This window comes from Heterodontus francisci, chromosome 42 (genome assembly GCF_036365525.1).
Source record: "Heterodontus francisci isolate sHetFra1 chromosome 42, sHetFra1.hap1, whole genome shotgun sequence".
Lineage (NCBI taxonomy): Eukaryota > Metazoa > Chordata > Chondrichthyes > Heterodontiformes > Heterodontidae > Heterodontus > Heterodontus francisci.
The window spans coordinates 16,734,880-16,879,058 of NC_090412.1; the positions used below are offsets into that span (position 1 = coordinate 16,734,880).

The 144,179-nt window shown below is 43.4% G+C and overlaps 1 protein-coding gene across 2 annotated transcripts; it reads right to left on the reverse strand.

Annotated features, from left to right (window-relative positions):
- Nucleotides 1-18,347: 18,347 nt before the first annotated feature.
- Nucleotides 18,348-116,641, reverse strand: fuom (fucose mutarotase). Of its 2 annotated transcripts, XM_068020327.1 has the most exons (6): nucleotides 116,529-116,641; nucleotides 112,726-112,794; nucleotides 106,717-106,787; nucleotides 79,680-79,778; nucleotides 20,807-20,880; nucleotides 18,348-19,134 (listed from the first exon to the last, which is right to left on the reverse strand). In XM_068020327.1, the coding sequence occupies exons 1-6, from the start codon at nucleotides 116,611-116,613 to the stop codon at nucleotides 19,065-19,067; spliced, it is 468 nt and encodes a 155-aa protein (XP_067876428.1). In that variant the 5' UTR covers nucleotides 116,614-116,641; the 3' UTR covers nucleotides 18,348-19,064. The 2 variants fall into 2 exon arrangements, with proteins under 2 accessions (XP_067876428.1, XP_067876429.1); XM_068020328.1 differs by lacking the exons at nucleotides 18,348-19,134; nucleotides 20,807-20,880 and adding an exon at nucleotides 34,698-34,783.
- Nucleotides 116,642-144,179: the final 27,538 nt, after the last annotated feature.

The following is a 144,179-nucleotide window of genomic DNA, read 5'->3' on the forward strand; positions in this document are numbered from 1 at the left end:
AGGTATACCCACGGTACTGTTAGGAAGGGAGTTCCAGGATTTTGACCCAGCGACAGTGAAGGAACGGCGATATAGTTCCAAGTCAGGATGGTGTGTGACTTGAAGGGGAACTTGCAGGTGGTGGTGTTCCCATGTATTTACTGCCCTTATCCTTCTAGTTGGTAGAGGTCGCGGGTTTGGAAGGTGCTGTCTAAGGACTCTTGGTGCATTGCTGCAGTGCATCTTGTAGATGGTGGACAGGCTTTGGGGAGACAGGAGGTGAGTTACTCACCTCAGGATTCCTAGCCTCTGACCTGCTCTTGTAGCCACGGTATTTATATGGCTACTCCAGTTCAGTTTCTGGTCAATGGTAGCCCCTAGGATGTTGATAGTGGGGGATTCAGCGATGGTAATGCCGTTGAATGTCAAGGGGAGATGGTTAGATTATCTCTTGTTGGAGATGGTCATTGCCTGGCATTTGTGTGGCACGAATTTTACATAGGATCAGTACTGCCAGAGAGTGGAGACATTGTTTTTAATAGTCTACAATGGAGGAGCAATGCTACTGTAAGTCTCCCACTATCCAGTCAAGTGATGAGGCAAATTAGTAGCACTCTCAACCCAGAAGTGTTTGCCATCTGTACTGTGATGTTGCCAGCAAATAGAAGAGAAGGTGCCATCGTGTACCAATGTAAATTCAGTTCACAGGGCACATGGTGCCAGAATACTTTGCTTAGAATTTAATGTGTACTTCACTAGAGTGATTATCAATGTATGGCAATCTCAAATGAATAGATAGCTAGACTAAAAGTGTTTCACTGCTCTGTGACACTGTTTTCCTCAGAGCAACATTCAGGATGAATCATTTAGCAATAAAATCACTCTAAAAGCCAAGCACGGCAGTGACTGCTATTGGGTCTGTGTGGCTTTGCCTGTTTCCAGGGAGCTGCAAATGTTGAAATCTGACTGATCTCTGACAGGAAAGATGATAATAAAAAAGTGAAAGGTTTGTGCAGAAAAGAGGAAACCAGCCAGAATTGACATTGAACGAATGGCATCAGATAAAAAAATGACACAGATCAGCAAGACTACAGGAAAAGCAACACTAACCTGGACACAGCAATAAAAGATATATATTGTGTTAGCAAGGTTCAGAAATACTGCCAAAATTAGGTACAGAGAGTCCCTCTGCAACACTTATTCCATCTTTCTTCCCACATATTGTCAGAGCTAAAACATTGTGCATGGGCAACTGGCTGGCACAGTAGGTTAGAACACTGTAACACTATCCTTTTGCCTCTGGGAACTTGGCACTGCTCAGATTCTGGTTGTTAAGAGTTCCATGTAGAATGAGTTTGGTGGTTGCAACCAAGCCTCCAACATATAAACTGTTCCTGGTTTGGCATTACAGTGACATATCCTTTAAACAGTTCATATGGATAGCATTGGTGCAGTCAGGAGTGCTCTTCTATTAAGGTAAGGTAGAAGGTGCTAAAAGTGCACAATGTTAATACTGAGAATGACACAGTAAAAGAAACATTTCCATTTTCCAGCAGCACTAATATCTTTTCATTTGACAGGCACATGAATCACTTAAAAAAATTGTTATGGGCCAGCATGGGACACTTAGCCTCAATTTATATTTGCACAGGACACGGTTATAGATAAAATCAACCTTATTCAAAAACAAGCACACAACAGCTGTGAGGGCAACACTGAAGAGGAAATTGTGAAAGGTAAACTGATTTGAGTTAGAGACTTAGTGAATCATTCAATTAATTACTCGTCTTTTCTCACAAATGTGAAATCCTTGAAACTCACAAACTCAAGGGTTGTAAATAAATTATGGCAACATTTGGCATGTCCCCGGAATCATGGTTATTGGCTCTTTAGTCATGTGATCGGGTCGCTTAAGTTAGGTCCCCATGAATTTAGTATTAATACATCACCCCTTGGTGCAATATAAAATTGGCAGCAGACAAATTCTTTAGCTTTATAAATGGGTGCTTATTGCCTGGCATAACTGTGTGTAACTCCTGTACAAATGGCATACAGTATGGATCTTATATAATATACCAGTAATGTGACACTGATTTTGCTCCAGGTCAATTTGGTCTATTTCCATCTAAGAGCCCAGAATGAAATTGAATCATCAGAATTTGCCTTTAAGGAATGACCCTCATCACTCTTTCCACAAACATGCATATAAATTGTTTCACTCTTTTGTTAAAAAATGCTCCTGTCAGTCACCATGAGAATAGATTCATAATAGAATGGCAGAGTATTCCCAAATATGAACAGGTAAGGACGCTCAAATTAATTGTGAATTTACGGTGCACGCTGAGCTGTTTAAGCAAGACAAATAAGAATATGGAAATGAGTGAGAAGGAGTAATTCACATTCCAAGGCGCACTCCATGATGACAATGGCAAACAGCTGTGTGCCTACACAACCATGCTTAGCTATTTAGACCAAGCCAGGTCGAGCTACTGTTCTGTGTTGGCTAGTGAGTGATAATAATCATTATTCCTGAAATAATCCCTAATGATAGTCTGTTGATAGGAACAATGACAATTTCTTTTGCATTTTCTGTACTGACACAGCCTTTCACAGCAGCCTCACTGAATATATTATGGATATCAACGTGACAGCACATATTTCTTATATTATTTTACATTTTGTGAAGAAGTAGTGACTGATAAATTTGTCTCATTGCAAGGCTTAATTAAAGCTACTGCTGACAGAAACACAAATGCATCATAAGTAGGATGACAGACACCGATTTTGCTATTGCATTTTCCTGCTTTTTCGGATAGGTCTCAGTAGAACTGAAGGTGGCTTAGGATGCAGCCTGAATCCAGATCAGGAGCATTATTTGCATACATACCTTCATTAGCTGTGAGTCTTGTCTTGGAGTTACAAGGTTTTGGGTTCAAGTCTGACTCCAGAGACTTGAGTGCAAAAATTTAGGCTGACACTCCAGTACAGTACTGAGGGAGCGCTGCACTGTTGGAGGTGCTGTCTTTCAAGTAACATGTTAAAGTGAGGCCTCACCAGCCCTCTCAGGTTGATGTAAAAAATCCCATGGGGCTATTTCGAAGAAGAGCAGGGGAGTTACCCTTGGTGCCCTGGCCAATATTTATCCCTCTATCAACATCACAAAAACAGATTTTCTGGCCATTATCACATTGCTGTTTGTGGGAGTTTTCTGTGTGCAAATTGGCTGCTGTGTTTCCTACATTACAACAGTGACTACATTGCAACAGTAAAGTGCTTTGGGATGTCCTGAGGTTTTGAAAAGCACTATATAAAAGTAAGCCTTTCTTTCTCTCTTAGATAAACTTTGCCTTTTAGAGATCATGTCCTGGATTTTGCCCAGGCGACAGGGGTCTCAACATCTGGGAAAAGTGATGCTGAGTACTACCACCATCTCCCGACACCCCAACCCCACCACCCCACTACCTCTTCTGTTGGAGGCCTGCCAAATCCAGTGCCAATGAGGCACCTGAGGTGGACAGCAGCGAGCCTTCCACGGGATCAAGGACCCCGGTGGCAGAAATCCCGCCCTCTGAGAGCGGCTGACCAATCAGAGGCCGGCAGCTCTTTAACTGAGCAGCGCCACCGCGGAGGCGGTTTCTGCTGCCGGTGCAGCACTCACCCGAGGCCCAGGAGCAATACTGGACCCAGGCCGCAGGTAGGTCAGAGCAGGAGGGACCTTGCCGGGTCGGGGTCGAGCGGGAAGGGTTGTAGGGGGATCGGTAGCAAGGGCAGGGAAGTGGCTCCCAGAGAGCCCCCCCTTTCCCAATACTGGGTCCCCAGTTCAGGTTATGTGCCTTTTAATGAGGTCCTCCCCAGTCACCATCCCACCTGATTATATGCATTCCCCATCTCCAAAACCGCCGCATTTAATTCCCTCCCCAGCTGTTTATCCTTGCCCCCTTGTCTTATAGTAAGATTAAGCTGATGACAGGACTTGATGCACAACTGAGCATAGATGAGTGAGACATTTAGAGACCAGCAAGGCAAATCTCTCCACCAGTCACACAACTGATTTCTTTTACCTTCTTACCCCAGCAGAGTAAATTTAGGCAAAATTAAGTTACATATTTTGCTTTGCCATGTTGCAATTTGCTTTTCCCGCATTCTGGAATTCTAAAATTGTAAATACAGTTGATGCTGTTATTGAATATTTTTACACACAGAGTACCACATGGATGGGAAATCTTTCATACAAAGAGAAGGCAAAGCAACATATCATGTAATATTTCAACCTGACATCACGGAACCTCCACTTTTTGTTTGGTTATATGATCAGATAATACAAATTTTTGCTCTGAATTTTCATTAGACATGCAAATCAAAATTGCCCGCTGATGCTTGGAGTATTTGCCAGGTTAGATTGCAACCAGATGAGAGGCTTCTTGTTCAAAAGCACTTAGAGGTGACTGCAGGAAAGTGTACAAGGTGTTTGCACACTGAATAGGACAAGATGAGGTGCGATGTTGCCAGCCTAATATAGTAGTAAAAGGTGCGCCTTTGATGGAATAAAGGACAGGTTGTATATGGTGAGGGGATAACACGCTTTCAAGCAATCTTCTTCAGAAGGTGAATTCAAATCCATTTGGAGGGGGTGCACTTACCCTTCTTCAGTTAGCCCATATATACGGTGTCATGCTAGGCCCCAACCTGCCAAGAATGAGGCACATTAATTTTGTCATGAACACTGATTTTAAACTGTTACTGGAGTGAAGATCAGCCGTGGCTGGAAAAGATATTTGCATATTAACAGATGGTGATTGAAAGGACAAAGGACCATTCCCTGGCACATTCAACCCAGAATGGACCTTGATCGCCAGGTATTGTGTGTAAGAGGAGCATTCCAGAGACTGCTAAGGTGATACAATCCAAGACGTGGTCAGACCTGTTAGTCACATGACCTGGGGCAACCTGGGGTTTTCTGCATTGTAAAAACAGTCTGAACTCAGACGGTTTGCTCCTGGACTGAGAAGATCTCTCCTGTCCGCTCCCACCTCTTTCTCACAAGCTTCTGAATCCACTGAAGACACATGAAACCCAAGAGAGAAAAGTCTCCTACAGCGAACAAGGTATAAGAAGAATACTGGGCCCCAACAAAAAGCAAGATCTATCTACAATCAAGGACCCTACAGTGATCTCGAAGAACCGTAACAAAAGTTCTTCAGATATTGCTTCAAACTTTTCCACTTTATTTTTCTTCTGCTCTTTTCTGTTTCTATTTGCATGTGTATATTGCATATGCATGCTAGCATAGGCACGTCGTGTATCCGTAGGCGTTAACCGAATTAGAGTTTAAGTTTAATAAATTTCAACTTTTCTTCTTTAAACCTAAGAAAGCCGATTTGTGCTGGTTTCTTTGCCTTATAATCGGAAAGCAGTGAATAAGGATTCACCAAGGCGGAGCTAAAAACAGTGTTTTTAAATTAAACCCTGTTATGGTAAGACCAGGTGAAGACTGAAAGGAAATCCTAGACACCTTTCTCACATGACTGTAACAACGGTGATCAGGATTTGCTGATTTTTCCCTTCCCCAACACAGCCAATTCTGCCTGTGATCAGTTGCCTCAGCATAAAGCGATTGAAGCTAAGACTTCCTAATTTGGTATGGTTCAGAAAGAATGTGCTTATTTCTATCCCTGTTTTGGAGAAGTCTTCATCCTATTCTTTGATTAGCCTGGTTTATACGGAGAAGAAATTTGTATGGTCAATATTGACACAAAGCTTTGCAGGCCATTATACTCATGTGTCCCCTTGAGTGTTTACATATGCTATTTACCCCGAGGAAATCCAATGCTGCATTTCGGCCATCCTCCATCTCCCCAGGGAGCATAATGACTGCGGGCATCATCCCCTTTTATGTAAATTACATAGAATTTTACAACACAGAAATAGGTTATTCATCCGAACAGGTCTATGTCAGTGTTTATGTACCACGGGCCTCCTCCCACACAATTTCATTTCACCCTATTGTTGGTCATCAGATCCAGTGTTGTGAAGCACAGATAGCCTGCAAAAAGTGACGCTGGTGCACTTTGATCCACTTTGCACACTTAGCCACAATGGTGTCTCCTGGGAGTTGCTGATTGTTTATTGAATGAAAAGGCTTAACCAAAGTGGAAACTTTGGGATGGGCTACCTCACTTGTCATTTGTTGCTATTTTATTAAAATCTGAGCCAGTTAGGTGCAAATGCAATGCAGAAATTTGCATGTGCACATGTGCGATGCCTGAACTATGGCAGGTAAAGCATCCATACCAGAAGTGCCAGCCTGCATGGACAGGAGCTTCCTTAGAGCTGCTCCCGTTCTATCTCAGAACTTGGGCCAGAAGTGCAGCAAAACCCCGTTTATGAAGGTAAATTAGGTTTCCGCTACACTTCAGCAAAGTTATAATGGCGGAAAGGGAACTGCTCTGAGGAAATTTCCCATCCATATTCTTTAAAGAGTAGAATTTAGACTGATCCTGGCAGATTTACATTTCACCATGTGTTGTTCCCTATTCCCAGTGCGAGTTCTGTGCTCCTATGTTCCTGCAGTGTTAGCTGTGTATTACTCAATTCACACTTCTGGTATGGATGTTTTGTTGCCCCATTCCTTCAAGTTTTCATTTACCACATGGATGACCACAAAACCATTTAAGAAAAAACAGTTTCACAATGTTGGAGAAAGGAATAATATTGCAGTGCATTGATTCAGGATTTTGTTTTCATAACTCCAGGACCCAGAAACAACGAGGTTGCAATCTTTAGCAAAAAGCAAAATACCGCAGATGCTAGAAACCTCAAATAAAGACAGAAAATGCTGGAAATGCTCAGCAGCTCAGGCCGCATCTAAAGAGAGGGGAAGGCAGGGTTAATGTTTCGGGTCGATAACCCTTCATGAATTCTGAAGAAAGGTCATTGACCTGAAAGGTTAACTGTACTTTCCGGTCTCCCAATTGCTGAATATAACATTTTTTGTTTATATTTAAGCATGACTCTTATTCAGCGTAAGATCAATGTTATTCCAAAGCTTCTGTTTTGCAACATTCAAGTGAAGTATAAATGGTTTATTAAGAACAACCAGTGATCTGAAGTATCATAGAAAAGGGAATTAAATAAAAATTTGTGCAGATGTAGAAAACATGGAAAAGGAAAGTACCAACTGCTGTAACGTATAAAGAAATTATGACAAATGTTCAATGTAGTCACATTTTAGTTGCTGTTCCTGTATTAACTTGTATTTTATTGGATTTCAGGATCTTTACATTTGTGGTCGGAGCAGCAGTCCTTTTCCAAACTGTTACTGCCAGGCCTGAGGTAAATAGCATTCTACCAGTGAAACCCTGTTCAGAATATAGGGAGTAACAGATACTCGGGAGGGAATTCCAAGGCACACAGAGCTTAGAGTCATAGAGTCATACAGCACAGAAACAGGCCCTTTGGCCCAACGCGTCTGCACTGACCATCAAGCACCCATACAATCTAATCCCATTTTACTGCACCTGGCCCATAGCCTTGTATGCTATGACTTTTCAAGTGCTCATCTAAATACTTCTTAAATGTTGTGAGGGTTCCTGTCTCTATCACCCCTTCAGGCAGTGTGTTCCAGATTCCAACTACCCTCTGGGTGAAAAATGTTTTCCTCAAAGCCCGTCTAAACCTCCTGCCCCTTACCTTAAATCTAACCCCCTGGTTATTGATCCCTCCACTAAGGGAAAAAAGTTTCTTCCTATCTATCCTATCAATACCCCACATAATTATGTACACCTCAATCAGCTTCCCCCTCAGCCTTCTCTGCTCCAAGGAAAACAACCCTCACCTATCCAGTCTCTCTTCATAGCTGAAATGCTCCAGCCCAGGCAACATCCTGGTGAAACTCCTCTACACCCTCTCCAATCACATCCTTCCTATAATGTGGTGCCCAGAACTGTACACAGTAGTCCAGCTGTGGCCTAACTAGCGGCTTATACAGCTCCATCATAACCTCCCTGCTCTTATATTCTATGCCTCGGCTAATAAAGGCAAGTATCCCATATGCCTCCCTAACCACCTTATCTATCTGTGCTGCTGCCTTCAGTGATCTATAGACAAGTACACCAAGGTCTGTCTGACCCTCTGTACTTCCTAGGGTCCTACCATCGATTGTATATTCCCTTGCCTTGTTAGTCCTCCCAAAGTGCATCACCTCACACTTCTCAGGATTAAATTCCATCTGCCACAGCTCCACCCATCTTACCAGCCCATCTATATTGTCCTGTAATCTAGGGCTTTCCTCCTCACTATTCACAACACTACCAATTTTCATGTCATCTACAAACTTACTGATCATACCTCCTATATTCACGTCTAAATCATTAATGTACACTACAAACAATAAGGGTCCCAGCACCAATCCCTACGGTACACCACTGGTCACAGGCCTCCATTCGCAAAAACAATCCTTGACCATCACCCTCTGCCTCCTGCCACTAAGCCAATTTTGGATCCAATCTGCCAAATTGCCCTGGATCACATGGGCTCTTACCTTCTTAAACAATCTCCCATGTGGGACCTTATCAAAAGCCTTACTGAAATCCATGTAGACTACATCAACTACTTTACTCTCATCTACACATCGAGTCACTTCCTCGAAAAATTCAATCAAGTTTGTTAGACACGATCTCCCCCTGACAAAGCCATGCTGACTATCCCTATTAATCTCTGCCTCTCCAAGTGGAGATTAATCCTGTCTCTCAGAGTTTTTCCAATAGTTTCCCTACCACTGACGTTAGACTCACTGGCCTATAGTTAACTGGTTTATCCCTGGTACCCTTCTTGAATAATGGTAAAACATCCTCCAGTCCTCTGGTACCTGTCCTGTGGCCAGAGAGGATTTGAAAATTTGTGTCATCCATCCCTTACGTCACATAGCAGCCTGGGATACCTCTCATCTGGCCAACTTTAAGCCCGCTAAAACAGATACTACTTCCTCCCTTTCAATGTTAATTTGTTCAAGTATATCACAATCCCTTTCCCTGATCTCTACACCTACATCGTCCTTCTCCATAGTGAATACACATGAAAAATAATCATTTAAAACCTCACCTATGTCCTCCGGCTCCACACACAGTTTGCCACTTTGGTCCCTAATGGGCCCTACTCTTTCCCTGGTTATCCTTTTGCCCTTAATATACTTATAAAACGCCTTGGGATTTTCCTTTATCTTGTCTGCCAGTGTTTTTTCATGCCCCCCTCTTCACACTCCTAATTACTTTTTTAAGTACTCCCCTACACTTTCTATCTTCCTCCAGGGCCTCCGCTGTTTTCAGCACTCTGAATCTGCCATAAGCCTCCTTTTTTTTCCTTATCCAATCCTCTATATCCCTTGACATCCAGGGTTCCCTGGACTTGTTGGTCCTACTCTTCACCTTTACAGAAACATGTAGGGCCTGAACTCTCACTATTTCCTTTTTGAATGACTCCCACTGGTATGATGTCGACTTTCCTACAAGAAGCTGCTCTCAGTCCACTTTGACCAGATCCTTTTTTATCATATTGAAATCGGCCTTCCCCCAATTCAGTACTTTTGTTTCCAGTCCCTCTTTGTCTTTTTCCATAACTACCTTAAATCTTAGAGTTATGGTCAGTATCCCCGAAATGCTCCCCCACTGACACTTCTACCACTTGTCCGGCTTCATTCCCTAGGATTAGGTCCAGTACCACCCCTCCTCTTGTAGGACTTTCTACGTGCTGGCTCAAAAAGCTCTCCTGTATGCACTTTAAGAATTCCACCCCCTTTAATCCTTCTGCACTAATACTATCCCCTCTAATATTGGGGAAGTTGAAATCCCCTACTATTATTACCCTATTATTTTTACACCTCTCTGAGATTTGCCTACATATCTGCTCCTCTATCTCACCTGACTGTCTGGAGGCCTGTAGTACACTCCCAGCTAAGTTTAGTTTTTAGTTTAGAGATACAGCACTGAAACAGGCCCTTCGGCCCACCGAGTCTGTGCCGACCATCAACCACCCATTTATACTAATCCTACACTAATCCCATATTCCTACCACATCCCCACCTGTCCCTATATTTCCCTACCACCTACCTATACTAGGGACAATTTATAATGGCCAATTTACCTACCAACCTGCAAGTCTTTTGGCTTGTGGGAGGAAACCGGAGCACCCGGAGAAAACCCACGCAGACACAGGGAGAACTTGCAAACTCCACACAGGCAGTACCCAGAATTGAACCCGGGTCACTGGAGCTGTGAGGCTGCAGTGCTAACCACTGCGCCACTGTGCCGCCCTCTTGTAGGATTGCCTCCTTTTTGTTCTACCCATATGGCCTTATTTGAGGAACATTCTAAGATATCATCCCTCCTTACTGCAGTAATTGACTCCTTGATCAACAGTGCAACACCACCTCCTCTTTTACACCCTCCCCAATCACGCCTGAAGATTCTATACCCTGGGATTTTGAGCCACCAGTCCTGCCCTTTCCTCAACCATGTCTCTGTGATAGCAATAATATCATATTCCCATGTGTTAATCAATGCCCTCAATTCATCTGCGTTACTAGTACGACTCCTTGCGTTAAAATAGATACAATCCAGCCTTGCATTATTCACTTGTGCCTTAACAGGTCTATATTTGCTCTGCCTTCCAGACTGACTCATTTTCTCTTCTATATTTGATTGTGCATCACCCCCTACTGTATCTCCACTCTGTAGCTTCTTTCATCTTTTAGCAATAAATAGCACATGTCCACTCGGCTTCAGACCCCGCTACAGCCTTGGTACGAACATGGGCACATGAGCTGAATTCCATAGGTGAGATGAGAGTGTTGAAGGAGTTTTGGTGCGTTGCTGCAGTGCACCTTGTAGATGGTACACACTGCTGCCACTATGGGCCTGTGGTGGAGAGTGTCACTGTTTAAGGTGGTGGATAGGGTGCCGATCAAGCGGGCTGCTTTGACCTGGATGGTGTCAAGTTCTTAAGTGTTGTTGGAGCCGCACTCTTCCACGCAAGTATTCATCACACTCCTGACTTGTGCCATGTAGATGATCGACAGACTCTGTTAGGTGTCAGGAGGTGAGTTACTCACCATAGAAATCCCAGCCTCTGACCTGCTTTTGTAGCCACAGTATTTATGTGGCTGGTCCAGTTCAGTTTCTGGCCAATGGTAACCCCCAGGATGTTGACGGGGGAATTTAGCGATGGTAATGCCATTGAATGTCAAGGGGAAATGGTTAGATTCTGTCTTGTTGGAGATAGTCATTACCTGGCACTTCTGTGGTGTGAGTGGACGTTAGTTTAAACTATAGAATTGTCCCGAATTCGACTCCATTTGGCAGCAACCCCAAGGCTAATAGCTTCAACAATAACTGCCACTGAGGTAGTAAAGGTCAGTCTGCTGAACTTTGAGCTGAGGTGTGATGCCCCAATGATCTTTCATCAGAGCCCACAAGAGGTCATGGATGGCAGAACCACAATTATCACTGGGTTCCAGGAAGTAAAATTCACTGCCCTAACGTGAGAGAAATTTTAAAACTCATATGTTCATGGCTGCATGTCTAGAACGGTGGTTGCTGCCTCCTGATGAATCATCACTAGCTCATTGCAGTGATCAAAGCCCTTGTATTTGCACTGTCTGGCACCTTAGCTAGTTAAGTGGAATTAAGCAACAGACTCTGCAAGGCTGCTAACACCCAAAATTCTTATCCAATACTTTACCACTGGTGCAATTTTGTTGTCAGTGATAATTGAGCAGTAAAATTATTGGCTCCATATATAGGGCCCGAATTGTTTAGCACTTCTGTGATCTCTGTTTATTTGACAGCTTGAATACTAATCGGCCACCATACAGCAGTAAGGCAGAAATCACAGCCAGATTCAACATGCCCAGCAAAGCCTGAAATTGAACTATGACTAGTTTAAATGTCCAACATAAATTCCAGATTAACCAAAATCATGTTTATATTTAATATTCTACTTCACACTGCTGTAAAGCCCTCACATGCTGAATGAGGCCAGGTAAGGGTGTTCCTTTAAGGTTATTTTGTTTAAATGAAGTAGAGTCATAGAGAGATACAGCACCAAAGCAGGCCCTTTGGCCCACCAAGTCCGTGCTGACCATCAACCAACCATTTATACTAATCCTATATTAATCCCATTTTTCCCTCTCACATCCCCACCTTCCCTCAATTCTCCTACCACCTACCTACACTAGGGTAAATTTTCTACAATGGCCAATTTACCTATCAACCCGCAAGTCTTTGGCATGTGGAAGGAAACCGGAGCACCCGGAGGAAACCCACACGGTCACAGGGAGAACTTGCAAACTCCGCACAGGCAGTACCCAGAATCGAACCCGGGTCACTGCAGCTGTGAGGCTGCGGTGCTAACCACTGCGCCACTGTAGCCATAATCTTTCCCTTGTATTGTTTGTGACTCCAATAACCAATTAAGATGTACGTGCAATTATGACATCAAATCATTAAAATTAATTAAATGATGATCTTAATCTTTATGCCAGCTTTGTTCATCAGTTAGTTCAATATTTTCTAACTCAAAGTACAAACTGTTAGGTAAATATTAACCAGTGCTTACTATAATCTACCATCATTACGCAACTAATGGAAATAAATATTATTTTACAAGTGGGACACACATTATTTTTCTATATTCAATTTCAGCCATTTGGATGTCTTTTTATATCCATGTAGGTGATAGTAATCACATAGCAATCCGGGGGAATAAAATATTTGATCACTTTTGGCACTTAACAATAGCACTAAATGATCCTAGGTGCAGTATGATCAGTTGGGTACAATGTAAAAGCCCCTCTACCCTACACGAGCAATTTTTTGTAACCACATCTTCAATGTGACATTTTAATTTCACATCTTCTTGTACTCTTTTTGAGCAACATTCCTAATTTAATGTCAACTTGTGTCAGATTGTGGTAGAGCCAAACTTACTTTGAACTGCCCAAACTTATTTTACTGACAAACTCTTACAATCACCAGAGAAAGGAGAATGTAATTCTATTGGTATGAGCTTGATATTAAGGTTCCATGTTAAGGGATAATGTCCTAACCCACTGTGCCATCTAGTTCCTCAATTACCATTACATTTCAATATCTTTTTGATTTTATACTCAAAAGAAACTCCAGGTAGAGAGCATACTGCCTCATGAGAAGCCAATGAATGAGCCAGAGGAAGATCGAGATATGATCTATCACAGCTTTCCAGACACACTTCAACATAAACTCCAGCCAGAGATGATAGTGCTACATGAGAAGCCAATGAATGAGCCAGAGGAAGATCGAGATATGATCCATCATGGAACTTCAAATATTCCTCGACAGGAGCTTCAGACAAAGACAGACCAGCGCCATGAGACATCAATGAATGAGCCAGCAGAAGATCCAAGCATCAATCATATCATTCCTAAAATTCCTGAACATAAGCTTCACATAAAGATGGTTTTGCCATATGAGCCAATGGATGAGCCAGAGGAAGATCTCGATATGATCCATCACAGCATCCCAGATATGCCTCACCATAAACACCAGCCAGGAATGGTAGCTTTACCTGAGCAGCCAATGAATGAGCCAGAAGAAGATCAAGATATGATTCACCATGGGATCGGAAATCCTGATGGTCCTACAACATGGTAACACAGTACAACAGGTAGAAGATTTGATTCATCGTGGTATTAGTGAAAACCTTCAGATTTCTTCCAAATGGAGCCCCGTTTTATGAAGCTGAAGAGTGCAATCATCATAGTTTCTAAATACTAAAACTCCACAACTTAACAATGAAAGCTGTCAGATCAAAACAGAAATGAAATGAGCAATTATTTGGTAAATTAAGTTTGCATGTTTTAAGGCCTAATCTAAGACCAGAGTGGAAATTTTTTATCTATGGTGATTTCATTGCATTGATGTGTAGCTATTTTTGACTTGTCACTGCTAAGTCACATTTTGGGCCATGAATTAATCAGAGGCGTTAAGAGCTATCAGTCAGATAGCAATAACACTCCGACAGGACAATCCCACCACAAGTACATAAAATTAATTTAGTTAGGACAACACATCAGCCATGACGTTATGCTGTGGCATAGCGATAGGAATTTCCTCGGAGCTGCCATAACCTCTCCAGAAGTGGGGCAGAAACCCCGTTTACATGTGCAAAAAGAGTTGGCATCGCATTTCGGCAAAGTTACGGTGGTGGAACAAGAAGAGCTCCATGGAAATTCTTGGCCAAATATGTATGAACATGTTAAACATTTATCAAGAATTCCTCTCTCTAATTTTAGCAGAGGTGCTAATCAATTTCAAATAAATGATTTGATGGGTCCTCTTAAACAGCAGAGAGAGGAATTTCAAATAAAGAGATTAAGCATTCCTACCCATTACTCCTCAATGTAATTTCAAGCCCACTACATTCTCTGATATAAAATATTTCAGTTGTTCTGACCTTAACATCAAATTGAAACTGGTATTGGCAATTTCCTTTATTGTAAATATCTTTAGGCACCGCTGGATACATGGAAGTGACTTCATCATTTCTTTTATTCTTTAATGATTAAAATCAATGTTATGAGTTTAAGAAACAAATTAAATATTTAGAAGTGATTATCTACCACATGGTACCAGCTCAATATTGTTGTTCTGCACTGCCTAACTGTAGGAGGTTAAAAATGATTGTAATTAGCGATTGAATTAAGTTTGAACTTCAATTGTACATCACAGTACTTTTACAGATTCGCTCCGTTTAATGAAAGCTTTTCAATTATCCCACTGCCTTTAGTTTGGTTTCTTTGGGGTTTCATTTCCTTCACACACATGGCAATTAAGTGCCACCGTAAGAAAATAATGGAGCACAAACCTTTTGCACCACGGTCATCAAGAAAAAGATTAATAGTGTTTAATGCTGCTTTAGTAAAGCACATTGTCTGCCTCTGAAAGAGATTCTCATCCTTAATATGCTATATATTTGCATTTTACCACAATGAAGAGAACTCCTGTCCTACAAAAGGTCAAGCAACACTGAGCATTTGGAAAGCAATTTGGGCTTTGGTAAAGATTGCAATATTAGAACATGCATGAGGAAAAAGAAATACATGAGATAGAGTAAAAAGCTTAAAGCCCAATCCTTTTAGTTAGATCAACCCCAATGATCCATGAGAGCTGCTGAGTTGTTGCAAAAACCCAACCCATTCATTACTTTGCTTCAGGGAAGAGAACCTGCAACCTCGGCCAGGTCTGACATACACCTGCCTCCTGTCCTACATTATTGTGATTGACTCTTGATGCCCTCAGGGCAACAAGGGTCTGAAAGCATGACCCGAGCTTCCAGTTGCTTGCCATTGCAACACCACCCCCCACCGCCCACCAACACCCCCCCTGCTCCTGCTCTCATGCCCACATTACTGTCCTTGGCCTGCTGCAGTGTTCCAGTGAACATCAAGACAAACTCGAGGAGCAGCACCTCACCTTTCGATCAGGCATTCTACAGCCTTGCGGACTCAACATTGAGTTCAATCATTTCAGAGCATGACTGGCCTTTATTCGCTTTGTCGCTATTTTTTTTTTAATTAATTAATCTTGTTTTCTTTTTTAACCATGTGCCTGCTTTTTAATGTTTTTGCTTTTGGATAGAGTTGCTCATTGCTCTGCCCTTAACACTCTTTGCCTTTGTCCCATGACATCTTTGTTATTTAATCTCTCCTGCCGTCACTTTTGTTCTCTTCCCCACCAACATCTCCCCCTTCCACCCCCCCGACCCTCGCAACTTCACTTGCTTAAAACCTAATTCTTTTCTAACCTTTGCCAGTTCTGATGAAAGATCACAGACCTGAAATGTTAACTCTGTTCCTCTCTCTGCAGATGCTGCCTGATCTGTTGAGTATTTCCAGCACTTTTTGTTTTTATTTCAGATTACCAGCATTTGCAGTATTTTGCTTTTATTATTATGGAAAATAGGTTCTGTCTTGTTAGTGTTGCCCACTTCCTAAGAACAAATTAAAAATAAAGCGTTACACATACAGAAGACTGTGTAAAAGCTGGAACACATTAAGACGGGGTTCAGATACTATCAGGGAGACTCCAAATGTTTAATTTTCATGAGTCATGTACATATCATACCATGAGCATCAAGAGCCATATATGTAATTTAAATCCAGGTGCCCATTCATTTACATAGATCTCAGGCAGCTAATACTAATAGATTCTAGTGTCCTGAATTAAGATTTGTCGTCCTATATTACAACAGTGACCAGACGAGTTGGGGTACTCCAATGTCATGAAAGGCACTGTATAAATGGGAATTCCTACCCTGTCACCAATGAGACAACTGAGAACAACCCTTTCAAATGGGAGAAACCTGTAAATGTGAAATGTAATCAGAAATAGGACCGAGTTTCCTGGGCTTTGAGAGTCGGATTGCTGGAGCTTGAGGGCCAAAGGTCACGGTTTCATTACCCTCTGCTTTAAGCCTTGAACTCAGAGCTCCGCCAATCTGAATGTGATCTGAATTCCAAGGTACACATTGTTTTCTTGCTTGATTCCTGTCCTGAAGTGGTGTGTTGTTAATGGATCATCCACCAGCTTCACGGAAGAATCTTTGAGGAGCCAGAATAAATACCCGCCATTTTTTAGCATGACGGTTTTAGGAATAAGTTGGTGCGTGTCACATTAAGTATTTGGACATATTTTAGCTGATATCTTTTCATGAGAACAGTACATTTTTAATCCTTGAATCAGACAGCATAGGAGGTCGTCATTCGGCTCAACGCAACGGTGCTGACTCTTTGAATCCTGCCGCAAAATAGGTTTTTTGGAGGGCTCCCCACTTGTTTCTGTCTTAAGCAGGTTTTGTGCGAAACACACTCATACCAGAAAGTGTAGGTTCTTTGCCTTTTAAATGTTAATCACTTCCCAACAAACTGGATTTCAGCCACGATTGCACTGCCAAGATTTGATTATTTGATTGCTGTCACATTTTATATAACCTTTGTTTGGGGGTGTGAGGGAAGGATTTGAATTAGATCTTCACTTTAAGTCCCACTTAAGTGGCACTTCTTGTTGCAGAATTGTAGTGACTGACAATTTATCCCACCATAGTTTTGTAGGAGAAGCTGGCCAACTTTTCATGGCCGCTAGTCAATATCCTGTAACAGTAAAACCCACAGACTGTCAGGAAATGTTTACCATGCCCAGAATCCCAGATAACGTTTCCTGGTATTCTCTGCAAGTCGTGGGCAATGTGTGTTTTATTGTCATTTGGACAAATTCGCCCAGAGAAGCCAGTGTTGTAAATGCATGCTCACATTTTTCTTTGTTTAAACTGACAACTGAACCTGCTGTTGATTTCGCTCCATCCCCGCATTAAACGCATCTGGGCTGAATGTATTGTAGCTTCTGAGTGATGTAATCCCTATGAATAATTCTTTGCTGAATCAAATGGGGCCAAGGATTTGCGGTTGACCTGCAAACTATTTTTTGAAATATTATCCCCCTATTGCACATCACTAAGCCTGTTGCATTATTCTGAAAGGAAATGTGGAGTGAAACCAAGTAGGGAGCCGAATCTTGTTCCTAAATTCAAATTATTAAGACCAGATTCAGCAAACAGCCAACACCCACAACAAGGCACAGCCATCCTACAAAGGCAAGGAACAATAGGGAAACAAAGCAGCTAGTTAATAGTCTGAACCCTGCTCTCAATTAGCTGTTCCACAATAATTACACAATCGAAATTCAGACATAACTCTTACATTTCCATTTGGATTCCTGCATCACCCATAGGCAGTCCATTAACAGGAATGAAGCATCATCAGTTTGGCAATCACTTTGAATCTTACCATTTGAACAGGAGATCTATTTAGCTGTTGGCATTTTGCACAGTGTTGATATTAAGCGAGGCATTTGCTTCAATTTCACAAGGGACACGCGTGGAACTTGGTGTACAGCATTCAACACTTTCAATACAATGGCTTAGATTGTGCTGTTTAGATTGCGTGACCTGTGTTTCAGTTGAGTTTACAGAAAGATGATCTTAATGAAAAGCTACTGCAAACACATGGGGAAGAGAAAAGTGCCACATGTTTTTAAGCAAAACCAGTTCACTCAACGTTGTTAAATGTTCAATATGAATTTGTCCTTGGATTAATGCTTACAATAGTTGGACAATCCAAAACAAATGAAATTCAGCCCTGGTAATTCATTGCAATACTGTGTTTAAAACAAATTGATTTATTAATGAACTTTATCCACTTTAAGTAAATAATCATTAATGGTTTCTTTATTCTTTGCAATGAAGCAGGTCACAACATTTAAAAATGATCTTACAAATCCGTTTACAGCATAATCACAACTCCTAACAGAAAATGGTCACAATATTTAGCCTCCTTCACCATATTTAATATGCATACTTTGTATGTGCCAATATTGGAATAGATGCATTCTACTCAATACCAATCATAGTGTACAGAATATTTTTTCATATTTCATAGAGATATCATTAAGAAATAATAGTATTGTGAGAATTGAATTCACAGCATCACTAGAACCAGCGATCTGCATTTCAGCAACCATTATCAGTAAAGTTAATAGTTACATTGGCTATTTTAATCGCTTATCCAATCTGTGGTGTAATTTGAACGTATAACAAGTGGGACAAACTGGTGCAGTGTGACATTCCAAGGCAAATTCCACCAATTTCCCTCTTATCACATGTAGTGTGAACAGTTGCTGACATATTGTGGAACAAATACTAGAGGCAGTAAAAAGGGCGGCTTCTGAATTGACCTGAGTGACAACATATCCCCTACCCTAAAGATAAGGAGCCGTGGAATGTGATTTAGATCAACTCATGAGCTATACAATCAGGCTATCTCAGGACATAAATGATATTGCATGGCCCCCTGCACTATATCCTCTCCAACCTTCATCACTAGCACTAGTCATACTCATCTCTAGTTCCCTTCATTTTTGCACAGCAGTCTCATATTTTACACAAACTAATGATCCCCATTTGAGAAATATACTTCAGGAATATCTCCATTTGCTACATTTTCACTCCCCATTTTCTCCAGCAGGAATCACACCTTTTGTAAGGATGAGGTTTCCGTACAATGCTGTTTCTCTGAAACAAAAAGCATTAAGGGTGTAAAACATACTTCTTTTCCTATAAGATCAATTATGTTACTCAGCAAGAGGCAGGTTTAAACAGTCAGTGACAGCTCCTGCTTAAGCACCCTTGCAATATGTAATTTTCAGGCAATACTGATGATAAGTTTTTTCAAAGTTCAAAGCACATACGGCATGCTTGCCTTCATCGGTCGGGGCAGAGAGTATAAAAATTGGCAAGTCATGTTGCAGCTGTACAGAACCTTAGTTAGGCCACACTTAGAATATTGCGTGCAATTCTGGTCGCCACACTACCAGAAGGACGTGGAGGCTTTGGAGAGGGTACAGAGGAGGTTTACCAGGATGTTGCCTGGTCTGGAGGGCATTAGCTATGAGGAGAGGTTGGAAAAACTCGGATTGTTTTCACTGGAACGACGGAGGTGGAGGGGCGACATGATAGAGGTTTACAAAGTTATGAGTGGCATGGACAGAGTGGATAGTCAGAAGCTTTTTCCCAGGGTGGAAGAGTCAGTTACTAGGGGACATAGGTTTAGGGTGCGAGGGGCAAAGTTTAGAGGGGATGAGCGGGGCAAGTTTTTTTACACAGAGGGTGGTGAGTGCCTGGAACTTGCTGCCAGGGGAGGTGGTGGAAGCAAACACGATAGCGATGTTTAAGAGACATCTTGACAAATATATGAATAGGAAGGGAATAGAGGGATATGGGCCCCGGAAGTGCAGAAGGTGTTAGTTTAGGCAGGCATCAAGATCGGCGCAGGCTTGAAGGGCTGAATGGCCTGTTCCTGTGCTGTACTGTTCTTTGTTCTTTGTTTGATGGGACAGTAGCAAAAAACACTTAATATCTTCATCTTAAATTCCTCTGTCTGCTGCCTTAACATCTTCTAGTAACCCACAGTAACATTTCAGGGCCCTGGTGTATCATTTTTCAAGTAAACAAAAGCTCATTTGTATACCCATTAAAAAATACACATTTTCCTTTTCAAATTCCTGTGTCCATACTTATAATGGAAACCCCCTAGGTAAACTTGTGACACTATAACTAAACTCGCCCTCAAATGGAGGCGTGACAGCAATACCACTGGGAAACAGGTGTAATTACAGCGTGACAAGATTACATAGGCAGTCTTCATTATAAAAGTGGACATGGGAATTTATAATAGAAAAACAAAATAAAGACAGACTGTATGACTTTAAACTGGGGACTGAACCATATCAGAATGCCCTGGTCCAATCACACATATTGCATAAAATTTACAACACAGAAACAGGTCATCTAGTGCAACTGGTCTATGTCAGTGTTTATGCTCCACATGAGCCTCCTCCCACTCTATTCATCTCACCCTATCAGCATCTCCTATTCCTTTCCCCTTCATCTGCTCTAAACGAACTTCACCTGACCTTCATTCCCCACGTGCAATGTCATGAGCAGTCAATTAATACATTATATTTAAAAAGTAGCAACGGGGTTTAAAAAGTCTCCCATTAGGCTTGGGCTACATCTTAAAGCAACAGTCCACATTCTACACAAATAATTTACTTTGCTCTCTTCTCCAGATTCTGAGATCAAAGGTTTGTATTGACTTTTATTCAGACTCTCAGTGATTTCCCAACACGTATGCAAAATAAAACATGCTGAAAATGTTGAGTTTAAACATCATGGAGAAACCTACCCTGTCGCAACCACAGCGAAAGATTTCTTTGCACGTGCGTAAAATGCAAATCTCTCAATTTTTTCCAGGAATTTCTGAAAAAAATAACAATGTTGCTAAAATCTACTGTGAAATAAATATGCAACAGAAGGAGAATTTACATGGAACAAAAACAAGAAATGCTGGATTCACTCAGCAGGTCTGGCAGCATCTGTGGAAAGAGAAGCAGAGTTAACGTTTCGGGTCAGTGACCCTTCTTCGGAACTGACAAATATTAGAAAAGTCACAGATTATAAGCAAGTGAGATGGGGGTTGGGCAAGAGATAACAAAGGAGAAGGTGCAGATTGGACCAGGCCACATAGCTGACCAAAAGGTCACGGAGCAAAGGCAAACAATATGTTAATGGTGTGTTGAAAGACAAAGCATTAGTATAGATTAGGTGTGAATATACTGAATATTGAACATCAGCAAGTGCAAACCTGAAGAAAAACAACCTGAAAAAAACAGTGGGTAAGCAAACTGAACAAACTAAGATGAAATGAAATAAATGCAAAAAAAGATTGTAAAAAATGTAAAAAGGAATGCAAAAAAAAGGGAAGAAAAAATAACTAAAAATGACTAAAAATGAAAGTAAAGTGGGGGGCTGTCATGCTCTGAAATTATTGAACTCAATGTTCAGTCCGGCAGGCTGTAGTGTGCCTAATCGGTAGATGAGATGCTGTTCCTCGAGCTTGCGTTGATGTTCACTGGAACACTGCAGCAATCCCAGGACAGAGATGTGAGCATGAGAGCAGGGGGGAGTGTTGAAATGGCAAGCAACCGGAAGCTCAGGGTCCTGCTTGCGGACTGAGCGGAGATGTTCCGCAAAGCGGTCACCCAGTCTGCGCTTGGTCTCCCCAATGTAGAGGAGACCACACTGTGAGCAGCGAATACAGTATACTACATTGAAAGAAGTACAAGTAAATCGCTGCTTCACCTGAAAGGAGTGTTTGGGGCCTGGGATAGTGAGGAGAGAGGAGGTAAATGGGCAGGTATTACACCTCCTGCGATTGCAAGGGAAGGTGCCCTGGGACGGGGACGAGGTGGTGGGGGTAATGGAGGAGTGGACCAGGGTGTCGCGGAGGGAACGATCCCTTCGGAATGCTGACAGGGGAAGGGAGGGGAAGATGCAACTGGTAGTGGCATCACGCTGGAGGTGGCGAAAATGGCGGAGGATGATCCTTTGGATATGGAGGCTGGTGGGATGAAAAGTGAGGACAAGGGGAACCCTGTCACGGTTCTGGGAGGGAGGGGAAGGGGTGAGGGTAGAGGTGCGGGGAATGGGTCGGACACGGTTGAGGGCCCTGTCAACCACAGTGGGGGGAAATCCTCGGTTGAGGAAAAAGGAGGTCATATCAGAAGCACCGTCATGGAAGGTAGCATCATCAGAGCAGATGCGTCGGAGACGGAGAAACTGGGAGAATGGAATGGAGTCCTTACAGGAGGTAGGGTGTGAAGAAGTGTAGTAGAGGTAGCTGTGGGAGTCAGTGGGCTTATAATGGATATTGGTAGACAACCTATCCCCAGAGATGGAGACAGAGAAGTCGAGGAAGGGAAGGGAAGTGTCAGAGATGGACCATGTAAAGGTGAGAGAAGGGTGGAAATTGGAAGCAAAGTTGATAAAGTTTTCTAGTTCGGGGCGGGAGCAGGAAACGGCACCGATACAGTCATCAATGTACCGGAAAAAGAGTTGGGGGAGGGGGCCTGAGTAGGACTGGAACAAAGAATGCTCGACATATCCCACAAAAAGACAGGCATAACTAGGACCCATGCGGGTACCCATAGCGACATCTTTTACTTGAAGGAAATGCATGGAGTTGAAGGAGAAGTTGTTCAATGTGAGAACAAGTTCAGCCAGGCGGAGGAGGGTGTTGGTGGATGGGGACTGGTTGGGCCTCTGTTCCAGGAAGAAGCGGAGAGCCCTCAAACCATCCTGGTGGGGGATGGAGGTGTAGAGCGATTGGACGTCCATAGTGAAGAGGAGGCGGTTGGGACCAGGAAACTGGAAATTGTCAAAATGACGTAGGGCGTCAGAAGAGTCACGGATGTAGGTGGGAAGAGACTGGACCAGCGGAGAAAAGATAGAGTCTAGATAGGAAGAAATAAGTTCAGTTGGGCAGGAGCAGGCTGACACAATGGGTCTGCCGGGACAGTCCCGTTTGTGGATTTTGGGAAGGAGGTAGAAGCGGGCTGTCCGGGGTTGCGGGACTATGAGGTTGGAAGCTGTAGAGGGAAGATCTCCAGAGGAGATGAGGTCAGTGACAGTCCTTTGGACGGTGGCTTGATGTTCGGTGGTGGGGTCATGGTCCAGAGGGAGGTAGGAAGAGGTGTCTGTGAGTTGGCGTTGAGCTTCTGCAAGGTAGAGGTCGGTACGCCATACAACAACAGCACCACCCTTGTCTGCAGGTTTGATAACCATGTCGGGGTTAGACCTGAGAGAACGGAGTGCCTCAAGTTCAGAGGGGGACAGAGGGAGAATTTACATGGTCTTGTTCGCATGGTTGGGACTGCCCGCTTAAAATATGACTTTTTTTTAAGTGTCCATTTCTTTTCACCATGAAAGAAATTAAGAAATTAGGTGATGAAGCATTTATTTCTCATGAATTCCAGACCTTCTTGCATCTTCATTATCTAAGCCTTCACAACAATGAGTACACTTTAAAAGTACTTCAGTGACTGTAAAACACTTTGGGTCATGAAATCTGCTATACCAATCAGTTAGTTCATTCTTTCTGAAACCTGCAGCATCCATACTCTTAACAGGGATAGTTAATTTTGCCAAGCCCAAAATCAAACACAGGAGCACAGTATCGGCAAGACAGGGAGATCCTATAAATGCTTTGCTGATGATGGTTCATCGTTGAAAACCATGATAATGAATGCCTCTATTAAGACATGAAACAGATTTCTGTTTGGAAAAATAAAGAATTTATGTCAATTGGGTGGAATTTCAGAAACTTACAGGTAGTCCAAGCCGACCAGTCCAAAATTAGATGGTGGCAACCCAACTTTCCATGTTCCCTTCGCCATTGAGTACTATTTCAGATTGGTTAGTGGCATTTCATAACATACTGGTGTGAATTATCCTCGTCTACCTTTTCCAAACTCTCTCCTGTGCATTGATCCTTTTGAAGGAAGATTTTAAAAACTATACAGTGTATTTTAAACGTGACCTCACCAAAAATCCATACAAATTTAGACTGAGTTGTATCAACATATAATCAAATGCCTTAAGATAAATCTCAGAAAGCCAGTCTTCAATCAAATTAGCCACATTCTTCATTCAATGAGCCTTAATTGTAGTTGAAAGCCTGTCTCTGGAATTCCTTTCTGAAAATCCAAGTAAATTATATCCATTGCACAATCCTTGTCTACCAGCTTAGTTACATTCTCAAATAATTCTGATAAATTCGTGTAACATGATCTATTGCTTCTAAATGTATGCTGATTGTTCCTGATGAACTGTTTAGACTAGAAATGGTAGCATTCCTTGCAATGCTTTCAAATATTTCTTCCCTTTACTGCTATGAAGATAAGTGCTCTATAACTTCCAGGTTCCTGTCTCACTGATACTTTGAATAACTGCCTGAACATTTGCACACCTCAGCAATTCTTTATTTATAGAACTTCTAAAAGTATTCACCAGAGCTTCACACCTTTTCTTGAACATTCAAGGTGTCCTATGTTTTAAACAGAGGTCCTTCTAGCTTTTCTTCATTGACTTTTTCATAACTCATGTTTTATGAACCTCTCTACATACTGTAGATGACAGGATTCAGAAGTTTTCTCAGGGTTGAAGTATGAGGACTGATATGAAAAATGCCTTTATCATCTCTGCTTTACCCTGACTGTCTATAATATTTCAACCCAACATATTCGTTAAAAGACCCACCTTTAACTTGTGTAATGACCCTGAGGAGCTGGGTAGTGAGAGGCTGAGTTGCAGCTCCTCCCAGTCCTGGGGAATGTAAGGGGAACTTGGGGATATAAACAATCCCAGTAGGTTCTGCAGAGACAAAAAGGGGGGAAAGCAATGGAACGCAATGGGGGTAATTTTGACTTTGAGTGATAGGGGTAAAATGGGTGATCTTGAAGTCAACGGAAACATAAATTGGGTGAGATGTATAACAGGCGACTTTTTTTTTAATTCATTCATGAAATGTGGGCGTCGCTGGCCAGGCCAGCATTTATTGCCCATCCCTAATTGCCTTTGAGAAGGTGGTGGTGAGCTGCCTTCTTGAACCACTGCAGTCCATGTGGGGACTGTGGTGCTGTTAGGAAGGGAGTTCCAGGATTTTGACCCAGCGACAGTGAAGGAATGGCGACTGATCTGATATCACCAGTTTTACACTGTTGTCCAAAGTCAAAATTACCCCCAGTTGCTGACTGGTATCATTACCACTAGTTATTCTTAAATAAACTGTATTCTACATATATAACCATGTTTGGAGCTCTGAAGAATTAAAGCCCTGTTACGATTACAAAGACATCATTACAATTGAATGGATTCAGATTATCCCATGAATCAGAATAGTAAATTTAACCTGAATTTAACCATCACTCATGCTTAAGAAACTCCTGGAACTAAATGTTCTGTTCCTGTTCATCTATTACAACGAATACAACTAAGAATATTACAAAAGAGCTGCAAATATAATGGCTGCTCTCAAACAAGCAGCATATTTTGAATGTGGCTACTTAAAATCCTCTCTCCCTTGCTGAGAAATGCATCGCTACAGATTCAAAAGTCAAAAACATTTCCCTGCCTTAGAAATAAGGCGCAAAATATAGATTTATTTCCGCTGTTATCTCCAATGCCAGTTTTACACTCAGGCGGCAAGTTGGAAGTCTACTCCACGGTTTTCAATGATACTAATAATGTCTTGATGCTTCAATCTCTATCCCACAGATTCTCAGTTTCTGTGCAGCTTTACATATCTTCGCTGAATCTCTCTGGTTCTGAGAATTCGTGTTTTCAACAATATGACATTCTATTTTGTTCAGATGATTCTGTCTCAGTTTCAGGCTGCATTTCTACTCACTAGATTATCACTTGATTCAAGTAGAGAGGAAATCACTTGTTATTAAACTGATATAAGGCTGTGTTAATATTATTGATTAGTCACTTGATTGAGCTATAGAATAATCTAACTTCTGGCCAATTTGCCATTTTCTACAGAAAATATTCCACTTGAACACATTCCAAATTTTTCTCCAATATAATTCCTTAAACCTTCAAATTCTGGTATTTCCAAACTATGACTCATATTCCCATCCCAAATGATCTTCAACTCTTTTGAATAGGTGTAGATTTCTCCAGACAAATAGATTTGCTTTCACCACATTAAGTTTGGTATGTGAATCTTCTATTAACATTCTGCTGGTATACTGTTAGTGGTGTGGCATACTTCAATTTGTGACAAAAAAAAATGACTTCAATTTCCAATGTGAAATAACATTGCTTTTCTTTGTGCTTTTGATTGTTGCTTTGAAAGTTCTAATGACTTATTCTGCTTCACCAGTTGAACAGGCATGACAAGGGCTAGAGAGGAAATGATATATCTTTGAACTCCTGTGCTGTAAACTATTGTGCAATATCCAAGAATGAGTTCTTAGATAATCTTTGCAAGCAACAAACTGTGACTTGTGGTTGTAGCAGACATATCAACAAATTCTATTCATTTTAGTCACACATTCACAACAATGAAAAACATATAAACCTGAAAAATCGATATGTCAAGGTCATGATGGACACGTCCATATATTAGCAGCAGCAACTACCACCTTCAGCTGTTCGAACCAACATGTCTCAAAATCTCATAGGACCTTTTGAATTCCATGGTTCCTATGCAGTCACTAGACATGCCACCCGGTAAGGCACATCATGCATACAAACTTGAATAGCTTTCACGCAAAGCAGTGAAAAATCGAAACAGATCCTGCTCAGATGTCAAACACGAAATCTTATTTTTATCAACGAAAACTATTTTTTTCCTTTGCACTGTGCTCTACCAAGCAACCATTTATCACAAAATACATCACTCTTGAGAACATTGTCATGTTGAGTTGTTTTATGAATTCTGTTTCATCTGAGTAGTTGATTTATTCATCTAGGATTTAATGCAATTGCTTCACATATCTAGAATAGATTTTCCCTGACTTGTGTGGATTCACTTTTCCTTGCTAAAATTGGAAAACCATCAAGCATTTCCATTTTGCTAGCTGTTCTGTATTGGACCTCATTTTTATCTAGACAATACAGCATTGCAACCTGGAATGTGAGCCTGGGGAATTAATAATGGAAAATAAGGAGATGGCAATGAATTGAACAGGTATTTTTCATCGGTCTTCACCATAGAGGATACAAGTAACATCCCAGAAATAGCTATAAATCAGGAAATGGAAGGGAGAAAGGAACTCAAGAAAATTACAATCACCAGGGAAATAGTACTGAGCAAATCGTTGCAGCTGCAGGCTAACAGGTCCCCGGTCCTAATGGACTTCATCCTGGGGTCCTAAAAGAAGTGGCTAGTGAGATAGTTGATGTGCTGGTTTTAATTTTCCAAAATTCACTAGATTCCATTAGATTGGAAAATAGCCAATGTAACTCCTTTATTCAAAAAGGGAGGGAGAGAGAAAACAGGAAACTGCAGGCCAGTTAGCTTAATATCTGTCATAGGGAAAATGTTAGAAGCTATTATTAAAGACATTATTGCAGGGCACTTAGAAAAATTCAAGGTAAACAGGCAGAGTCAACATGGTTTTGTGAAAGGGAAATCATGTTTAACTAATTTATTGGAGTTCTTTTAAGAAGTAACGTGCTGTGGATAAAGGGGAACCGGTGAACGTACCATACTTAGATTTCCAGAAGGTATTTGATAAGGTGCCACATCAAAGGTTATTGTGGACAATAAAAGCTCATGGTGTAGTGGGTAACATATTGGCATGGATAGAAGATTGGCTAGCTAACAGGAAACAGAGAGTAGGCATAAACGGGTCATTTTCTAGTTGGCAAGATGCAATGAGTGGTGTGCCACAGGGATCAGTGCTGGGGTGTCAACCTTTTACAATTTATATAAATGACTTGGATAAAGGGACCGAAGGTATGGTTGCTAAATTTACTGATGACACAAAGATAGATAGGAAAGTAAGTTGTGATGGGGACATAATGAGGCTACAAAGGGATATAGATAGGTTAAGTGAGTGAGCAAAGATCTGACAAATGGAATATAATATGGGAAAATACAAAATTGTCCATTTTGGCAGAAAGAATAAAAAAGAAGCATATTATCTAAACGGTGAGAGATTGCAGAGCTCTGAGATGCAGAGGGATCTGGGTGTTCTAGTGCATGAATCGCAAAAGGTTAGTATGCAGGTACAGCACGTAATTAGAAAAGCTAATAGAATGTTATTATTTATTGCGAGGGGAATTGAATACAAAAGTAGGGAGGTTATGCTTCAGTTATACAGGATATTGGTGACACCATATCTGGAGTACTGTGTACAGTATCGGTGTCCTTACTTAAGGAAGGATGTAAATTCGTTGGAAGTAGTTCAGAGAAGGTTTACTAGACTAATACCTAGAATGGGCCAGTTGTCTATGAGGAAAGGTTGGGCAAGCTAGGCTTGTATCCGCTGGAGTTTAGAAGATTAAGAGATGACTTGATTGAAACATACAAGATTCTGAGCAGTCTTGACAGGGTGGATGTGGAATGGATGTTTCCTCTTGTGGGAGCATCTAGAACTAGGGGTCACTGTTTAGAAATAAGGGGCTGCCTATTTAAGACACAGATGAGAAGTTTTTTCTCTCAGAGGGTCATGAGTCTTTGGAGCTGTCTTCCTCAAAAGACGGTGGAAGCAGAGTCTTTGAATATTTTTAAGGCAGAGTTAGATACATTCTTGATAAGCAAGGGGGTGAAAAGGAGGTTGCAATCAGATCAGCCATGATCTTGTTGAATAGTGAAACAGGCTCAAGCGACTGAGTGGCCTATTCCTGCTATGTTCATACAATAACATGGAAGCTGCCAATGGTGGTCTATCTTTCAGTAGCTCCTAGATCACTTTCAGTGGTTTATAGGTACTTGTCAAGTTCCTGAATATCAAATGTCACTACCATTGTTTATTTTTCAATTTCAATCATTTAATTTCTCAAATATGCCTTTGGGATTCCCGCTGAGGTCCTCCTCTTTGTTTTCTTCAAACTTGTGTGATAGAACCGCCCCCAGCTACAAGAAGGCACTGACGTCGAGGACTATAGGTCTAGTTAGATTATATTGAGTTAACACTTTAACAAGCATCTGTAGTCTATCATTTTCAAGTTAGGGGGAGCTCTTTTTTACCATCACCATCCTCAGTAAATAGTAAACAAATTACAAACCTATTCCCAAAATCCTGCCAACAGTCCTTTGACCATGGTATTCTGATTCTAATCTGAGTGGGACCTGTAAAGCTTCTTCCAAATCAAGGTTTAGTGTAATCTTGCAGTCACAGCATAATCTAAACAAGCCATCTAGCTTGAGAACAGGCAAAATTGGAGTTACCCACACAGAACTGGCCACTTAATGGCCTTTAGCCCTTCCAGCAACTGCAGCTCATTGAATAGTTTATTCATTATTCCGTATGGCACAGATATAGATGAAGCTTTCCCTTTTACTTTCAACTTGGCTTTCACCAATTGCCAGATTTACCTCTAAACACTGATTAGTTTTATCTGGTTTGGTTATGGGCCCAGTTATGCCAGAGTTAATTGTTTCCCATGAACATCTGTCTATTCCTCCGTCACCCCGACCAACAACAATATCTCCATCTAATTGCTATCCTTTACTAACACATCAATGTGCCCAGTTCTGGTACTCTATGATTCAAACAAATCTTCAAGCGTTCTCCAATGATACAGCTTTGATCATTTTTTCTAATACTTTGGCATAGCAGACAAAGTGCATTACTACCTAATTTCCATTTCACAAATTTTGGTATCAACTGTCCAAGGAATTGAGTTTCTGCTAAGCATTGAATTTCATAGCGTAGATTGGCTGCTCATCTTCACTGCAAATTTCATTTCCACCAGTTAAACCTTTAGATTATCCGACAGCTCCATAAAGCATTCCTCCGATAGATGTATTCTTAGCTTCTGACTTGCATCAGCCTTTTTAGCATTACATTTACACCTTTCCCATTGAGATACTCTGCTTTTCCATTTTTCAAATTCTTGATATAATAAATCCGATCTGCATTTTCCTCACTACTCTCTGGCCCTGTTTAAACCCCTTCATTTCTTTATAAGCATTCTGCATGCTCACAGCGGCTTCTATTGCTTTTTCCCCCTCAATGACCAATTAAACCTAAACCAGTAGCTTGTCCTGAATGGAAACTGAACGAAAGCCGCAAACCACTTGGTCTTTTAGTGTGTCAAACTGTCCAAATTCAGCCTTCTTAACTCTCCAGTTAATTGTTTTTCTATCTTTTTGGGGGGCTTTGATAAAATGTTAAAGATTCGGCAACAACTTATTGTTTTGAACTGAGCTAATCTTTCTGTTTTAAGAGCATTGTAAGATTTTCACAGGGTTTCTCCGATAGTAACACATTCAGACGATAAGTTTATGACCGTAATAAAAAAAAACTCTTTTTTAAACCACCATCACTTCCATTTGGCTACGTAACAGTCACTGCTCTTCAACGTAACTCATTGGTCCGAATTTTGTGGGAGTAATGACAGTGAAACTATCAGCAATTGCCACCATTAATCGACTGAAACTGACAGCAACTTCTGGAGTCTGCACATGTGCAGTTAAACACAGATATCCAGAAGTTGCTGTAAGTGATTCTACCCTTCCCCAGAGGTTCAAGTCCCCGGAGACTGCAATCAAATAGAAATCACTGAGCTGATGAGAACTTTCCCTTTAATGCTATTAGTCTTGCTGTAAAAACCTTTGAGAAAGTTACACCTTGTTGAAGCTGGGTTTTTAACAGCAGACTAAGTTCATAATTACTGCAGAACACCCTCACTGGCCCTGAAAACCTAATCTGATATTTGTGGAATGTTAAATTTCTCCATTCTGATAAGAATTATTGTATTTCAGCTTCCATCTTAATCCCATGTGTATGTTCCAATCTTGATTTCTCTATCTGTAAAAAGATATTGAAACATGAAGGATAATCAGTACTTTGGACTTCCAGATTTGCTGCCTGTGAGAATACTTCAATGCGATTGACTGCTTATCCTGCTTGACGGCATCACTGTTGCTGGATGCCTGGAGATCCCCTTGACTTGGTGCCAGATTCAAACTAATGTTGGTAAAGAGGAAATATACGCCACAGAGATCACAAGATTTTTGTGGGCAACTTTCTTCAAGGTCAGCAGCGAAAACCCATCACTTTGTTGCCGAGCGCAAACTTTAGGTCATTATAGACAAAACACTTTGGGCAGGATTTTCCCTCCAGGGGTAAGAAACAGAGGTCGGGAATGTTTTTAGGTGCAGGGAAACAGTCACTCATTGTGATTTTCATGGGGGGCATCCCTTAATTGGCCTGGAGGACAGCAGGCGGGCTCTCAAAGCTGGAGGGCCAATTAGAGGCCTTCCAGTTTGAAAGGAGCAGCAGGCTGCAATGGAAGGTAAATAAGGCAGAGGGCGCTTCAAGATGGGGGTGCCCTCGCTCCGACTTTTTAAAATCTTAAATTGAAAAATGGCTTTTGCAGCCAGGTCACTACTGTGGAGGTGGGGGGATGGGGGTGTGCCAGTGACAGCCCCTCTACAGGGTGGCCTCTGGCTGTTCCTGCACTCCGGCAGAGAGGGAGGACCTCTAGGTCCTCCTGCAGCATTGGCCCCCTGACTTACCGCCACCTCCAGGCACCTAAACTGGCCCCTGTCGCTTGCGGGAATCTGGAGGCAGACTGGAAAACTCCAATCAGTCTGCTCTAATTGGCCTCAAGTTGTTCTTAATGAGCCTGATCAACTATCCTCTGCGTGCAGGCAGGTAGCTCTGCTGCCATCCCCTGATCACCTCTGCAAACATGCCCCGGAACCGGGATAGAGTGGAGAAATGGCATGGCAACCAGCCGGGCTCTTTTTAGCTTGGCTCCGCTCCCAACCCCCACAGAGGCTGAAAATCCAGCCCTTTTGAGATGTCTCTGAGATAACGTGCTGTCTAATGATCGGTCTTTTTCTGTTTCTCATTCACTTCATATCATTGCTTCTCTCAAACACTCATTCCAATTCTGTTGGCTGTTATGCACTTCAATGTTTGCATATACTTTCATCCCTCGCATGCATTGTTTCATGTCACTAATTGAGAAAAAAAATCTCAGGACAAAAATAATAGAAAATCACAGCATATCAAACTATAACACACACCCCGGGTGCAGCTGCTTAATGTTACCTCTCTCCCACTGTACTGCCAAAAATTGTATCCCAATGAACACAAAAACCACATTAATAACCACCCTTCCCCACATATAATATTGCCAAGAAATATATCCCTGTCCAGAGAGAAAACAGATTAAAGTCCCCATCCACCTCCCACCAGTGTCATCAAGAAATTCATCCGCCTGCACATAAAAGCCTTAGTGTCGCACCAGTTAAGTCAGAGCTTTCCCATGAGTACTGGCCCATTCTACTGTATCTCCGCAACCTCCTCCCCAAAAAATCTGCAACTAATGGCAACATCTGCATATAATTCTCGTAGCCCACTTACACGTTAATATATGCCCTTAAACCACACAAGCATTATTCCTTTCTGAAACGGTGAGAGATAAATGATTCATGGTCAGCGGAGGATTTGGCCTTTTATTTCATAGCTAAGAATATTGTTACTCAAAAATGGCACAGCAGGATACCGGTAACAGAAATAAAAGGCACAATATACAATTTAGCCGTGCATCAATTTTTAAAACTAGACGTTTGACTTGCTCTCATTCATAAAAGCAAATCTGTTAATTACTGTCTATTGTAGCAGTTCTGTTTGTAATGTAAAGCAAGTACTGCATTCGAATACTAATCTAGTGAAGATAAAAATGTATTGAGAGAGAAATCAAATGGTCAATAACTTCTTGTACCAAAATATACAGGACAGAACAGGATGAAAGGTCTCTCTGCACAGATGCTGCCTGACCTGCTGAGTACTTCCAGCATTTTCGGTTTTTATTTTATACAGGATTCTTGTTTGCTACAAGTGGAGGAGGCCATATATTTCTCGAGCAATTTATGCCTCACTTCTTCACAACTGGGACAAACATGAAACAAAGGATGCACTCACAATATAAAGTATAAATGTCCTTGGAGGTTTTCCAATCTCCCAGTGTAACTTCAGCACATGAGCAGCAGAGCCACAGGTAAACGGTGGGTGGGAGATCAAGAGGCCCCCAACGGAAATTCGAGATTTATGCGTTTAGCATCAATGCAAAGAGATTACAGTTGAAAATTTGTTGAATGTGTAAATCCGGTGCAAAGTTCCAGACTATGAAGTGAAGGGCACTTTCATGAAGTTTACCTTGTTCCAGTGTCTGGTCGAGTCTGTGTCAGCCTTCCATTTACACTATAACTGCAGCACCAGTCTGAAGTGAAATTGCAATACAGTAGGCCTTAAAGTTGTAGTGTAAATATAACCAAAAAGGATCACCGATGCAAACTAATAATTGGACACTCATAGACTAATCACAACGCCTGAAAGAAGCCGTAATTAGTGTGCATCATATCAACAACAAAGAGCAGATTGCCCAAGCAGCCAGTCAAAAGTTCATTCGCAGGACGTCTAAGAACATCATGTCTGCTGTACTCTCAACCTCCCAGTTGCTAGGTCAGTCAGGCCTACACTTCACTGCACACGCTGCCCTCTGCACTATACTGGTCTGGCAAATCAATTAGTGCTGAAAAAATGCCCCCACTGTAATTGAAATTTGTTTGATCTGTGAGCAATTATTTTGTAAATTTAACGTTCAGTTACAGAATCCTTCAAAGTGCCTGTGATTGAAATCTCAGCAAGACCTCACTCCAGTGGGAAGGCAACAGCGAGATGTCTCAAAGCTTGACCCTCAGCCGAGGATTTACCAACTGCTGTAATCCCTCAAGCCCTGAAGCAGCTGGACTGCCTGATGTGGGAGATGGAAGTCAGAGGGAAGAAACACATTTGGTGCATCCCCCAATCCAGTTCTGTATAGTTAATCCCACTGAGCGCAGAGTGGAAGTTCACAATCAAATAGAAATGATAACCACCGTGTGTAACTCAGAAAAAGCTCTTCATTACAAGAGTGTAAGATTTTTTAACAGGATTGAGGAGAAACAAATGCATAATTCAATAATATATTCATGGCGGCAATGTTTTGGGCTTTTTCTGCCTTCCTTACTCTTTAAATTCTGTATTTTTGGATTAAAGCAAGAACTTACATTGCTCCTTTCACATCCAATAGTGCTTCACAATGACTGAATTAATTGTGAGGCGTACTCACTGTTGTTAGTTAGACAGCCAACTGAGGCCCCACAAACAGCAATGACCAGTTAATCTGCTTTTATTGTGGCATTAGTGAAGGGATAAATGTTGGCCAGACACCATGGGAATTCTCCATTTATTTATTGAATAGTGCCATGGGATCTTTTACATCCACCTGAACAGGTGGATAAGACATCACTTTAAAATGTCATCTGAAAGATGGCACCTCCAACAATGTAGGACTCCTTCACTGTTGATTTGAAGTATCGTCCTGGATTATCTGCTCAGGTCCTGCAGTAGGCTTTGATTCACCACCTTCTGACTCAGAAGCAAGTCCGTTAACTCTAACCCAAACTGACATTTCAATTGCTCTCATAGTTGAGTCTTGGCTTCCCACAGTCCCAAGGGTATCTTCACATGCCTGCATGTCTAGAGAGGTTTCTGATAGCATGTCCAGGTCAATGAACAAGAAGCCTGTTTGTTCATTACCTTAGGTACTGGATATATTTTGTACCTCCACCGGAATTTTCTTCCATCTTTAAAAAGCAGCAGAGCATCACAAGATCAGATCTCATTGAACAAAAGATGAACAAGCAAATATATACATTAAAGTCTTTGTTATTTGACACTTTACCAACCAGCAAGCTCTGTTATCTGGAATTTCCACGGGAATTCAGGTTGCCATCTGCAGTTTGAAATGCTACCTTGCCTCGGTGACTGGTTCCCTATTCACTATAATGGGGTTCTTGGTTCCTGCAGTCAGACACATTTTGCTCCAGTGTTCCGCGCCCAATCTCCACTGGGGATGGCTCATTGGAAAGGGTGGACTCTCCCCCGTACAATATTGGTGCACGAACCCGAAGGAAGAAGGAAAAATTAAGAATTGGCTTTGCCAAAGCTGGGCTCCGGGTACCCTTCACTCTCCCGGCAATAGCTTTAGATCGGAAGCTTGGATCTCCACCCACCTTGGTAAGTACAACTCTTGATTAACTGGAATTTTTGCTTATCCGGCAGCTCTCAGGTCCAGCACATACCAGAAAACGAAGCTTTCGCTGTACAGCAAAATAATATATAGCTATTATACTCACCATTTCTTTGAATACAAAAAAAAATGTGCAATGTATATGTTTTTATAGTTGCTATGGCACTATTTCAAAGAAGAGCAGGGAAGTTCACCTTAATATCCTGGCCAATATTCATCATTCTACGAACATCACTTACAACAGATTATCTGGTCATTATCACATTGCTGTTTGTGGGATCTGGCTGTGCACAAATTGATTGGTGTGTTTCCTACACTACAACATTACAACAACACTTCAAACCAAAATTAATTGACTGTAAAGCACTTTGGGTCAAGAGGTTATGAAAAGTGCGATGTAAATACAAGTCTTCCTTTCTTTCACTTTTATATATGTTGTTTGCTTTTGCTCCTCATAGTCTTTCCTAACTGTGGGATCTAGTTAGTCTTACCAACCTTTCCCTTCTATCTGATGTGACTCAGTTCTACTCAGCTTGACTGAACTCTACTGGGTTTACAACTTCAGTTTATTACATATTCCCTCCACCCCCAAAAAACAGCTGCTGCCAGTTCCTGGCTTTAAATTATAATCAGCCATATTCAAAAGTAAAGGGCTGTTTGATATATAACTGAGCTAATCATGCATTGTGTGTTTGCTTGATTGTGGCTTAGCTCCTCTCTGAAGTTCTCTGGGACTTTGGAAGCAGCCAACAAATGCTCGTATTGATTTAGGCTGAGGACCTGAATTTTCAATGGTTTAAATCTCCTTTCATACAGTTACTAAATTAAAGGAATCTCAATCAAGCCAAAATGAGATGAAAATACTCTACTTTTGTCTTTCCAAATCTCTGTGCATCATCTAGCAAATAGTCTTAGCTGCTTATTTTCTTTTGAGAGGCAATTTTTGGACGGCTTTTACTAAAATATCTGATTTGGCTGAGACTGCATCTCTAGTCCATTCTGATGTCTTTAGTATGTGTTTATCTTCACCCAATTCAGATGCTTAAAAGTCAGATCTGTGCATTGTGCCACTTAGCTTGTTCCAGCTTTCAGAAAAAGGTCAAGCAGCTCGATAAAATATTCAGCTTGAGTGTTCTATAATAACTGTCCTTTCTCCAAAAGACAGGCAGCAATTCCACAATATAAAACATGACTGGAATTTGCAACTACTGGCTTGGAATTCATTTCAATAAAAAATAGACAGGGTGGGTTTTCCATAAGTAAGCCCATTTTGCACTGCTGGCTTTGAAAAGAAAAAAAGACTTGCATTTATATAACGCCTTTCATGACCCCAGCCCGTCTCAAAGTACTTTACAGTCATTGAAGTAGTTTTTTGGAAGCATAGTCAATGTTGTAATGTAGAAAATGTGGCAGCTAATTTGGACACAACAAGCTCCCAGAAACAGTAATGTGATAATGACCAGATCATGTGTTTTAGTGAATGTTTTAGAAATCAGACTTTCATCTCTTCAGTGGCTTTGAAACAATACTATAGCAGCTTTATTGCGAGAGGTCTGCTGTTGAGGTGATCTCTGTTAGCTAAAGTCAGTCATTTTACATATTATGGGTTAACTGCTGCAGTGGGTTAGCACAATGTTCTTTCAATAAAAATAAAACATGCTAGTTCGTCAACACCTGGAAGGAAAATGCTTTTCATCTGTTGGAATTGTGTTCAGATTGAATCCACACTAAAGAGATGAACATCTGATCTCTGTTAGCTTTTGAACGCCTACATCAAATGAATCCCATCCTGTTTTCTGAGTGAGTGTAAGGCCACAGCTCAAAATTGCCTACAATAGAGCAATAACTGTAACTAGATTAACAATCTGACTCAATAAGTCCACAGAGATACTGGGGCCGGGATTTTATTCTAGCAACAGGGGTCACGATGTCCAGAAAAAGCGACACTGAAAACCCCGTGTTTTTTTCCGGAAGGCCCACCGAATCTAGTGCCAATCAGGCACTTAAGTGGACAGCGGCGGGGCTTCCACAGGATCATGGATCCGTCACCAGAAATCCTGCCCTTGGAGAGCAGCTTTTCCACTGATCGGTGCTACCATGGAGGTGCTGCTGGAGGAGCACCGACCAGGAGCAGCGCTGGACCCAGGCCACAGATAGGTTAGGGCGGAAGGAGTCTCGCGGGGTGGGGGCCGTGGGGGTCTTAGGGGAGGGGAGTGTAGGGGATTGGTAGCAAGAGCAGGGAGGTGGCTGTCAGTGGGCCCCCCCCCCTTCCCAATACATGCCTTTTAACGAGGGACCTGCCCCACCCACTGGAGCAGTGCTTCCTGTGCAGTGACAGGGCTGCCTGCTGCACAGCTAATTGAGGCAGTGGTGGGATGGGGCACTTAATTGATTAATAGCCCAGTTGAGGGCCTCAACTGGCAGTGGGGTGCAAAGGTCATCCACAGGCCTTAATGCCCCAGACTTAATTTTGGCGGAGGCGGGAAGATGACAGAGACACTCTCTCCCCACCCCCCAGTCACCATCCTGCCCAATTTTATGTTCTCCCCACCTCCAAACCCACCAAGGGAGAGAGGGAGATGACATAAAATTCCCCCCTGGGTGTGGGAAATGGAAACATTCACAGGGGTGCAGTAGGAGTTGCACTTCCAAGCTTGGGATTAAGGCACACGTGCATGTATACTTTCGATCTTTTCACCAGTGTTAACAAGATAGTCAGTGTGAGTACAAAGCATGTTTCCTCACTTTCTACCCATTTCAACTTTTTTTTGCAAATATCAGCAAACAAAGCAAAGTGTACCCAACTGTAGGGCACAATCGAGGGGGCTTTATTCTGGAACAGACTATGGTATATTTAATATAAAGCGCTTGATGCTGACACTGGATGCTAAAAATATCCCATTGTCCAGCACAGATATACTTCATCGAAATAAGCACTATATTCACCAAAAATTAGAAAACACAATGTTACACCAGGGGTCTCAGAATATCAGAGACAGGCCTTTTGAAAAACTCATGTTATTTCAATTATGTTTGAGAGAGGGAATGAGAGAAAGAAATTTTAAAAAGGAAGACTTGCATTTATATAGCAACTTTCACAACCTCACACCATCCCAAAGTGCTTTACAGCAGATAAAGTTCTTTTGAAGTGTAGTCACTGTTATAATGTAGGAAACTTTAGTCAAACTATCACACACATGGATACCATAACACGATTTTGGTTACATAAGTACCTTAGTAATTCATACATATTCATCCAAACATTCAACATCTAGCAAGAAAGACTTGGGTTCAAATCCTAGTGCTGCCCATCACTTTAATCTGCTTGTGTTGGGTAAATGAAATTGTTAGCCAGTTCTCAGTGAAGCCGGTACATTGAAATAAAACAGCATTCCAGCTGAAAGCTGAGAGAAACGGAGTACCCTCTGAAAGGGTGTGCAGTCAAGCCCCTCCAGCTACAGAAAGATGACTGCTGGAGAACAGCCAGTCAGAGACAGAAATGGAAGATTAATAAAAAACAAAAAGGCTGAAGCTGTCATCGCTGGCATCCCAGGGTGTAATTTCAGGCCTCCTTTTACATCAGGGGAACTAGAAGAACCAATTAGAGAAACATGCAAAAAAAAAGGTTGAGCCCACTGCAGAATCAGCAAAGTCTTACATTTCACCAATGCCTCTCTTCCAGTTTATACTCTTTGCTCTTCATATTTGCTTTCTTTACACATTCCTATGTCTTCACAGATGACTCAACAATCTTAATTTTATGCTTCATTTCCAGATGCACGATTGCCTTCTTCCTGCCTGTGAACCGTATTAATATTCAGCTTCAATTGTTATAAGTGTAATTGGCCACATTAACATTTTACATTTAGCTTCACATGTAATCCTGCTTAATTTCCTTCGTATTACCTACACACATTGACTGACCTATAACACCTCTTACAGTTCGTGGGTTTTCATATTATATATACGAGCAGTTCTGTTTTTTCTCGAAGGAAGTTAAAGGCTTGTTGCTGAGGTTTTCTTTTTGAGGCAAGGCAGTTTGTAACAGAATACCTTCTTCAGTGTTTTCACAATGAGATTTCTTGCTCTCTCAGATCAATTTTCCCATTAAAGGTGTGACTACGTGACAGTTATTTACTAAGTGACGGGAATATCTCAAGGTTTAGTTTAGAGATACAGCACTGAAACAGGCCCTTTGGCCGACCAACAACCACCCATTTTTAGTAATCCTATATTAATCCCATATTCCCTACCACATCCCCACCATTCTCCTACCACCTACCTACACTAGGGGCAATTTACAATGGCCAATTTACCTATCAACCTGCAAGTCTTTGGCTGTGGGAGGAAACCAGAGCATCCGGTGGAAACCCACGCAGACACAGGGAGAACTTGCAAACTCCGCACAGGCAGTACCCAGAACTGAATCTGGATCACTGGAGCTGTGAGGCTGCAGTGCTAACCACTGTGCCACTGTGCCACCCAACTGTGGTAATTGGTGTGTTTGTAATTTTATTTTTGGTCAGCCAAGCAATTGATACATGCTGAAATATGCTAGCATGTTTAAGGGCTCCAAATCAAACTACTGAGAAAACTATATTCAGCAGTCGTTTGCTCAATATACAGTGCATATACTCTCCCCATAAGGACACATCACCATGTGCCCTAGTACTGAGTCTGACTACAATTATATATTTAATACTCTGGATATACTTTTACTACCCTCCTGCTTTAACAAAGAGAATCCAGAAGTTGACAACGTCAGATGATGTGGAAAAGACTCACTTCCGATACACAAGGCCCTTGGGTCAGATAGCTTTCCCTCATTTCTTATAAACAAAATTGAAAGAATTCTTGCCAGTCAGATTTAAATAAGCATATGATAACCAGTATAATCAAACAAAGATCCTTTAAAGTGCTCTAACAGCAGGCCACTCTATCTCATTAAGACCGGTTGTGCAACTTAAACAACAAGGGATCCAGGCTCGAGACAGCGCTCAAGGCCCTAATCAGTTTCCATCATCTTGGTTTCATTAAAGGTTTATCAGATAACACACAACACTTTGTAGACTTTATCATGAAATGCAGAGAACTGGTGGATGGAACCTGCAGCTGCATTTGACTTAAGTTAAATAGAAATACCCATGCAAGATAGCAGAAGAGTTCAGTTTCCAATGTTTTAAGCAGTATTAAGATTTGTGCACTGATTTTACAAATGCACTCTCCCAGCAGAGAGCTTTATCTCCGACTATGAAAACAGGAATATCGCAGGTCACGATTTTCCAACCAGTTAAATTAATGTGTGGAGGCTGGGAGAACAAGGTAATGCATTTCCTTGCTTGGGAGCAAGGAACACAATGGTAGAATTTACTGTTAGTGATGCTGCATGAATACTATCTCGCCAGTATCAAATTCCTCTCTTAGCAGAGGTGTAATCAATTTGTGCATTTATATAGTACCTTTCACAACCTCAGCAGACTCAAAGCACTTCACAATCAATGATGTTTTTTTTTAATAAAGTGTACTCACTGCTATAACCTAGGAAACGTGGCAACCAATTTGGGCACAGCAAGATCCCATAAACAGCAATGAAATATTAACCAGATAATCTGGTTTCTTTAGTGATCAAGAGGAGGTACTTAAAAGGTTGGCAGTGCTCCAAGTAGAAAAGTTACTCAGTCCGGATGGGAATCATCCTATTTTGCTGAGAGAAGTAAGACTGGTCTAGCGAAGACTCTGGCCACAATTGTCCAATTCTCCTTAGATAAGACAGGAGTGCACACGGATTGGAGGATTGTAAATATTACACCCTTTTTAAAAAAAAGAGGAGCAGGATAAACCTGGCAACTATAGGTCAGTCAGCCCAACATTTGGGGAAACTATTCGAGATGATAATCCAGGAAAAAATTAATCACTATCTGGAAAAATATAGATCAGTAAATGACAGCCAGCAAATATTTGTTAAAAAAAAATCACATTTGACTAACTTGATTGAGTTCTTTGATGAAGTAATGGATAGGCTTGGTGAAGGTAGTACAGTTGATGTTATGTATATGGACTTTCAAAAGATGTTTGATACCACATAATTGGCTTCTTTGAAAACTTGAAGCCCATTGGATTAAAGCAACAGAGGCAGCATGGATACAAAACTCTGATATATATTAATGGCCTAGACCTGGGTATACAGGACATCATTTCAAGGTTTGCAGATGACACAAAACTTGTAAATGCACTAAACAATGAGGAAGATAGTAACAAACATCAGGAGGACATAGGCAGATTGGTGAACAGACACATGGCAGATGAAATTTAATAGAGAGAAGTGTGAAGCAAAGCAGTTTGGTAGGAAGAATGAAAAGAAGCAAGATCATAATTTAAAAAGAAACAAAGACCTGGGGGTGTATGTACACAATCCTTTGAAGATGGCAGGACATGTTGAGAAGACTGTTATAAAAAGCATATGGGAGTCTTGGCTTTATATACAGAGTACAAAAGCAAAGAAGTTATGCTAAACCTTTACACATCACTGGGTAGGCCCCAGCTGGAGAACTTTGCATAATTCTTGGCATCCCACTTTAGGAAGGATGTCAAGGGCTTATAGAGGATGCAGATGATTCACTAGAATGGTACCAGGGATGGGGGGTCTTCAATTACTTAGACAGACTAGAGAAGCTGGGGCTGTTATCCCCACAAAAGAGATGTTGAGGGGACACTTAATAGAGGTGTTCAAAATCGTAAAGAGCTTTGATGGAGTAAATAAGGAGAAACTGTTTCCGGTGGCAGAAGGACTGATAACGAGAAGACACAGATATAACATAATTGGCAAAAGAACTAGAGGCAACATGAGGGGGAAAAAATTATGCAGTGAGTTATGATGTAGAATGCACTGCCTGATAGGGTGGTGAAGCAGATTCTACAGCAACTTTCAAAAGGGAATGGGATAAATACTTGAAGGGGGCAATTTTGCAGGGCGATGGGGAAAGAGCTAGGAAGTGGGACTATTTGGGCAGCTCTTTCTAAAAGCCAGCACAGACACGATGGGCCAAATAGCCTTCTTCTGTGCTGTATCATTTGACGATGTTGGTTGATGGATAAATATTGGCCAGGACATTTCCATTAAAATATCAGTGAAGAATTTGGTACGAGCGAGTTAAACATTCATACACAAACATCACTGGCATCTATAAGGATCATAAAGCCACAGGGAATGTGTGACTTCTAACAAGTATTATTTTGAGTAACTTATCTATTGGGGTAAGGAACACTCACACTGAATCAGCATATTAAAAAGAGCAAGGGAATTCTGTTTGAAAGAAATGCATTCCCAAAGTTAAAATATGACTCATTTTGGCATGCAGAGGAGAAATGTAGCTGACTACGGAGTTACTTTTTCTAATTATCCACAACTAAAGGATAGCACATTTTCGGGAAGACAGGCCAGTTACTCCACATAATATTGGTGAAAAATCATCTCCTGTGGCTTTATTATCAGAGAGCATCAAGCTTGCAGTATAGAGCTGTGTTGGAATCTATCTTTAGAAAATTCACATAGCAAAATACTTCATGTTAACTGGCTTGCCACTTGTTCTTCCTTAGCTACTGGCCACTATTTGAATCATTTTTCCTGATTCACCTTTATCACAAGAAAGCAAACAAATGGGAACACATAATTTCTAAGTTGCACAACTTCTGTATATTTGTGAAAAATCAATGATCTTCTGCCTTTATTGCTCCATGGTCAGAAATTTTTGCTGTTTTCCTAATATCACCTTATGTGGCTCAGTGTCAAAGTTTGCTTTATAATACTCCTGTTAAGCACCCTGGGACATTGTATTACGCTCAAAGCACTATATAAATGCAAGTTGTTGCTAATGTTATGCATAAAAACTGTTGTGTCTCCTATGAATGACAAACATTGACTACTGCTAAAAGTAAAGTTTTACCTGTCAGGTCAGAAATTCCAAGTGCCTTATCTGGCTCCTCATAGAGTAAATAGAATTATAGAAGCAAATTCCACTTAGTGTTGGTGCAAAGATATGACGAGATCTTCCCATATTTAATATAGTATTGGCCTAATGGTTAATGGTTTATGGATCACTATAGTGCTCTCTTACAGGCAGTATTACAGATCCATTTTCTATAATTAACAAAAGACTTGAAGTATGATATGCATTTATATACAGTCTTCCACAACCACCAGACATCTTATAGCTCTTTACAGCCAATTAAGTATTTTTGAACTGTGGGGAAATGCAACAGCCAATTTGTGATAATGACAAGGTAACCCGTTGTTGTGATGTTAATTGAGGGATACAATATCGGCCAGGACATCATGAATAACTCCCCTGCTTTTCTTTGAAATAGTGCCATGGAATATTTTACATTCATCTGAGATAGCACTCGAAGTCTCAGTTTAACATCTCATCTGAAAGATAGCACCTCTGACAATATAGCACTCCCTCAGTACTGCACTGGAGTTTCAGCTTTGATTTTAATGCTCAAACCCTGGAGTGGGACTCGAATCCACAACATTCTGACTCAGAGGTGAGAGTGCTATAGCTAACACAGGCTCGAATTTTAGAAGTCAGTGCTTGTGATTGGAAGAGCAATGCCAGTAATTTCCCTGGGGATTCTCCCAATCGTCTTCTGGAACTTCCGTGGAAGATCATAGAAACTCTAGAGAAATGATGCAAATGGATATTCATGTCATTTCTCTAGGATTTTCACCAACATTATGATGTGAGATAGGGAGAATTCCACGGAAATTCTACCCCTAAGAATATTCACACTATATTCTACACTGGTAGAGCCAGTATAAAGCAGTTTGGGATATATGAAACGTGACTCCAGTGTCAGGACTGAAACTGGTAGCAAAGTGATGTAAGATTTCCTGATGGAGTCCGTTCAGATCCTAATGTTTGATTTGTGCTCCGAGGTCAAGTTTCAGTCTAAACCTGTGGAGTATGAATGCACCATTTAATGAGGCACTGAACATCTACAATGAGGCTCTCTCGGTTTTGCACATTTTGAAAAGAAAATACTTTTTACAACTAAAAAGACGTTACCTAGGGTAGCCAAAAGGAAGACCAAGGAAATGCAACCCAAGTACTACAAGGTGAACTGCACAAAGTACCCATCACTCACTGAGGAGTGATCAAAACAAACCATGTGCCACCACACTGTTATCACTTTGAAATTCCTTCTCAGCATCGCTGGTAAGATATTCCTCAGATTACTGCAGCAGCACATTCAGAAGCTGACCTTTATCGAAAAACAAAATGTTTGTCATTGCTTCTCGACCACTCATGGGCTCTAAAATGTGCCAACCAACTTCCAAACTCTCTCTGATAGCTTCAATATTATTTACCATTGCCAATAAGACAACCAATTATTTTAGGCCACATTGAAAACAACAGGGACAATGTGCTGAGAAGGCAAGGAAGGCAGATACAACTATAAGAGGTAAATAAAAAAGGCCAAATTGTTCCAATTATTTGAGGAGGTGGATGGGCAGATAGGGCATCATCAAAGAATATCTGTTTCCGAAGCAGACGGAATCTTTTTATTTAGGAGATTGGCAAAGAGGAAGTTTTCAAAGGGGTCACTGCCTGCTTCACACAACAAAAGTTTTATTACCTTTTAATTCGGGGGAAGCTGGCAGAGAGGCAACATTTTTTGGAAGTGTGAGCATGTGTACATAAAGTCATTGCTGCTGCAACACATTGTGTTGGTGATGCATCCGACAATAATGCTAGACTGGGTAAATAATATACTCGCCAATTCTGTAAAATAATAGAGCATTCATTACAATTTAATTTTGGAATTGCACAGTAAGTGCTGAAAATATATCTTAGTTATAATCTAACAGTTTAAAACACCCACTTTACCTTCAGAGATCACCAATAAATTGAACAGCTTCCCTTTAGCTCCTGTGTAGAATAAGGAAGGACCATTGCAAGGCAGCTTGTGATGTGTCAGCCACCTTGATACGTTAGACATCTAAGCTCAATGTCATGAGCTGCTTAAACCATGTTCTCAAGAATGTGAAGTCTATTTATGGCACAAGGAAGAATTGTTGCATGGAAGGACGGTGCTAGCCTACACAGACATGTCTCTCCGCATCTTGGAATCTTTAGAATCTCAAACCTGAATTAGACAGGTCTGTAGTACCCCAAGAAACTGTTGATTATTGGCACACAGCTTGACTCATTGAAAGGACCTGGAGGATTCAATCATTCATTGCGTCTGGGAATTTCCCACTCAGCTCCTGCAAGGGGAAAATCCCAACTCCCAGGAACAGATTTAACACTCTTGTGCAAGCCAAATGCCTAATGAATAGGGACAGCATATAGCAACACCACAATTCCCAGTCAGAATTGAGCTGGTTGAATAATTCCCTCATCAATCATGCCTGGAGACCGCACAGCTGGAAAAGGCTGGGAGTGATTTTACACACATAATTTTTATATAACTATCCTTCACTAACTGCATTTTGCTGGAGAAATCACCAGTTTGTATTGTGAGACTGCTGTGGTTTTGGTAATAAGTTCTATTTGCTGTCATGTGTAGATATTCTTTATAAATAGACTCTGTAGACTGTTTGCTGCAGTGTACTGTTTAAATAGACTCTGTTTACTGAGTAAATAGACTTGGTATGAGTCCTACTCTATGTCCCACCCCACCTTCAACTCATTGGCTGACACAGTGATGTCAATAGGCACTCTGATGGATAGGGTGGTGCTTGATGGGCAAGCAGCAGAAACCTACCATTATTAGTAAGCTGCATGGTTTGAACCAATGCAACTCCTTAGACAGACTTGGGAGATGTAAGTGTTGGCTGTTACCAACCTGTGCTTAAGTGGGCTTCGATAAGTGGTATACATCCCTACATGTGGAAAGGGTGCACTCCAAATTAGATACAGAACCTTTACTTGGATGAAATTCTCAGTTGTTTGCTTGGAGACTCTTAGCATCTTGATGGGTTTCTGTGCATGTTAGACCAAAAACAAATATACCTACGCCTGACCATGTACACTTCATTCAGAGCTTTACTGGACATATTATTAATTTGCGTATTAAAATGATAACAAACTTACAAGTAAGTTTTGGAAGACTTGGTCACTCCAAGCTCTCACTTCTTGACTGCCTGTAACCCCAAGTGCTACCTCAACACAATCTCCATTCTCGCCGTAGGCTAAATTCTGATGAAAGGCCAGCCTTGAGTTTCTACAGGTATTTTAAAAGGAAGAGTAAATAAAGTGAGTGTTGGTCCTCTAGAGAGTGTGTCTGGGGAGTTACTAATGGAAAATAAGGAAATGGCATAGGAATTGAACAGATTTTTTGCGTCTGTCTTCACTGTAGAGGATACAAATAACATCCCAGAAATAATTGTGATTCAAGAGTTGAAAGAGAGGGAGGAACTTAAAACAAATACCATTTCCAGGGAAAGCATACTGAGAAAATTATTAGAACTAAAAGCTGACAAGTTCCAAGGTCCTGATGGACTTCATTCAAGGGTCTTAAAAGAAGTGGCTGCTGAGTCAGTAGATGCATTGGTTTTAATTTTCCAAAATTCCCTCGATTCTGGAAAGCATACATCAGATTGGAAAATAGTGAATTCAAGAAAGGAGGAAGACAGAAAGCAGGAAACTATAGGCCAGTTAGTTTAACATCTGTCATAGGGAAAATGCTGGAGTCTTTTATTAAGGAGGCTATAGCAGGTCATTTAGAAAATCTCAGTGCAATCAGGCAGAGTGAACATGGTTTTGTGAAAGGGAAATCATGTTTGACTGATTTATTAGAGTTTTTTGAGGAAGTAACAAGCAACGTGGATAAAGGGGAACCTGTGGATGTGGTGTACTTGGATTTCCAGAAGACATTTGACAAGGTGCCACATCAAAGGTTACTAAACAATATAACAGCCCAAAGTATAGGGGGTAACATATTAACATAGATAGAGGATTAGCTAGCTAACAGGAAACAGAGAGTAGGCATAAATGGGTAATTTCGGGTTGGCAAGATGTAACTAGTGGAGTGCCACAGGGATCAGTGCTGGGGCCTCAACTGTTTACAATTTATATCAATAACTTGGATGAAGGGACAGAATGTATGGTTGCTAAATTTGCTGATGACACAACGATAGACAGGAGAGTAAGTTGTGAAGAGGACATAAGGAGTCTGCAAAAGGATATAGATAGGTTAAGTGAGTGGGCAAAGATTTGGCAGATGGAGTATAATGTGGGAAAGTGTGAACTTGTCCACTTTGGCCAGAAGAATAAAAAACAATACATTATTTAAATGGAGAGAGATTGCAGAGCTCTGAGATGCAGAGGGCTCTGGGTGTCCTAGTATACGAAACACAAAAAGTTAGTATGCAAGTACAGCAAGTGATTAAAAAGGCAAATGCAATGTTGTCATTTATTGCAAGGGGAATGAAATATAAAAATAGAGATGTTTTGCTGTTGTATAGTACAATTGTATAGGTCATTGGTGAGACCACATCTCTAGAGGATTGTGTGCAGTTTTGGTCTTCTTACTTAAGAAAGGAAATCATTGCATTGGAAGCAGTTCAGAGAAGGTGCACTTGACTGATTCCTGGGATGAGAGGGTTATCTTATGAGGAAAGGTTGGACAGGTTGGGTCTTTATTCATTGGAGTTTACAAGGGTGAGAGGTGATCATATTGAAACATGTACGATCCTGAGGGGACTTGACAGGGTGGACGTGGAAAGGATGCTTCCCCTTGTGGGAGAGACTAAAACGAGGGGGCACAGTTTTAAAATAAAGGGGTCTCCCATTTAGGACAAAGACAAGGAGAATTTTTTTCTCTCAGAGGGTCATGAGTCTGTGGAACTCTCTTCCCCGGAGAGCAGTGGAGGCTGGGTCATTGAATGTTTTTAAAGCAGAGGTAGATAGATTCTTGACTAACAAGGGAATCAAAGGCTATCGTGGGTAGGCAGGAAAGTGGAGTCGAGTCCACAAACAGATCAGTCATGACCTTATGAAATGGCGAAACAGGCTCGAGGGGCTGAATGGCCTACTCCTGCTCCTAGTTTGTATGTTGATACAAATACTGAGGGTGCACCATCCAAAGATCCATGTACAAGTTAATTTTGGAGATTAGCATAAGGAAAACTCATTACTGAGTATCTATATGTGGCTCAGGTTCTTTACCGCTGGTGAAAAAGCCTCATTTTTAACTTCTCAATCACCAAAGGATCTTGAACTTCAACCTAAAAAGGAACAATACTCCCTTCATATGGCTAATCAAGAACAGCAACAAACCACAAAGGATTAGATGTAGCAAAAATGTGATGAAATGATGAGGAGTCAAGCTGATGTATTTCTGTTCTCTTCAGCTGACTAAAGTTGCCAGATGACACCCTTGGCTTACTGGGTTGGAAGGGGAGGTGGAGTTTGGGGGGTCGGGGAAGGGGTGGGGAGGAGCGGAAATATGCAGCTCTGGTCTGAGTAGACAGCCATACTAAATTTTGAATTATTTTTCATCCTGTTTTTGACGCCTAAATCTCAAGTCCAGTTGATTTCAATGTCCAGCTATAAATTTTATGTCAAAGGTGCTTGAAGTAAACTATACTGAAGAAACTCAGGCACTCTTATGAACAGGTCTATTGAATAGTTGTTGCAGCAACAAGCAGATGCAATAAGAAAGTGTAACAAGATTGACATCCTCCCACAATTTGATATCTGGTAGCACACAAAGACTTTGAGAAGCTGTCTTGAGATGCCAACGGGCAACACAATATCCGCAGCCCAGTGCACCCTCTTGTAACCCAGGCTTATCAACAGATGGTTATCTCTGCCTTGGTATTCTTGCCAGTGTTTCCCATATCTCTGACTGCCCTGCCTCACACTTTCATGTGTGCTGCTCACCAGGCCATTTTCCCTGGGTAAGCCTATGCAGAGGGCTGACAGGCAATTTATTCAACCTGACCTCACATCCACTTGTGCACACTTTTGAGCAGGACTCACTGGGAGGCAAAACTCAGAATCACAGAATTGTTACAGTGTAGAAGGAGGCAATTCGGCCCATCGTGTCCGCACTGGCTCTCTGAAAGAGCAATTCCCTCAGTTCCATTCCCCTGCCTTCCCCCCGTAACCCTGCACATTCTTCCTTTTCATATAACTGTCTAATTCCCTTTTGAATACTTCAATTAAACCTGCCTCCGCCACATTCTCAGGCAGCACATTCCAGACCTTAACCACTCAACGCGTGAAAAAGTTTTTCCTCATTTCACTTTTGCTTCTCTTACTAAATACTTTAAATCGGTGCCCTCTCATTCTCGATCCTTTCACAAGTGGGAACAGTTTCTCTCTATCTACTCTGTCCGGACCCCTCATGATTTTGAATACCTCTATCAAATCACCTCTCAACCTTCTCTTCTCCAAGGAAAACAGTCCTAATTTCTCCAATCTATCTTCATAATTGAAGTTCTTCATCCCTGGAACCAGTCTTGTGAATCTTTTCTGTATTCTCTCCAATGCCCTCATGTCTTTCTTAAAGTGCAGTACCCAGAACTGGAAGCAATACTCCAGCTGAGGCCAAACTAGAGTCTTGTACAAGTTCAACATAACATCCTTGCTCTTGTACTCTATGCCCCTATTAATAAAGCCCAGAATACTATATGCTTTATGTCCTGTCCTGCCACTTTCAATGACTTATGCACATATACACCTAGGCTGCTCTGCTCCCGCTTTGGAATTGTACCCTTTATTTTATATTGTCTCTCCATGTTCTTCCTACCAAAATGAATCACTTCACATTTCTCTGCATTGAATTTCATCTGGCACCTGTCTGCCCATTCCACCAACTTGTCTCTGTCCTTTTGAAGTTCTACACTATCCTCCTCACAGTTCACAATGCTTCCAAGTTTCATGTCATCTGCAAACTTTGAAATTGTGCCCAGTACACTAAGGTCTAGGTCATTAATATATATCAGGAAAAGCAAGGGTCCCAACACTGACCCCTGGGGAGCTCCACTACAAACCTTCCTCCAGCCTAAAAACATCGATTAACCACTACTCTTTGTTTCCTGTCACTCAGCCATTTTTGTATCCATGTTGCTACCATCCCTTTTATTCCATGAGCAACAGGTTTGCTCACAAGTCTGTTTGGCACTGTATCAAACGCCTTTTGAAAGTCCATGTACATCACATCAACAGCATTGCCCTCATCAACCCTCTCTGTTACCTCCTCAAGAAACTTCAGCAAGTTAGTTAAACATGAATTGCCCTTAAGAAATCCATGCTGGCTTTCCTTAATTAACTCACATTTGTTAAAGTGACTATAAATTTTGTCCTGAATTATTTTTTCTAGAAACTCTGGCTGATTTTCCTTCTCCCCAGCCCGCGGTTGCTGTAACCAATTATGCCTTCAAGCCAGGATGAAAACAATGAACTGGGATCAATCCTGGAGCCTCCCTGGTCGTATGGCTTACTTCTATGCTACACAATGCATTTACCAATTGAGTCATGCGGAGAGCTGGCAATAATTCTGGCTTCTTGCACATATTTTCATCACCCCATCGTTGGCTATCGCGTCTTCAGCTACCTAGACCCTAACTCTGGAATTCCCTCAATAAACCTCTCTACTTCCTTTAAGACACCCCTAAAAACTACCTTTTGATCAAGCTTTAGTCATTTAAAAAAATATCTTCTTACGTGGCTCCTGGCTGCAGATGCTTGATCCACAGGTAATAGCAGTATTAACAGTATAAAAGCCTTTACCTGCATGCTCAGAGGATAAATATTTCCAGTTAAATAAGGTCGGATGCTGAACTCTTAGAAGGTTTTGTTACAGTTAATTCTCACCAAGAATTTGCTGTAACTGTTTCACAATGGCTCAAATGGCTTTAATATTTTTTGTACAATTTGGGATGTGTACATCATTGCCAAACTCTGCAAGCCCTATCTCTACGTCTCATCCTCCCACTTACTGCAGCTCTGTTCCCATCAGTGCACCTATCTGTTTACCTTTCACTTCATGTGTCTGTCTCTATCCCAGGTGAGATGTTGGTTTCTTGCTCTTGTATCTGTCTCTCACTTGCCTTGTCTCTAAGGAAAATTAACATTCATTCTTTCTCTCACAACATAATGAGAATGGATATGTGAAATGTAATTTGGCACTGGCATTTTCCTGTAAATCAGAATATTTAAATACACAACACAGATACAGATTATGCAAAAAAGAAATGATTGAGCTTACTGAGGCCTCATTAACTTTATAATATTGCAGAAAGGAGCAATTCTGAGTCATGTCATATTTAATAAATTCCAGGATCAGAATTTTCATATAATTCACGAAGACCCTGATGTGTAGGGCTGAATTGGAAACTGCAGGGCAAAATCACAGGGACCTCTTCAAAGTATACAATTTCTTTAAAGAAAAACCTAATCCATTTACAGATTGTGCAGGCTAGATCATTTAAAAGTTTCAGAACTGAAATTGATAGTTTTTTGTTAGTTAAGGGTATTAAGAGAAAAGGAACCAAGATGGGCAGATGGAGTTAAGATACAGATCAGCCTCGATCTAACTGAATGATGGAATAGGCTTGAGGAACTGAATGGTCTATTCCTGTTCCTATGTTCTTACCTCCTCTGTGACAAAAGTGGGTCTTTCTTTAAATTATAATTCAATTAAACTAATACACTTGCTGCTTTGAGGCCTCCTGAAAAAACAGCTTCTTGGTTTATGGACTGTATCACTTTGGTTGTTATCTTTTCACTCTACACAGATGTATTGGGGTGCTCTATGTTTTTTGTACATAGTTATTCAGTAGGAACATAGGAACTACTAGCCAAAAATACATCACAGTCCATCTAATTCACCTTCTACATCCTGGTAGTTTCATGATACTCCCAAAAGGAGTCTTGTCCATACAATGACCACTCACTCACTGAAATATTGTTTCCACAGATAAGTTTTGAATTTGACCCCCTTCAAGCACAGTTCATGTCTTCTGGTTCTGCTGTTTTGGACAAGGTGAAATAGATTGCCATGGTCTACATTAGCCAGATCATTCAGAATCCTACAAACAGCAATCACAACACCGCTCAAGTACTCTTTTCCAGTGAGAACATCTCTCAAGTTTTTCTCTAAGTAGGAGACGTAAAAAAAAAAGCATGCGAATGTCAGTTCCCCACCTCCAGAAAAGACAATGACTGGAATGAAAACGATTCCACACTGCTTTGGCTTCTTCTTATTTTTAGTAGTGAGGCAAGTCATTCATGATATGCTCAGGGTGAGTATTTTTATGTTTATTAGCTTTGTAAATCACTTATATTCCATGGAACATATAGACAGACATTCAGAGGCCTAGCATAGCTACCTTGCTGTAGTTATTACCATCACATAGTGCCTCGGGCAACTACATACAGGCATTTGCTTTGCTACTGGCACATAAAGCACTATCAACAAAGCATAGGCACACTTTCTCAGTAAAAAAAGAGAGAAAGGTCATTTAACTCATTGGATGCAGAGACTTGCAGGCTCATAAATGGAGGAGAGCAACACAGAATCCATTTCTGGTGGACGTCTCAATGGCCATGAATAGTCAACAACTTTATTTATCGTTGTATCATGTGACGACCAGGCTGATTTTAAAAAAATGAGCTAGATTGACCTTGGTCTTTTTTCATCCAGCAATTCCTATCTTCCTGTTTCAAGTTACAAAAAAAGACTTGTGCTGGAGATTGTGGGTACTGCTACTATTTAACTATAATTGTTTAAAACTACTTTCAATGTTTTGGGTTCAGATAAACAGTGCTCCTAGCATCATTCTCAACAAATCCTTTATGGTGACTTATTATGGAAATGCTTGAACAACTGGATGTCTCCTTGCTTTCCTTTTAATTTACTTGGGAAAATGATAATAGTTTTTAACTGAAAACTTGTTATATACTTCCTTTCATGATGAATAAAGTTACAGACATAATAACATTAACATAACTAATTATATAACAAACATAAGTAAGCTAGGAGATCATCAATAAAGCTGTAATTAAAAAGACGTTAATTAAATTACATAGATAATTTGCAAAAGGAACAATACAAGGTTACAGTCAAGTCAGTTATGACAGAAGAGGTAAATGATGATGTTATTTTTAATTTGTTCTCAGGTTTTGGGCAATTTTGGATCAAAGAGAATAGGAGCAGGAGTTGGCCATTCGGCCCATCGAGCCTGCTCCGCCATACAAACTATTCATGGCTGATCATCTACCTCTACGCCATTTTTCCCCACTATCCCCATATCCCTTGATGTCATTAGTATCCAAAAATCTATCAATTTCTCTCTTGAACATGCTCAATGATTGAGCTTCCACAGCCCTCTGGGGTAGAAAATGCCACAGATTCACCACCCTCTGAGTAAAGAAATTCCGCCTCATCTCAGTCTTAAATGTTCTACCCCTTATGAGACTGTGTTCCTGGTTGTAGACTCACCAGCCAGAGGAGACACCCTATCCACATCTACCCTGTCACGGCCTGTAAGAATTTTGTAAGTTTCAATGAGATCACCTCTCATTCTTTGAGACTCTAGAGTATATAGGCCCAGTTTCTGCAAACTCTCCTCATAAGACAATCCCATGAATTAGTCTGGTGAACCTCCATTACACTCCCTCTATGGCAAGTATATCCTTCCTTAGATAAGGAGACCAAAACTGTAAACAATACACCAGGTGCGGTCTCACCAAGGCTTTATACAATTGCAGCAAAGACCAACATACCATTTGCCTTCCTAATTGCTTGCTGCACCTGCATACTGACTCATGAACAAGGACACCCAGGTCCCTTTGGACATCAACACTTCCCAACTTCTCACCATTTAAGAAATACTCTGCATTTTTGTTTCTTCTACTAAAATGGATCACTTCACACTTATTCACATTATATTCCATCTGCCATGTTCTTGCCCATTCACTTAGCCTGTCCAAATTCCCTTGAAGCCTCCTTGCATCCTCCTCACAACTTACATTCCCACCTAGTTTTGTGTCATCAGCAAATTTGGAAATATTATTATCGGTCCCGACATCCAAATCATTTATACAGATTATGTACAGCTGTGGCCTAAGCACTGATCCTTACGGTACCCTACTAGTAACAGCCTGCCATCCTGAGAATGACCCATTTATTCCTACTCTCTGCTTTCTGTCTGTTAACCAATTCTCAACCCATTGTAGTATATTATCACCAATCTCATGTGCTCTAATTTTGTTTACTAACCTCCTGTGTGGGACCTTATCAAAAGCCTTCTAAAAATCCAAATACACCAAATCCACTGGTTCTCCTTTATCTATGCTACAAGTAACATCCTCAAAAAAACACCAACAGGTTTGTCAAACATGATTCCCCTTTCACAAATCCATGTTGACTCTGCCCAATCATATCACTATTTTCCAAGTGTCCAGTTATCGCATCCTTTATAATAGTTTCTAACATTTTCCCTACTACTGATGTCAAACTAACACGTCTCTAGTTCTCCATTTTCTCTCCCTTCTTAAATAGTAGGGTTACATTTGCTACTTTTCAGTCTGCAGGAACCCTTCCAGAATCTATAGAATTTTGAAAGATAACCACCAATGCATCCACTATCTTTATAGCCACCTCCTTTAGTACTCTGGGATGTAGCTCATCTGGTCCAGGGGATTTATCAACTTTCAATCCAATGGCTGCATTTATTGCTCATCCCCAGTTCTCCAAGATGGTCTTGTGATTGTTTCTTCCAATTGAATGGCTTGTTTGGCCACTTCAAAGAGCAATCTGCATTAATTATGCAGTGTGGGACTGAAGTCACATGTAGTCCAGAACTGGTAGGTGTGGTGACGTCTCTGAAGAACATTAGTCAACCATTTAGGTTTTTACAATGCTTCAACAGCTTTCATGATCATTTTTCTGGAGTGAAACCAAAAATTTTCACATTTATGGAATACCTTGAACTCAACCTCTGGGTTGCTACTGATAGAATCTTGCAGCACAGAAGGGGGCATTCAGCCCATCATGTCTGTGCCAGCTCTTTTAAAGAGCTATCCAATTTGGTCCCTTAACCCAGTTTTTCCTCCATAACCCTGCAAATTAGTTCGCTTCAAATACATATCCAATTGCATTTTGAAAGTTCCTATGGGATCTAATTCAACCAACCTTTTAGGTGGTGCATTCCAGATAACAACCCTTTGTGTGAAATAATTTCTCCTCATTTCCCCTCTAATTCATTTGCCAATTATTTTAAATTTATGATCCCTGGTTACTGACCAACTTGCCAGAGGAAACAGTTTCTCTCTACTTGCTCTACTGAAACCCCTCATAATTTTGAATGCCTCCATTAGGTCTCCCCTTAAACTTCTCTGCTCTAAGAAGAGCAATCTCTGTTTCCTGAATCTCTCCACATAATTGAAGTTCTGCAACCCTGCTATCATGCTGGTAAACCTCCTCTGTACCCTCTCCTAGGCCTTGACATCCTTCCTAAAGTGCGGTGCCCAGAATTATACACAATACTCCAGCTGAAGCCGAACCAGTGATTTGTAAAGACTTAACACAACTTCCTTGTTTTTGTCTTCAGTGCTCCCATTTACAAAGCCAAGCATTCCATACCCTTCCTTAACTGCTTTAGCAACTTGATCTTGCACCGTCAAGGATTTGTGAAAATGCATCCCAAGGTCCCTTTGTTCTTGCACTCCCCTCAAAATAATACCATATAGATTATATGACCTCTCCATGTTGTCTGCAATAACAAAACCACAGTAGCATTACCCATGATTCAACTCAATCATCAAGAAGTGAAGGAGATGTGCCGACTGGTGAAGCAATGCATGGTCAATAAAGGAAAGATGAAGTTTATGTATAGATCGCGAGAGCCATTCATAAGGAATATGGGAATCTATGATGCTTCTCCATGGTAGCGAACCAAAAGGCAGTAGCCAGTGGTACAATCACTTCCAGCACTGGACCATTCGCAGCAGAAAATGAGAGAACCTGCATTGGTTCAATTGGACTGCTTCTGAAACAATGCTAATGACCTGTCTCCATATACCTGGAAAGCAGACCAAAAAAGGGATAACTGACATCCTTCCATATTTTCCTTCTTTTTTCATCAAGAATTAGCAAGTATTTAGCCAAAGTAGTTTTTTTGTCTTTTTTTGTAACAGTCCTCTGCAGAGAGAACTTCTATATTTTTTCCAGGGTGTGTGTATCATGTAATTGGGGAATTTTTAAAAAGGGAACTTACATATTTTAATCAGTGCGTTAATGTTTTGCTTCATTACTGGTTAAGTCTTGTTTCATTATAAACTGATAATTTTGTTGTTTATTAAAGAAACCTGGTTGGTGTATTTTATTCTGAGATTTTAAAAAAAAGAGTATATGGCTGTATTGGTAACCAGGTAAACATTTAAATAGATGTTGTGACCTGTGGATAAGTGGAACTAGAAAAGACAGTGCTCTCCTCCCGCCTCAGTCATTAACAGGTTGGACTACACTCTGCTTTGCCATCAGTGGTGGAGCTTTCAGCCATCATGAACTGCTCTCTCCAGCTAGCTTCAAAACCTCTTGTGTCTTGCTTCAGCTCTCCCACCACCAAAAAACTCCTCGAAACTCACCTCCAGTGGCCTCCTGTTAAATCAATGCATGACGCTCACATCGAAGTAGTAAGTTTAACAACTAATTTTCAATTAACAGATCAAGTTTCAATATCAATTAGCTGATCCATAAATAAGTAAGTTCATGGCATGTGGTGGTAATGTATTTATTAAAAGTGCAGACTTTCAGTTAGCACCTATTCATTAGCCCGAGTCGTATGTTACAACCAAGTGCCACACAGGCACAAAGTGCAGAAATGGAGCAAGGAAACAGGAAGAGAACAAAAGAAAAAACACAGAGGCAGGAGCAAGTAGGAGAGCTGGAGAGATGGAGGGGGTTTGAGTTTTAATGCATTCATGGTTTCCCCAGCAACACACACACCTACCGAGGGTGAGCATGCTGCCAACTGGCAGAGATGCAGACTTTGCTGATCACACTCTAGGATCAGTTATCCAAGAGCAATCCAAGAAGAAATCTTTCCGTTTACTCTTCTCATGAAGAAACAGCAGGAGGCTGTTTTTATTTCACTGTGTATTAGGCTGGGCTCCTCTGCTCCACCCAGGGAACCTTCTTCAAACAAGCTGCATTTGAATCCTGTCCTGTTCAACTGGGGAAACAGCACATTGATTTTTAAAAAATCAAAGAAGGAAATTTGTTCTTTCGTTACCTCACAACAACTCCAGCAATTTGCATTTATATAGCACCTTTAATGTAGTAAAACACCCCAAGGTGATTTGTAGGAGCCATCAAGACAAAGAATTAGCTTTGGACCAAAGGAGACATTAGAACAAGTGACCAATAGCTTGGTCAAAAAAGTAAGTTTTAAGGAGCTTCTTAAAAGGAGGAAAGAGAGATAGAAAGATGGAGAGGTACAGGGAGATACTGGGAGGAAGTTCCAGAGCTTAACGTTCCACCAGTACTTACATCCTGAACCTGACATGTTACGTAATGCAGGAACATAGGGAAAAGTAAAAAAAAAATCATTTTGTCTTTAAAATAGATCTAAAGTAAATAAATCAATATTTTTTCTTATTCTGATCTTCTAAAAAATTGAAACTGCCAATGGGAGACAGGGGAATGAAACTGAAAGTGTCTGGTTGACCAAAGGGGTAATGTTCCAAATTAGTGTTCCCTCTGAATGCACATGACAGACGTTCAGCATGTGCTGTGCCTAATTAACCAACCACTGAAAGTGAACAGTTGAAAAAATTGTGCATAGACTGTACCCGAATTTCCAATACCACCTCGGGATAGCTGGAGGTGACAATGTCAGAAAATTACCCCTTAAACATCCAACCAGGTACTGGCAGAGTGAAGCAAACCATCTCTGTGGAAAGCAGATTACTCCAAGACCAGCAAAAAGGTTGCTGAGGCTGGAGAAAGATTATACAGAAAAGGTCAAGGGAGGTCTGGGAACCAACTTGGACCAATAGACCGAGCAGGAAAGCAATGCTGTCACAGCAAACAGAGGCTACTTTTACAACATTTATGATTCACACTTACTTGGTAAGATAGTGTAGTAGCTATGTTACATGTATGTTCTAGTAACCCAAAGCCCTGGGCTAATAATCCAGCATTCAAGTCCCACCGTGGCAGTTTCAGAATTTGAATTCAGCTTAAAAATTCTGAAAATAAAAAGCTGATACCAGTATAAGTGACCGTGAGCCTGTTGGACTGGAAACCTGACATCCTTACCCTGAATTCAGTCTGACACCAATGTAGTTGACTCTTAATTGCAGTTTCTAGATACTGACCCCGCGCTGCAACTGTGTCGCTCCTGTGGCACTATCTTTAAACGTTGTTACAACCAAGGTGGGAGGAGTGCACTGACTTTTCTAGTTCCACTGCTCCACAGGTCACAGCATATAATTTTTTTAATGCTTACCTAGTTACCAATGCAGTCAATCATATATTCTTCTCTATCCTAGAATAAAATACACCAATCAGGTTTCTTTAATAAACAACAAAATTATCAGTTTATTCTAAAAGACTTAACCAGTAATGAAGCAAAGTATTAACACACAGATTGAACTAAGAAAGTTCCCCTTTTTAAATTCCCCACACACAAACTCACACTGAAGAAAATACAGAAATTCTCTCTGCAGAGATCAGTAAAAAAAAGACAAAAAAGAATACTTTGTCCAAATACTTGCTAATTCTTGAAGAAAAAAAAGAAGATATGGAGAGATGTCAGTTGTCCCTTTTTGGTCTGGAATTCCAAATACGCATAGACAGCTGTCACTGGGATCTTTCTACAGCAGTTCTTTTCAGGCGACGATAAGGGTCAGTTTGACAGGCTTTTCAGGAGAAATGCAGCATCAGTTTCTCTATTTCTAACACTTGATTCTCAGGAAGTTCTCAGAGATGGAAGAAAGTGAGTTGATGGTGGCTGCTGTCTTAGCTGCTTTTCTCCAGCTCTCTTCAAATCAGTTCACACCCCAACACACTGTCCAAAGCAAAACCAAAAACAATATCTCAAGAGTTAACCCTCCTGACCCCTATAAATCTTGACCTGTCACTTCTCTGTAAACATCTTCCCCAGGACACCAAGGATACTGTTGTTTATTGCTTAAAGCACATGACTTCCAGCAAGGCTGTTTTAAACAATATCTCAGTGTCCTTTCAACAAACTGTCAACAACAAAGCAAAGGCCAGCTTCTATGAAATCTTCAGTCTTCCAATGAATCCATTGCCACAATTTAAATACACGTCCTCAAAAACATATGCTTAATAAAAAATATAGAAGCACTTGCGTAACAACGTAAATGCCCTAATTGGACTGGAGGTGAGCTCAGCGCCCAATTAAAGGCGCCGAGCTTCACCAGGAGCTGCCTGCAGAGCTTGAGCGGCAAAGGCAGATGGCAGCCGTGTTGGGGCCTGCCACTGCCTTGTACAAGAGAATGGGCTGCACCCTGGGGGGGGGGGGGGGGGGCGGCCAGCAGCCTCACTGAGCACAGAAGCGGCTGATTGGAAGGCAAAGTACACAATCTAGCACAAGATCCCCCAACTCCCAAAATTTTTCAGCATCAATAAAAAAAACTTTAACCTTTGCCCATTTTGAACCCGATAACTGCTTAGGTTCAGTGATTTCAGCTTTCAAAATTGCCTTTTCACCTTCCCCAGCCCGTTAACAAGCTCCTCTTGGAGCTTAATGGCCCATTAACTGGAGGCGAGCGAGTTTCCCATTCCCCCTTCCTGACCTCCCTTTGAAAATTCCGGAGGTGGCGGGATCCGGTGCCGCCCTCCGGGAATGCGATTTTCAAATCGCGTCCGCACCCACTCCCAACCCCACTTGCAATTGAAAATCACCTTCACCACATGGACGGCAGGTACCTTCTCAAAGGCTACTTGGAATGCACAATAAACTCCAACCTCGCCAGTGACACCACATCCCGAGAACGAATTAACGAAAAACACATGAAAATCTTAACTGCCATACCACATTGGACCTGAAGGATTGAACACCAGCCATTAAGCACAGAATATTGCACATATTATCCATGCCAACCTGGCTGAACATACCAGCAAATGCACCCTGGCATCTTTTATTTTGTGTGCCTGTTTTCATTCAGCTGCTAGTGTGACAAGGACCATATGCTAATTTAGACCACTTTCAGCCTTGCCTTAAAGTACTTATTATAGGAAGGAAGATCTTTTATGGTCTCTCAAGTGACACCTTCCAGCTCGATGATTGTAACAATTCAACCAAAAGATTCAATGATAGAGGGCTAGGTTACATGAATGATAGTTACATAAATGGCCAAATGATTTTGATAATTTTAATCTCCCTGATAGTAAGTGAATGGTACAATGAACAGATACAATGAGAGTAAGGGAAATCCACTGCTTCACACAACCTGTTAGGGTGACAATAATGTGAATAAGCTGCTGCACACAGGATATCAGTGCTGTGCTACACAAAGGAATGTCGTATGAAATTCACATGAGTTAGAGAACATTCTAAATTCTCCTTTAGCTTTTTGTTAGCAGTTGCCAGTTGTAATCCAACTTAAATATGAACTGTCGGCTTTGGGAATCGCTGAGTCTTGTGATTTCTATTGGTGACTGGCTGCTTCAGTAGAAAGTTACAAGCTCAAACTAGTCTTATTATTGCACAGATAAATTTATTGGATGGGATATGTCTGGCAGCTACCTTATTACTATCAAACAAGCCAACGCTTTGCGGAATGATCATTGTTACAGGACAATTAACTTTGAGCGAAAAGGAGCACAATGTTTGGACATCATGTTATTTGCTGTAAAGTGGTTAATTTGCCCTTTCTGCCACCAACAACCGAAATAGCAGAGAAATTTCTCCTGAGCTCCCGACTGGATTTATTGGTGACTATTTTAAATTTATGTCCCCTCGTATTGGTGTCTACCTTATCAAAACATGCCATCATTTTAAAGACCTCTATTAGATCACTACTAAGCCTTCTCTTACAGTTTCAGATTGTTCATCCTTTCCTGATAAATATATCCTCTCAGTTTAGTATCATACTTTAGATCTCTTCTTCACTTTCCCTGCTCCAGTGGAAACCATCTCAGTATCTCAAGTCTCTCCGGCTTATTTGCTTCTTCTGATACTGCTCCCACCAATCCTACTTGTCTGGCTTCCAAACCGTTGCTGCTGATTTTGACTATGAGTTTTACTAACATGTTGCATTGGGCACAAGTGAGCCACACAAAGAGGCACCAATATGGTGGGGCTGCCCAGATCTCAGTAAAAATTAAAAGCGTTGAAGTTTAATCTTTGACAGTGCTGAAGAGCACAAGTCATCAAAGATATTTCACAGTAGCAACCACAAGCTGCATGCCAGAAATAGTGGGTAAGCAAGGGGCTAATAAGAATGAGGAACTTAAAGTAATTAATAATCTGCACAGAAACTTAAGGGACTAAAATCCGACTAATTCCCAGGACTGATGGCGGACATCCAAGGGTTCTGAAAGAGGTAGCTGTAGAGATAGTGGAATGCACTAGTTAGGATTTTCTAAAATTCCCTAGATTTTAGAACAGTCTCAGCTGATTGGAAGTTAGCAAATGTAACACTGCTATTCAAGAAAGGAGGGAGAGAGAAAACAGGGAACTACAGGCCAGTTAGCCTGACATCAGTCATCGGGAAAATGCTGGAATCTATTATTAAGGAAGTCTTAACAATGCAATTAGAAAATCATACTATGATCAGACAAAGTCAACATGGTTTTACAAAAGGGAAATCATGTTTGACAAATTTATTAGAGTTTTTTGAGGATGTAACTCGTAGGGTAGATAAAGGGGAACCAGTAGTGCAGTATACTTGGATCTCCAAGAGGCATATGATAAGGTGCCACACAAAAAGTTAATACACAAGATAAGGGCTCATGAAGTTGAGGATAATATATTAGCATGGATAGAGAATTGGTTAACAGATAGGAAGCAGAGAGTAAGGCTAAACGGGGCATTGTCAAGTTGGCAGGCTGTGGCTAGTGGAGTCCCACAAGGATCAGTGATGGGGCCTCAGCTATTTACAATCTATATTAATGACTTAGATGAAGAGACCAAAAGAAATGTACTCAAGTTGCTGACAATACAAAGCTAGGTGGGAATGTAAGCTGTGAGCAAGACACACAGGTTGTAAAGAAATATAGACAGGCTAGGTGAGTGGACAAGGTAGCAGATGGAGTATAATGTGGGGAAGTGTGAGGTTATTCACTTTGGCAGAAGGAATAGAAAAGGAGTATATATTTTTTTTAAAGAGGTATGAAATTTCTAAATGTTGATGTTCAGAGGTACTTGGGTATACTCATACAAGGAACAATTGCATTACAATGGGTGAATCCCCCACTATCAACATCCTAGGGGTTACCATTGACCAGAAACTGAACTGCAGTAGCCATATAAATACCGTGGTTAAAGAGCAGGCCAGAGGCTAGGTATCTAGGTAACTCACCTCCTGACTCCCCAAAGCCTGTCCACCATCTACAAGGCACAAGTCAGGAGTGTGATGGAATACTTTCCAATGGTCTGGATGGGTGCAGCTCCAACAACACTCAAGCCGCTTGACACCATCCAGGACAAAGCAGCCCGCTTGATTGGCACCCCATTCACAAACATTCACTCGCTCCACCACCGACGCACAATGGCAGCAGTGTGTACCATTCTACAAGATGCACTGCAGCAATGCACCAAGACTCCTTAGACAGCACCTTCCAAACCCGTGACCTCTACCAACTAGAAGGACAAGGGCAGCAAATGCATGGGAACACCACCACCTGCAAGCTCCCCCCCACCAAGCCACACGCCATCCTGACTTGGAACTATATCGCCGTTCCTTCACTGTCGCTGGGTCAAAATCCTGGAACTCCCTTCCTAACAGCACTGTGGGTGTACCTACCCCACATGGACTGCAGTGGTTCAAGAAGCAGCTCACCACCACCTTCTCAAGGGCAATTAGGGATGGGCAATAAATGCTGGCCTGGCCAGCGACGCCCACATCCCATGAATGAATTTTAAAAAAGGAACACCGAAAGGTAGCATGCAGATACATCAAGCAATTAGAAAGGCAAATGGTATAAAAACAAGAAATGCTGGAAATACTCAGCAGGTCTGGCAGCATCTGTGGAGAGAGAAGCAGAGTTAACGTTTCAGGTCAGTGACCTTTCATCAGAACTGGCAGATATAAGAAATGTAAAAGATTTTAAGCAAGTAAAGCAGGGGTGTGGCAAGAGATAACAAAAGAGAAGGTATTGATAGGACAAGGTCACAGAATAGCTGACCAAAAGTTCATGGAGCAAAGGCAAACAATATGTTAATAGTGTGCTGAAAGACAAAGCATTAGTACAGATAGGGTGTTAATGGATTGAAAACTGAACAGCCACAAGCACAAACATGAAAAAAAAAACAGTGGGTAGGCACAGTAGAAACAAACTGAACAAATTAAAATAAAACACAAAAAATAAAAAAGCAAAAAGAAAAAAATAACCAAAAATAAAAGTAAAATGGGGGGGGGGGGGGGGGGGGCCGTCATGCTCTGAAATTATTGAACTGAATGTTCAGTCCGGCAGGCTGTAGTGTGCCTAATCGGTAAACGAGATGTTGTTCATCGAGCTTGCGTTGATGTTCACTGGAACACTGCAGCAATCCCAGGACAGAGATGTGAGCATGAGAGCAGGGGGAGTGTTGAAATGGCAAGCAACCGGAAGCTCGGGGTCATGCTTTCATACTGAGAAGAGGTGTTCTGCAAAGCGGTCACCCAGGCTGCGTTTGGTCTCCCCAATGTAGAGGAGACCACATTGTGAGCAGCGAATACAGTATACTACATTGAAAGAAGTACAAGTAAATCGCTGCTTAACCTGAAAGGAGTGTTTGGGGCCTGGAATAGTGAGGAGAGAGGAAGTAAATGGGCAGGTATTACACCTCCTGCGATTGCAGGGGAAGGTGCTGTGGGAAGGGGACGAGGTGGTGGGGGTAATGGAGGAGTGGATCAGGGTGTCGCGGAGGGAATGATCCCTTCGGAATGCTGACAGGGGAAGGAGGGGAAGATGCCTTTGGTAGTGACATCACGCTAGAGGTGGCAGAAATGGCGGAGGATGATCCTTTGAAGGCTGATGGGGTGGAAAGTGAGGACAAGGGGAACCCTGTCATGGTTTTGGGAGGCAGGGGAAGGGGTGAGGGGAGAGGTGCGGGAAATGGGCCGGACACGGCTGAGGGCCCTGTCAACCACACGGGGGGAAATCCTCGGTTGAGGAAAAAGGAAGACATATCAGAAGCGCTGTCATGGAAGGTAGCATCATCAGAGCAGATGAGTCGGAGACAGAGAAACTGGGAGAATGTAATGGAGTCCCGACAGGAGGCAGGGTGTGAAGAAGTGTAGTCGAGGTAGCTGTGGGAGTCGGTGGGCTTATAATGACTATTAGTAGACAACCTATCCCCAGAGATGGAGACAGAGAAGTTGAGAAAGGGGAGGGAAGTGTCAGAGATGGACCATGTAAAGGTGAGAGAAGGGTGGAAGTTAGAAGCAAAGTTGATAAAGTTTTTCAGTTCGGGGCGGGAGCAGGAAACGGCACCGATACAGTCATCAATGTACTGGGAAAAGAGTTGGGGGAGGGGGCCTGAGTAGGACTGGAACAAGGAATGTTCGACATATCCCACAAAAAGACAGGCATAACTAGGGCCCATGCAGGTACCCATAGCAACACCTTTTACTTGAAGGAAGTGAGTGGAGTTGAAGGAAAAGTTGTTCAATGTAAGAACAAGTTCAGCCAGGCAGAGGAGGGTGGTGGTGGATGGGGACTGGCAAATGGAATGTTGGCTTCTATTGCAAGGGATTGGAGTACAAGAATAATGAAGTCTTACATACATTGTTCAGGGCTTTGGTGAGACCACATCTGGAGTACTGTGTACAGCTTTGGACTCTATTTTTAAGAAAGGATATACTTGTACTAGAGGTGGTAAAGTGAAGGTTCACTAGATTAGTTCCTCGGATGAGAGGGTTGTCCTATGATAAGAGGTTAAGTAAATTGGGCCTATACACTCTGGGGCTTAGAAGAATGAGAGGTGATCTCATTGAAATAAACAAGATTCTAAAGGCGCTTGACAGGGTAGACACAGAGCTTGTTTCCCCTGGCCTGGGGAATCTAGAACACAGGGGCACAATCTCAGGATAAGGGGCCGATCATTTACAACTGAGAATAGGCGAAATTTATTCACTCAAAGGATCGTGAATCTTTGGAATTCTCTACCCCAGACGGTTGTGGATGCTCCATCATTCAATATATTTAAGGCTGAGATAGACAGATTTGTGGTATCTCAGGGAATCAAGGAATATGGGGAGCTGGCGGGAAAGTGGAGTTGAAGCCAAAGATCAGCCATGATCGTACTGAATGGTGAAGCAAGATCATGGGGCCGTATGGTCTACTCCTGCTCCTATTTCTTATGTTCTTATATTTCACAGTACAGTCTACCCTTAATGCATAGTCTGTTAATTCAGCTTAGTGCTAACTTCCCGTTTTGCCATATTATTTACATTACTGAATTTAAATTCTTAAGTAATTGTAGTTTTGTGCAAACAAAAGACTAAATTATCTGGGAAAATTGCACCTTTTTCTATAAAACACCTTGTTATGGTTGCTAAGCAACATCCATCCACTTGGCACCCTGTAGTAGAATCTGAAAGGTGCTAGCAACACACACAGAAGATCATAGCATCATTTTACACAGCCTTTAACAGCAATCCAAGCTGCTCCACATTTTACAGTAAATCAGCACATGTAATCATGATAACAGATAAAGATACTGAATCTATTTGATGAACGTACAGACCGTGGCACAGGGTCTTGCAATCTTAAATGTCATTGACACCCCACCTCCCCTTGCAATTCGGATAAAGGTGATGCTAATGATGACAAAGTACAAGGCAACCTTTGCAGTAAACTCTGAGGGCTGTAGCTTTGCACTTCTCTAAGGAAGGAAGAAAATAAAAACACAAACAGATGGTCGGGGAATTAATCACACAAAAAAATAATCAACACCTCGCAGTGCATTAGAGGGTTACATTCAAATAGGAGCTTCTGATGATGTTGCAAACAATGAATCCCACTTAAATGCTGTATTTAATGAGTATATTTTAGTTGCCTAGGTATTAAAGAATAATTCAGTGAGCATTTTCAGCCTTGAGGGAAAGATATTCAAGACTTGTATCACCACAACACAGAATGATACCTACCTGGCTTGTTCCCTACTCCATATCAACAAGAAAGGATCACATATATAATATTAACTAAACTTATCTTGGTCTTTCAGCTGCTGATCAATCAGTATTTTGTGTGTCTTCTTGGAGATTTCCAACATGCACACATTTTCTTGCCAACTCTTGTATGTAAAGACAGTCACTTTAAACAATTCATTTCTGTATTCCTTGCTGCAATTTAGATTCCCAGTCCAATTTCACACCAAGTCTGGTATGTTACACATGTTTCATTCTCACTCAATCTCTCTTGCAGATGTTCATACGATCTGTGCAATTGACAACCTCTCACTGTATATTGAAATGATTACTGAAGACAAAGGGTGATGACTTCAGTTTCCCTTCAGCTTGGAAGCCCCATTCACTAATGCGGCAAAACCCAATCTGAGCTCATAAAGGTTCATTTAGTTATGATGCGTGCATGCCAAAACATAATGTAAACTTTGGAGACAATAACATTTTAAACTTTATCCCAGGTGGGTGACAAATGGAGAAACAAGTTCAGGGATTAATAAAGTGTTTCCTTCATAATCCAGCTGAATGCTGCCCTCTGGATCCTGAATTGAAGCAGACTTGTGTTTACACTGCAGTCTGAGACAGGTAATTCATGTCCAAATCAACTAGCTGCCGAGATTGACTGTGGGCCGTCGGGGGGCCGGTTGGGATGGGGGTGAGGGGTTGCCTGGGACAGACAGGGAGCTGGGGGAAGACAGTGGACTCTGCCAATTGTTTTGATTTGCCACTGACTCTGTTTACACAGCCAATTTAGAACTGTTGTGGATCACTTTGCAGTAACTATAAATAGGGCATGTGAATGAACCATTAATCGCCTGTCTTATCTCCTGTTCCTCTCTCTCACCATGAAGACTTTGGGGGATAATTTTGACCTCGGATGATAGTATAAAATGGGAGATATGGATTCACTTACCCGTTTTACCTCTCTTGATTTTCAGTTCCACCATCATCCAAAGCCAAAATTGGCCCCACTCATTACAGGCAGAAATACAAAATTCACAGTATCAGTTGTCATCATTCAGTGTCTGTTTACACATGACTTTAACCAATTACTTTTTTTGACACCACTACCTCAACTGAGTACAGCTTTCCAAGGTGTATGTAGACTTTTAGCACTGAGTCGCTGCCATCACTTAAAGTTTTAGGGATGCTGAACCAGATGGTACAGGGAGTGTAATTACCATTTTCACCTCTGTGACTTGAGTTTAGATACAGCCCACAGTGATGGGTTCACCGTCTCCTCTCTCTGAAAGCTATAAGAGCCCTACTGAAATGAGTTAGTCTCAGATTATTTCCTAGTCCACAAAACTGATGATAATTGAGGACATACAGACTAGATGGACCAGTCAGTCGTTATCCATCCATCAATTTTGTATGTTCGTCTATTAAATACCTTGTTGGAACAACTAACATGGCTGTAACCCTGCACATGATGCATGTGGAACATGTCCCAAGAGTGCAACATCCTGAAAATGATTACAAAATATGCTCCTTTCCCAGCATAAACTCCCATCACTTCAATGAAAGGTTTTTTCTAGACCAAATAAGGAGAAATTGTTTCCAGTGGCAGGAGGGTCAGTAACCAGAATATACAGATTTAAGGCAATTGCAGAAGAAGCAGAGGTGAGATGAGAATTTTTTAACACTGCGAGTTATGATGATCTGGAATACACTGCTCGAAAGGGCAGCGGAAGCAGATTCAAAAGTAAATTTCAAAAGGAAATTGGATATGTACTTGAAGGGGAAAGATTTTCAGACCCATGGGGAAAGGGCAGGGTAGTGGAACTAATTGGATAACTCTTCAAAGATAGGCTGAATGTTGCATCATTCTATGATTCTGTTGTATGATGAGGAGAAAAGTGTTGTCAGTGATTTTTTTTTAAGCTCCTGCAGGTTATTATTCTCTGCTCATTTTGCAAAAAGTAAAAAATTCTCCCCATCCCATCAAAGCCAACAGAACAAAGATAAAATGGACCGGTGAATCAATGATCTGAATTTTAACCTAAAAAGACAGGCGCGCAAATCGTTATCTCCCATTTTACACTATCGTCCAAATTAGCCCCAATGTCTTCATGTTGAGAGAGAAGAACAGGAGATAAGAGAGGAGATTAACAGTGCATTCACATGCAGCCATTTTCACTGTAGTGGCATCACACACAATGAAACTATATTACGACTTAACCCCCAGCTTTGTGTCAAAATATCCATAATTTAGGTAAACAAAAGAATTTATTAATCACTTTACGAATTTAGTGCCTCATTAAAGAAAAAGAAAACAGTCAAAATATAATAAAATGCTTTAAACAAATGTGTCCCAAACAGAGCAGGCCATGGAATGTTCCAGATCCAAAAATCTCCATATGCATTGTTACAATATTACAGAGACCATATTTCAGTAATAAATACAGTAAAATGAATACAAATATGTGTGAAAAATTATAGATATGCATTATGTATATTAACATGTTTTTCTTTGTATATTTAATTGAAACTGAAGTCATTATAAAATACATCAATTTAAGTTAATTTATTTCCCACAATACATGCATCTCAATAACTTTTCTTTCACCGTATCACTCCTGAAAAAATTAACATGCATTCAGAAAACAAAATGTTGAGATTTTCCTGAAGGTTTCACTCTCCTCATTTCTCCACCTTGTTGAATTGCTAACTTGCTCCTTTCATGTCATTTCTTGTTGGATATTTCTCTCCAATTCTTGCTTTTCTCTCTCAACCTATGCATTTCTTTCTGTCTTTAGCCATTAACTACTCCTTTATATTTTAAAAAATCCCTTTAAACTAGCTCTCAGGCAGTTTGAGATGGTCACAGAGTTGACAAATACCCATAGCGTTCAGTGCAAGTTTGGAAATGATTCAGGAGTACATGTTATGCAACTTGCCTGGCTCAATAGTACTTTTACTTATACCAACATCACAATAAATGCACTCAATTAGTATCTACAAATCAACAAGGCAATTGTTACACAATCTGTCTCCCCAGCATCATCAGGCAGGAAATAAAAACACCTTCACCTGTACTAAGATTTTATAGTTTAATAATTACTATTACTGCAAGAAAGCTTTTTAGCTACATACATAGTCCTGTGTCGGCACTTCTAATCTACTTAACTCCTGAAATAAAAATGAGACAAAACTAGAAACAAAAACACTACTTAACTCCTGTGTTAGTGAATAGAGTAAATGCTACTGGCATGTGCTAAGCCTTTCTTCCTGTCCATATTAATTATAGCTTGAGTAAGGCTGTCTGTTTTACAAGCTACTTTCTCATTTATATTGCTGTTTTCTTTGCCAAGATCAATTGGCATGAAGACTGCTAAATAGACAGGAGTGCAGATGGGTCACAATTGCTATTCACACAATGCAGTTATGTACAGGTAGGTGGTTACTGCTTTGGGTCACATTCTTGAAAATATTATCCATTAAACCTTGCTTTTTAGTGGCTTTTTCTTAGAGTCTGTTCTACATTGTCACTGCTCAGTCAGAAGGAAAATGTTCTTCTCATCCCCAATTCCATTTGATGCCCTGTTCATTTTAGGTGCATGGTAGGATAGTGGTTATGTTTATTGGATGAGTAATCCAGAGACATGAGTTCAAATCTCACCACAGTAGTTTGAATTCAGTTAATTAAATAAATAAATCTGCAATAAAATGCTAGTATCAGTCATGGTGATCATGAAGCTATTGAATTGTTGTATAAATGTAACTGGATCACTAATGCCCTTTAGGCAAAGGAAACCTGCTATCCTTACTCAGCCTGGCCTATATGTACCCAGAGCATTGTGGCTGACTTGTAACTGCCCTCTGAAGTGCAAAAGACAGGTTGAAGTGTTTGCACCCAGACCCAGCCAGAACTGCCAAGTGGATGATCCATCTTGGCCTCCTCCTGAGGTCCCTACTATCACAGATGCCAGCCTTCAGCCAATTCGATTCACTCCACATGCTATTAAGAAACAGCTGAGCACACTGCATACAGCCAAGTCTATGGGTCCTGACAACATCACAGCTGTAGTCTTGTGTTCCAGAACTAGCCACACCCTTAACCAAGCACCTACCCAACAAAGTGGAAAATTGCCCAGGTATATCCTGTCCAGAAAAAGCAGGATAAATCCCATCTGGCCAATTACTGCCCCATCAACCTACTCTCAATCACCAGCAAAGGTGCATGACGCACCAATAACCTGCTCAGCCAGGACCACTTGGCTCCAGATCTCATAAAAGTCTTCATCCAAACATGGACAACACAGCAGAATTCCAGAGATAGGAGTGACTGTCCGAGACATCAAGGCAGCATACCTAGCAGAAAAGATTGTGGTTGTAGTTGTTGGCTGCCAATCATCTCAGCCTCAGGGCAGCACTACAGGAGTTCCTCAGGCCCAATCTTCTGCAGCTGCTTCATCAATGACCATCCCTCTACCATAAGGTCAGAAGTGGGGATGGTTGCTGATGATTGCTGTGTTCAGTACCATTCACAACTCCTCAGATGATGAAGCAGTCTGTGCCCGCATGCAAGATCTGGACAACCTCCAGGCTTAGACAGATAATTCCTTCCACACAAATGTCAAACAATGACTATTTCCAACAAGAAAGAAAATAACCACCTCCCCTTGTCATTCAGTGGAATTACCTTTGTCAAATCCCCCATCAACATCCTGGGGGTTTTACCATTGACCAGATATTTAATTGGACCAGCCACATAAATACTGTGGCTACAAGAGGTCAGAAGTTGGGTATTCTGAGGCAAGTGACTTACCTCCTGACTGCACAAAGCTTTTGCACCACTTACAAAGCACAATGATTGAATACTCTCCACTTGCCTGGATGACTATAGCTCTAACAACACTTAAGAAGCTTGACATAATACAGAACAAAGAAGTTCACTTGATTGGCAAGCTATTCACCACTTTAAACATGGTTGCAGTGTGTACCATCTACAAGATCCACTGCAGCATCTCACCAAGACCTCATCAACAGCACCTCCTAAACCCACAATCTCTATCTCCTAAAAGGTCAAAGGCAGCAGGAGCATGGGACCACCACCAAATAAATGCACCCCTCTCCAAATCACACACCATCCTGACGTGCAAACATATCACTGTTCCTTCTTCTTTGCTGGGTCAGAATCCTGAAACTCCCTACCCAGCATCACTGTGGGAGTACCTTCACCACACAGACTACAGCAGTTCAAGACAGTGGCTCACCACCAATGCTGGTCTGAATAAACAAATAAATAAATACAAACTTTTTTAAAAACCATGTCCTCCACTACGTGCTCAAAGTCCATGTTAAATATCCTGCTTATGTTTACAAGACCAATGCCATCGATATTTAAAAGTCCCTCGATCTTCTTCTTAACTACAAAAACAAGTTGAGCTTTACAAGTCACTCCTCACTATTTAAACCCACCGGTCCCAGAATCTCTGTTGTTGTCCTTCCATGAACCCTTTCCGATATATCCCTGGCCATTTTGGCGTGGAATACATTATCTTACACACACTAGGGCTAATAATTCATTGTGTCTGATGTGCATTAGGGCTGAGCAGTCACCTTACGTTATCCTGGGTTACAGTGGTAGAGAAGGTTTACAAAATGTTAGTAATGTAATGTTAGAGCAGCTGCAACTCAGTGCTAAAAGGTTGGCCTGTTGAAGTAAATTGGTCCTTTTACCTTAGAAAGGAAGTCTACTCAAGTCAAGTAACTGCATAGTCTTGCAGTGATTTCACTATTTCATGGTGCTGTTGATTTATAGTATTGCAGCTATTTGCACCTTCTGTGTGCCATTTGTTGATTCTAATTGGGGAAAACACAAATTGAGCTTTAAATATGGGTGTCTTGTTGGCCATTCCTTTCTAGTTGCTAGTTCTGAAAGGCCAGACAGGATCAAAGGAAGCTCGCAATTTCAGCCAGCCTAGATATCCAAGAAGATCAATATCCGATGCACCTTATATAATCTTGCCCTGCAAAGAGCCATATTATATTCCAAAAAGCCAGGTACAGCTAAATAGAAGGCTAGAACTGGAACCAACCAATCCACACTTTTATAAACAGTTATTTGAAAATACACATTGTAAACATACACCACCTCAGCAAACAGCCACAGTTTCAGTCTGTTCCTTTTTATAGGGGCACAAATGAATTTCCCAGTTAATACCCACCACCTGCATACAATTAAATACAATTAACAGGCCACTACAATGGAACAGTAGAAGATGAGAACTCCCTCAACCAGAAGGCTCAGGCCATTAACCACCTTATAAATGTCTATGAGCAGATAGTATGTGTTGGCTGCATGCTTAGTGTTTGTTCCTTGCATATTTTGGAGGCTAGATAAACAGTCACCAGAGTGCTACTCATTTCCCCTGGATGAGGCTCCACTGGGTACCTGATTCATTGTGAAGCACTTTCAGAAGACCTGAGGGTGAGGAAGGGGCAAAATCAATGCAAACTCTTTCTTTTTGTCATGTAGACCCCCACCTGCCAAGAATGAGGCATATTAATTTTGTCATATGAATATCGATTTTAAACTGTTGCTGGAGTGAAGAAATGACTTGTTTGAATATCACCAGACACTGGGTTGGAAGGACATTTGCATACTAAAAGATGCTGCTTGTGGAGACAAAGGACTATTCCCTGCTCCAATTAACCCAAATAGATTTTGATCACCAGACAGTGAAGGTGTAAGGAAGCGCATTCCAGGCCCTGCTAAGATGATACAATCCACAGAGCCAGGACTGGTTAAACCAGCTGGTCACGTGACTGACTGGTCCAGGTTTTTTTGAACTAGCTACAGGACAGTTTGAATTTAGAAGGCTGTGTGCAACTGAAGCTGAAACAAGCAAGTCTCTCATGGGGCTGTCTTCCAAGCCACTGGACCCACAGAAGACAGTAAACCTCAAGAGAGAAAAGATTCCTACATCAGAACAAGTTGAAGCGTGAACTGGGCCCCAACAAATTGCAAGACTTTCTGTCAACCAAAGACTCCACATTGAACTTAAAGGACTGTAACTACCAGATATTGCCTCAAACTTTTCCCCTTTATTCCTTCTACTTTTTCTGTCTCTATCTGCGTGTGTGTTTATCGTGTATGCATGGTAGCCTGGTTGCATCGCATATTTGTAGTCGTTAACCAGATTAGAGTTTAAGATTAATAAACTTCTATTTTTCTTGTTTAAATCTAAGGAAACCTGTTTGATTTCTTTGCCTTACAATTGGAGCAGTGAACAAGGATTCACTGAAGAGGGAGCTAAAAACACAGTGTTTTAAAATTAAACCCTGTTGCGGTTAAACCAGGCAAAGGCTGAGAGGGAACCCCTAGATCCCTTCTCACCTGGTCATAACACTTTCTTAAAGCAAAATGTTAGCACAATGAATTGTTGGGCATCATCGTAAAATGAAGCAAAGTGTGAGCATACCCACCTGACAACCTGTCAGAGACCAACAAACATCTTCCTGAACTGTTCCCGGGACCTATTTACAGATGAGAAAACATTCATTTTTTTCTGTTAATTCTACCTCAATGTCAACGTCAGGCACTTCCAAGTCAGGTATAGTTCAGTGAAATGCAGAGTAAAATTCCCTCCACTCTACTCCTCAACCTCAAAACAACAATTTCCATTTTCTCCTGGTAAATCTTGTATGCCTCACTCTTGCTCTGAGTGGGATTGCCAATTTAGTTCCAAATTAAGGGCAGTTTGGAGCAGTAGACACATACACACTAGGAACTGGATTGAGACTTGTTAACTCATTTTATGTAGGATGCTCGCTGCTTCTTAGCCTATCTAGTTTTCTCCGCTACTTCTAATCTAGATTTTTCAACTTGTGAAAATCAAAGGTTGAGGTGTCTGTCTGAGTGATAAGTACAGGCCATGTGGCAATTGACAAATTTTTCTCTTACTTATATGAGCTTGCAGTTGAGGTTCTGTCCCTATTGAACATAAGATATAAATATACAAAAACAATAGACAAGAAAAGGCCAGCTGGTCTGTCAAGCCTGTCCCAGAAACAGATAACTCTTTATCCAGTCTGGGTCCCAGGAGGGGGATGGAAAAACAATGCAGAAAATTATAACAACCACCCCCCCACCACCACAAAAATAGGTGGATTTGGGTTGGACAGAGAGCCAAAATGCAAAAGAAAACTCAAACCTGAACCCAACCTGCCTTGAACCTCCAGGTTTACCGGATTGGGACGGGCGGTGTAGGACTGACTAACCTGCTGCCAGGAGGCGAGTCACTCATTTAAATATTTTAATGAGGCTGCATGCCTAAGATTTTTTCTGTGTTTAATGCTCCCACTCAGGCTGCCTGGGCCCTGGGAAACCCAACAGCTAAAGGGAGGCAAGGGAAAATGTGAGGACTGCTGCTTGGAACAGGTAAATGTTTTTACAGCACTGCTTGTGGGCCAGAGGGAGCAGGAGGGCTTTTTCTCTGTCCGCAAAGCAAACCTGTTAACCTCCCAAGCAGTTAAACACCCACGATCACCAGACCCCTCCAATCTCTCCCTTACCTTCCCCACCTGCAGCATCGCCCCGATCTCTCTCCAAACCCCTGCAATTCCCCAATCCACCAAACCACATTATATGCACCCACTTCCCCGGATCTCCCCTGCCGCTCAGCGACGGGACCATAATTTAAATATTCAAATTCATTAACTTACCTGAGTTAATGACGTTCCCGTTGTCTGAAGCGCCGCCGCGATCTTCATCCCGGCAGCCGGCACTGCCGCACCTCCGGATCCCCATCCGGGGAAACGAGGCGCAACACCTGTGGGGAGGGGGGAGGAGGTAGGTTTCTCAGGGAGGGAGGGAGCAGGGTCAAACTATTCTGATTGGTTGAGGGGATGGTGGGAATGGGTAAAGTTAAAAGTTTGTGAACTTTGTCGGGGGGTAGGTCAGGTGTCAGGTGGGACTGCAGAGTAATCAGTTCAGCCATGAACTTATTGAATGGTGGAGCAGGCTCGAGGGGCTGAGTGGCCTATTCCTGCTCCTAATTCGTATGAGCTGCTCTGTATAATATGGCAGCTCTGTGCAGTAAAACCCGTGCGTGTGGGCCGCTATGTTTTACGGCCGCCGCTGGCAACATAAAATCCAGCCCATTGATTTTGTGAGACCCACCTGTCAACAGTTGGTGTCATGTGTTCTTGATATTCAAGATTGCAAAACGCAAGAATATAGAGAAGAGGTAAGGACAATTATTACTTCATCCAGCAGCAGTTAACTGCAACACCTGTATAATTCACTTCAACAGCTCTGAGCTTTATAAAGAAGGTAAAAAATCAGGAAGGATTCCCACTCCTTATTCTTACTTGAAAAGTGCAAATGTGTGCTCTTTGTTGAGTTGAGTGCAAGAACAGGCTCCACAGTCTAGAATTAGACATGAAAATATTGCTCCTCAGATCCAGCCAGCACCTGTGCAACTGTCCCCCAGCACGAGTCAGTGATTACAGGAGAGCAGCGAAGAAAATTAGAGAAAGAATTCCTCCATAGACCTTAACCAGCAACAAGCCATATATTAACTGTCCCTTGTCTCACAGCATAATTGAAAAAAATCCTCAAAATTCAGCATATCTGAATAAAAAAATGTTAACAAGGAAAAAAAGAGAGAATAACCCTGAAATATGCAATGTTACAATACACTGACATCCAGGCCTATCAAGTACATATGCTGGCAGCCTTGCAATACTCAGCTCCCAGCGGTCGGGGCATAGTTTGAATGTCTGCCAAGGCTTTATAATTGGAAGTTCAACACTCTTCTGCTACAGCTATCGAGATCCCAGAAGGTCCATTGTAAAATAGGCTCCATTGCAAATACTTTTATTAAGTGGACAGCGATTGTTATATTTTGAGCTGTGTGATTTTGCTCCTTCCAGTTGAGACAGGATAAATAATTGTATGAGTAGACTGCCAGGAGCAGAGAATTACATCAACCATAAAAACTTTGCACAGATACCAAACAGGGGCCTATAGAGTTACAGGCAAATAATTACTCATTTAGACCATGCATCGCGTTCCAGCATTGTTATACATTTCAGGAATTCTCCACTATATAACTATTGTCAAAATATTGTGCCATATTCTCTAAAATACTTTTTTTCAAACTTAAACAGCTGCTGATGTTAAGTTGGCCTGGAAGATAGAGAACAAGCATTTACCCAAAAGTGGATCCCAATGACAACAAACAGATCGAACTGAACTGTTCTTGTTTTTTTCAAATGTAGCTTTGTCTCACCAATGTTCTTTTCTTCACATGAAGATGTTGATCCCTTGCCTGTAATAATTGCAGGCTATTTAATCACAGCGTGTAACACAGATGAGCTCAGTCCTGCCTTTATTTGATTTATAAACATAGGCGTCACCGCACAGCAATCAACAAACATAACTTGCTTTTGTATAGCGCCTTTAAAGTAGTAGAATGTCCCAAGGCACTTCACAAGAGCGTTCTTGAATAAAATTTGACACTGAGCCACCGAAGGAGATATTAGGACAGTGAGGTAGGTTTTAAGGAGAGAGGTAGAGAGGCAGAGAGGGTATAGGAAGGAAATTCCAAAGCTTAGGGCCTAGGCAGTTGAAGGCACAGCTGCAAATGGTGAACAAAGGAAATCGGGGATGCTCAAGTGGCCAGAACTGGAGGGGCACGGAGATCTCGGAGAGCTCTCAGGTGGACAGATGCAGTGGACGGAGTGTGGTGTGAGACGGTCAAGAGGGAAGGAAAGGAAAGCAAGTAAAGCTAAAACAGGAGGTGTGCTTCAATATTAATTTGGAGCGGAGATTGTCTTCGTCTCTATCAAGCATAGGGAATAGAATTCTTTTATTACTTTGATATCCTATGTCAACAGCCATCAAGTCAGTTATATTGTGCTGGGCATAGATAGAACAAAAAGCACCCTCTACCCTGCCCTCCAATGTGCCTTAACCTGCAACTGTAGAACAGCACACCTGCTCCACCAGTGTTACATGCCCATTTTTCACACACCATCCTTAAGCCTTTGTTTGGCTTTTACATTATTTCACGATGTTATCAGATACATTTCATACCCATGGTGGCATTCCAGTTCCCTCATACCACATCAAGCATGCATTGCCACATACACATACAACAGGGGCACTGTAAAAAGAATGCCCACTGTGCCTGACACTTTCCATTCATCAATAAAGCTAGTTAATGGTGCAAGTTTACCAGCCTGGCGGAGGGCTGCGCTGACGCTGGTAAAGAAAGTGAGGGTGACCTTTTCGAGGCATGTCAGTGCTGGGAAGTGCACTATGTTCCCATTTCAAGTCTCAACACCAAGCACATTTAGGGCTGAATTTTATTCATGCAGCGGGTGAAAAAAATGGCATGCCACAGTGATCTAGCGCGCGGCAGCTCATCTGCATATATTGGGCAGTTCGTTCCCCCCAATCAATCCCCTCTGCGCAGGCGCTGGCGCCATTTTTAAAGGGCTGCCAGATCTGCACATTTGAAGCCCGTTACACCACCCCTACCCCGCCCCATCCAATACAAAGGAAATAAATGCCTGTCCTGTTCCCCACAACCCCCTCCCTCCAAAACACTTGCATTTAATATGTAACCTTTTCCCACCCCAACTGCACAAAGTGCAGAGGTCACCCCTCCCCCCCCCCCCACTACATTACACATGTAGTTTTGACCCCATTCTCTGCACCGCCCGCCCCACTAAACTAAAAATCCTCAGTTCCCCCCCTTCCCCACCTCGGTGGCGCCAGCTTTCCCTGGACGTGAAAGTGAAGGCGGGTGAGTGCCGGCCACCGCAGGCAAGATCGCCGACAACTGGCAAGATCGCAGTGAAAGGTCTGTTCATTTATTCATGACCTTTACTTAGATATTTAAAGTTGGGTCCCGTTGCCGAGCGGCGGGGGAGGGGCCGCCACAGAGCCTTGCTGCCGCTGGGAAGATCGGGCCCGGCAATCCCAACGTTGGGCTCCGTAGTGGCCTGTGCAACCTTACAGTACCCTTCGACGTCGGGAGCTGAACAAAAGTCAGCCCTTAAAGTAGGGTAAAATGCACCCCAAGTCAAATTTAACCTCCAACCTCAGAGAACTCCAACTGCAAATAGCTCAACACCCAAAAAACAAAAGCTAAATGAAGAACACATCACCATGAAATTACAATGTTTAAGAAGACATCTATCTCAAGAGGCTATGGATTGAAAGACTATACCTTTTGGGATTGTAATGTATCACCTTATGTCAGTTACTCAAATATAAGATAGGTTTTACGCTGCCTTCTACACTTGATTCTCCAATCCATGGTCTCAGTGAGGCTCTGTGTCAGGAGAATTCTGCAGTGTCTCTGCAGAATTTACTTTTCTAACAATCCCTGGGACTTAACCTGCACAATGGAGACCTCGGGTTTATTTTCTAAATTTTATTTTTGTGAGTGAATCTAGTTTTAAAATCAACCTCATTTATCTTCTAAAACTAGGTCTAATTCATTTTCTCTTGTCTTTAATTACAGAATGAGTATGCTTCACAACTTTGATAAATATCGCTCTTGCTTTTTTCAACTATCCAATCACTGGTTAGTCAAAGATGGGCATGCAAATATATTATATATTGTATGGTCAATATGTTGTTCCTATCAGTATAATGAATCGGCTTCTGCAATTTCATACACGCTCATCTTACATTATATTTTCAGTTACTAATAATCTCTACCATCTAGAAGGATGAGGGCAGCAGATGCATGGGAACACTACCACCAGCAAGTTCTCCTCCAAGCCACACACCATCCTGACTTGGAACTATATCGCCGTTCCTTCATCATCACTGGGTCAAAATCATGGAACTCCATCCCTACCGAACAGCACTCTGGGGCTACCCTCACCACACAGACTGCAGCGGTTCAAGAAGACAGCTCACCACCACCTTCTCAAGGGAAATTGGGGATAGGCAATAAATGCTGGGCTTGCCAGTGGTGCTCACATCCCCTGAATAAATAAAAAAAAACTATTGACGCCACCAGATGTAAATGCTCCTTCTTTATCTAGTTGCAGAAGTGAAAAGAAACACTGTAAATGCATTGGCACAGAAAAGGAAAGGATATCGAAATGTTCTGAATCTGCTGATGTGGACAGGGGAGCTGCTTTACTTACCACAGAACCAGCATTTGACAATAATCGCAGGTATTTGTCCCAGATTGGAGTCTGGAGGCACTTTTCTTTATCCTCATCCACCAGGTCCATCACCGCAGCCTAAATGATAGTAAAATGGCAACATGCTAACGGAGAATTAACACACTTATTCAGTTCAGCACATGATTTTAGAATACGTTATAATACCATTCCCATTTTAATTATTTTCATTCCTAACACTTTACATTTCCCCCCTTTTTTTGGATCCTTTTATCTGCTTGCTCACCCCGTGACTGCAGCCTCTGCCCCCTCCCCCACCACCTGGTTTTCTGAATCAGCCCATGGTGAGCTTCGCGACTATCATTTCATGAAAAGACTCCTATGATATACTGCTGGGCTAGATTCTCCCTTTCTTGTCAAATAGGGTGTCCTCCAACCCACTCTCCTTCAGATAGATTGTCCAAAAGTCCTTCTACCCCTGTCTCTCCCTACGAAAGTCCTTGTTATTAGTGATAGTAAGGTCCTGGCCAAATACCTCAACAAGGGGAATTCAAATAATAGCTGAGGCTCAGCCCTGACCATATGATTACAATGCCACAACCTGAATTGTCCTCTTAGTTGCTAATTTTAGGTTTATTTAGCCCCGGTGTTCAATGGCTGTGAAATGTCAGGAAGTGAACTATTCTAATAATGTCAAACCATAACAGTGTTTCAACTGTAACTATCTGGCTCATTTACATAAATAATCCACAATTTTACTTTGCTAAGACGAACAGCTATTTAGTAAAATGGTTCCTCCCGAGTGGGAATCTGCTCATAACTCACATTGAAGGTGAAATTCCTCCTCTCAATAATTTTAAGGGAAAAAGTTGGAAATAAGTACAAGATGAAAAATCCTGTTCATTATTTGTGTTGACTTTTTAAATTAAATTTATTGTCGAGAGGAATTTCACCACCATTCTGTTTAACGATGGAGGATTGATGTTGTAACATCTTGCATTCGCTGACAATTCTGCCAGCTACATTGACACTCTATGTAAAGGTTGGTCACCCTATAGATGATCTTTCACCTTAATTTCCAACCTCTTTCTAACACAATTATTTATGTCTCTCTCATTTTTGATAGCAAGATAGTAAGATTCTTGCTCTTCAGACCCAACTACAGTGTCCAATATGTTCTTTCTCCTCCCTTTTCCCTCTCTGTGTTGAAAGACATTGCATTGTCTTCTATTCCAACTCTTTCTTGCCAAGCTCTAAACTGTGGGGCTGCTTTCTTCCTTGAGTTTTCCCTCATTGCTACAGTCGACAGAATTTAAAACCCAAGCTTGGCATCATTTAATCATGTTAATGCATAATAACGAGAGAAAATCTTCAACCAAGACAAGTTTCAATTTCTTGTGCCAGCTGGACAGTTGCCAAGAGAAGGCTCGTAAGGGTTGATGGAGTGGTGAGTTGGAAATGCCAGGGTTGATTAATGGCCATTCACTTGTGCTGTGGATGCTGAAATAACTGTGCTTCCCACCATTGTCTTGCTCTTTCGGATTAATCATTTAGAGAAGAGAACACAACACTGAGTCAGAGCACTTGTGGGATCCACGGTCATTAACAAAAACACATTGAGCAATGGGCAGGCTCAGGATGATCCCTGGGCTGTAGTATGGTTACCACTGGTCTACAGCTTGCTCTAAAGCATGAACATATACTGCATTGAGGTTCTCAAGCATCATTTTCCCAGTTTTTGGTGCACCCTCAGCCATTGGATGAGTTATCATTTCCTAACATGCCCCAGACTGCCACAACTAAGGAATGGCTTATCTATCCTCCAATGCAACCGAAGCTTACTCTCCATGAAGCTGGAGTGTGGCCATATGCTTAACAGGCCAGGCTTCCCACTCACACTTCACCAATGGCATTGGTCACATCTTTGGTCTAAATACTACCAGAATTCCAGGGGGTTATCATTCAAACTATTTTATGGTAGCCATTGCCATCTGTACTGCAAAAGTACCAAATGGCAATTTGTTAGTAAGAGGAAGATCCGTTAGATCCTATAGGAAGATCAGATATTTCAGAGTTTAGTCCAGTGCTAAAGTAGAATAAAATCAAAATGACAGTTAGCATGGCATTGTTCCAAAATACACTGGTACCATGCCAGATAGAGTCATAGCGTGTTAATACATGTCACCATGTCTACCATTCCCCACACAGTGGATGCCCAATCTTAAGATATGCTGTGGGGAGATGCCAATTGAAAGCCAGATACTTCTGCAGGAGCGGGGATGGAAAATTGGAGGCCAAGTCATTCCAGGCCACCCTAGAATAGCTGGTTGCACAGTGGCATTCAAAGAGGCCTTGGGCAGGTTGCTCGCCTAAGCACTTGTCTGGGAGAAGGTGACTCAACAGAATGAGAGAAAATACAAAATGACCCCTTGAATGATCTTTCTAATTTGAAAACCTAGCCATTCGCCTTCAGAAATCAACAAAGAATTACTTAGGCGGGAGTTAGAAGGTTAAAAAAAGTGCTAATATGAAAAGAATTAAGTTCAGAATCCTAAAAAAATCCGAGAGAATTCTAGGAAACACTTTAATTTTGCCCCCTTCACAGGTATTAGTGACAAACACAAAACATAATTGGGATGCGTTGTTAACATTGATTTTGTACTGTGTCATAGACCCGTAATTATTTTTTTCTCCTCGGATTAAAAACAGTGTGTGTGTCTCAGATTAAAAACAGTGCACCTTTAAGGGGGAGAATGTTCTGGAATTCCTGAGACATAGTGTGCACAGCGACATTTTGGTTACCCTGAGCAACAGCAGGAGAGAGAGAGGTCACATGGTAATGTTTCCATTTTGACTGTGTAGAACTGGCAGAAACCAGCTGAGACCACTTAGTTCTGAGAAACTTTTCAGCAAGGTGAACTAAAGAAAAGCAGTTATTTTATTCCCTCTCAGAAAAATTCTACAAGGAGCTACAAGCCAAGTTAATTCTCTAAGTAAAGAAGAAAAGCCTTCTTTTTCAAGAAATTATTTATATTGCTATGCTTATCATTCAAATAACTGTTTAATGCTTGCTACAGCCAAAAGAGTTGAATGCCTATCTTCTGGAGGACTATTTTCATCAAAGCTACATTAGAAAACCTCATCCATAAGGAACATATACCTGTAAAGACTTTCTTATTTTATTTATTCTTACGAGACAGCTAATTTTAAAAACTCTACTTTTAAAACTGGTTAACTGTCACTTTTGAATGTATGTGTGTGAATGGGGTAGTTAGATTAAATTAAGAAGTTATAAGGTCTTTAGACATAGGTTTATCTTAATAATGTTTAAGATTTAGTTTTTTAATAAATAGTTAATTTGTTGTTGTCTAAAGATACTTGGTTTGGTCTGTTTCATTCTGGGGATACTAGAGTGTTTAATTTGGCTGTTTTCCAATTGGGTGTGAAAACTTAATAATATGCTGCGACCTGTGGAGTGACGGGATTGAATTGACAGTGCATTGCTTCCGTTGCAGTCGTAACAACTGTTAAATAAGAGATGGGCAATGCAGACGCCTTAAACTAATGAACAACCACATGCATGGCAGTAATAAGTCAGCAAATATGTATTAAATCCAACCTTAATTGGGGCAACACCAATTTATTTAGAATCCATACAAATTTCCGGCCAATGTACATTACAAAAATGGCTCCATGTGTTTTCAGTATAAATGGTATGAAAGCCTTGTCTCAACTATTCTCTGCATGTACATGAAATACACTGCAGTGTGGTATCCTGTAAAGGATGCTGTGATATTAGAGCAGGTAGAGAGATGCTATAATTACAGTGCAGGAATTAAACTACCATTTCACTCAACAGAGAAAATATCATTTGTGGTATACATTTTTATGTAGTCAGAGGGAATTCAGGATATTCAAAGACTAAATAATGTTGAACATTATTATGTTCCCCTTGTTATGACCAGGTGATAAAGAGGTCTAGGGTTCCCCTTCAGCCTTCACCTGGTCTTACCGCAATAGGGTTTAATTTTAAACACATCGTGTTTTCAGCTCCCCCTTGGTGAATCCCTTTTTACCACTTTCCAATTATAAGGCAAAGAAACCAGCACAACAGGTTTTCTCAGGTTTAAAGAAGAAAAGTGAAATTTTATTAAACTTAAACTCTAATTCGGTTAACGCCGGCGGATACACGAGGCGCCCATGCTAGCATGCATACGCAATACACACATGCAAATACAGATAGAAAGAAAACAGAAGAAATAAAGTGGAAAAAGTTTAAGGCAATATCTGAAGAGGTTTTTTTTGTGTTAAGGTTCTTAGAGCTCACTATAGTGTCCTTGCTTGTAGATAGATCTTGCTTTTCACTGGGGCCCAGTATTCTTCTTAAACCTTGTTCACTGTAGGAGACTTTTCTCTTTTGGGGTTCATGTGTCTTCAGTAGATTTGAAGTTCTGTGAGAAAGAGATGGGAGCAGGCAAACAGGAGAAGCTGTGGCAAGCCAGGCAGGAGAGATCTTCTCAGTCCAGGAGCATTCTGCTTTCTGCCCAAACTGTTCGTACAAATTCAAAAAACTCAGATTGCCCAGCAGGTTAGTCATGTGACTAGCTGGTTTGACCATGTCAGTTTGTGTATTCAGCCATCTTAGCAGTCAACCTGGAATGTGCGCTCCCCCACTTTCAATGTCTGGCGATCAAAAGTCCATTGTGGGTTGAATGTGTCAGGGAATGGTCCTTTGTCCTTCCAAACACTGTCTGTTAATATGCAAAGATTTTTCCAGCCAAGATCTGGAAATTTTTTTAAAAGCAAGTCCTTTCTTCACTTCAACAACAGTTTGAAATTTAATGTCCATGTGGCAAAATTAATATGCCTCATGCTTGGCAGGTGGGGGCCTGCATGACAATATAATATATATTATATGCCTCTCCAAAACAATTTTATATCACTGCTACAGAAACAAATGTGCTAGGTTAAACAGTTTGCCCAATGATCCTTTCATTTTGGCTCAATGTGCTCGGTATTGAAATTCAGGACATCATGTACACAGCTCACGTCACTTAAGATGTCAGCACTTAATTAGCAAGATTCTATCTAAATCAGGATAAAAATTAATGGAACGGTTGAGATTCATCAAAGCTGTCGATCCCCGTCTCTGGAGGCCTTTTTCATGTGGTAATCACTCATGTTCTGGATGGGAGAGAGAACAGGACTAGGCAATGTCCACCACTGTGGCTCAAGAAGTCATTTTCACTTCTTCCAAAACAAAGTTTACTGAAGATTCACAGACAGACTGAGGCTCACTACAACTCTCTGGTTCCAGTAGAAAGAGCCACACAGTGGAGTATATTTTCAACTCAGCACACAGGTGACTAACAGGCATTGCAGATCACCCTTCTGTTATAGAAACTGCCCCATTCTCATTTCCAGGCAAATTAATAGAATACATTGAGCATTCTACATGAAAATAATTGGCAGTCTCTTGATTTCTGTTGGCCCAATACTGACCTGATTCAGCAGTAATTGAAATTCTTCATTCAGGAAGCCCACTGGATTATCCAGTTTCTATTCAGAATACAAATGCCAGGGAACTTTGCTACAAAAATAGGACATCTGCAACATACAATATCTGTTAGCTCCCAAGATAACAGATCACCAGAGGGGTTGGCAATGGAAGGATTTCAGTTCTCAATAAGATATACTTTCATCAACTTACTTGCAGAAAGGTTTCTTTCTAAGGAAGAAACCACTCAAGGTGTTGCGATCATGCTGGGTTACAAGCCATACAAATAAAAACTGGGTTTATTCTATCTCCTTTAATAGCACTCCCCACAAGGATGTGAAAAAAAATCACAAGACTATGCATTTTTTTAAATGAATAATAATATTAATGCTCCTTTGATGCAACCGGTTGTTTGTGGCATTTCTGTGTTTCCCTTTGAAGCCTCACTTAATGACCTTTTCTACCTTTTGTGAAATGGCGAGACTGGGATGTGTATTTATGAGGCTTGTGACAAATCGATCTGGGGAACAATTCATAATATGAAGTCCCAGATAGAGATGTTGAAGAGAAGCATCAGTGACCGAACTTGAAGCACAGATGCAGGGCTTCAGGAGTCACTGGAAAGCAGGCTCTGCCTAAACCAGCAGCAGCACATATGTCAGAGCTCTCTGAAGCCGTGAGGGTCATGGGCAAAGGATGGAAGAGTCCATCCAGCTCATGTTCACCACAATGGTTCAGGGCTTTGTGTGCATGAGCTCCTCCACTGACAGAATGGCCAACCTCATGGACAGACACATGCGGCAGCACATTAAGTGCATGCAGGAACTGCGCACTGACATCCACAGGATGCATACCACACTATATAGCATGGACTGGTCAGTGGTGCTGATGGAACAGGGACATCTGGAAGGGAATGCCAATTGTGCCCCAGCTGGTGCACCCCTCTAGTTATCCGGAGTGTCAGCCAAGGGCTGAGGATGTCACCAAGGAGAATGAGGGTGCCACCACTCACAGGCACCATCTTCTTTGGTCTCCTTGCCCCCTCTGACAGAGGGAGCCTCTGTACAGCAGGATCCAGTGACAGAGGCTGCCCTGCAATGATTCAGGTGCAGATGCCTCTGGAGATGCCCCCAAGGACACCTTCACAATGAGGACAACCGCCATGTACATCTTAACCACAGCCAGAGACTAGTGAGCAGGCTACCTCCACCTTCTCCAAGGCCACAAGCAGAGCACCGCATAGAAGTGGCCGAATGCGGAGTGGGTCACTGGGATGGCTTCCTCCTGTAGCTATGCACTATTTTCTTTTACAAGCACAATGTAAGTAATGGGACTTTAAGCCAGACGTGTGAGTCTCCTTTTATTAATGGTGGGACAAGAAAAGAGGTATGAAGTGGTGATGGAGAGCAATGGTTTGTCAACGGTGATGGTGAAACCTCTGGCAAGATTTGCATCCTTCATTGGCAGTAAGAGTTTACATGTTCCAGGCTGTGTTTTCAATGGAGGTATTAGCAAAGGCACCTCAGAATGAGTTCCATACCATGTCATTCATCCTGGGTCAGAGGGGCTCAGTCGAAACGTTCCTGAATCAGATGGTCCCTCCCATTGATGGCATCTTGACAAGACCCTCGAGCCCCACACCAGTCCCAAATACCTCCATATGCAGCCGGAGCACATTGGCGTCCTGCATCTCCCCTCCCCACCCCGCTTCCTCTTCCTCCCCCTCTTCCTCTGAGGAGCTGTCTCCTTCCAGGGCCTGACCATCCTCAAGGCCTACACTTCTCTGGAGGGCCATGTAATGGAGAATGCAGCAGACCATCACAGTGAGTGAGACTGTTGCAGCAGCATATTGGAGGGCACCGCCTGAGCAGTCCTGACACCAGAACCACATCTTCAAAAGCCCAATAGCCTGCTCAATGGTTTTCGTATTGAGCAGATAGCTCCAGTTGTATCGCCTCTGTGTCAGGCTGTCATAGAGGGGTGAGTAGCCATCTCTTCAAGAGATGTCAATTGTCACTTAGAATCCATCCACGGAATTTGGGGTTGGAGTGAAGACCTACAGCAGCCTAGACTGGCGGAGGATGCACTAGTCATGGCAGCTGCCAGGAAAGCGAGCATACACGGAGGCAGCTCATGTTCTGGTTACAGACCAGCTGAACATTGAGAGAGTGAAAGCCCTTCCTGTTGATGAATCTAACTGGCCGATCATTGGGTGCCTTGATGGCCACATGGGTGCAATCAATAATGCCCTGCACTGGGGGAATCCAGCGATGATGGCGAAACCCACTACGCTCTGTGTCTGCAAAGCCGCGTCTATCTGGCATTGAATATACTGTTCAGCTCTGGAAAAGGGTGCATCAGTGACCAGCAAGATGTAGTGTGCAGCCGTTTGCAAGATCTGCAGCTGATCCTTGGAAGGAGCCAGAAGTGAAGAAGTTCAAGGCCACAGTCATGGTGACAGCCACTGGAAGGGTGACCAGTGCTGTGAGGGGTCTTCTGTGACGAGCGCACAGATGTCTGTGACCGTCTGCCTGGAGAGTCACAGTCTCCTCTGGCATTGGCTCTCAGTCATTTCCAGGTAGCTCCATCTTTGGCGGTAGATCCTATGCTGAGGGTATGGCCTCTGCGTTCTTCCTGCCCCTCGTCCCTCTCCTCTGCCCTCCTGATGCCCATTAACTTTTTAAAATTTATTCACAGGATTTTGGTATTGCTGATAAGGTCAGCATTTATTTCCTATCCCTATACAATTGAGTGGCTTGCTGGGCCATTTCACATGGTAGTTAAGAGTCAATTACATTACTGTCAGTCTGGAGTTACATGTAGCCCAGATCGGGTAGTGAACCAGTTGGGTTTTACGACAATCAGGTTGTTTCATTGTCACCATTCCTGATACCAGCATTTTATTCCAGATTCATTTAATTAACAGAATTCAAATTCCCCTACTGCAGTGGTGGGATTTGAACTTACATCTCGAATTATTAATCCAGGCTGCTGGTTTACTAGCCCAGTAACATAACCATTATGCAACCGTCCCCAATAATTTCCAGTCAGGTACTAACTAAGCAATGTAAACAGTGTTCCTGAACCTGATAGACAAACTGCTGGAGTATAAATGCACCCTTAGAAAACTGTCCAGATCCAAAAAACAGTTTCCTAATTCGTTGTACTTTGAACAAAAATGTGAAACGGAAATTAAAAGCTGGTTTAATTGCTGTTTAGAGTTCAGAAATCCCATCACAAGTCTCTTGGGGCTAAATGTGACGTTCATATCATTGAGCGGTATTTCAAATCCTCTTTGGATTTATTTTGAATTCCTGCACTTGTGGGAACACTTGCACAAGTTTTATTTATTAAATCGGTGATTTTGACCAACTAGACAAAAATTGCACTGCATGATTCATAACTTGTCTCGAATCTGAACAAAAACAGTTCTGAAACTAGATCCTTCAGGACTTAATTCTTGTTTGTGAGACATACTTATTAGAATTTGGATTGAGCAGGACGGGACTAGTTTAATTTGTGATAACCATGAGAAAGAAAGACTTACACTTATATAGCACTTTTCACAATTTTGCGACATCCCAAAGAGCTACACAGCCAATGACATGTGATCACTGTTGTAATGAAAGGAAATGCAGCAGCCAATTTGCGCATAGGAAGGTCCCACAAACAGCAGTGAGGTAAATGACAGGAAAAGCTGTTTTTCGTGATGTTCATTGAGGGGATAACCATTGTCCAGGACATTGGGGAGAACTCCCCTGCTCTTCTTTGAAATAGTGAGGTGTTTTTTTTTTCATTCAGCTCAGAAGGCAGACAGGAAAATAGGCAGAAAGAGAGGAATTTTTTTTCCCTTTTATCTGTACTAGATTTCCAAGAGATGGAAAGAATTGTCTTGGTAACTCGCTGTAGCAGTCAGCCCCTTCCTTTAAAATTTAGTTTGAATATTACAATGTACGCTAATCAATATTCATTTCAGTGAATTATGTTACAGTCAAAGTCAGCCTACATTATTATTTCTGACAATGGTTAATGAGAATTCCAGTCCACAGTGAATGGAATATCAGGGATCTCCTGCTGAGACAGATAATGGCAGTCGTGCAGTTTTTGACAAGTCAGAAAATAGAAAGCTCTGCTGATCTCAACAGCACTTGAAGTGAATTTATAGCAAAAAAAACTATGGATCTTTTTATCATTATGGAAAAGTTCGACACAGCACAAATATAAAGTTAGGTTTCCAAGGGCAAAGAGGATGTTCAGCAGTAGTTATGACTTAGTACTCTGTTAAAAACCCGGTTACACAATTAACATGGCATAATTTTGGGGGGAGTTTTTTTAATAGCAATATTACAGCATTAAAAGGGAAGTTCTAGTCAGTTCAGTGACTTGTAAAGATTGTCATCTGTGGGGACCTCTATGGCGTACTCGTTGGAGGAGCAGGGAATCACTGACAGCAATATCTGAATTTCCATGTTTAACTGCACATGTGTGGGCGCCAGACAATGTTGTCATATATGACAGCGAACACTGACATTTTTGCCATCATTAGTACCACCAGATCTGGGCCTATACCTGGTCTATGCAGCAAACGGGCCACAGCTGGGGACCCTTGGGGACAGTTCCCAGCAATCAGGAGAGAGAGCATGACAGAAAGGGGTTGGGGGAAGAAGTTTGTTGACTGCAATTGGGGTGAGGGAGAGGTCACAATCAGCAGAGGGGAGCCTAAAGGCTTCCTTGAGGGTCTGGGTCCTGAGCCACCTGGCCCCCAAGTAGTGCTGTTAAAAAAAAGGCACTTACCTTCTTGAGCCAACAGCTCCCACCTCCTTTTTACTGATGGGTGTCCAGGGCCAGAAACTGTTAAATTTAAATCAGGCTCCTAAATGTATTATGGGACCCTGATTTAAATATGTTAACGAAGTGTCTTGCCTTGGAGCAGGGGTGCACAAGCCAGGTTGAGCTGCTTTCCCTGTTTTACAATTTTAACACCCCTCCACCCTTTTCCCGTCCATCATGGAGGGCCAGGGGTGGGGGAGGTGGAGGGGTGGTGAGGGGGGTGTGGTTGGTGGGCAGGCTGGAGGATTAATATTACAATGGGGCTGTGAACTGGAGTATCAGTTCTCAATAACACACAGCCCACTCCACAGAGCTCGTAAACTGAGTCAATAGATGGAAATAGGCTGGATGGAGGGTAACAATCTCTACATGGAGGACAGCACCTTGACTTCCCAACTACAAAGGTTCGTAGCTCAGAAATAAGAGTGGGAAAAGCAGGCTTGTACTCTTTACTGGAGGACACTAGTCCAAAAATTACTCTTCAAGCAACACACAACTCATTTATCTCATCCAATTTCAGTGCACACAATTATCAGAAGATGGGAAAACACATTTCCCTCATCCAAATACCATCCGTTAACATGGGAAAAAAGCAAGCAACTCAACAATCACAGACATGGGAATGCTACATTGCTGTATCTGCATATTTCAAAGCAATCTATATGAACTAGTTTGGCTCAAGTTGTGTTTTTGCTGCCAACATTATAAGGGATCAGAGTGCATGCTCAACAGAAAGGAGGGACCACCTTCATTTATAGACTAGGTCCTTTGAAACTATTGTACCATTCTTATACATAATCCAGAGAATTCAGAGTAGAGTAATTTGAGTATTCCGATGTGGTATCCAGTACAACACTCTTTATACTTGCTATCAGACCATGCATGACAACATGGAAATACATCAAAGTCCTATATTTCAGGTTTTATTAGGCTGTGGCTAAGTATGTGTGTGTGGGATTTTCAAACAGGTTATTTTTAAACCTCATTGGAGTTTTTTTGGATAAAAGTATTGTACCAATGACTGAAACAGGGGCTGGGGTTTTCCATTTCAAGGGAAAATATCATGCTGAGGAGACCACAGCCAGGAAATGTTCATTTAAACACAAAACGGCTTTATTGCTTTACAGGAAAATCGCCTTTGCGAAACAAGGATTTATTGAGGCTCAACGAGACAGTAAAATCAGACAGCATTTTAGACACAGCGAAGTCATTTGCATTTTGACATCTGTATATAATTTCAATGTGCCTTACATCATCACAATAGTATTATGCATGAAAGTTGGCAAACACTTAGTCCCATGAATAATAATTCTAATACAAATAGTAAATAATACTGTATTTTCTAGTGACCTTTGATCAGATTGACAAGAGGTGTTGGGGCTGCAATTGGTTTCTGTCAGTAGCGTGATACGAGCCCACGGTGACTTGAGCAGAGAAGAAAATCGCACACAATGCAAACCGGGCAACTCACAATGAGCCCATTCCGCATGACCAGTATAAACCAAATGCCCCTCTTCTCGTTCTAGCAATCTTGCCATGCATTTCATGCACTGCTGGCGTTTGAGCAAGTGATTTAGTGCACAGGAATAGCTGCAAATTTCTACACAAGCACGACAATCTTGGACAGAAGTCCCAGAGGCGATGACAATGTTGGATTGTGAGCAATACCAAATCACTTGCTCCAGTCCTCTTGAACAATTCGACACAGGCCCGGTTACGATAATGTCAGGCTCCCTTTTCCAGAGCTGCAGGGCAATAAACTATCAGCGTAGCGACCGAGTCCCTGCCAACTGCTCTTGCACAAATAACATTACAGTTTTCCACAAATGTATTCGGAACTGCTGCCTATGAATCAGGAGACACCCAGCATTCCTTCTGACAGCTCAATGCTAATTTTACTTCGCAGGGTGATATTTCAACCCCTCTAGCTGTCCAAGTACATTGAAAATGTTTCCAGATACTTTCACTGGATTTACTGCTATGTTTATTACTGTAAATTAGTAAATTAGGCATATTAGATTGTCCCAATGCCGAATCTAGCCTCCTGTTAACCTGCTGAGCAAGCATTACCCTGTCTAATGAGCTGTACATCATAGTCTTCACAACTGAGAAAAACACAACTGGAATAGCTCAATCATTTGGGTAGCTGCTGGAGGGGAGAGTGAAAAAAATCATGTTGCTTAAATTTATTTTCTGCTCTTCTTCCTATTTTTATTGGAAAACCTAAATGGGTTAAGGTTGATAAGTGCAAGACATCAACAATGTTGAAAAGGGTAAAGGAGGAGATAAATCAAGAAGCAATGATTAGATATTGCCAAGCTTGACATGGGAAGATTGGAAGATAGAGGCTGGCATGTGAGAAGTAAGCAGTTCTATCATTTTGTGCTCCTTCAAATGAATCAGTCAGACTAGAAGGCTTTCAGATAGTGATTGCAGGAAGAAGGAAGACCATGTTAATTGGTGTATTTGGATATTGAGAGTGGAGGAGTCTTCCCAAAACATATACCACCTCAAGCTGAGGGTGTGAGCAACAGACTTGTTCTCAGGCTTCTGCTCCTGGGGTAAGAGAAAGATGGGGGATGGCTGCATAGGACACTCAAGAGCATACAGGACTGCAAAATACCACTGGATAATCTATCTCAACCAGTCACAAAGATTGGAAAATATATGCCATGATACCTAGAGTACTGCGTACAGTTTTGGTCTCCTTATTTAGGGAGGGATATACATTTATTGGAGGCGGTTCAGAGAAGGTTCACTAGGTTGATTCCTGGGATGAAGGGGTTGTCTTGTGAGGAAAGGTTGAGCAGGTTGGGCCTATACTCATCGGACTTTAGAAGAATTACAGGTGATCTTATTGAAACATATAAGATTCTGAGGGGGCTTGACAGGGTAGCTGCTGAGAGGATGTTTTCCTTTGTGGGGGATTCTGGAACCATGGGGCATTGTTTCAGAATAAGGGGTTCCCCCAATTAAGACAGAGATGAGGTATTTCTTCTCAGAGGGTCATGAATTTGGAAATTGGAATTCAGAATTCTCTATGCCAGAGAGCGGTGGAGTCTGAGTCATTGAATACATTCCGGACTGAGATGGACAGATTTTTGAACCATAGGGGAGTCTGCGTTATGGGGAACAAACAGGAAAGTGGAATTGAGGCCAATCATCTTGTTGAATGCCGGAGTAGGCTCGGGGGGCTGTAGTATGGCCTACTCCTGCTTCTATTTCTTGTGTTCTTATGGTACCTCTGATAGCCCTCCATCAAATTTGTCCCTAGGTACTTATACAACATTTTTTGAACTTGACAATACAATCAGCCATTGGTAATCCATTCCATATAGTCAACACCCTCTGGGTAAAGTAGCTAAATCAAATGTTCCTTTTCATAGTTTGAGACTGGTCCTCTTGTTGTAGACTGTGTGACTACATTAAACGCACTAATGTTTACCTTGTCTCTACCCTTTAAGATTTTGAAAACGTCAATGAGGTCACTCCTGAACCTTCTCGACTCCCGTGGAAATGATTCCAGCTTTGTGAGTCTCTTCTCATAACTCAGGTGCCTAAGCTTAGCTATCCATTTTACTGCCTTTTGCTGCATCCTCTCCCATGCCTGAATGTCTTTGTCATAAAGTAGTACCCAGAACTGTGCACAGTACTCCAGGTAGAACTGGCCCAGTGCTCTGGTATTTACTTCCTGAGATCTGTGCTCCAATGCTCTATCTATGCAGTCCAAGATTCTATTCACTCTCTTTACTGTTGTCGATGGTTTCAACAATCTGTCAACCAGTAGGCAAACCTCTCTTGAGTGTTGTGTTTTGTAAAATACTACAAGTTATTTTATACTGCCACTGTTTATAATTCTCGCCCAATCTCTATTCCTCCAGGGTACATGTCATCTGCCACTGTGAACCCAGCTCCTTAATCTATCCAGGTCATTCTGTATTTGATCCTTGCTGTTTGGAATCAGCTGCGGGCTTGGACGATTTGTTATCCCTGATTCCACTTCCAACTCATTCAAGTACATTGTGAACTGTCGTCCCAGAGGCACTCCACTAGTTACCTCCATCCATATTAACTCAGCTCTGCATCAACCACCCTTTGTTTCCTCTGCTCCTGCTGCTTTCAATCCATTTTGGAACCATTCCACCTAACCCATGCTTTCCAGCCAATCTCCCATGTGCGGAAGTCTAAATAAACATCCACTGAATTCCAAAAGGTTTGTTATCTCATCAAAAAACACCAACAGCTGCGTGTGCATAATCTTCATCCCATAAAGCGATGTTAGCTCACTCTTATAGTTCTTTATTACTCCAGGTGAATCATCATTTCGTGCTCCAGGATGTATTCCCGACCATCCCCCTCAGTACTTTCCCTACAATCAGGATATCAGGTTGATCAGCTGATGTGTCTGAAATTCCCTGGGTTATCTCTCTTTCCCTTTTTTTGTTAATGCATTGGCATCATGTTCCTTTTTCCCAGCCCTCAAGCACAATCACCATTTCCAAGGATTCTATAAAAGTACCCACTAGATCATATCTGGGTTTATTAGCTACTGCCATCAGTACACTAGCAACCTGGGCCTTAGCTTCCTTCAATGCTTCTGCTTATCCATCAGCTCCCAATCCATTACATATATTAGTCTTATCCCCTTGCTCTAGATGTTCTCGCCCAATATTAGGAAGACTGTCTAAGGATTTGTCTGAACACCAATACAAAGAATACATTTAGAATATTTGCTATTCTACAATCACTTAATATAATCTCTCCTTTTGAGCCCTTTAGGGCTCCCACTATGTCACTGACTGCCTTTCATATTATGCATTATATATTGTCTATTTTGGCTCACCTAACTAGTTTTTCTCTAGCATTAACCTTAAAATCCAGCCTGTTTTTGATCTAAATCTGGCTTTATGCTTGGGGACAGCATTAAAACAGATCTCCTAGTTTCTTTTATCTCTGAAGCAACCTATATACTTGTAAATTTACTCCCCACTCTGTGTCATTATTTACCCATGCCTCTTTGATGCCCGTAACGTCATAGCCTCCTTTTAAATTTTGGGATCTCTAATTTTATTATTAAGACTCATGGCATTTATGATTAGAATTTTGAAAGCTGGTGTGTCCCTATGTCAACCACCATGTCTTTTAATTCTATCATTCTTTTTTACAATCATATCCCAACACTGCATCTCTTGTTAGTTGCCACATTGCCCACACTTGCTATCAAATATGTGTGGCCCTTCTGATTTTTCTCTCTCTGGGAAAGTTGGAGGGGAAAGGAATCTGAGCATCATTAAAGGGCTACTGGTTGCTGGAAAACCCTGTTTCATTTGTGACAATCTAAGACAAATAATGTATCAGTCGAAACACATTGTCCTGTTAATTGCAGAAAACATAATGGCAACAAAAAAATGATGGAAGGGTCTTCAGGTTCATTTGCTTAAAGATAAAATTAAAACACTTTTTTCAGAAAGACAATAGCCCTCAAAAATATTTTGCACTCAGCGGGCATCAGAGAAACATGCATGCTGTTTTCAACCAGTATCTTTTGGTCTTTGTTCATTGTAATGAGTTTTCGTTTGCTACTGGTTTACGTGCTCCTGACATATCTAACACACCTGCTACATTACAGGATTCACTTAGAGCTTCACCTCCTCAGCTGTAACAACTTCTTTGTATCATATTTTTATCCAACCTTTTCTTCGGCATTGGAGCACATATATAGACTCCCCAATCAAGGTGCAGACACATAGCTCTCTGCAAGCAACCAAATCTTAAAATAAGAACTAGGTCATTCAGCAGTGAAATCAGAAAGCACTTTTTCACCCAAAAGGCAGTGGAAATGTGGAATTCTCTCTGCCAAAAAGCTATGGATGCAGGGTCAATTGAAATTTTCAAGACTAAGATCAACAGATAAAGGATATGGATCAAAAGTGGATAAACGGGAACCGAAATACAGATAAGCCATGATCTGATTGAATGACCTGTTCCTGTTTCTACCTTCCTAAACACTATGCATTCAAACCGGGAGTACCACAGAAAGACTCTGATTTAACTGCTGCAAACAGCAAACTGCAATTTTTTGTCACTGATATCGAAATTAAAATCTGATTTCACCATTAGTGATGAGACCCAGTCTTACAGTTCGACACTGTCACACTGTCACCTGCAATCTCTGCTGGGGATTCCCTCTATTTTGGTTTGCATGGGGTATAATTAAGACATTACCAGAATGACTACAGCTCTTAGGCTTTTAACTCCCGCGGATTTTTTTATTCCCAGTTATTATCATAATGTGGGAAATTGACTCAACTGAGCTGGAAATAACAAGGCTCATCATACTAAAATAAAAGCAAAATACTGCGGATGCTGGAAATCTGAAATAAAAACAAGAAATGCTGGAATCACTCAGCAGGTCTGGCAGCATCTGTGGAAAGAGAAGCAGAGTTAACGTTTCGGGTCAGTGACCCTTCTTCGGAACTGACAAATATTAGAAAAGTCACAGATTATAAGCAAGTGAGGTGGGGGTGGGGCAAGAGATAACAAAGGAGAAGGTGTTGATTGGACCAGGCCACATAGCTGACCAAAAGGTCACGGAGCAAAGGCAAAAAATATATTCATGGTGTGTTGAAAGACAAAGCATTAGTACAGATTAGGTGTAAATACACTGAATATTAAACAGCAGCAAGTGCAAACCTGAAAAAAACAGTGGGTAAGCAAACTGAACAAACTAAGATGAAATGAAATAAATGCAAAAAAAAATTGTAAAAAATGTAAAAAAGAATGTAAAAACAAGGAAGAAAAAATAACTAAAAATGGAAGTAAAATGGGGGGCTGTCATGCTCTGAAATTATTGAACTCAATGTTCAGTCCGGCAGGCTGTAGTGTGCCTAATCGGTAGATGAGATGCTGTTCCTCGAGCTTGCGTTGATGTTCACTGGAACACTGCAGCAATCCCAGGACAGAGATGTGAGCATGAGAGCAGGGGGGAGTGTTGAAATGGCAAGCAACTGGAAGCTCAGGGTCCTGCTTGCAGACTGAGCGGAGGTGTTCCGCAAAGCGGTCACCCAGTCTGCGCTTGGTCTCCCCAATGTAGAGGAGACCACACTGTGAGCAGCGAATACAGTATACTACATTGAAAGAAGTACAAGTAAATCGCTGCTTCACCTGAAAGGAGTGTTTGGGGCCTGAGATAGTGAGGAGAGAGGAGGTAAATGGGCAGGTATTACACCTGCTAAATACTAAAACCCTGCCTCCTGCTGTGTATACAGATGTCTCACCCTGTTACATTCAGGATCATGGGGCAAGTCAGTAGAATGTGATTCCCATTCAACATGCTTCGAAGGTTTGGTCGTCACCTCTGACATGCCTTTCACCCGTGAACTTCATTAGTTATTAATGGCGTAACCTTTTTACAATCATCCTTATTCATTAAGTTACACTGGTGACGTTGACAGATTTATGAGGATGTTGTAGAGGATGGAGAATTTCAGCTATGAAGATTGGATAGGCTGAGGTGTTTTCTTCGGAACAGGGAAGGCTGAGGGGAGATTTAATTGAGGTGTATAAAATTATGAGGGGCCTAGACAGAGTGGATAGGAAGGACCTATTTCCCTTAGCAGAGAAATCAATAACCAGAGGTCTTAGATTTAACGTAATTGGCAGAAAGATTAAGGGGAATTGAGGAGAACTTTTTTCACCCACAGGGTGCTGGGGGTCTGGAACTCACTGTCTGAAAGGGTGGTAGAGGCAGAAACCTTCATCGCAGTTTAAAAATATTTGGATATGCACTAGAAGTGTCGTAACTTACAGGGCCACAGACCAAGAGCTGGAAAGTAGGATTAGGCTGGATGGCTGAGCGATCTCCTTCTATGTCATAAATTTCTATGCTGTTTCACAGTGCAAACACCTCAGAATTTTGGCCCATGTGGATTAATCCCTAATCATTTAAAGATTACTCCCTGCCTCATACAGCACAGCCCTGCAGAATATTTAAAATATATAAATAAATATCAATAATTTCTATTTAAAAACTCCAAGGATATCAAGAATTCAGATGCACACAGCGTGCAATTTTCAATCCATTAATTTTAATGGAGCAAAATTCCTGATATTCATTCCCAGAGGGTCAGCTTTCATCCCATCTTTCATTCGATAAAATTATCCTTTAAGGTTTCAGGTTTGGAGATCAACGTGAAAAATGTAGGTTACAATTATCTCTATAAAAATGTTTTATTTTGTCGTCATTTTCATTTTCTTACACCCTCTCACCACCAGTTTATGCATTATTAATCTAGACATTTCTTCTTCTTTGGCCTCCTTGTCTCGAGAGACAATGGGTAAGCGCCTGGAGGTGGTCAGTGGTTCATGAAGCAGCGCCTGGAGTGGCTATAAAGGCCAATTCTAGAGCGACAGACTCTTCCACAGGTGCTGCAGATAAATTTGGTTGTTGGGACTGTTACACAGTTGGCTCTCTCCTTGCACTTCTGTCTTTTTTCCTGCCGACTGCTCAGTCTCTTCAACTCGCCATGCTTTAGCCCCGCCTTTATGGTTGCCCGCCAGCTCTGGCGATCACTGGCAACTGACTCCCACAACTTGTGATCAATGTCACAGGACTTCATGTCCAGTTTGCAGACGTCTTTAAAGCGGAGACATGGACGGCCGGTGAGTCTGGTACCAGTGATGAGCTCGCTGTCTCCTTGGGGATCCTGCCATCTTCCATGCGGCTCACATGGCCAAGCCATCTCAGGCGCCGCTGGCTTAGTAGGGTGTATATGCTGGGGATGTTGGCCGCCTCGAGGACTTCTGTGTTGGAGATACAGTCCTGCCACCTGATGCCAAGGATTCTCCGGAGGCAGCGAAGATGGAATGAATTGAGACGTCGCTCTTGGCTGACGTACGTTGTCCAGGCCTTGCTGCCATAGAGCAAGGTACTGAGGACACAGGCTTGATACACTTGGACTTTTGTGTTTTGTGTCAGTGCACCATTTTCCCACACTCTCTTGGCCAGTCTGGACATAGCAGAGGAAGCCTTTCCCATGCGCTTGTTTAATTCTGCATCAAGAGACAGGTTACTGGTGACAGTTGAGCCTAGGTAGGTGAACTCTTGAACCACTTCCAGAGTGTGGTTGCCGATATTGATGGATGGAGCATTTCTGACGTCCTGTCCCATGATGTTCGTTTTCTTGCGGCTGATGGTTAGGCCAAATTCATTACAGGCAGCCGCAAACCTGTCAATGAGTCTCTGCAGACACTCATCAGTGTGAGATGTTAAAGCAGTATCGTCAGCAAAGCGGAGTTCCCTGATGAGGACTTTCCGTACTTTGGTCTTCGCTTTTAGACGGGCAAGGTTGAACAACCTGCCCCCTGATCTTGTGTGGAGGAAAATTCCTTCTTCTGAAGACTTGAAAGCATGTGAGAGCAGCAGTGAGAAGAAGATTCTAGACATTATCACTGTGGATAAAGAAGTTCCTCATGGTGTGCATAAATGTAATATATGAAATATATACATCTGTTCTTTACTCATTTTTAAAGTAATGCTACTACTAAATTCCCAGGCACCCGCTTATAGCTTATAGCTCCAAACCAACCTAGAAGCCAATCCAGAGCCTTGTAACCATCCCCTCCCCCACCCCTCCATAGAAAAACATTCTACCAGCAAGTTACAGTCACAAACTGTATATGTCTTATTTTCTCTCTACCATCTTTCCTTTCTGCGTAACTGTATCATTATTAATCTATTCAACGGAAAACATTGCCAGGCTTATTGAATGAGTCTCTACTGGTAGTAATTCAGCTCTCTCGCAATGCCAGGTACAGTAACTTCATGATCTGGTTGATTATTAAATAATAAAAACCTTGCTGCTGACACTTCAACCATTCAAAATAAAAATAGAGGTTCTGGCATATTGCCGATGCATTGTGTAACAAACCAAAAAGCTGGAATGCAAAAGCTTGTCACAGCTAATCATAACTCTGGAGGTATTTTTAAGTAGAAACGTATAATGGTAACAATACGCATGATCTACATAAACAGACAAAAAGAGCAGCAGGAAAAGGCCAGCTTGTCAATCTAACCTATCCCAATCCAGATAGGATACCACCTACATGCATCATCAACCACTTTTCCTGCCCACTCCTCCACCCAGTCTTTGCGGTATGCTGGGAGAGATAAAAACCAAGAGAAAAGAAACTTAGACCAATTTACATATAGTATTTACAGAACAGAAACAGGCCATTCAGCCCAACTGGTCCATGCCAATGTTTATGCTCCACATGAACCTGTTCCTACCCCTTTTCGTCTAACCCTATTGTTATGCATATGTGCTTTGTTGAATGATAATTTTCTTTAATCTACTGACTGGAGATCTGAATTTATATTTTTCAAAAGACATTTAAAAAGAAAAGCTAAAAAGGTGACTTTGCTGGCAGCTTAGGATGGTCACCTAATTTGCAACACTGTATCCTACACTGCAATGCTGTGAGGAGGGAGACAAAATGTCTGCTCGTATCCCAGCAAGAACCAAGACCCAGGAGGTTAAGTGAACTGCTTATTCTTTTAAGCAAGAGAGAAATATTGCTAACCATTATGCTTGAATGACTGAGTGACTGTCATCTGACAGGCTCCTCCCCATCTGTGGTTTTAAGCTTGTATTTTTCTGCAAGCAGAGAGAGGAGAAGCAACTGGACTCTGACACATGCAGATCCGAGTAGGGGTCTCTCTCTCTATTCCAGCCAGAAAGCTTTCAAATCCTGCCTGTTGACTGACCACCTTTCCATTCTCCAGCTACAAGAACCCCACCGAAACAGTCATCTATCCCTTCAAGCTATCTTGGAAATTTCTTTGGGACATTCAAGAAACTGTGTTATGACCAGGTGAGGAAGGGGTATCAGGCTTCCCTCTCGCCCCTTCTTTGGTTTGGCCATAACAGAGTTTATCTTTTCAACACAGTGATTTTAGCTCACCACCTTGCTCACTGTTTCTCGAATATAATTACAAAACAAATCAGACAGATTTTGAGTTTAAACAAGAAAGATGTAAGTTTATTAACCTTATCACTCTAAACCGGTTAAAATTACTAAAATACGCGATGCATCCATGCTCACATGCATACATGAGAACACACACAAATAGATACAGAGGGGAAGAAAGAGCCAGGAGGTTGAAGTAAAGTTGGTAATAAATAGAATGCAAATACTGGTTTGTAATGTCATTAATTAAAGTTAAAGTCTTGGAGTCCTCACTGGGGGCCACATGCACAATTTCAGGCTTGTTTCTCTGGATCCAGAAGGCCGAAGGGAGGTTTCAATTGTCTTCATGGTGGTTGCCTGTAAAGTTCCGTAGTCCTGAGGCTTAAAAGCTGCCACCGTAGTTTTCCTGGGACTTTGCTGGAGAGAGACAGAGAGAGATGTCTTCCACTTGGAGTTCAATATTACAGTCTCCTTTCTGTCTCTGAGGCACAATTCAAAAAAACTTCAGTGTTACCAGCAGTTGTGTCATGTGACGATCTCTTTGTTTGAAATAGCAACTTCTAGAGGGGTCTTTGAACTTCAGAGTCCATCAGACATACTCAGTAGGCAGGGGTTTGGCTCTTTCAAAGTCAAAGGGAGTTGATCACCACTATTGCCAAGACCAATCTTGCTAACTGAATCAGGGAGCACCCCCGTTGTTCTAGCTAGACTGGGTAATTTCCTTCTTTCTCTCAGCCAGCCTTTGTCTTCTTAGAATGCAAATATGCAACCATTTTTTCAGCTGTTCAGTTCTGCTTTTTCAAAAAGTCATTTGTAGTGTCCAATATAAAAGTTCTCAAGCAGTATTACATACGTTGAAATTAATATGTTTCCATTTGGCAGATGTGATTTCCGTTACAACTGCAAAAACCGATATTAATAATTACAGTTACCCCTATACTAACCTTTTATAACTGCCAATAGCCTTGACTCTCAGGAACTCGTCCAGCTCCCTGTCGAAGAACTTCAGTGAATCCATATCTACTGCACATTTTGATAATCGATTCCAGAGGTTAAAAACTCTCTCTGAAAAGAAATACTTGCTGGCATCTAACCCAACACCATGGGTATTTTCCTTCTGGGGTCAGTATTCTGACGTCGAGATCAAATGAGGGTCCCAACCCCACACTCTGGGAGCAAGTCAGCCAACACGATTTTGGAATGATTGGCCAATTAATAGCCAGAGGGTGCACTCACCATCCAATTATGGTTGGTGGCGGGTTCTTGAAGCTGGAGGGCCAATAGGAGGTCCTCCAGCACTGAAGGAGCTGCAGCCCGCCATTGCAGATAACGGAGAGAGAACCCAACTCCATCTTTAGGCACCCTCTCAGCACCTTTACAAAACTGAAGAAAAGAAATGGCCACAGCTGCCGGACCACCATTGTGGAGGGGGAGCTCTTCCACAGGGCGGCCTGTGACCGTAGCTCTGGCCAGGTAGGTATGGCAGCTGCAGGAGGTGCCTCAAAGTGATCCTGGAGCACTGCCGCCACACTCCCACCCCCACAGGTCTACTGCCACCAGGAAACTGCTGTGGTCCCAATGCTGTGGGGGGCCAGCTTGCGGGCGGGTAGCCATTCCAAGCCCAACCAGGCCTGCAGGAAAATGGCCACTTGTCGGGTTGGGCCAGTGCAGGAAATTCTGTGCCTGCCCGCCTTGGTTCCCACCCCCATATCGACACGAAATTCCTACTCCATGTATCTGTCTTTTATATTGATGCCCTCAATTCTCCCATCCCTGTAAACTACAAAATTCTGCAAATATACAGCACATTTAACATCAAAAATGCATTCCAAGGAATGCTCCACAACAGCATAAAGGGAAAAACGTATGTTGAGTCAAAGAAGCAGAGATAGAAGAAGCTGTTCTGTCAAAAAATTGGTTGTAGGTAGCTTCTTAAAGGAAGAGAGGGATGTAGAAAGGCAAAGCAGTTTAAGGAGGGAATTCCAGAGCATGGGGCCTTAGCAACTGAAGCCACAGCAGTCAATGATAAGGGTAAAGGGCAAAAGCATCAGAAGCAGAGGTCAGAGGAACAGAGAGTTTGGGAACAGGGTTGTAGTGCTAGAACAGGTTACACAGATAGGCAGGGGGCAGGGCCATAGACAGAATGAAATATGAAGCATCGAATTTTCAATTTCAAGTATTGGGTGATTAGGAGCCAATGTAAGGCAGCTAGGACAGGAGTGATGGGCAAGCAGGATTTGGCATGGGGTAGAGTAAAGGCAAGAGATTTGGATGAGCGGAAGTTTACAGTGTAGAAGTTGGAAAGCCAGCCAGGAGGCCACTGGAGTTATTGAATCTAGAGTTGACAAAGGCATGGATGAGGGTTTCAGTGGCTGATAGGCTGAAGCAGGGATGGAAACAGACAATGTTATGGAGTTTGAAGTAGATGGTTTTGTAACGGAGAAGATACAGGGTCAGAAGCTCAACTTGGCATCAAATAGGATGCCACGGTCGCAAAGACTGAGACAGTAACTGTTGAGGGTGATAGAGTCGATGGTGAGAGTATAGAGTTTGTGGCAGGGACCAAAGAATGGTTTCAGCCTTCCCAGCGTTTAGCTAGAGGAAACTGCAGTACATCTAAGACTGAATATCAGACTAGTGGTCTGATAGCATAGAAGCAGTGGAGAGGTCAAGGGAAGTGATAAAAGGGGTACATCTGGAGGTTATCAGTGTACTTGTGGAAGTTGACACCATGCCTATTCATATCACCAAGATTATTTCACCAAGGGACTGCATGCAGATGAGGAGCAGGAGGAGGTCAAAGTTAGATCCTTGGGGGACCCCGGAACTAAAGGTGCGGGAATGGAAAGAGAAGCTGGAGTGGCAGTCGTTGGATTGCTGTATTGGATCTGTCACTGCAGCATACAAGTAGATTAGGTTGCAGTTAGGAAGGAACATGCAGCTCCAGTCTGTGCAGCCTCCCCACAATCAAAATGATGGTTCTGGCAAATTAGGAGTACTATACGCTATGTTGCTAATTGAAAAGATTGCCGATAAAAATCACAACACAAGTCAATAATAAGGTGATGTCCCATTCCTGTAAACTGCTCAAACCTTGGAACCTTATGCTGTCTGCTGATCCGTAATAATATGTCCTGTGACCAGTAATCCAGTATCTACAGTTTAATTAAGCACCAACATCTGGTTAAATGAAATCTACAAGGAAATTAGCAGCTCACGTGATTTTCCGACATTGAAGTATCATTTGTCTTTTTGATAAACACAAACTGGGATACAAATAAACAGGAGAAACTGGGGAATACTGCTAAACAAACACTTCAAAAAGGACATGTGCTTATTTTTGTACAGGAGGGGGGTGTGGGGGGAGAAGCAATTACAGCGAGTGCCCAGTTCGGCAGTAAGAATCATTGATCACTAATTGAGGTCTACAAGCCAGCAGTGGGATGATGTGACAGACGCCCACATTACTGTCAAGCCTGTATCCTCGGAAGAGTCCAAACATCTGTTTCATATTTAGTAGTGGTTTAATTGCACTCTATAGAAAATCCATTAGCATCAGTAATGTTTGTCAAAAAGCAAGAAAAGGAGACACACATGCAAGATATTTAACCTCTTCCTTTCTGCTTAATAAATTTCATTGCTGTTTGTGGAAACTTGCTGAGTGCAAAATACCTGCTGCATTTCCCTACATTACAACAGTGACTATACTTCAAAAGTAACTCATTGGCTGTTAAGTGCTTTGGGACATCCTGAGGATGTGAACGGTGTTATGTAAATTAAGGTTTATATTTTCCTGTCTTCTAACAGATTTACAAACAAGGTTTTGTTTTCAGGGTTAATTGTTAGATGCTGGTTTGGTGGTGGGCTTCTTTTATGCCAAACCCATGATGTCCCAAAGAAGGAAGAGACGATCTAATATAAATGGGGTTATTGTGCTATAAAATCACGTGACACATTACGAAATCCTAAGCAGTTGCTGAGCCAGAGGTACTTTCTTTTTGAAAAGCAACAAAGTCAATGTGACAGTCTGTGTAGACAGTTCTCAGCAGCTCTGGTTCTTCCCCATGTCCACTCGCTATGCATTTATGCACTCACTATGAACCTAGAACAAAAACCTCAATCACAATGGATGTATGGCCGGACTTTATGCATCATTCATGTCCTCCACACTATTTGCCCCCAATTTTGTGTTGGTACCCCATAACTTTGTAACCATTTACTGCAAACTGCGACCTATGAGCCGGATGTAGCTCTGCGAGTCCTGACAACCCAGCCCACAAGATCAGACAGCTTAGTCCTAATTGTCCTTATATTTCCTAATTGCTGGTCTGTCTTGTTTGAATTGCATGCATCATGAATTGTTAAAGAGTCCATTCTTATCACTTGATGCTTTATTGGTGGATAAGTCCCAAATCAGACTGTTAGAATGAGGAATTTGAGATATTATGGAAACCATTAATGGGAACATTGATTAGAATTTTATTTTTCCATGATATGCACCAAAACAGTCCCTGAAAACAAAATTTTTGGACACCAGCTATTACCTGTTTGACATTGGTGGCTATTTAATGGGCTTTTTTTGAGCTCATCTAGGTGAGGGATATTAGTGTTTTAGGAACCCAGGATCAGGTCAGATACAGCATAGCTACAGGCACAGTAAATCATCCTCTACTCTGTCCCAACAATGTGCCTCAACCCCAACCTCAGAACAACATCCCAAACAGTGCCAGTGAAACATTTCCACCATTTCCCACATTAGCCATGCTGTGGCCTCTATGAGGTTGCCAACTGATAGTACATTTGGTCAATTTTGTGCTGTAGGTCCATGCCCACTGAGACTAAAGTTACATCACCCAAACTTATTTAACACAGATCCTTTACAACCAGCAGACAAAGGAGACCTTCATCCCAATCAATCTACACTGGATAGCAACCTAGATCCTAGAGGTGAGAGGATGGTGTTTAAGCCAGGCCCCACCCAATTTCTAATTTAGCCCCCTACCAAACACGTCCATGCCCCACCCAATCCCCATTTATCCCTTTCCCAAATCCGTCCATCCACTTTTCCGAGGAAGTAAATCCCTCTGATTACAATATTCCTCTACCTTCCAATCTATGCCTTTGCCCCAATTATCTTTTGAGTCTTTTTGACCTACTACCTAATCTTCTGCATTGAGAACCTCAACCTGGTGCCCATTCATTATTGTAACTTGCTATGTAACTTCTACTTAGCACTCCTGTTAATATTTTTCCTGCCTTAACAGACCCAATATCCCTTTTGTTTCTCTCAATATGTCTCCCTTTAACTTGGTGACCCTGTGTCTGGCTACATTGGTCCCAAACCTGGCCTTACCCTCCTCATAGCCCAATATAAGCCTTTACACTTTGCTGACCTTGGTGACTCACCTGTTCTCTCCAATGGCTATCCAATTGTCCTCAATAATTTTCTCAGATGCACCTGTGAGTTCCTATACCCCTCCTATCCAATTCAGTAACCTATATCTTCAACTTGCTGGTCCAAAGATATGGAAAGAAGAACAGTGTATAATGGCTAACCCAGAAATTGGTGTCTTGCAAGGTACATGACTTAGGAAAAATCAATACCATAAGAGTACACAGCAGCTCACACCGTGGTACTGGCTTTTGTTGGCTTTAATACTTAATACACATAGACCAGAGATATATTATCTACACACTGGTCTAGTATAAATAGGAAATTTGTAAGAATCAAAAGGACTTTGTGCACTTAACAGGGAAACTTACTGGGCAGCTGACATATGTGTCCAATGGAAGGAGTTTTAGAATGGCCTGGAGCAGCTCTGGAATTCTGAGACCTTTATGGAAGAGACAAAACAATACCATCAATTAAATACTAGTTGCAAAAAATCTCATTTGCAAATTTACAAAGTAACAATACTCCTTCACTGCACTGAAACTAGGCCTACCACTTTATAGTCAAATTTTTATATGAGCAGTCCTGGGCTCTGAATAGTTCCCTGGGTATCAGTTTCCCTCAGTTTATAGAACTCTCATCTCTCAGTGTGGAGGTTGTGAGGTACAAATCGTTGGTGCCATGGAAATCCTGAAATAACAAGTGACTGTAATAGGTGAGTGAATAAAGGAAATTGGATGGTAGAAAATTCTTACACATGTTATGGTGTGCAGAGAGGGAGAGTTACCTTCCATCTGTTTTTGGCAAGGGGTAACTGCACAAGGAAATTCAGATGCAGCATAAGTAATGGTGTAAGAGAGTAGAAATTCAGTTTTAGATTTCTGTAACCCCAATTCCTCTGGCAACACTCTCTTATTGTAAGGAGAAAGTCACCAACTCTTTGGGAACATAGGATTGATGAAGTTACCCTTATAATAATTGGCACTGATGGTGACCAAGGAACTTATCTTAGATGATACAACTGGTCAGTGTTGAATGAGTAGATTGTAATGTTAGTTTAAAATCCTGGAGTAGAGCAGAATATCGGAGAGTCTTAACTTCTCAGAGGTTTTACCTATGGTTGTTCAGCTTCCTCAGGCAATTATAAAAATTGAGTATTTTGACAGTGCAAATTGGATGCGTAATTGGAAAGAATGAGTCTATTCGATAACTGGCTTTTCTTACGATAAACATTTGTACCCACAATTCATTATAGAAGAAAGAAGAACTTGCATTCATATTGTACATTACATGGCCTCAGAACATCCAAAAGCATTTTCTAACCAATTAAGTACTTTTGAAGTGTTCTTATAGAACACAACGTACATGGAATTGTGAGCACAAACCCATCCCATTTATAGCCAGGGAGGTGGCCATTTCTGCATCAGCACTTTGCTAAAGTAATTCAAAACTAATCCTAGCAGCCTGCTGTACCTCCATAACCATGTAATGTGCTCTACATCAATTTTAAGGGAGCAACCACCAAGACTAGGCATTTCCCTCAGAGAAGGAATTGGGCCAGATTTTGATGGAGTTTGGCATCTCGCAGCATGCCCCATAAGTTAGACTTGCTTGTGCAAGTTTAGGTTCTAACATTTTTCGCCCAAGAGGCTGCTGGAAGTGTGAGCTGAGAACAGCACAATGGGGGTCATGAGGCAGCTGGGAACTTGGTGAACAATGGGATAAACAGTGAATCTCTTTACTCAATGTGATTTCAAAATAAAAGAGGAAGGGCTGATGGGCTGTGTGAATTAGAGTGAGTGAATTCAATGTCAAATCAGATGCAGAAAGTGAAATAAGAGGGAAAGAAAGATTGAATTAGGAGAGAGACAGAAAGGAAAAGTAAGAAAAAAAATTACACTTTCAAGACCTTGTAAAACAATTTACAACCTGATGGACTGAGACTCCAAATTTATAATTGTTCACTTTTTGGGCAAGAAAGATTGATGGGCAGTTGTTAACAATTATCATGCCGTTAAAAGGCTCCTTACACTGTTAATTACTAGACTTAACTTTTCTGGTGAGTTTCATGGGTAATTAACATGAAAATGCAGCAATGTTATATAAATCACAGGGTGTTTAAATGCGAGATGCCACTTTTGTGAAGCTAACGACAGAGCAACTTTTGGTGATTCTTACTTCACAGGATATCTCTTCCTCTGTCCACTATTTAAACAAAAGTTTTAAATCATTCATAAAATAATATCAGATAGATCTTTCTAATTTATGGTGTCAACACATCACTGTGATAATCTTACGGGCACGCTGCCTTATAACCAGCTGTTCATGGACAGTGTAGCAGATGTGCACAAGGCAAACTATTTCAGGTGGAATAAGAGAATGCAATTCCTCCTGGATCATACTAATGTGATCCCAGTGAACCAAGGTATCATGGCAATAAGTGGCAAACCCACCCTCCCCTGTGGAAGGACACCATCTGGTGGTGGATCACAGTATAAATACTCACTTAAGTACAGACAGCACCTCTGATGCTCCTTAAGAATCAGCATTCTTAATCCAGTGATATTTTACTGTATGTACAAAACTGCCAAAGTTTCAATATGGATTGAACACCTTCATGATAAATCAGAGAGCATAAGAGTAGCTGGTGTGGGAAATGGGAATGTCACACTGGTGCAGCATTGGTGGATTGTTGGGGAGAGTATAGGAAAAACACCAAATTGTGTCCAAAGCTTATACATGTAGAAATTATTAGAATTTGGACAAATGAAATAATTCTTAACGGAACCCCAATAATTTCAATATAGATGGATTTTCTACTTGCCATGTGTTCTGGCACACTACTCAAACTTTCAGACAATGATGCCTGCTCCATCATCAGTGTTGAAACTTCGGAAGTTCTGTGCTATGTACCTGCATACAGTAAAATATCACTGCCTCCTCCACCGTCAGTTCTGTACATTGGTGACCTTTTAGGACCTTTGAATGTATGATCTTTTTTAAAATTTATTCACGGGATGTGGGCGTCGCTGGCCAGGCCAGCATTTATTGCCCATCCCTAATTGCCCTTGAGAAGGTGGTGGTGAGCTGCCTTCTTGAATCGCTGCAGTCCATGTGGGGTAGGTACACCCACAGTGCTGTTAGGAAGGGAGTTCCAGGATTTTGACCCAGCGACAGTGAAGGAACGGCGATCTAGTTCCAAGTCAGGATGGTGTGTGACTTGGAGGTGAACTTGCAGGTGGTGGAGTTCCCATGTATTAGCTGCCCTTGTCCTTCTAGTTGGTAGGGGTCGCGGGTTTGGAAGGTGCTGTCGAAGGAGCCTTGGTGCATTGCTGCAGTGCATCTTGTAGATGGTACACACTGCTGCCACTGTGTGTCAGTGGTGGAGGGAGTGAATGTTTGTAGATGGAGTGCCAATCAAGCGGGCAGCTTTGTCCTGGATGATGTCGAGCTTCTTGAGTGTTGTTGGAGCTGCACCTATGCAGGCAAGTGGAGAGTATTCCATCAGACTCCTGATTTGTGCCTTGTAGATTGTAGACAGGCTTTGGGGAGTCAGGAGGTGAGTTACTCGCCTCAAGATTCCTAGCCTCTGACCTGCTCTTGTAGCCACGGTATTTATATGGCTACTCCAGTTCAGTTTTTGGTCAATGGTAGCCCCTAGGATGTTGATAGTGGGGAATTCAGCGATGGTAATGCCGTTGAATGTCAAGGGGAGATGGTTAGATTCTCTTTTGTTGCAGATGGTCATTGCCTGGCACTTGTGTGGCGCGAATGTTACTTGCCACTTATCAGTCCAAGCCTGGATATTGTCCAGGTCTTGCTGCATTTCTACACAGACTGCTTCAGTATCTGAGGAGTTGCGAATGGCACTGAACATTGTGCAATCATCAGCGAACATCCCCACTTCTGACCTTATGATCCTGTAAGAGACATTTTCCAAAAGCTCAACCAATGTGTTACGAGGGAAAATGGCACCTAAATGTAAAGAGTACCTTTGTTGGAATGAGGGTATTACCACCATTGTGGCTTCATTGTCCTCAATTCCCATCATACTGTAGAAAGTACTAAAAAAGAGACAGAAGCAGACTGGTAAAATTTCATTGGATGCAGGGATGCTACCAGTGACATATATCTAAAGCTTCTCTATTATAAACGTAGCAGTTAAAAATAAACTGATAAAAGCAAACCCCACCCCAGTCAGCCAAAGCCAATTTATGAAATAGAGGTGGTACATATCTCTGAAATGTAACAGAATACATTGAATGCTTAACAGAGTTAGAGGTTACGGGTAAGGTAATGAATGTTATATACCTAGAATTTCATAAAGCATTTGATAAGGTTGCTTGCAAGTAAGTTATACCAAAATCAAAAGCACATTGTACCTATGATGAGGCTATATGAGTACTTATCAATGACAATTGTTGCAATTGCTATTTCTTGTGAGTCACTGAATCAAGAGATTCAACTGCCTAATGAATATATTCCATGAACATTGTTGAGCTGGGCATCTAAGACTGTTCTTGAATGCTACATATGATAACGGATATTAAGAGATAGTTTATGTGTGCAGTACCTTTTTTCATACTTGCTGGTGTAAATTGTGACAGTTAGGGACTGAGAATACACAGACAATGCCCAAAGCGCAGTATAATCATCCCAGTATCTCTCATACCACAACTATAGTCATAGAGAAATGTTATGGTTGGACCAAAATTACTCTTTAAAAAAAAATTTCCTTAATATTCCCTCCTTTTGTCCTGAAAGCGGTCTCTTGCTGGGAAATGCTTCAACAGGTTCCAGCAACACTTCAGTATCTCACTCATCATCATTATTTTACATAGGGGTGAAGTAACAGCAACCGAAAGCATTGCAGCCCTGCCTGATCCTTTTCTTACCCAATCACACTGACAGAAATCAGAAAGGAGAACCCTAGGGGTCTTTTCCCCTCCTTAAACTAAGGATGCTTGGGACCAAGTTTAACACCTCAGCTGTGATCAGTGAAATCTGGGATCGAACACGACTTTGTGACATAATGGATGGTGCATTCAACTAATATATACATGTACATTTAAAAGAATTACATATCTGTCTGCAGCCCACTGAGTCACATGCTGGAAATAAAGCTAAAAGAAAGGAATATGCAGAGAGTGAGGAGTGCGAGGTTAGAGGTGTGCAGGGTCATGTGTATGGTGACAGAGATGGCCTTTAAGTGATCAAGACTTGGTGTACCTGTGTATGGATGGGGGTGGGTGGGGTGTATTTGCAAGTTGAGGCTGTGCGAGAACAGATTAATTTCACTGAAATCAATTTTTTATTCTAATAGCCTGAGCAGATAGGGGTGTTAGAGGATGGGAAGTTATTAAGCTGAAGATGAGATCAATAAATGCTGCTAGCATGTTGAAGAGGACTGAGTGTGTAGCAGAAAGAACACCTGAGTTAACTGCAAACTATCATGAGATACAGTTCAATGCAAGGGTTGGCTTCACTAACTGACTTCCCAGGCTGAGCAGCCATATTACATTAACCAAAACTATAATGATAGCTGGCAACACCTGAGAACCTGGATACTGGGGGTGCAACACCTGAGAACCTGGATACTGGGGGTGCAACACCTGAGAACCTGGATACTGGGGGTGCAACACCTGAGAACCTGGATACTGGGGGTGCAACACCTGAGAACCTGGATACTGGGGGTGCAACACCTGAGAACCTGGATACTGGAGGTGCAACACCTGAAAACCTGGATACTGGGGGTGCAACACCTGAGAACCTGGATACTGGGGGTGCAACACCTGAGAACCTGGATACTGGGGGTGCAACACCTGAGAACCTGGATACTGGGGGTGCAACACCTGAGAACCTGGATACTGGGGGTGCAACACCTGAGAACCTGGATACTGGAGGTGCAACAGCTGAAAACCTGGATACTGGGGGTGCAACACCTGAGAACCTGGATACTGGGGATGCAACACCTGAGAACCTGGATACTGGAGGTGCAACACCTGAGAACCTGGATACTGGGGGTGCAACACCTGAGAATCTGGATACTGGGGGTGCAACACCTGAGAACCTGGATACTGGGGGTGCAACACCTGAGAACCTGGATACTGGGGGTGCAACACCTGAGAACCTGGATACTGGAGGTGCAACAGCTGAAAACCTGGATACTGGAGGTGCAACACCTGAGAACCTGGATACTGGGGGTGCAACACCTGAGAATCTGGATACTGGGGGTGCAACATCTGAGAACCTGGATACTGGGGGTGCAACACCTGAGAATCTGGATACTGGGGGTGCAATGAGTTTTGCTGTTTATTACTATGCTAAAAGTCAATGGTAGTTAATAGATCATTGAAATCCTTACTGAAAGCAATGCTCACCATCAGCTCTTATTTCAGTGGGGCCAAAGCGACACACTGAGGAAGTTGGGAAGTTGGCATCAGCAAGCACTGAAAGATAAAACATTGGAGATGAATAAGGGGCCTCCCGGGTAACATGCTTCATAAAGCCCAGTGTAGAAACAGTGCTGGGAAAATACGCAGTCAGGAAACCACAATGGTGAAAATTTAACTGATGATTCAACAGTTTATATGCCACAATAGACAGTTGCCAAAATTAAAATACTGTTTGTTTAAGAAATGCAAGGTCAAATGGATTTTTCTAGGGAGAGTAACTTCAAAACATTCCCAGATGCCAATGCTTTTACAGAATAGCAACATGGTTTAAATTCAGTCACGCTTGCAAATGTACTCTTCAGCGTGCATGTTTGGCATTGAAATTATGTTAATCTCTCTTTAAGATGCCAATGGTAAAGCTAAAACAAAACATAAGTGCTTGGATGCTTTACTTGAAAAAATTTTTGTCAGGTGATGTCTATATATGGATGTAACACTAAATCTGAGCACATTTGTCCATGTCTAGCACACACACTGTGCCTTGGCAATGTAATTATTGCTATATTTCCTTCCTGCACTCTTCTCCCAGTTTTCTCCCCTCCCCTACTGAAGGTTCTCACTCATGCTCATATATGATTCCATGCCACCCAGAGAATCTCCAGTGCCTTGATCAAGTGGTCACTGCTCCTGTGATAGTGAGTATCAGTTGGCTATTGGACCTTGGAGGATGCTAACATCAAGCTCAGTCCTATCTTTAACCAACATCCACAGATGTGCACTTTGCAACAGCAGACACGAGATAGAAGACAAGAGCAAGTACCCAGCTGATTGTCCACTCTGTAGCCCAGGGGCAGTGAGCCTAATGTCAGTGCCACAACTGCTGTCCCTGCTGAGATCAATTAACTCAGCACTGACCGAGAACAGAATTGTGCCAACAATTGGAGCATTTGATGCTGACACTGGGTGAGAGGGTTCTATTCCCCAGAATGGAAATTGTTGACTAGAATCAGCACAAAAATTCATCCAAATTCTTTAAAGAGCATCTGCTTTCGCATTTTTAGGCACAGTGATGTAATCAACCTTAACAGACTGAGCAAGCAAAATCACCACCTGTACTGTGTATTTGTTCTCGAAATGTGTTGTTTAGTGTGCACGCAATGGTGGCATTGGTGCAAAGTGGTCTTACTGTAGTTATTGTGTAAATGAAGCCTGAACCCATAGTGAAAGCCCAGCCCAACACTGACATGAAGCAGATCCTGAACACCTTCTAGTACCCCAGCTGAGTAGCCAAGTTTCATATGAGGCTAGACCAGAGTCTTGCCGTAGTAACCCATCAGCGATGTATCACAGCCGTGCCTGATCCAGTGCTCATACAATATCCACCTGTGGGTATCTTCAAGACATAGTCACTGGATAGAGAGTGTGAGCAGAAATCTTGAGTCATTTTCTCCTCCTCAGCCTAGGAGCACCCCATTTCACTTCACTTACACTATACAAGTTTCAATACAAGGCTCAAGTGGGGCATAAACCCTGGCATGGACTAGCTGGCCAAGAGAGTGTGGGAAAATGGCGCACTGACACGGAACACAAAAGTCCGAGTGTATCAGGCCTGTGTCCTCAGTACCTTGCTCTATGGCAGCGAGGCCTGGACAACGTATGCCAGCCAAGAGCAACGTCTCAATTCATTCCATCTTCGCTGCCTCCGGAGAATACTTGGCATCAGGTGGCAGGATCATATCTCCAACACAGAAGTCCTCGAGGCGGCCAACATCCCCAGCTTGTACACACTACTGAGTCAGCGGCGCTTGAGATGGCTTGGCCATGTGAGCCGCATGGAAGATGGCAGGATCCCCAAAGACACATTGTACAGCGAGCTCGCCACTGGTATCAGACCCACCGGCCGTCCATGTCTCCGCTATAAAGACGTTTGCAAACGCGACATGAAATCGTGTGACATTGATCACATCGTGGGAGTCAGTTGCCAGCATTCGCCAGAGCTGGCGGGCAGCCATAAAGATGGGGCTAAATTGTGGCGAGTCGAAGAGACTTAGTAGTTGGCAGGAAAAAAGACAGAGGCGCAAGGGGAGAGCCAACTGTGCAACAGCCCCAACAAACAAATTTCTCTGCAGCACCTGTGGAAGAGCCTGTCACTCCAGAATTGGCCTTTATAGCCACTCCAGGCGCTGCTTCACAAACCACTGACCACCTCCAGGCACTTATCCATTGTCTCTTGAGATAAGGAGGCCCAAAAGAAGAAGAAAGAAAGACACTATACAAGTTTCAATACAAGGCTCAAGTGGGGCATAAACCCTGGCATGGACTTATTGGGCTGAATGGTCTGTTTCGGTGCTGTGTATTCTATGTAAAAGTTAGCATCAAAGTGAAATCAAAAACACTTTCCACTGACACGTTCCGCTGCGAATGCATCCCAAAATTACTAATCTGGGTTTCTTCCTCTTGTTGATGGTTTACGCACTGTCACAGTTTGCTTTTCTGATTGATTTGCCCTCTAAAAGGCACATAGTGTACTGGATCAGATCAGTTATCTTCCACCGCACCCCCACCCCACACCTGTGTGTGGAGTTAATTCAGACTTCAGCTTTTTTTGAAGCATTTATAACCAAGGAGAGGGTTCAGCAAGATGTCATTCTATGTGACAATGTTAAAGTTGTTAAACTGTTTGCCTGCTTTGAATTTATGATTTTAAAAAATCATTTAGTAGTTTGTAACTCTGGACTACGGTATTGTGAGAATCTGACTGTAGTTTAAAGCCAGTCGTGTTTCTTGTCCCCTGGTCTCCACGCCTGCGTCACACCCAAAGTAAACACAGTACATTAGGCTGGGACAGATGAAACATAAATTCCAACAGATCTGCAGAAAAGCCATAAAAATAATTAAAACTCTCCTTACACTTCAACATATCAGTACCACCCAGAAACATTTTCATCATGTCCTCTGAATAACTTGTGCAGGTTTCAACATGGCATAAAATACCAAGTTGTGAATTAATTTCTGGGAATGTAACTTTAAGCCAACTTTCAGCTAAACAGAGTGAGGTGATTTATTGCTATATAATCACAAAAGTCCTGGAATATGTCATCATCTGTGGGGTGGGGGAGAGGAGAGGGCAAGAGGGGGAGAGGTAAGGGGTGGAGGGGTGGGGCAGATGAGGGTTGGCGGGGAGAGGGGAGGGAGAGGGTTGGGGAGGGGTGGGGTGAGGGGAGGAGACTGGTGGGGAGAGGTAAGGATAGGTTGGGAGGAGGCTCCTGTGGAACATAAATACCAGCATGCACCTGTTGGGCCGAATGGCCTGTTTGTAAATACTTTGTAGAAGGGGAAACAGAAAGGAAAAAAAGCGGAAAGGGGGAAGGAGAGAAGGGAGAATGGATGAATTAAACCCCTGGAAGTATCAGTGTGCCTTGCGACTCTCAATGGGTTAAAAGGTGTTTCTGGAGTGGAAGGTGAAATGCGGAGATTGAACAGTCAGTGCCCTCGGTGCCAGTTTATAGGCGACAGGCCCTCGGGACAAGGGTGCAATAAGTCAGAGACTGTGAAAGTGACAAAGCTGCTGCAACAATGTAGCACAAGTGACTGAAACAGACACAATGCAGAATGCGGCCGAGAGCTGAACGCACTCTGTTCTCGGGAGCTGTGAGCCTGGGACTGAATCCTGCAGCTTTGCGGAAGGACTCTCAGAGATTTGGAGCTTTGCTTGGGATTGAGTCCGACCAGAGGCTCGGGTCCAGGCTGAGTATCTTTCGGGAAAAATAGAACTCGTTTATTCTTACCGATTTCATCTCCGTGCCCCATTTTAGCCAGAGCATAAAGCAGGTCAGGAGATATGATGCTGGGAATCCCTCTCAGTATCACCATTTCCCTGCGATCATTTATTTTCAGCACAGTGCCAGGTTGGGAAGCGCTGTGGAAGGCGGCGCTGTGACAAGAACGTCAAAGTTACAAACTGTTCAACTATTAGATCCCATTTTAGTGGGGAATTATCTAGCTGACTGTTCGCCCTTCAACCTAATCTCAGTCCCGTTTCTCTCCAGTCCACATTCTCTCCCCCATCTAATGCTGGCACCAGCCTGATTTCGATCAGCAGGAGCTATTTTTAACAAAACCCTTCAGTTTTTAAATAAAAACATTTTTTTTTACCTTTTCTGTATCTGATAATAGGGGGCATTTTTATAATTAAGGATTTTCATCAGCACTCAAACCTCCATCCCATATACTCCCCTACTTCATGTTTGCAGAAGGTAAATTCTGCTGGCTCCTTTTCTGATGCAGGGATAACCCACTGGGATGCAGGAATAATCCATCCACTCAAACTGTTCTATTCAGTCTATCCAAAACTCTCTGCCCCTAATTTGCAACAATCCCATTCACCCATCACACTCGTGATTTAATATACAATAGATAACCTTCTATTCCCTTCTCCCTCATATGCTTATCTAGCTTCCCCTTTTAATGCATCTATACTACTCATTTCAACCAGTCACTGTGGTAGCAAGTTCCACATTGTCACCACTCTTTCTGTAAAGAAGTTTCTTCTGAATTCCCTAATGGATTTCTTGGTGACTATCTTCTATTGAAGGCCTCTAGTTATACTCTACCCCACAAGAGGAAACATTCTCTCTGTATCCGCTCTATCAAAACTTTTTATAATTTTAAAGATATCTATTAGGTCACCCCTCAACCTTCTTTTTTCAAGACTCCAGAGGAAACTAGCCTTTCAACATCTACCCTGTCAGGCCCTCTAAGAATTTTACATGTTTCAATAAGATCACCTCTATTTCTTCTAAACGCCAGAGAATATAGGCCCATTCCGTTCAATGGGCAGATTCTTACCCACTTTAAAAGTAATCACTGGTGGGGACTATTTCTGGGTCCCATCCCCTCACTTGCTGGCAGTGCGCCCGTCATCCTATCTTCCAGGAGACCATCTCCTAATTGGCTGCCTCCGTGACCACAGTCCAAAGAAGGCGGGCAGGTAGTTGAGGCTTCAGGCACAATCAGAGGTGACCATAGGAGGAAGAACAAGAGAGTGACTCCAATCTTGCCAGGCCACCATAATGGATGGGAAACCTCCTCCACAGGATGGCCTGTGGGCCGTACCTGTGGCCCACTGATCCCTGCAGCTCCGGTGGGGGGTGTGGGAGAGTAAGTATAGGAGGACTTGTGGACAGCCAGACAGCCGCCAGCAAGCCACCTCCAGGCACCTGCTGGGATTTGGCCTCAGCAGGAAGGGGCTCATTTGCCACCAGGAAAGTCCCGGCAGCGTCCCCAATCTGCCCACAAATGGGCACTTACATATTCAAATTGGTTACCCGCCACTGCCAGGCAGGTAGCCCTTGCCATTTCCACCCATCTCTGGCAAGATCAGCCAGAGGCTCACCAGTAGGTCTCTGGGTCACCTCCAGGTCCTGGGCTCTCTACCAACTCTTCAGCATTCCTGTACATTGCAATCTGTCTTCCAGGTCTTAAGCTATTCTCTAGGTCTGCTCCTGCTCTGGAGAAGTATTCTCCCAGAAAACATCTGTTTTGGACCTTCTGTTAGATGAAATGGTTCTGTAGTCACGTCAACAATTATAAGAAAATGTCTGTAACGTGCACCAAATTTCAAAATGAAAATGTTCTGGGAGAGAATGGCCCAGATCTTGCTGTCATAATGATGGCAAAACTGTCAGTATTTGCTGTCATAACTGTGCTGAAACTGACAGCAACTTTAGGAGTTTGCAAACGCGCAGAATAACCTGGAAATCCAGACATTGTTGTTAGTGATTCCACTCTCCTACAGGGTGCGCTGTTGAGCTCCCTCCCCAGAGTGCAATCCCAAAGCAATCAGTGAACTGATGAAAACTTCCATTTTTACAGGGGTCATTGTAAAAACCCTTGAAAAAGTTAAACCTTGTTGAGTGAGGTGCAATTGAATTCGTAATGGTGTATTAAGTTCATAATTACTGCTGAAAAACCTCTCTGGCACTGAAAAAACTAATTTTATATTTGTGGAGTATCAAATTTCTCTATTATGGTAAAACAATTCCACTGATCGCTGGATCTTTGTGGGGAGCTTTCTTCAAGATCAGTGGTGAAGTGATGGCAGCTTCACGCCTCCACACCCAACTGGATATACAATCAAGGGAGAGTATACTGTCTTCAATATTGCATATGAATCAAGAAGATTATGTCCCTGTGCAGCTGCTGTAAGGTAATCTGCACAATATCACTGATCAATTCACCACCATGTTTTCTTCTGTGTTTCTACTACTGCATCTTACTAAATTGACCATTAAGAGGCACATGAAATCAACTCTCCTTCCCTTTCTGTGAAAAATGTATCCAGAATCTGTTAGGATGTACCCAGAGTCTCCATAATAGCATGGCTGAGTACAAGAATCCAATGTATAGGGAATCCAACATATGAATAGCCATATCATACCATCATGAGTCTCGCTCTTTTCAACACTGTTGGATTAGTGGCTGCAGTAGTAATTACTCAATTGCTTCTTGTGGCTTCCTTTTCCATTTTGGAACATTTGATGGAGAATTCAGCTTCTTTAAACCTTAAGATATAATCATAGCTTTTGTTGTATCAATGAGTCCCGCAGGGAGTTTAGCTTTACTCTAACACAAGTGTATATTTTTACATCTGAATGTTTACATATACAGAGGCACTATCACCATAGATACAGTCATATCGTAACAAGAAGACATGCACTTGTGTTGACTGACATAATTAATGTAAGTCTTTCTTTCAATGCTATAATTGTACTGTTGCATTCAATGGGAATAATACTGTGGCACACCCAGAATTCTGCAACATATTTCACGGACCATACAATTCATGAGGAAATTTTGAGATAGAACATGAAAACAAGAAAGATTCTGACAAGCCCCTCCTTGTTAAATGAGATGATGACTTCAGAATTAAGTATACCAGAAATCTTTCTTGCTTAACAAATTCAAAGATTTACAACATATTTACATGTTAAATACAATGCACTTTCTGTTTTGATAGCTTAACACCTGCATCAGTCATAGAACATGGAAGGCATTCTTTTATATAATACTGTATTATGATAAATTGCCACCTTTGTTCCATGACTTGTTTGCTTACATTCTGATGGTTACTGTACTCCAAACATACTTCAGTGTGTGAATTGCTTTAGGGGATTTTGTTGACAGGTTATGGCCCATTATAAATGCAAGTATTTTGTGATGAGTTAGCAATGATTGCCTTTGATTCCAATCTTCAGTGACCAGTGTACTCATATCAATTATTAATTATTTAATGGATTTTTAAAATTAAAAACCTACCCTGAGTGTACAAATAGAACATCTCATGGCCAACCATGACCTATATGATAAATTAATGTGCTTATTGGTGAGAGGATCACAGCTCAATTGTGACTTAGAACCATAGAAAAATTGCGGCACAGAAGGAGGCCATTCAGCCCTTCGTGTCTGTGCCGGCTGAAAAAACTAGCCACCCAATCTAATCCCACCTTCCAGCACTGGGCCCATAGCCTTGCCGGTTACAACACTTCAGGTACATGTCCTTTTAAAAGAATTGAGGGTTTCTGCCTCCACTACCATTCCTGGCAGTGAATTCCAGACACCCACCACCCTCTGGGTGAAAAAGTTTTTCCTCATATCCCCTCTAATCCTTCTACCAATCACCTTATATCTGTGCCCCCTGGTAATTGACCTCTCCGCTTGGGGAAACAGGTCCTTCCTATCTACTCTATCTAGGCCCCTCATAATTTTGTACACCTCTATTAAGTCACCCCTCAGCCTCCTCTGTTCTAAGGAAAGCAACCACAGCCTATCCAATCTTTCCTCATAGCTGCAACTTTCAAGCCCTGGCAACAGGATTCATGACTTCATGAGTTATTCTGTCAGTTTCACTACTGCTGAAACTATAAAGTTATAACTTTACTCTAGCTATGTAGCTTAGTGCTACATGAGCTAACATGAGCTATACATATGAACATGCAAATTAGGAGCAGGAGTAGGCCATTCGGCCCCTTAGCTCTGCCATTCAATAAGACCATGGCTAATCGGATTGTAACCTCGACTCCAGATTGCTAAGCCAGCTCTTTAAAGTCTCCCTCCTCTGCTCTCTCCCTTTCAAGTATTTATCCAATTCCTTTTGAAAGTTACTTTTGTATCTGCTTCTTTCAGCCAGAAAGGAAGGGGTGAAATCAAAAAGGAAATTAGGGAAGCAAAGAGAAGGCATGAAAGGGAGCGAGGGATAGACTGGATAATTACAAGCCAGTCAGTCTAACCTCAGTAGTGAGCAAATTATTGCACTCTATTCTGAGAGACAGGATAAACCGTCACTTAGAAAGGCACAGTTTAATTAAGGATAGTCAGCATGGATTTGTTCAGGGAAGGTCTTGTCTAACCAACTTGATCCAATTGTTTGAAGAAGTAACAAGGAAGATGGATGAGGGTAGTGCTATCGATGTGGTCTACATGGATTTTAGCAAGGCTTTTGACAAGGTCCCACATGGCAGACTGGCTAAAAAAATAAAATCCCAAGGGATCCAGGGAATTGCAACAAGGTGGATACAAAATTGGCTCAGTGCAGGAAACAAAGGGTAATTGTTGAGGGGTGTTTTAGCAACTGGAGGGCTGTTTCCAGTGGCATTCTGCAGGGCTCAGTACTGGGTCCCCTGCTTTTCGTGGTATATATTAACGATTGGACATAAATGTAGGGGGCATGATCAAGAAGTTTGCAGACGACACTAAAATTGGCATTGTGGTAGATAGCAAAGAGGATAGCATAAGGCTGCAGGAAGATGGTGATGATCTGGTCAGATGGGCAGAAAAGTGTCAAATGGAATTCACCCTAGAGACATGTGAGGTGATGCATTTGGGGAGGTCAAACAAGGTAAAGGAATACAGGATTAATCGGAAAATACTGAGAAGTGTAGAGGAAGTGAGGGACCTTGGAGTGAATGTCCACAGATACCTGATGGTAGTAGGACAGGTCGATAAGGTGGTTAAGAAGGCATACGGAATCCATTCCTTTATTAGTCCAGGTATAGAATATAAGAGTAGGAAGGTTAAGCTGGAACTGTATAACTCATCGGTTAGGTCACAACTTGAGTACTGTGTGCAGTTCTGGTCACTTCATTACAGAAAGGATGTAATTGCACTAGAGAGGGTACAGAGGAGATTCACGAGGATGTTGCCAGGGATGGGAAAATGCAGCTATGAGGAAAGATTGGGTAGGCTGGGGTTGTTCTCCTTGGAACAGAGAATGTTGAGGGGAGATCTGATGGAAATGTTCAAAATTTTGAGGGGCCTGGATAGAGTGGAGGTGAAGGGCCAATTCACCTTAGCAGTGACGTCAGTGACTGGGGGCATAGATTTAAAGTGATTGGTAGAAAAATTAGTGGAGAGTTGAGGGAAAACATTTTTACCCAAAGGGTGGCGGGGGTCTGGAACTCACTGCCTGAAAGGATAGTTGAGGCAGAAACCCTCAACTCATTCAAAAGGAGTCTGGATATGCACCTCAAGTGCCGTAATGTGCAGGGCTATGGACCAGATGCTGGAAGGTGGGATTAGAATGGGTGAATCGTTTTTCGGCCGGCATAGACATGATGGGCGAAGTGGCCTCTTTCTGTGCTTTAAACATTCTATGATTCTACATGATACTAATGCTTCCTTTATGCCTAGAGTGTTGTATTTTGCAGATTTATCATACTGTCAGTGTCGGTGAATTCCCAGGTAGAATCCCTTCCACTTTCAATACTCTCAGCTTTCTGTAGTATTGAGTTCTCGGTGTCGGACATAAGCTTTCCTTTTCTGCCTTATCTTACCCTGTAGGCGCCTTGATATCCATGGGGCTCTAGATTTGGCCGTCTCACCCTTTTTCTTTGTGGGAACATGTTTACTCTGAACCCCTTGAATCTTCCTTTTGAATGCCCCCCACTGTTCTGACACTGATTTACCTTCAACTAACTGTTTCCAGTCCACTTTCGCTAAATCACTCCTCAGTTTAGTAAAATGGGCCTTGCCCCAATTGAGAACTCTAACTCCTGTTCTATCTCTGTCCTTTTCCATAATTATGTTAAAACTGACTGAATTATGATCACTACCACCAAAATGCTCTCCCACTGCCACTCCTTCCACCTGCCCATCTCCATTTCCCAAAACTAAGTCTAAAACTGCACCCTCTTTTGTTGGACTTGCTACATACTGGGCAAAAAGGTTCTCCTGAATGCACCTCAAGAATTCTGCTCCCTCAATTCCTTTCACACTAAAAGTATCCCAGTTAATATTGGGGTAGTTAAAATCCCCTACTATTACTGCCCTATTGTTCTTGCACTTCTCAGAGATTTGCCTACATATCTGCTCTTCTATCTCCCTCTGACTGTTTGGGGGTCTATAGTACACTCCCAGCAGTGTGATTGCCCCTTTTTTGTTCCTTAGTTCAATTCATATGGCCTTATTTGATGAACCATCCAACATATCATCCCTCCTCCCAGCTGTTATAGTTTCCTTGATCAAAATTGCCCCTCCCTATCACATCTGAAAAGCCTATAACCAGGAATGTTGAGCAGCCATTCCTATCCCATTTAAGCCATGTTTCTGTAATAGCTTTGATATCATACAGCCATGTGTCTACCTGTGCCCTCAGCTCATCTGCTTTATTTGCTATCCTCCTTGCATTGAAATAGATACCTTTGAGCACTGCCAAACTCTTTTTTAACATTTTCTAACCTTTGTTTCCTCTGTCCACCAGAGTCATCCATTAATTTTCTGCCTTCCATTTTCATTTCTGATTTTGTTCCAACTGAGCCTACCCTCAGGTCCCCACCCCCCTGCCAAACTAATTTAAACCCTCCCCAACAGCACTAGCAAAACATCCCACAAGGAACTCAGTTCCGGCTCTGTTCAGGTGCAACCCGTCTGGCCTGTACAGATCCCATCTCCCCCAGAGCCAGTCGCAATGTCCCAGGAATCTAAAACTCTCCCTCCTGCACCATCTTTCCAGCCACTCATTCATCTGTCTTATCCTGCTATTTCTGTACTCACTTGCGTGAGGCACTGGGAGTAATCCGGAGATTACTACTTTTGAGGTCCTGCTTGCTAATTTCTTACCGAGCTCCCTAAATTCTGACTGCAGGACCAAATCCCTCTTTCTACCTATCTCGTTGGTTCCAATGTAGACCACGACTGCTGGCTGTTCACCCTCCCCCTTCAGGAAGCTCTGCAAACGTTCAGTGACATCATTGACCCTGGCACCAGGGAGGCAACACACCATCCTGGATTCACGTCTGCGGCCACAGAGTACACTTGTTCCAACCCCTTCTGATAGAAGTAGAAATGGTAACCGTTTCAACTTAAAAATTACTGCCAGCACATTTTTAATAGTAGATTTTGTTCCTTTTGTGAAACTTTACTTTAGGAGCATCCAATCCTCAGTGTAAGCAGTTACAGATACACAAACTTAAGTATAAAACAAGATGAGCTTGAAGTGTTTGCTGAAGATCATGTAACATAATCTCCTATCAAATTACAGCTTTCGACTTCTAAGATCAATTAGATAGGCAAAGGCATTACTTTATGGTATTGCATTTCACAACTGTCTACACATCAAATCATTACATTTGCAAAATATTTTGCTGCTACACCTGCATTTTCAACATGTTAAATCCAAAGCAATAAAAACCTGGGAGTGAGTTATAAAACTGAAACTTAATTAAAGGCATTCAGAATTCCACTGAGTCAAGCTAAACATTGTTATTAATTTCTTCACAAAAATGAATAACAATGTTAAATGGTTTTATTAAATGTTAAAAATACTTACTAGACTCTGATCACAGCCTAAACCAAGAGAGTGAAGTTCAAGTGTTTTGTCAATATCATCTGAGCTGTGCTGTACACCACACCTTTTTTGTGTATTCCTTGGATGCCTTCCCATATACACATGGCTCCATGTTCTTAGTGTATTTTTATATATAATCAGACAGACAGGAAGAATATGGAAGCAAGGTTATGGCTCACTTGCAGTTTGTCTTTCTTATAAATATTTCCTTTTTATTTCAACTGCTTTGCTTAGCATTTCGAGCTCTGTTTCCCCCCAAGTTTTGTTTGCTTTCCTTTTTTGTCACATTCATTTCCACGTCTCTTTCTGCTCTAATTTTATTTTTACTTCCTCCTTTTTATCATCTTTTCTCTCACTTTTCCTTTTCGCTGCCTGTTTCTCTGTCCTTTGCTGATCTACTGTCGCTCTCCACCTCACTTCTCCTTCTGTCCCTATTGCCCAGTGAATTATCCCACCCCCTGTAGAGACTTATCCAAATTGTCTGCCCAATTTATTGATTATTTAATTTTTAACTCAATGATCTGCGCATGCTTTGCTGTGTGACGTATATTTTCAGTAGCTGCAAGCATCATTTTTAATTTAACTTCTGGCATCCTCATTGTCTCAGCAGGTAAACAGAAACTCCTGGAAAGATATTTGTTTTTGAGAGTCCCTAAATCCATGTTTGCATTCAGAATCCCACAAAATGTGGGAATATTTATTCATGTGGGACAGCATTTCTCTCAACTTCCACTCCCCACCCCCAGATTTTATACCTGTTAATTCATATTCATCTGCAAATACTTTTTACTGAAGATGTCATTGTTTCTTCATCTTTGCTGTGTTCCATTATCTTCTGGTGTTTACAAACAGCGTTGTGTTGATTAGAAGGAAATATGTTAGAAGCTGCTGCACATGGACTGCAGCAAATCTAAAAGAAAACCTGCCATCAGTGCCAACCTGTATTGTTGGTGATGCTAACTTTCAGTTGAAGCATTAAACCAAGCCCCCGCCTGCTGTCTCAGGTGGATGTAAAAGATCACATGACAAAAGTCGACCAAGAGCAGGTGAGTACTCCCTGATACCCTGGCCAATATTTATCTTTCAAACAACATCTACAGATTATCAAGTCATCATCACATTGCTTATTGCTATTTGCAAATTGGCTGCCACATTTCTTTCAATACAACAGTGACTACACTTCAAAAGTACTTAATTGACTGTAAAGTGCTTTGGGAGTATATAAATACAGTTTATTTCTTTCTCAAGGGTATCTAGGGATAGATAATAAATGCCAGCCTTGCCATCAACACTGACATCCCAAGATTTTTTTTAAAAAATCAGACACAACATATATGTTTACCTGGGAACTGCATGTTTTAATGGCAGAAGCTGAAGATAATTTGTAACTTTTCACCTCTGGCATCAGAAATCTATTTTGCTCTAGTGATAGGATGTATTCACACCTGTCATTGCAAGCCCCCTCTCCATCTACACAATTAGATCACCCTGATTGCCTAGACCATTGTTAAAAGTGAGGAATAAGGAAGATAACCCCTTAACAGTCACCAGATAAGGATGACCCAGGGTCATGTGGCTTGCTCTGGGACTCAAGAATTGTCCTCCCATGCACTTACTGAACCTAAGGAACATTTTAGGATCTTATAAGCCACTGTGACATGGGCTACATCTCCAAAATATTATTTTACTTTTAATGAAGTTCAATAAGAGTCAATGAAAGAGGTCTTGGTGTCACAGTGAATTAAAGCACCATCCTTTCAGATCTTGGAGATGGGTTTGGCTCCAGTCCAGTGCTTTGAAGACTCTTTGTCTCCTTACCCTATGAATGAAGTGGGATAATGTTCATCCAGTTCCCAGTGGGCATAAATCCAGGAAACAAAAAAAAACACATGCTTTTTTTCCGTAAATTGGAAATCTCACGCAGGGAGCCCACGAGGATGAGATGGTGGAAATGAAATGGCTGATGCATGAGGGCGCGTTCAGAGTATTTAAGGGGAGCGGTGAAAGATTACATCAATATTTGGAAAAGCAGGTAGTTAATATTGGATAACGAAAGTGTTCTCAGCACATATGCTCACCTTGCTGAACATGGAGAAAAATAAACAAGAATCAAATGAAATATTTCTATAGTTGCGTAATGTAGAGGGTGGTAATACTGTCTTGGAAAATTAAGTCTTATCTTGCGTATATCTGAAGAGTGTGTCTCTGGAATGGATCTGTTGAAACATATAGAATGCTTTAGGGTGTTACCACAGCGCTCTGCAGACTAGAAAAACAGACTGTTCTTTAAAAAATGTTGAATAATTATCTATTGGAGAAAGGTTACATCAATCAATATAATTCGCAGCCGCTGCCGATTTTATAATCACTGTAAGGCAATTTACATTGAATAATGTAGCGAGGAAATGCAGCTTCGACGTGTCGAGTGTAAGTGAGACTAGTTCGGGAGAAACATATCCATTAATTGCCAGTCAGTGTGAACCAAGGCAGCAATTTCTGAAAAGAGTGATGGATCACTTTTTAAGGATATATTCTGTGATGGGATGGCTGTTGGCGGGGGGTGCGGCGTGAGGAGGTGGCTGGATATTTGGGGTCATTTAGCTGTTTAGCAATGATTGTTTGAAAGGTGAAACTCCTCCCGTCCAATGGAAAGCCGTGTCAGGAGGGTGAAGTCAGTTCCGACCTAAAGCGAGAGGATGACAAATGTAATTAACTGAACCGGTTAAAGCGTCAAACAGACGAGCTGTAAAACGGTGCAACGAAGAGTTTGTCACACCAGTAAGAATCTTGGAAAACTGCACCGATCTTAATGCCTGTTTATATCGTTAGTTGCTTCAAAAATAAACACACACACACACACACACAGGTAGAAACAACCCACAGGAGTTTCCAATTTTCCAGTCAGCACGGGTAGAAAAGGTTCAAAAGCATTCCACGATTTGAATATTTTCAGACGACCCGGCTCCAGTTTAAAGAGACGCGCCCGGCTCCAAATGATGCTTCTCATCTGCAGAAATTGTTTGGCTTTTGAGTTGTGAACTCATCAGGCAGGACACAGGACTACAAGGAGCAGCTGAGAGCTGTACACTGATGTTTTCATAATATTATTATTAGCATATGGTTAAAGTAGATCAAATCATAGGGAAAAAAGAGGGGGAGAAAGTGTCACATTGCTGTAGGGGACAGACAGAAATATATCCTGTACTATGGAATTCAGGCGTTGCATATTGTTAAAGTGAAACTCTCTCTTTTCACCGTCCTGTTAAATCATTACACTGTTGTCGGTCCACGAAACAGGAGTCTCCTTTTACACATTTGAAAGGAGAAACTTGAATTCGGGTCTCTATTAGAGTAACACAGGTGATGTCTCAACAACGGGACATGTTAGGTTTTTTGTTCGGTTCAATCATCAAATCCGATTTGTATTGCAATCCATAGTTGATTATACATTCTGTATCACAAAACTGATGGAGAATTTATTCCGTCCTTTGTCCCAGCACGCAAAATAGAATAGTACACAAAATATCAGGCCTGGATTTTTTCAGATATAACTTTGGTTGAAGTTGACTTTCCGACTGTTTATTTCTCAATAATTACAGAGTGCTGCTTTAAAGATTACGCCTGCATTCTTGAGCAGTTGGAGAGTGCGCACGGATGAAATCTATTGGGATGTGCTGTATGATCTGATTGGAAAAAGATCTAAAAGTCCTGGAAAGTTCACCAGCCTTGAATTTATTAGGGAATGAAACCTCGGGAAAGGCTTTGTATCGATTCCGCTCCCTTCAGAAATTCACAAAAAAAAAATCGTCGGCTGCTGGATAAATAATTACATTAAAAGTATCAGATTAAACCGTTGGAATTCGGGGAAATAAATGGACATTGAGTGAGTTGAGAAATATAGTTGTAAAAAATAAATCACGAATCTCAAGTATGCATGTCGACTATGTCTGAGAAGTGACAACTTTCCAATTAAACAGCTACAGGCTAACTGCAGACCGATTGGCGAGAGGTACACACTGTCAATGTAGAAAATATAAATTAGATAGTGAACGCATCGCCAATCGAAACATTGCAGAGGTTCGGTTCTAATAAAAATAATCAGGCGGAATCTTTAAAAGGCCGGCGTTTTAATATCGCTGCTTGAGAATATTTTAATAATTATCCGGCTAATTTGTTGTAAAAAGTATCCATTCACTTAGGCCACGGAAGGCTCTGTTGTTCACCGATCAGTGCCCACGGGGGCTGAATTCTCTCTTGAGCCACTTTATAATTTCTTTGATGCAAGCCATATTCGCGGTTTTCAATCAATCACACTTCTTCAAAAGTGCTCGCAGTTCTAACATTCTTGCTGGCCACAGAATGACCATATAGCCCCCAATCACACGCCTCAACTCTCCCACTCAATGGTCGGACCGGAATAAAAAAAAATGCTTAGTTTTTTTTTAAAATCATACATTCATTAAATTCCCACTTTGTACACAAAAGCAGATTTAACTGAAGTTGTAAGATTTAACAAATAAATCCCGCCAACTCTTTTTTTTTCTTTCAATTAACTTTATTTTTTGTCTTCCTTCGGCCTCCTAAATGTTATTTTCTTTCCAGTAGCCTCTTCCAGTTTGAGCTGGTGTCTTTCCCTCCACCTACAGTTTTTTTTAAATTTGCAGATGAAACTCGTGTAAACTGGTTTGCAGACTCGATCTCGGTGTTCCAAAGCCCACCAGGGAATAGAGAAAAGACAAAAACAGGGTTTTTTTTTTTGGCAATTAGTATATTGATTAGGGAGAGGGACAAGATTTAATGAGAGTTCTCATTGCTGAACTTTGTAAATATTAATGAGTTCAGTTCAACTGAAACTGTATGGGGGACTGTATGTTGACGAGTACATCAGTAATAACGGGGAGATACCATACATTTTTATAAAGAGTATGCACATATGAAATTTACAGATATATAAATATATCTGGAGTCGATTCCTGGACTAAGAACATTTCTCTAGAGAGTAAAGTGCCCCTTGATAATGTGCTAACAGCTCCAAATGCGTAAACAGTTATCCTTTTCTGCTCTGATTTCCATCCCCTCTCCACAGATTAATAAGAAAACCATTTAAAATTCCCGGTGTCGTCTGGTTGGGGGAAGCTTTTGATCTGCCCAGGATTGTTATCAGTCATCTGACAAATTTTGGCCCAAATCAATGTAGTTCAAACCATTCAAACCTTTATTAATTCACAGGAGCCCACTTATCTGCATAAGACGGAGAGGGGGAAAACCGTTGGATAAATAGTGGCTTTCTCCTCTTTTACTATCCCCATACCATCCGGAAAAAAAAAACCATGAAATAATTCCCCAAAACGTGCAGCTGTTGCTAATGCAAAGAGGACGTTTTTTTTTTTGGCAAGGCCGTAATTTAAGGGAATTTCTGCGTGTGTGAATGAAGTATGGAGGCGCTGCAGCTGCAGTGTGGAGAGATGGAGAGACAGATACAGAAAGAAGAAAGCGGGATGGAGGAGCCAGGCCTGTCTGAATGTACTCAAAGCCCTATTCTTCCATGAGGGAGTCATGCTGATCAGCCTTTGGTCCTACTTTTCAAACGCGTTTATCACGCTCTGAGGGGCAGACACAGTCAAAATGTAACGTTTTGCCCTCATTGTCCTCTCTAAACGCTTCAATTTGAGTATACATTTATTATTTTGACCTTTAACTAGCATGGGATAAACATCAAAGTTGGACGATTCAATTTTTCAGAAAGCTTTGTGATGTTCAAAAAGGTGGGGAGAAAACCATCACTCCTTTAAGAATTTCCCGACCCCTCCCTCCCCTTCTCACTCTCTCCAACCCCCCCCCCCCCCCCCTTCTTTTTTTCCAGGATCTGGAGAGGCTGAGAACGTGGGCTGGAAAATGAATGTAGATTATTTATTTCTAAATCAATTACTCCCGGATTTGTTCTTTTAGCTCATGGAAAAAAGAAGGAAACAAGGGCGGTGACAGAAGGAGGAAGCGCTTTTGAGAGATGGTAACGGGAGAGGGGAGGGGGTTGTTGGAGAGAGGGAGAGAGAGAGAGGGAGGGTTGCAAAAGAGCCGCGGTCTGTAACCACATCGGTCTCGGCGGGCTAGAGATGGAGGAAAGTTAATATGGAAATATGTGCAGGGTCGAGGGGAAAAGCAACAAGGATTTCTTACCCTGTCAGATTGTGCAGGTAGCCTTTGGGGGAGGGGTTTAAAGCAGCTGGAATCGAAAATCAGTCTGTTTAACGTTTCACTGGAAACAGGGCATCAGCTAAAGTTATATGATAAATAATCCTGTTTTGAACTTAATACATTGCAACATAACTCATTTTTAAATTAATTACAAACTGTCTCGAATTTGAATGCAAACGCATTTTCAAAATTCTATCCTTTGCATTTTAATATTATTGACATTTATTTTTCTAGTTATGATCACCAGACAATTACAGTGGTGCCTTCACCCCAAGTGATGATTATGCACGGTAGATCTTTGCCTTCATTCACTGGGCTCCTAGTTATTTACTTAGGAAAATCTGCTTGTATCAAATATCAGTCATGTGTAAACAAAGGCCAAAAAGAGACAAACAAAAACCGTGTTTGAATCTAATTCTACGATACGTACACAGCCCGAGAGAGCAGACTCGTCAAATGAAATTAGACAAATTTCTCGATATGTACAGGTAGAGTCTGTCGTAACAAAACTGGAATAAGATGATTTACATTGGCCTAAAATAGGCTCAATTGTCAGGAGTTCATGCAATGTATACCAATACAGTACAGAAACTTCCCACCAGTATAACTCGTCACACCTCTCATCTCCCATTCTCTGGTAGTGGTAGATACCAGTCGGGATTTCTGATTTTCTCAACTGATCTCTCAATGCAATATCTGCGGGCCTTGTACATTACCCAACCGGATAGTTCACTGTCTTACCCAGGGGACAAAGCCCAGCAATAATCCCATCTGCCATACGGCAACCTGGGATTTATATAAAGGCAGGAGGAAGAAACTGCAATGTTAGGTTGTTTAATCTGCTACCTCCTGTAACCTCCCAAAAGAATGACAGAGAATGTCTAACTCTAACCTTTATTATCATTTGTTTAATGTGGATGACACAAGCATTGGTAATCTATATTCTTATATAGCGTGCTCTATGTTCAAGGACCTAACCGGAAATTTTACTATAAGGCCGTTTTGATCTGAATATAACAGTCAGTCTTGAGTATAAAAGGGAATAAGTTGTATAGCAGAGAGAGTTGGTCACATTTTATTGATTCGCTGCCTAGTCTCACGGCACTGCCGCGAAACCTCGTCCATCGGCAGCTCTTCAAACCATTTAGCAAAATCCTTCTTCAAGACAAAGCCTTGAATTACAGGCCCCACACACTGTCCTTCCCGAACAGAGCACCAACAGAAAGTATAATTGGTTGGTAATCCCTTAAACTTTAATAGACAGCGTCCATCGACATATACTAATCTGCTCGAATTGGCAATATTTCATGCCTAAAATGTAGCATAAAGCTGGTTAAAAGGTTTTGCTGCACAGATAACTTTTAAACAGGTTCTGTTTCCAGATTTTGCTGAATGTTGTAGGGCAATAATCTAGCAATATTTTATAAAAGCAGAAATATTATTGATGCCACGAAATTCATCATAAGATATCATCGGAATTTTGTGTTGCCCTATATTAAGCGTGACTTTGATGAATTTATATTATATGCATCAATTTAGTTCATTACTCTGCTTCCCAGCTGTTGCTCAGTGGGTTACACTCTCCCTTTTGAGTCAAAGCATTGTGGGTTCAAGTCCCACTCCAAGGACAGCAAACATCTGGGGTGATAGTCCAGGACTGAGGCAGTGCTGCACTGTTGGAGGTGCCAACCTTTGCATGAAGGATTAACCCGTCTGCTCTCTTAGGTGAACATAAAAGACCTTATGGCACTACTTTGAGGAAGAGCGGGGAGGGTTACCCCCAGTGTCCTGGCAAATATTTATCCCTCAGTCAACATCACTAAACACACAATCTGTTTGTGGGAGCTTGCTGTGCGCAAATTGTGACTACACTTCAAAAGTAGTTGAAGTGACATGAAAGACGCTACGTAAATGTAGTCTTTCTCTACCCAATATTGATGTTGAGATGAGCTCGGAGTAATTAATGGAACATAAAGCTGGGCACTGGAACACATAACAGAGAGCAGTTCACCCAGGGAACAGCAGAGGAAAGCAGCATTAGGAATAAAGTGAAAACAATTAACAGTGGAACATGATAAATAAAGGAAGAGATAGAAAAGCATGTTACAAGATGGAGAGATCCATTGGTTAACAGTGGGAATGTATAAAGAGACAGAATGGGCGATGAAAAAGCAAAGAATGGATAGGGAATGTTATTACATTACAGAAACTGATAGGGCGGCTCAATAAAGGACTGAAGACTGAATATGTACAGCAATAACGCCCTAGAGTTTTCACAAATAATAAAGTGCAGCCGTAGTATAGAGAAATCATACTTTCCCTTCGCGCGAATAATGTATCAAGATTAGTTAGAATAGGCAAAGAAATAGAAACACAACACAAATTATATAGAAATTGAGAACAAATGTAAATCGTGTCGAACATAATTAAAAAGTGCGAGCTAAAATGTAGAGAAAAATGTAGGAAACGGCTGATTGAGGAAAATTAAGACTGTTTGCATTGGTTCCCATTTAGGATCTGTTTTAGTTGCAGAGAATCATGAGATACAGGCCCCCACTTGCTCAATTAAATAAGTGAAACAGGTTGGGAGGACCCCGGAGGTCTGCCGATTAGTTAAGTACTGTCCCTCATTAGGAAGCTGAAATGAGAGAAACATTCCAGGTTCTACAAGCTTTCATTAAATGTGTTTCTCAACGTGTTACCGTGACTTTGGTGAGTGCAACATTCTGAAATTTTAGCTTTTAAAAAATCGTATCTGCATAAAATATTTAAACAGTTAAGATCAAACTGTACCTGTACTAGGCACAGTTGTGTTTATATGCAACAGTCTGGCAGGTTTATGTTCAGAATAATACTGGGCGGTTCTAGAAAGAGCGAAACACGGGGCCAGGCAGTGTCTTCGGGCATTTTCCCATAAAGATTACGATCTGCGAGTCTTTTTTTAAAAAAAAAAGTCATTTCCAAACACTTCATCGTCTGTCACTTCACCGCATTTCCAAGGTCACGTTGGGTTTGAAATCTTCGGGTTAGAAAGAGTAACATCAACCCTGAGCAGAAATCTGTAATTCTGCAATTTGAAGGAAGACTGTTCCAGTGACTTGCTGTATCAAGTTAAGTTTTGGATCTAATTAGTATTTAGGGTATTGTCCCATTGAAGTAAAAATGTATTTAACCAAAATACGTAGAGGTCACTTGAAAATATAATAAGGATAAATGTTAGAGAAGGAGAGAAAAACACAATTAGACAGATCGAGCAACGCAGAAAAGTAACATGACAGATAAAACAAACAGAAAAAACACAGGCAGGTTGTTCCTTTTATATGCGCCAGAACTGAATCTGATCTGTATCAGAGACACATCTCCCCAAGTTTTAACACGATTTCCATTACATTTTTACTCACACATAACTAACACCTATAGTTCAAAAATGTAATTAGAACAGCGTTTAAAAGTAAGGATGCTGGCTGTTTACAGCAGTTACTTATTATGACTTTAGAATGAAGAGCTGTCTTTTCCTAATCCGACCTGTAATTGGGTTAAACTTGTCTCAGTCTGACGGAGGCTGCAAAAGAAAGCTTCACTTTGCTGTGTGCAGCAGCCCCGCCTCATCCTGTTACTTTGCAATGGCGGCCCCCTGAACAGGATTTACATCAAGCAATCTATTCGAATAAAGAGATGACAAATGCGATTAAAACAATCCGACCTCACGGTTCAAAGGGGGTTTAATCGGCTCCACATGATTTTAATTGTTCCCTAAAAAAATAAACCTTCAGAGGAGCTTAGGGGGAGATGCTGAGGCTGCAGAGGCACTGGAGAGAGGGGCGGAGAGGGTAGAAGAGAGGGGAGAGGGGAGAGGGGAGGGGAGAGGAGGAGGCTGGTTGGGGGGGAGGAGAGTGAGGGAGGAGGAGGAGGAGGGGGGGTGGGGAGTGAGGGGGAGGAGGAGGGGGAGGAGGGAGTGAGGGGGAGGAGGGAGTGAGGGGGAGGAGGGAGTGAGGGAGGAGGGGGTGGTGAGTGAGGGAGGAGGGGGTGGTGAGTGAGGGGGAGGAGGGGGTGGTGAGTGAGGGGGAGGAGGGGGGTGGTGAGTGAGGGGGAGGAGGGGGTGGGGAGTGAGGGGGAGGAGGGGGTGGGGAGTGAGGGGGAGGAGGGGGTGGGGAGTGAGGGGGAGGAGGGGGTGGGGAGTGAGGGGGAGGAGGGGGTGGGTGGGGAGTGAGGGGGTGGGGAGTGAGGGGGAGGGGTGGGGAGTGAGGGGTGGGGAGTGAGGGGGAGGAGGGAGTGAGGGAGGAGGGGGTGGGGAGTGAGGGGGAGGAGGGGGTGGGGAGTGAGGGGGAGGAGGGGGGTGGGGAGTGAGGGGGAGGAGGGGGAGGAGGGGGTGGGGAGTGAGGGGGAGGAGGGGGTGGGGAGTGAGGGGGAGGAGGGGGTGGGGAGTGAGGGGGAGGAGGGGGTGGGTGGGGAGTGAGGGGGAGGGGTGGGGAGTGAGGGGTGGGGAGTGAGGGGGAGGAGGGGGTGGGGAGTGAGGGGGAGGAGGGGGTGGGGAGTGAGGGGAGGGGTGGGGAGTGAGGGGGAGGAGGGGGTGGGGGGTGGGGAGTGAGGGGAGGGGTGGGGAGTGAGGGGAAGGGGTGGGGAGTGAGGGGAGGGGGTGGGGAGTGAGGGGAGGGGGTGGGGAGTGAGGGGAAGGGGTGGGGAGTGAGGGGAGGGGGTGGGGAGTGAGGGGGAGGAGGGGGTGGGGAGGAGGGGGTGGGGAGTGAGGGGTGGGGAGTGAGGGGTGGGGAGTGAGGGGAAGGGGTGGGGAGTGAGGGGAGGGGATGGAGAGTGAGGGGAGGGGAGGGGAGGGGAGGGGGAGTGAGGGGAGGGGAGGGGAGGGGGAGTGAGGGGAGGGGAGGGGAGGGGAGGGGGAGTGAGGGGAGGGGAGGGGAGGGGGAGTGAGGGGAGGGGAGGGGAGGGGAGGGGGAGTGAGGGGAGGGGAGGGGAGGGGAGGGGAGGGGGAGTGAGGGGAGGGGAGGGGAGGGGAGGGGAGGGGGGGAGTGGGTGGGGGGAGTGGGTGGGGAGTGAGGGTGGGGGGAGTGGGTGGGGAGTGAGGGTGGGGGGAGTGGGAGTGGGGAGTGAGGGGGGGGGGAGTGGGGGGGGAGTGGGAGTGGGAGTGGGGGAGGGGAGTGGGGGAGGGGAGTGGGAGTGGGGGGGGGAGTGGGAGTGGGGGAGTGGGAGTGGGGAGTGGGAGTGGGGGAGTGGAGTGGGAGTGGGGGGGGGAGTGGGAGTGGGGGGGAGTGGGAGGGGGAGGGGGAGGGGGGGGGGAGGGGGAGGGGGGGGGAGTGGGAGTGGGAGTGGGGGGGGAGTGGGAGTGGGAGTGGGGGGGGGGAGTGGGAGGGGGGGAGTGAGGGGGGAGTGAGGGGGGAGTGAGAGTGAGGGGGGAGTGGAGGGGGAGTGAGGGGGGGAGTGAGAGTGAGGGGGGAGTGGAGGGGGAGTGAGGGGGGGAGTGGAGGGGGAGTGAGGGGGGGAGTGATGGGGGAGGGGAGGGGAGGGGAGGGGAGGGGAGGGGGGGGAGTGAGGGGGGAGGGGAGTGAGGGGGGAGTGAGGGGGGAGGGGAGTGAGGGGGAGGGGTGGGGGGGAGTGAGGGGGGAGGGGAGGGAGGGGAGGGGAGTGAGGGGGGGAGGGGTGAGGGGGGGAGTGAGGGGGGTGGGAGGGGGAGGGGGGGAGTGAGGGGGGAGGGGTGGGGAGGGGAGGGGGGGAGTGAGGGGGGAGGGGAGGGGAGGGGAGGGGAGGGGGGGGAGTGAGGGGGGGAGTGGAGGGGGGGAGTGAGGGAGTGAGGGGGGAGGGGAGGGGGGGAGTGAGGGGGGAGGGGTGTGAGGGGGGAGTGAGGGGGAGGGGGAGTGAGGGGGAGGGGGGAGTGAGGGGGAGGGGGAGTGAGGGGGGAGGGGAGGGGTGGGGGGGAGGGGAGGGGGGAGGGTAGGGGGGGAGTGTGGGGGGAGGGGAGGGGAGGGGGAGGGGGGGGGAGGGGGGGAGTGAGGGGGGAGTGGGAGGGGGGGAGTGGAGGGGGGGGAGTGAGGGGGGAGTGGAGGGGGGGGGGAGGTGAGGGGGAGTGAGGGGAGGGGGGGAGTGAGGGGAGGGGGGGAGTGAGGGTGTGAGGGAGGAGGGGGGGGAGGGGAGGGGAGGGGGGGGTGAGGGGGGAGGGGAGGGGGGGTGTGGGGGGGGGAGAGGGGAGGGGTGAGGGGGGGAATGGGGAGGGGAGGGGTGAGGGGGATTGGGGAGGGGAGGGGAGGAGTGAGGGGGAATGGGGTGTGTGGGGGAATGGGGGGGAGGAGGGGATGGGGGAGTGAGGGGAGGAGGGGATGGGGGGTGGGGTGAGGGGAGGGGGTGGGGGAGTGAGGGGGAGGAGGGGATGGGGGAGTGAGGGGGAGGAGGGGAGGAGGGGATGGGGGGAGTGAGGGGGAGGAGGGGATGGGGGAGGAGGGGGAGGAGGGGATGGGGGAGGATGGGATGGGGGGAGTGAGGGGGAGGAGGGGATGGGGGGAGTGAGGGGATGGGGGGAGTGAGGGGATGGGGGGAGTGAGGGGATGGGGGGAGTGTGGGGATGGGGAGAGTGAGGGGATGGGGAGAGTGAGGGGATGGGGGAGTGAGGGGGAGGAGGTGATCGGGGAGGAGGGGATGGGGGAGGAGGAGATGGAGGAGGAGATGGGGGTGGAGGGGATGGGGGAGTGAGGGGGAGGAGGGGATGGGGGAGTGAGGGGGAGGAGGGGATGGGGGAGTGAGGGGGAGGAGGTGGATGGGGGAGGAGGGGATGGGGGAGGAGGAGATGGGGGAGTGAGGGGGAGGAGGGGTTGGGGAGGAGGGGTGGGGGAGTGAGGGGGAGGAGGGGATGGGGAGTGAGGGGAGGAGGGGATGGGGGAGTGTGGGGGAGTGAGGGGGAGGAGGTGATGGGGGTGAGGGGGAGGAAGTGATGGGGGGTGAGGGGGAGGAGGTGATGGGGTGAGGGGGTGGAGGGAGTGGGGAAGTGAGGGGGAGGAGGGAGTGGGGTGTGGGGGAGGAGGGAGTGGGGAAGTGGGGGAGTGAGGTGGGAGTGGGGAGTGAGGGGGTGTGGGAGGGAGTGGGGGAGTGGTGGGAGTGGGGGGAGTGAGGAGGGAGTGGGGGGTGAGGTGGGAGTGGGGGGAGTGAGGGGGAGTGAGGAGGGAGTGGGGGAGTGAGGAGGGAGTGGGGGTGAGGGGAGTGAGGAGGGAGTGGGGGAGTGAGGGGGAGTGAGGAGGGAGTGGGGGAGTGGAGGGGGGGAGTGGAGGGGGGGGTGGAGGGGGGGGAGTGAGGGGGGAGTGGAGGGGGGGGAGTGAGGGGGAGTGAGGGGGGGGGGAGTGAGGGGGAGGGGGGAGTGAGGGGAGTGAGGGAGTGAGGGGGGGGAGGGGAGGGGAGGGGGTGAGTGAGGGGGGAGGGGAGGGGGGGAGTGAGGGGGGAGGAGAGGGGAGGGGTGAGGGGGATGGGGAGGGGAGGGGTGAGGGGGAATGGGGAGGGGAGGGGAGGAGTGAGGGGGAATGGGGAGTGAGGGGGAATGGGGGGGAGGAGGGGATGGGGGAGTGAGGGGGGAGGAGGGGATGGGGGAGTGAGGGGGAGGAGGGGATGGGGGATGTGAGGGGGAGGAGGGGATGGGGGAGTGAGGGGGAGGAGGGGAGGAGGGGATGGGGGGAGTGAGGGGGAGGCGGGGATGGGGGAGGAGGGGGAGGAGGGGATGGGGGAGGATGGGTGGGGGGGAGTGAGGGGGAGGAGGGGATGGGGGGAGTGAGGGGATGGGGGGGTGAGGGGATGGGGGGAGTGAGGGGTGGGGAGAGGTGAGGGGATGGGGGGAGTGAGGGGATGGGGGGAGTGAGGGGATGGGGAGAGTGAGGGGATGGGGGTGTGAGGGGGAGGAGGTGATCGGGGAGGAGGGGATGGGGGAGGAGGAGATGGAGGAGGAGTGGGGGAGGAGGGGTGGGGGGTGTGGGGGGAGGTGGGGATGGGGGTGTGAGGGGGAGGAGGGGATGGGGGAGTGAGGGGGGGTGGTGATGGGGGAGGAGGGGTTGGGGTGGAGGAGATGGGGGTGTGGGGGAGGAGGGGATGGGGAGGAGGGGATGGGGGAGTGAGGGTGGAGGGGGGTGGGGAGTGAGGGTGAGGAGGGGATGGGGGAGTGTGGGGGAGTGAGGGGGAGGAGGTGATGGGGGTGAGGGGGAGGAAGTGATGGGGGTGAGGGGGAGGAGGTGATGGGGTGAGGGGGAGGAGGGTGTGGGGAAGTGGGGGGGAGGGGGAGTGGGGAGTGGAGGGGGAGGGGGGAGTGGGGGAGTGGGGGGGTGAGGTGGGAGTGGGGAGTGAGGGGGAGTGGGGTGGGAGTGGGGGGGGAGTGGGGGGGTGGGGGGAGTGAGGAGGGGTGGGGGAGTGGGAGGGAGTGGGGGAGTGGGGGGAGTGGGGTGGGTGTGGGGGAGTGAGGGGGGTGGGGAGTGGAGGGAGTGGGAGGGGTGGGGAGTGAGGGGGAGTGAGGAGGGAGTGGGGGAGTGGGGGGGTGTGGAGGGTGTGGGGGAGTGGGGGGAGTGGGAGGGAGTGGGAAGTGGGGGGGTGAGGAGGGGTGGGGGAGGAGGTTTGGGGGAGGAGGGGAAGGAGGGGGGTGAGGGTGAGGAGGGTGAGGTTGAGGAGGGTGAGGAGGGGGAGGAGTGGGTGAGGAGGGGAAGGAGAGGGGCAGGAGAGGGGAAGGAGAGGCGGAGGAGGGGAAGGAGAGGGGAAGGAGAGGGGGAGGAGGGGAAGGAGAGGGGCAGGAGAGGGGAAGGAGAGGGGGAGGAGGGGAAGGAGAGGGGCAGGAGAGGGGAAGGAGAGGGGAAGGAGAGGGGGAGGAGGGGGAGAGGGGGAGAGGGGGAGGAGGGTAAGGAGAGGGGAAGGAGAGGGGGAGGAGAGGGGAGGTGGGGAGGAGAGGGGGAGGAGGGGAGGAGAGGGGGAGGAGAGGGGGAGGAGAGGGGGAGGAGGGTAAGGAGAGGGAAGGAGAGGGGAAGGAGAGGGGGAAGGAGGAGAGGGGGAAGGAGAGGGAGGAGAGGGGGAAGGAGAGGGAGGAGAGGGGGAGGAGAGGGGGGAGGAGGGGAGGAGGGGGAGGGAGGAGGGGGTGGAGGGGGTGAGGGGGAGGAGGGGGAGAGGGGAGGAGGGGGAGAGGGGAGAGGGGGTGGTGGGGGGAGGTGGGGGTGTGGAGGGGGAGTGGGGGAGGAGGGGGAGAGGGGGAGGAGGGGGAGGAGGGGGAGAGGGGGTGGAGGGGGGAGAGGGGGAGGAGGGGAGGTGGGGGAGGAGGGGGAGGAGGGGGAGGGTGGGGGAGGGGGAGTGGGAGGTGGGGGAGGAGGGGGAGTGGGGGTGAGGGGGAGGGGGGTGGGAGGGGGAGAGGGGGAGGAGGGGGAGAGGGGGAGGAGGGGGGAGGAGGGGTGAGGGGGAGGAGGGGGGAGAGGGGAGGAGGGGGAGGGGAGAGGGGGGAGAGGGGGAGGAGGGGAAGGAGAGGGGGAGAGAGGGGAGAGGGGGAGGAGGGGAAGGAGGGGAAGGAGAGGGGGAGTGGGGAGGAGAGGGGGTGAGGGGAAGGAGAGGGGGTGAGGGGAGGAGAGGGGGGAGAGGGGAAGGATGAGGGGGAGAGGGGAAGGAGAGGGGGAAGAGGGGAAGAGGGGGAGAGGGGGAGGAGGGGGAGAGGGGAAGTGGAAGGAGAGGGGGAAGGAGGGGTAAGGAGGGGGGAGGGGGAAGGGGAAGGAGGGGGGAAGGAGAAGGAGGGGGGAAGGAGAAGGGGAAGAAGAAGGGGAAGGAGAAGGGGAAGGAGGGGGGAAGGGGGAGGAGGGTAAGTAGGGGGAAGGGGTAAGTAGGTGGAAGGGGGGAGGAGCAGAGGAGGGAGGTGGGGGGGGAGTGAGGGGAGAGGGGAGGGAAGGGGAGCGGCAGGAGCAGAAGAGGAGGGGGAAGGGAGAGAAGGAAGGGGTTAGGAACGGGGAAGGAAGGGGGAAGGAAGGGGGAAGGTTGGAGGAGGGGGTAGGATAGGAGGAGGGGGGTAGGATAGGAGGGGGGAAGGAGGGGGGAAGGAGGGGGGAAGGAGAGGAGGAGGGAAGGAAGTAGGGAAGGAAGTGGGGAAGGAAGTGGGGAAGGAAGGGGGAAGGAAGGGGTAAGGAAGGGGGGAAAGAGAGGGGGAGGAGGAGAGGGGGAGGAGGGAGGGAGGGGAAGGAAGGGAGGGCGGAAGGAGAGGGTCGAAGGAGAGGGGGCGGAAGGAGAGTGGGGATGGAGAGCGGGGAGGAGGGGAAGGAGGGTGAAAGGGGAGGGGAGGGGAAGGTGAGGGGAGGAGGGGAGGAGAATGAGAGGGGAGGAGGGGAGGAGGGGAGGAGGTGGCAGGGGGTGAAATGGGGGTGGGGAAGAGGCGAAATGGGGGTGGGGAGGAGGAAGGAGAAGGGGAGGGTAAGTGGAGAGGTGGACTGAAGGGATGGAGGGGGAGGTGGGAGGGAGGGAGGGGGAAAGAGGAGGGAGGGAGGGGAGGAGGGAGAGGGGGAGGGAGAGGGGGAGGAAGGAGGGGATGGAGAGGGGGCAGGGGAAGGGGGTAGAGGGGGAGGAAGGAGGGGATGGAGAGGGGGCAGGGGAAGGGGGGTAGAGGGGGAGGAGGGCAGGGGAGCTTGGAAGGAAAGAGGGAGTGAGGAGGGAATAGAGGGGAGTGAGGAGGGGAGGGGTGGAGGGGAGGGGTGGAGGGGTGGAGGGGTTGGAAAGGAGGGGTAGAGGGAGGGGGGGAAGACAGCGACTCGGGGAAAAGAAATGTGAGTTAGACCCTGGACACATTCAGAAATGATCTTAATTATTTATAAAAGGTTTGAACAATCAGATAGCTTCAGGCGGCAGGGACATCCTTTGTGTCATTCCTCGGGAATCAGTCCCTAAAGAATGGGCAGCACAGGGATTCCACGGGGAGAGTCGCTGGAATCAGCAGCAGACACTGGGTGGGTTCCTACTGCCCTCTCTTGGTGAGGCCGTGAGACCCAGCGTTAAAAATCTCAACCCCCCCCCCACCCCCCCCACCCCCCCATCCCCCCAACCCCCCCACCCCCCACTGTTACAATTTTCCCACTTCTTGGCCAAAGTGACAGCTACAGTCGACCAATTGCATTTAACTCATTGGTTTATTGTTAACTATATAACTGATATTACACCAATTAATTGTTATGAGCATTGCTCACTCACAAAGACAAGACCCAGAGAGTAAATGGTATAGGACAATGTTTTAGGAGAGCAGTTTAATGTGGTTTTGAGAATCAGTCTGCACAGTACAGGCAGGACTTTAACACATCCAGAAACTGAGGTGATCCTAATCACAAAGCTGAACAGTTCTTCCTCTTCTTCTTTGGCCTCCTTGTCTCGAGAGACAATGGGTAATCGCCTCGGTCAGTGGTTTGTGGAGCAGCACCTGGAGTGGCTATCAAGGCCAATTCTAGAGTGACAGACTCTTCCACAGGTGCTGCAGATAAAATTGGTTGTCGGGGCTGTTTCGCAGTTGGCTCTCTCCTTGCTCTTCTGTCTTCTTTCCTGCCAACTGCTAAGTCTCTTCGACGTGCCACACTTTAGCCCCGCCTTTATGGCTGCCCGCCAGCTCTGGCGAACGCTGGCAACTGACTCCCATGACTTGTGATCAATGTCACAGGACTTCATGTCGCGCTTGAAGATGTCTTTAAAGCGGAGACATGGACGGCCGGTGGGTCTGATACCAGTGACAAGCTCGCTGTACAATGTGTACTTGGGATCCTGCCATCTGCCATCTTCCATGCGGCTCACATGACCAAGCCATCTCAAGTGCCGCTAACTCAGTAGGGTGTATATGCTGGGGATGTTGGCCGCCTCGAAGACTTCTGCATTGGAGATACGGTCCTGCAACCTGATGCCAAGGATTCTACAGAGGCAGCGAAGATGGAACGAGTTGAGACGTCGCTCTTGGCTGACATATGTTGTCCAGGCCTCGCTGCTGTAGAGCAAGGTACTGAGGACACAGGCTTGAAACACTCAGACTTTTGTGTTCCGTGTCAGTGCGCCATTTTTCCACACTCTCTTGGCCAGTCTGGACATAGCAGTGGACGCCTTTCCCATGCGCTTGTTGATTTCTGCATCGAGAGACAGGTTACTGCAGATAGTTGAGCCTAGGCAGGTGCACTCTTGAACCACTTCCAGAGCGTGGTCGCCGATATTGATGGATGGAGCATTTCTGACGTCCTGTCACATGATCATTTTCTTGAGGCTGATGGTTAGGCCAAATTCGTTGCAGGCAGCCACAATCCTGTCGATGAGACTCTGCAGACACTCTTCAGTGTGAGATGTTAATGCAGCATCATCAGCAAAGAGGAGTTCCCTGATGAGGACTTTCCGTACTTTGGACTTCGCTCTTAGATGGGCAAGGTTGAACAACCTGTCCCCTGATCTTGTGTGGAGGAAAATTCCTTCTTCCGAGGACTTGAACGCATGTGAGAGCAGCAGGGAGAAGAAAATCCCAAAAAGTGTGGGTGCGAGAACACAGCCCTGTTTCACGCCACTCAGGATAAGAAAGGGGTCTGATGAGGCGCCGCAATGCTGAATTGTGCCTTTCATATTGTCATGGAATGAGGTGTTGATACTGAGTAGTTTTGGTGGACATCCGATCTTTGCTAGTAGTCTGAAGAACCACATCTGTTGACGAGGTCAAACGTTTTGGTGAGATCAATGAAAGCAATGTAGAGGGGCATCTGTTGTTTGCGGCATTTCTCCTGTAGCTGGTGAAGGGAGAATAGCATGTCAATGGTGGATCTCTCTGCTTGAAAGCCACACTGTGCCTCAGGGTAGACGCGATCGGCCAGCTTCTGGAGCCTGTTTAAAACGACTCAAGCGAAGACTTTCCCCACTATGCTGAGCAGGGAGATTCCACGGTAGTTGTTGCAGTCACCGCGGTCACCCTTGTTCTTTATAGAGGGTGATGATATTGGCATCGCGCATGTCCTGTGGTACTGCTCCCTCGTCCCAGCACAGGCAAAGCAGTTCGTGCAGTGCTGAGAGTATAGCAGGCTTGGCACTCTTGATTATTTCAGGGGTAATGCCATCCTTTCCAGGGGCTTTTCCATTGACTAGAGAATCAATGGCATCACTGAGTTCCGATTTTGTTGGCTGTTAGTCCAGCTCATCCATGACAGGCAGAGACTGGGCTGCATTGAGGGTGGTCTCAGTGACAACATTTTCCTGGAGTACAGTTCCAGGTAGTGCTCCACCCAGCGGTCCATTTGCTTGCGTTGGTCAGTGATTGTGTCCCCTGATTTAGATTTGAGGGGGGGGCGATCTTCTTGATGGTTGGCCCAAAAGCTGTCTTAATGCCATCATACATTCCTCTGATGTTTCTGGTGTCAGAGGCCAGCTAAATATGACTGCATAGGTGTTGCCAGTAGTCATTTGCACA

Bases quoted from the DNA above. Each gene is read 5' to 3' on its own strand.
- fuom (XM_068020327.1), bottom strand. From the start codon at position 116,613: ATGGTGATACTGAGAGGGATTCCCAGCATCATATCTCCTGACCTGCTT. The intron at 112,795-116,528 runs GTAAGAATAAAC...TTTATCTTTCAG, and splicing joins GGGGCACGGAGATGAAATCG to TGCTTGCTGATGCCAACTTC. The intron at 106,788-112,725 runs GTGAGCATTGCT...TCTTCCATAAAG, and splicing joins CACTGAAATAAGAGCTGATG to GTCTCAGAATTCCAGAGCTG.